Source organism: Gopherus evgoodei, chromosome 8 (assembly GCF_007399415.2).
Source record: "Gopherus evgoodei ecotype Sinaloan lineage chromosome 8, rGopEvg1_v1.p, whole genome shotgun sequence".
Lineage (NCBI taxonomy): Eukaryota > Metazoa > Chordata > Testudines > Testudinidae > Gopherus > Gopherus evgoodei.
This window is the reverse complement of record NC_044329.1, coordinates 20,138,692-20,282,870: the sequence shown is the minus strand read 5'-3', so window position 1 is coordinate 20,282,870 and position 144,179 is coordinate 20,138,692. Positions and strand designations below refer to the sequence as shown.

General features: G+C 41.0%; 2 protein-coding genes and 1 long non-coding RNA gene across 6 annotated transcripts; 2 read left to right on the top strand and 1 right to left on the bottom strand.

The window, feature by feature from the left end:
- The first annotated feature begins 48,987 nt into the window (after nucleotides 1–48,987).
- Nucleotides 48,988–111,688, top strand: CPEB4 (cytoplasmic polyadenylation element binding protein 4). Of its 2 annotated transcripts, XM_030573513.1 has the most exons (9): nucleotides 48,988–51,815; nucleotides 63,770–63,851; nucleotides 93,108–93,131; nucleotides 95,209–95,382; nucleotides 101,876–101,965; nucleotides 102,737–102,855; nucleotides 103,536–103,650; nucleotides 103,952–104,133; nucleotides 107,266–111,688. In XM_030573513.1, the coding sequence occupies exons 1-9, from the start codon at nucleotides 50,691–50,693 to the stop codon at nucleotides 107,491–107,493; spliced, it is 2,139 nt and encodes a 712-aa protein (XP_030429373.1). In that variant the 5' UTR covers nucleotides 48,988–50,690; the 3' UTR covers nucleotides 107,494–111,688. The 2 variants fall into 2 exon arrangements, with proteins under 2 accessions (XP_030429373.1, XP_030429375.1); XM_030573515.1 differs by lacking the exon at nucleotides 93,108–93,131 and having other exon boundaries at nucleotides 48,989–51,815.
- LOC115656598 lies at nucleotides 103,624–114,337 on the bottom strand. The gene is made up of 3 exons (XR_004001701.1): nucleotides 114,175–114,337; nucleotides 105,318–105,427; nucleotides 103,624–103,698 (listed from the first exon to the last, which is right to left on the bottom strand). It is a non-coding gene; the product is annotated as an uncharacterized LOC115656598 (long non-coding RNA).
- A 7,356-nt stretch (nucleotides 114,338–121,693) lies between these two features.
- C8H5orf47 (chromosome 8 C5orf47 homolog) lies at nucleotides 121,694–131,265 on the top strand. Of its 3 annotated transcripts, XM_030573517.1 has the most exons (6): nucleotides 121,694–122,412; nucleotides 122,488–122,527; nucleotides 123,983–124,071; nucleotides 126,061–126,163; nucleotides 128,248–128,297; nucleotides 129,979–131,265. In XM_030573517.1, the coding sequence occupies exons 1-6, from the start codon at nucleotides 122,089–122,091 to the stop codon at nucleotides 130,003–130,005; spliced, it is 633 nt and encodes a 210-aa protein (XP_030429377.1). In that variant the 5' UTR covers nucleotides 121,694–122,088; the 3' UTR covers nucleotides 130,006–131,265. The 3 variants fall into 3 exon arrangements, with proteins under 3 accessions (XP_030429377.1, XP_030429376.1, XP_030429378.1); XM_030573516.1 differs by having other exon boundaries at nucleotides 121,694–122,527; XM_030573518.1 differs by lacking the exons at nucleotides 121,694–122,412; nucleotides 122,488–122,527 and adding an exon at nucleotides 122,548–122,761.
- Nucleotides 131,266–144,179: the final 12,914 nt, after the last annotated feature.

Below are 144,179 nucleotides of genomic sequence, written 5' to 3'. Positions count from 1 at the left end.
CAATCAGGGATCGGGGCCCTGTTGTACTTGGCATTGTGCAAAGAAGTAACACAAAGATAATCCCTGTCCCAGAGAGTTTATTGTCCTAGTTCAAGGCAACTGCACCTGTATTCCCCTTCCGTGAGCCCTTGAGGGCACCACTCTAGTTCCTAGCTCCTCAGCTGTCACTTCTCTTGGACAGAGACTTGTGTGTCTCTCTCTCCTGACTGGGGTTTTTCCAGGCTGCACATTTCCGTGCTTACCCTGTGGTATTCCCAGCAAGTCAGACTGCCTAAACAGGCCAGTGTCTGCACTTTGCTTTCTCTTCAGAGGCTTGTGAACAGAATATTTGCCAGCAGTTATGAGTTACCCCATCACTCTTTATAAGCAAGTGCAAGTTATTCTTAAGGTGAAAACATAAAAATTATAAAAGAACCTACATGCATGCTAAAAGCTTACCCATCTGTCTGATGGGGCCTCAATAGGACAAAGTCCTTCCAACCCTTCCCAGGAAGGATTGAGACCCCCTCAGACAGAAGGCTCTGTCCTTTTGCTGGATCAGAAAGAAAGTCCTGAGTCAGTTTAAACTCAGGCTATTTATCCAATATTTATCTTTGGCTGTTGGTCCCTGAGGAATCCTAATTGGACTAGTATACATGAGCCTCTCCAGGTGGTGATACTTCTCTTGAGGTGTTACAACCTGAGTGAATTTGCCTAACTAGTCTCCAATGTTCTTAGTGCTTGGAGGGGCTATGGTCACCCTCCCCCAAGGAATTGCATAAAATCCCTGGCTCTCTATGATACATATGGTTTAGATACAACGAATGCTGCATCTTGGCAGGAGGTTAGACTAGATCACCCTTGCAGTCCCTTCTAACCCTCTGATTCTGTGATCCTATAAACTTAATACCATGTGATCTCCCAAAGACATTGCAGTAAATGGCCATATCTGTGTCACTCATAATATAGAATTGTGAAATATACAACTGGTGAATAAGCAGGCAAACGGGGGCATTGGAGACTAAGCTAATGGTAAAGACAGGTGCTGGGGCATACATTTTTAGTCACAGTGATCTCATTAATTGAAATTGATCATCAGTCTCACCTTACACAAATAAACTGGGGATTGTCTGAGTCCATCAGCAATAGATAATACAAACCTACAGGATAGAAGATGCAGCTCACCCTGTTTATTGTAAAAAAGCATTTGTGAATTATTCTGTGTATTATTTGTCAAGCTCCACACAATTCCCTTTTGGGATGGAGTCCTCTGTAATCAGAGCACTCTTCTCCAGCAGGCTGTTTCGTCTTAGGAACCATCCGGAAGTGAAAGATCGTTTCCCAGATCTCCTCCTTACCTTCCTAACAAACCAGTCCCCAAGTGCATGGTCTCAAAATTTCACATTAGGTGGACCCTCCAGGATGGACTTTGCTGAACTGTGGCAGTGTGTGGGTCACTATACTGCTTTCCACTGTAGTGTCCTTGGTGCTATAGCTCTTTGTTGTACTTTTACCATCATATATTTGGTTGATTGTTCAACATCTCTACTCAGTTAAGAGGAATTTCCCTTTAGGTATCCCCCTGCCTCAGTTTCTTCCAGTAAGTAGGTTCCCTGTGCCTCACAAATCTGCCAATGAGAACTCCCAAAATGGGAAACTTCAAGTACCTTTAATTTCATGATTTCACACAACTTACTCATGTATTTGGAAATGGATTCATGTGAAGAGCAACGAGCCTGCTCCTGGTGCCATTGAAATCAATGGCAAAACTCCCATTGATCTGATTAGGAGCAGATTTGGACTCCAGTAGCAGTTGTGTGTCTCTCTGGCTATTCAGTGGGGTAACCACCTTAAAAAGATTGTTCACATGCTCTGCTCTGGCCATGTTTACATTCAATGAGCATCCCTCCAGCCTACCCACTTATTCACTCATTAGGCTTTTTGCTTAGAACCATTCAGCCTTGCTATTTTGATTTTGTAATAGGCCAAACTCCAAGTACTAGCAGCATAAACAAGATTGCATGGCTAATGATTTGTGAGCTTAGCCTGAATGCAATTTACTGTAGAAATTCCAGTCTATGAGACTTTGTAACCTGCTAATAAAGCACTTTTGGCAGAGTCTGTACAAACAGAAAGAATTTCGCAGCCTCCCATTCTGGGTTTCTCTCACTGTCCAAACTTACAGTGATGCTGCTTTCCAATGTAGCTTAACTCTGTAACTCTGCTGTAACGGGGCCATGTTGTCTCTCTCTCTTTTATTTTAAAATTGGTTTATTGTTCAGTTAAATTTCATAAGGTAGCCAGACTCCACAGGTGCCTTATAAATAAAATGTGAACATCTCTATCAAGTATTTAATAACAATTATTAGTAGTAATATTGTGCCAATCTACGAAGGAACTGCAGAACCCATGAGCCAGATTTATGCCTGTGCTGATGCAGGGTGAGAGAAAAGACAGCTTGCCTCTCCCCTGTTCAACGGCTGTGGGGACTGATCTGGTCACCCATACAAACTAGAGCAGCCCTAAATTGCACCTCTGCCAAAGTAGCCTCTATGAAGCCACTGTAGAGTGCAGAATCAGTGGGTTGCAGGTCCACCTTGGCCACACAACACCCTCTTTTGGTTCACTTTGAAATGCCATATACAACCCGAGCTGCTGCTGCAGAGCTGGTGCATCTGGTTTTGTGCCTGGTGCAGTGGTCCTGTATGCTGGTGGGGGCATCCCCTATGTGGATTTATATCCCTCCCTCTCCCCTACTTACATCCAGTTTAGTTGGTGGAAACAGGCCATAGGACAATGATGAATTGGACCCAGTGTAGATCATTTGCAATGTTCATGCAGGGGATGGACCGCAGACCTACGAGTCAGGAGACCTGGGTTTTATTAGTGACTCTGCTACTCAATGTTTGACTTGGGCATGTCAGTGTGTCTGTGCCCTCATCTGTCAAATGGAGATATGATACTTTCACCTGCTTTTTGAAGAGCTCTGAGATCCTGATAATAATTTTAAGCTGCTAAAGATTTCCTCAGGGGCCAGTGCTGCTGTGGCACCGTAGAGTTTCTTCCCCCCACCCCCTATCTGCCTTACCTTCATTTCCAGCCCAGCGCACACAGGACTTAGGAGGATGAGTGGATGGGTAACCAAATGCACAAAAAGTGAGCCTCTCTGCTTCATTTATTTGTTTCACCCCAAATTGCTGAAATTCTGAAGCTCAAGATTGATTTATGGAGTTTTTTAGATTTGGAGGCCAGTTTAATGGTGTTCAAGACAGAAAGTTTCTCTGACATTCATATACACAGTCCACTCCCAGGTTTTAGTTGTGACGATGAGGAAATGTCTGGTTATCCATGTCTTTGTGTCAGACTCAGAAACCTCTTCCAAACAGGGCATTAGCTGACACAGGCAGACTGCTGGCTGGACAAACACTGTCCTGTGTGTCACGTTCTAGTAAATACCTGCATTTGATTCCAAAGGGCTCCATTGATTAAAACTGGCTCTCACCACAGGCCAAGAGAACAATCACCACAATAGGACAGTGAGCCATTAAACATTACTATACAAAAGATGATCATAATGGTCCCTTCTGACCTTAAAGTCTATGAGTCTATGAGTCCTTTAGTTTCGTTGTTCTTGTGGTTGTTCAGATCTGGAAAACTACCCATCAATCAGTCCAGAAGCTTTGCAGGAAAGATAAACTGAGCACTGGATCAAACACTGCCACTGAATTCATTAATACTTGCTATTGAAAAAGAATTAAAACCAATAGCGACTCTGTAGCACTTGATTTCTACTGCCCTCTGTAGCATTTATTTCTAGTCTGTTTCAAATGCACTGAAATGGGTATATGAGACAAGAGGCAGAGCCTAGGACTCTTCGATAGGACAGTTCCTACAGCACTCATATTTCTAGGGTCCAGACACAATGGATGGGCTTGCATGGAACCTAACCTGTCTGGATATTTGGTCCATTGGGTTTATTTATAATAGACCATTGCAAAAGTTTTTGGCACAAACAAAAATTCATAGCAGTTAAGACTGTCATGGTTTGTAAAATTCAGAACAGAAATAACCCAAGTATTGTTAGAGCTTTTATTTAGTTTGATTTGGGCTGTGTTGTTCTTTTCTAGTCATACTAAGACCTTAGAAACCTTTGCGGTGACATGTGAGAGGGTTTCCACTCTCAAAAGAGTAGAAGGCATTTACATGACAACTCTGACGTTCAGAATGACTGTATTACGAAACTTACCCAAGGAAACCAAAACTGATCTGGAGAGGGTAGGAAGACACTGACAGAAGAGCTGACACTGATTTTTTATCCCAAGCAGTCTTGGTCTTATGGCTGTTTCACCTCTCATATTTGAGTATCTTTTGTTGTGTAATGGCTGTGTGGTTAAATTTGGAGATGGGACAGAACTGGGCCCTGGATATTGACTTCTCCCAATTTGGGAACAAGGGGACATATTTAAGGTTGAAATCCTGGGATCTGAGTCTGCCCTTATGTTTTCAGTTCTGGGCCAGATCCCAAAGCAGAAGCGGCCTATTTCCTGGATTTGGTTCAGACGTGGCTGAGATCTCGCAAGAACAGAAATTTCTGTGAGAGTTTGGCACAAGATATCAGAAATCTCACAAGGCCAGCTATAGACATGAGATTTCCATCATCTTGTGAGACTACTTCAAGAACAGCTTTTGAGATTTTGACACCATCAAATCTGAACCTGAATCACAGCCCAGATTTGGTTTCAGATTGAACTCCAAACTCCACTCTAAAATTAATCTGGACCTGAACCCCACCTTTCCAGCCAACATCTACTTAAAATATACGGGAAGAAATAGAAGAGACAGAGAGAAACAGAAAGACATAACATTTTAACTTCCAATGAAGAGAATTGTGTTCATGTGGTCTTATATGCGTTCTTCTGCTTGCAAAGATGAATTCAAAGTCCATCGTGTGGAATTTAAACCACTGTTTTTGAGCTAACTGTAGGCACACGGCGTTACTATGGAAAATTCCTGATTAAAGTCTGCAAAGAATTTCCTATGCAGAGGCTGTTTATTAATAGGTACCTCAGCCTCGCATCTGACATTGACAGTTCTGCCCTTTAAACACATCATTTTGCAAGCAGCATGATAAAACGCTTCACTTTTTTTGCCGACGGAGGGATTGTCCCTTCCCTTCCCCCATGCCTCTCTCAGCTCTAACCCCTACAGTTTGCTTTGCTAAGCACAGGAACAAAAACTGCAACCATGAAATTATTTTAACTAGACCATAAAAAAAATTGCACAAGTGATGCTTGGAATAAAAAATCCTCGCTCTAAACTAACTAAACAGCACTATGTGTCCTTGTGTAGTTCCTGGTGTTTTTCTGGTTCACTCAGTTTCAATAGATACATAAGGATTGGAGCCAGGGCTCCTGAATGACTAGCTCAGAACAAAAGCAAGTCTCCTGAGTATTCTTGAGCAGCCAGCAAATTGAGGGAAAGTTATTTTGGGTTAATCAATGTACTTCAGTTGCAATCACATTTAGCCTCTAACAGAGAAGGCTGCAAACAAGGAATTACTGTTCCGGGCTCAACGATGGATAGGACTGGGAAGTGTCACTGGCCAGACTATGCTCTCCTCAGTGCTTTTTTAAAATGTGTCCCGAATTCAGTTCTGTAATTTTGAGTATCCTCTTCATTTGCATTTTTCTCCTGTTTATTTATTTATTTATTTATTTGTACTGGGAGTCTGGGAAACTATTGGCAGTTGGTTGAAAGTCCCAATAGGGGAGAATTCTAGCCATGTTCTAGCTGGGACTGCCATATGGAGCCAGGGTAATTATGATCAGTATTCAGTTTTCTGATAGTAAAGCTTTGGCGAAGGCAACGTCATGAGCAGAACCTCCTGAGGGACAGGCATAATGGTAGTTTGAGTACTTTGGGCCAGATTTTCAGAAGAACTGGTCAGCACGTTGACTGATCAGCTCTTTTGAAAATCTGTCTCCAGATGAGAACACTGAGTACTGGAAGATCCGGCCCTGAGCTCCTTTGCAAACCTGGCCCATGTACTAAGTTTAAAGGAGCCCTACTGCCTGCTGTTTCTGCCCCCATCACAAATGTCTATGCAAATACTATATAGTCCCGGAAGCCTCAGCCTGTTATATTGGTTCCTAAACTGTTGCTTCTACTGTAGTGACTTATCTACTTCAACTCCTCCTTGCCATCCGAATATGTGCTATTCTACCACAAAACATGCCAGATAATGTAAACCCAAGCCTACTGGCTGTGCTACAAGCACAGGCCCAGCAGATATGTCTCCATCCCCATGCAAATCTGCATCTCCACCCTTTTAGACTCCTAACCATCTTTCTCTTTAGTGAAGATCCAGCCTCTTTAAACTTCTAGTCAACTTCTTGGTCTTGATGGGCGACAAACAGCCTGTTTCCACTCCCTCTTTCAAAGCCCAGTCCTGCATGATCCTGAGAACTCTCAATTCCTGCTGAACTCAGGGAGCTGCTTGGGCTCTATGGAGCACCATGAATGGTTTCTTTACCTGAGCTGCTGCAATTTAAAATGGGATGTGTATGTTTTAAGTGCTTTGCTGGATCAAAGACAAAGAGCTCAGCACCTTGCAGGTTCGATCCCAAGGAGAATAAGGCCCCTGACCTCTGGTCTTGTGACTTACAATCTGCTGAAGGTGAGTGAAAACACATGCACCCCCTCCCCCCATAGTTAAAATGTTGCTATCATTATTTTGTTGTCTCTAGTACTCTAAAGATGGATAGGAACTTCTGTAGGCGAGGCCTTCTGTTTCAGAGATTTATAATCCATCTGTTCTGGGATTGTATGTGCGCTTTCCCTAGTTTAGTTCCTTCTGTTAATTGTGTGTCGAGTAGCTGTTCAAAAATGTCTTTATCTGGATTTGCTTATGCAGTACTTGTAGAATTCTTGGGTGGATGCCATCACTCAGAATCCCATTACTTTCTCAAGCATGGCTTTCTCTGCTTATTGCATTCTGCAAGGGTTGCTTCAGGTCTTCTAATTCTGCGCTTAGAAGAGAATTCATTTTGTTATCTGTTCTCCCCCTTCCCTCCTCTTGTCTCAGCTTCTCCTTAAGTAGTTTCCTTTCAGTTTCTTTGGTAACAATCCATTCAGATTTACCATTTTTTAGAGAAGAACCTGAACTAAAATTCCAGATCTTGAGCTTGCGCTACAGTTTGCTTTGGCTCTGACATTCAAGTCTTCAAGTGTTGCTTTCTTGAGCCTGCATCAAAATGAGAAACAGAGATGAGTCGTGGACCTGATAAGTTTAATAGCCTTGCTCACCTAATTACAAGTGGTTTTTGAAGACCAGTCCATATATATTTGAAACATGGAATGGCTTTGTGCATGAATGGAATGGTTTCCATGTTGCTGAACGTTTGTCTGATTTGTGGTGTCATGTTGCATGTGAAAGATTTTCTGGACTCAGAGAAACTCAGGCCTTCGACATCCAAATTTCCACAATATCTATCTTTAGAAGCACCTATAAGGAAGCAGGGAAGAATGCAGGCAAATCTGTTAGGTCCAAAGATTCAAGTTGGCTTTTCCCTCTGATGTTATTGGTGTTACTCTGCCAGTCTGTCTGAAAGACTTGACCCATTAAAGTAATGTCAAGCCCTAAACATTCAAAGCATTTCATAGGGTTGTTAGCTATGTGATCCCTTATAACCAATGGGAATACTGTATGCAATGATTTGAAAGTCTAGAGGATTAAAGTCCAACTTCAACTGAGATGAGACATAATATGCACTTCTGAGAACTGTTTCTCTCCTTCCCCTCCCCTTCTATGAAAGTATAATGCATGGTGGTTAGAGCAAGGAACTGGAAGTGCCAGAACTCCTATCTCTGTTCCTGGCTCTGCCACTGACTCACTGTGTAACCTTGGTGTTAGTTTCTTTACCTCTCTATGCCAAAATTTCCCCATCAGTAAAATGGGGATAATAATACTTACCACAGAGGGATTTGGTGAGGCTAAATAACCAGTGTTATAATAATAACATTTAATTTATTAATAATATAAAAATGCAATACAGCAGAGGTTCCCAAACTAGGGGGCACAAAGGAACATTATGGGGGGGGGGGCCTGGCTGAGGCTCGGGCCAGCCCCCACAGGTGGCAGGGAGGGAGTGCCACCCAGCTGTGCTCCTGGTCCCAGTGGTGGCTGCCAGCCCCATGCCTGGGGACCCACTGTTGCTCTGCACCTGTGGCTGTGCTCCTGGCCCCTTGCCCGAGGCTCTGGCCCCCGGCCCTACATCCAGGGCTCCATTCCCGTCCCTGGCTGCCAGCCCTGCACCTAGGGCTCCACTCTCAGCCCTGCCCCCACCTAGCCGTGGTCCCCTTACCTCTGTCTGCATCCCCTTCTCCGGCCCTGTGTCGGGGAGGGGGATGCAGACAGAAGTAAAGGGGGGCATGACTCTCAAAAGTTTGGGGACCACTGCAATACAGAGTTAGCTGCAGATGATGTCCTAGGTGTGACCTTGGATTTTCTAGCTTTTAGCAATGTAGGTCATGAATCTCTCTCCCCTTCATGGTATCTTAACAAAGTTGTTTATGATTCTTAGTACAATGGGCATTTTATTTTATTCTGATAAGTAGCTTTAATGAGATTAAGCTGCTTCAGATTAAGCCAATCAGATTTCTCAACTGAAATTGACACTTTCATTCTTATTGTGTCTTCATTATCAGATTAAATCTTGATGAAGGGGAATCATTTCCTGAGGCAGTTTTATAACAGGCACAAAACAACACTCTGTGTACTGTTCTCTGCCACTCTCATGTGGGAGGCATTGCATATTATAGCATGACACAGATGTTTACTGCAGTCATCTGCAAACTTGCTAGCCAGTGGTCAACAACAGCTCCCCATGACTGAGAGCTGTTGCCATCAAATATATTTTTAGACTTGTGTGTATTCTGAACACCTCACAAACATTCATGAATCTAGCCTCACTGTTTCATCCACAGTTTTCTCACTTTTTGTCAGAAGAAAGGCTCAGGGGTGACTATGTAGAGAAACTGAACTCTCCCCACAGACCACAAGGTGATCTCTTCAGGTCAGAGTTAAAGTATGTTCTCTACTGCCAACCCTGAAGCCTTTCAAAGTAATGAATGAGACCTCCCAAAATCATGAGGTTGGCCTAAAAGTCATGAGATTTAAAAAAGAAAAAAAACTGGGGTTCTTTTTATTTGCCTTCTGATTTTAAAGCTTTAGGGTGCACGTAGGCCATGTTTTCAAGGTATTCCTGGTAATCATGAGTAAAGCTATGATTGTGTCATGAAAGTCATGGAAATTATGGAATCCATGACTTCCATTGACCTCTGTGACCTTTTCTGCCCCGGGGCTGTAGCTCACAGTCAGTCCTGCCCCAGAAGCTCCCAGCCCCCTCCCTGACGGGGGGACCCCACCCACAGCTGCCCAGTCGCGGCAGGTGGCGGGGAGCTGGCAGACCTTTCAGCTGCCCAGCTGCGGGGAGGGGCTGGAGGACCCTGCAGCTGCCCAGCCGCGGTGGGCAGCCGATGGACCCCGCAGCTACCCAGCTGCAGTGGGCGGCAGGGGTTCTCCACAGCTGCCCAGCTACAGCCTGCAGCTGGGGGACCCTTCAGCTTCCAGGTGCCCCAGGGGCGAGGGGATCCCAAAGCAACCCAGCTCCGCGGACAGTGGGACCCCAGAGCTCCCATGCACTGCAGCAGTGGGGGACCTGGGAGCCCCAGCAGCAGTGGGTCCTGAACCCGCCTACCCCTTTTGTCAGGGATCTGTTTAGTTAAAGCCAGGGGCAGGTCATGAGCGTCTGTGAAGTTTTGTTTATTGCCTGTAACCTGACCATGACTTTTACTAAAAAATACCTGTGACAGAAACTTAGCTTTAATCATGAAGGCTAGAAACTCCCCGCCTCCCTTTTTTTTAAAAGAAAGCTGAGACTCAGTTGGTTAGAAGCATCCAGGAGCTGGGGCTTCAAGAGGAGCACCAAATATCCCAAGTGCCATGGTGAAACCACAAATTGTTGATGCTGCAGGTTGGTGGGGCATGTAGAGAAACATGCACTTCTGCCGGGGCTGTCTCCTCTGAGAGTTCCTACTAGATTTTCAAAGGCACAAATGGGAATGAGGTGCCCAAACTGTGCTGCTACCTCCCTTCTGCACCTTTGAAAATCTCTCTGTAAAGCAGCTCATATTACTAACTCCAGCTGGTTATAATCCCATTTCAGATAGCCCTGCTCAGCATTGGTGCTCATGACAGCCAAAGTTCAAAGCCAACATTGTAGGTTGGCAGTTGGCCAGAAGCATAATTTTCTCCCACCTCTGCTGAGGAAAGGGAAAAGCAGCTCGGTATTTAATGTCCCCATGCCCCTCCTTTCACATCACTTCGTGCCTTGACTCTCCCATATATTTGAGAGAGGGGTACCAGAGCCCCAAACTGCTCATTTGGGGCCTATTCCTTGGACAGCACAAGGAGAACCATATTTCACTCCTCAGTCAAACATCTATGGGTTTTATCAGGGTTCAGTGTGACACAACACTCACCACTTAGTTCAGGGTTGGGGCCTAAAACAACATTCAGTGGCCTAGATACTGATATAACCATCCTCAGCACATCATAGGCTTGCTGCAGAGAGTTAAAAACACCCTCTACCCAGCCCCCTTTTAAGGGCTATAATGCAGAGGAAACAAATAGGTGGGCCATGGACTTTCTTTGAATTACATATTCTGAGAACAAAAGGTGCAGGAGGCATTCCTGCTCTGTGCCATATCTGAGGCCGGCAGAATATGCTGAGCTTCTTATTGGGACTGTGCAGGAGGAGGAGAAGGTGACAGCTCTATCACTAATGGACTGGTTTACCCAGATTTTTATTGTTTTGGATACACTCAGGGATGCTGCAGTGACTCAGACTAAATTGCTGCTTTGTCTGAGAGACATGTTTTCTCTGGGTAGTAAGTCGATCTTAGCTCTGATTAGATTTCACTGCAGTAATAATAACCAATGAGTGTTGGCAGCAGTGGGGGTGGTGGGAGGGTTAGTTCAACATAAAACATGGAGAAGAACTTGCACTACAAAGGGATAGTAGGAGAAAATGAATTAATCACGACTCCAGCTGATCATACAGAGTTGCATTGTTCTTCCTTCAGTCAGACAATTCCTTCAGTCTTAGGCAGACTGGCCCCCAGTAGCACTGGGGATCAGAGGAAAGTACAAGTGATTTATATAGCCACATTTGCCCCACCTCCCTACTCCAGCTGTGCCAGGCAAGGCTCTAATACAGCTGGGGGTCTGAGCCATAATGTGAAACTCACCCAAGTGTGGAGGACTGGTGTAAGGCCCCCTGCATTAGTTAAACCCTGCATAGGGGCTGTCTGAGATGTCCACCTAGCGAACGCACGTCAGTGCAAAAGACCTCATTGAGGCTGGACCAGCATCAGGCCAGGATCTTTGGATCTGTGCTTAAGCAGATCCAGGAGCCCTAATATCTTGTACAACCAGCATGACATAAATGTGACTGCTCTTTAAGCCCACAGGGAATAGTGGGTATAGCAAAGGCTGTCAGCATCCCACAGCATGGCCCTGGGCTGAGAAATTGGTGAGGTGGATTTCGCCCTCCGCTCTACAAGATATAAAAGCCCAAGTTAATTTCACCCTCAGTTCTATATTCATTTTACATGTTATGATTTACTAAAGTACGAGAGAAAACTCTGTCTCAGGCAAGCGTGATGTAAGAGTACAGCTGGGCAAATCATACAAGTGACATTTTCTGCTGCTATAAATTCAAACCAAAATCCCTATTGGATCCAGCCATCTTCAGAGCCCTTCTGTGATCACTCCCACATGATTGCATTGTGCTAGCACAGACGCTGGCAGAAAGTGAACATTAAGGTCACACAATTAAGTACTTTGAGGAAAAGTCATCTTTAGTATGCTTTCCACAGGCATTCGCATTAGAAAACTGTTCCCAATAATTTTACTCAGCTAATCACAGAACAGAAGCAACAGCACATGAGTGATGTGGGCAGTCACAACTTGAATACTGAATATCAGAAAGCAAGCCACAGTGTAAAGGAAATGCAGTTTGTCACTGTTTTGAATAATAAATATATCTGATTAAAATATCATCTGTCCACAGAGGTTCTTCAAACAGAGCTTGATCCTTGTTCACCCAGTGTGCCTGTGGGGCTGCCTACCTCACAAGTCACATTCTCTCTGGGACTCTGAAAACTAGAGGTCTAGCTCCAGCCCAGTGTCAAGATCAAGTCTGTTTCAGCCCCATGCTTCAGGGCACAATTTACTGTTCAAACACACCACCTCAGAAGTAACACCAAAACAAAGCAATTTCTCTGACCAGCAAGGCCTGCAGGTTCTTCTTTTGCCTCTCTCTGTCCCTGGAAAGAGCATTCTTCCTTTAGGTGCCCTGCTGACTCATGTGACTGGCAGGGACCCTTTAACCCTTACCTGTCACACACCCTGTCACAGGCTGCTTGTCCCTTTCCTGTGCACATAGGGAATGGGTGGGCAAGCACAGGGAACGGGTGGAGTCTTGACTTCATATCCCCAATGCACTGACTAGCTCATTTGAGCAGGCACAGAGGTGGAGGTAAACTGATAGTCTGACCCTGTCTCTGAGTCACAGTTCAACCCTTCTGCTCCAGCGCCAGCACAACTACATGCTGCCTCCTACTCAGGGCACACTGTATTCTTACAGCCTGGCCCCAAAAGAAGTGAAATTTGTTTAATAAATGATTTGTTACAAATGATTTGCTCAGCTCTACCAAGGAGCCTGATGTGACATAGTAACTCCTCGCCCCAGCAAATTTCTAGGAAAAGAACTCAATGTCACCTCTCCTTGTTCCCATAAACCATCTGGTGACTGTGCATAACTACCTCCTTTCTAAGCCTTAAACAAACATTTGGTCAAGGAGGCCAGGGCCTCTTTGCTTTGCTTACAGCGAATGCCCATGAGAGGAGCCAAGTGCCAGCTCTCCAACTCTCTGTCAATATAATACTTTCCACATCAGCCCCACCAGCTCCTGACAGGTCAGCACATAGCATGAATCACACAATGTGCAATGGCAGTTGGTGCTATCATTTAATGTTTTAAACAATGTTTAGTCTCTCAAGCTGTCTGTGGCTTTTTGCATCTTAGGGCTGGTCTACACTGGGGGAGGGGGATTGATCTAAGATACGCAACTTCAGCGAAGTGAATAGCGTAGCAGAAGTCGAAGTATCTTAGATTGATTTACTTCTCGTCCTCACGGCGCGGGATCAACGTCTGCGGCTGCCCCTATCGACTCTGCTACCGCCGTTCGCGCTGGTGGCGTTCCAGAGTCGACGGGAGCACTTTCGGGGATCGATATATCGCGTCTAGATGAGATGCGATATCTCGATCCCCGAGAAATTGATCGCTCCCCGCCGATACAGGGATATAGATACAGGGATCAGTTTTCTGGCTCATTTCTTGGCTTGTTGCTTCAGCCACACCACCGCTCTCTTTACAACCCTCCACTGGCTCTCTGTTTGCCATAGAATCAAACATAAACTACTTGTCTTCACTTTTAAGGCCCTTCATGGCCTATCCCTCCCTACTTGTCGTCTTTTATATGCTATTAAGATGCTGAATCCCATCTTTGCTTTGCCATAGATGCCAGTCTTCATCACCAGTTTGTTAAATTTTCAAACACCTTGATGCTCTCGCTTATGCCGCCCCTTATGCAGGAGGAACCCCCTGCAGACATTTGCAGAACCACCTCATTATCCTCCTTCAAAGCCTTCCTTAAAATTCTCCTCTGCCAAAAAGCCTGCAAAATACTCAACAATGGTTAGGCAGCTGGTGTGCTCTCAGGATAACCAGTATTGTCTCACCGTGCTCCTCTTGTCTGTTTGCATCTCCGTTATCTCATATCTCACACTTAGATTGTAAGATCTTTGAGGCACCATCTTTAAAGTCCCTAGCACAACAGGGCCCTCCTGCACTGTTGAGGCCCTTAGGCAACTACCACAATATAAATATTAAGTAAGGGTCTGATCAGACTCCCACTGAAATCCATAGAAGTCCAACCAAGTGTTTCTTTCTCTTTCAGGTCACACCATATAAGATCTCAAAAGCCAGTTTGTTACTATTTCCATCTTGCTTTTACCCATGTGAGCTCTGTCATGGTTTCACAGATAGAGGTTATTGTTGGCCATATGGAAGCTAGAATGCCAAGCTCTTATGTGGTTTTGGTTTCTACTAATTTCTATACATTGTGATTTCTAGTAGTGTGTTTGGTTTCTTGTAGTTCTTTAGATTGTAACCTAGCCATTTCAGACTTTCTCAGGACTAGTCATTTAAGATACCAAACCTTGAAATTGTTACTGGTCCATCTGCTGAGAAGGAAGTTTCTTCTTTTGGCACTTGTCTAAGACTGAATCTAGTAAGTTCCAGACAATTATCTCTCCCTCCCCCCCCAACAAATAAATAAATAAAGATAAAACCAAAAACTAAACTAGTGTTAAGCTATCAGAGACCACTCCTCCATGTCAGAGAGCTATCCTTGTTAGTCTGGAAGCAAATCAGTGCTTTCCCTAAAGGGAGAACATTGTTGTGACTTCATGTAATTGTTTTTGAGCCACTGCTCTTTAATTTAGCTGACCTGCAGCCATGGGAACTCCACCATGCCTTCACTCTAAGCATATGTTTTAACTGTCAGCTCAGGAGGTCTAGGAGGTAGAGGGGTGTTTGTACATTCCCTCTCCTTGTGTTTGTTACCCACATAACTTGAGTGTTTCTCCTTGGCAGCTACTAACCTGGCACCCTTTCTTTGTAAGTTATTTTAGTGTGAGAGCTCAGAGCAATGTGTTTTTGTATTTATCAGACTGCAGCGTAACAGATCTGGGAATTAATCAACCTTTCATTTCATTCACTGCCTGAGGAAACCTGCAAACTTTAAACAGTTTTTCTGATCTTATGTTTCAAATTCTAGAGAGCATTTTCACACATTTCTGAGGGCTTTGGTTTAGTTGGTGGGTAGTTTCATGTTGTAGCGTTACCAGCTATTGCTATCATGGCAAAGTGTCAATCGCATTTTCCATTGTGAATGCCTCCATTTTTTCCAGGGGTTCATTTGTGAGACAGTCAGGAAGCAATATCTTCTATCCTAAAAAAAAATCTCTTTAAGGCTGATATTTTCAGTACTGCATAGAAAATCGAGATGTACAATTCCCATTGAAATTAATGGGAGTAATGCATCTAAATCCTTTAGGCAGCTTTGAAAAATCTCACTTTTTTGTAATAAAGAAATAATAATTTTTTGGGTGGCTTCAGAAGCCCAATTTTAAGTCTAGAATTTTGTTGACTCTTGACCCTTGGTGTAGTTTGGTGCCATCAAAAAACTGAGTAGAGATAGGCCTAAGTAGCAAAATTTGGTTCCAGTTCTGGGTTTCAGACCCTTCCCTCCTTCAAAATTCAGGAGTGGTCACATCTGGAGTTTTGGTTTAGCCCATTACACAGATGGGGGCTAATAAAAAAATTGGCTTCAGATTTAGGTTTGGATTATGATTTTGAAGTTTGATGGTAGTAGACTTGGGGTCTTGGTTTGAGCCCATCTCGAAAATAAACTAAGTCGAGGAGCTGTCAAACTGAAAAGCAAATTCTGTGGGGATGGGAGGGAAAGGTGAGGATTTTCCTCCCAATCATCATACTTCTAACTGTGCAAGGCTCTTCTCAGGACCTGTCAGTGGCTCTTTAACTAGGTACAGGAAGACCTTCCTTCCCCGTCCAGCCAGGAGATGAGTGGACTAGGTAGAGCAGGGCAATTTTTTCAATAAATATTTTACTGGTCAAAAAATACAGTTTGGGGACATCCAAAACTGTTCACAATACGGGTCAAATTTGTCAATTCTTTTCAGACGAATAAAAATGGGGACTGGGGAATTTTGAAAAAGTCAAAAGGGGTCGTTTTGACTTTTTATTTGTTTCCAAATTTAGCTAGATTGATCTTTAAAAAAAAATGTTAAAAACATCCAGAAATGAAACACAATGTTTCATGTTGTTCAATCCTAAACTAAACTTTTTGGGATTTTTTTTTTGGTTAGCCTCTGAATTGAAAAAAGTCAGTTATTTGCCCTGCTCTAGCACTAGACCTCTGCCAGCCTATGGAGTAAGAGTGCAGAAGAGGGTTCTGTTGGGCAAGCAGGCAAGGCATGGATGCTCAAAAGACAGGGGATGCTGCAGGTAAGGACAGAGGTACACAAGCACACAGTGTGAATCAGGCCAAGGACAGGAATAGCAGAGGGTGCTATTATGCATGACAGAGATGTTCTGGCAGAACTGCATGGAGCCTTAGAACTGGAAAAGCAGGTTGAGTTGGGTGGGAGTTCCAGGACTGGAATGGTAGAAGGTACTGCCGCTCAGGATTGAGGTACATCAGCTAAAGTGTGTTGGGAAGGAGTTCACAGAGCCTGCCTGTGCAGTATCTGATTATTTGCACAAGTACAATCCATTCCTCACCACTCTGAGCTCTAAATTTCATTGCTTAATCATCGCATCCCAACCCCTTGTGTGCCACCCACCTTTTGTGTCTTGTCTTTTACATTGTAAGCTCTGTTATTATTTAACATCTATATTGTATTAGTACCTAAATGCCACAGTTTGTGTTTGATGCAGTGGAAAGGAGCCAATGAAGGGACTTAAAGAGGCAGTGATATAGTCAGAACAACAAGACAAGGAGATGATCTTAGTATGGATATGAAAGGGGTGAGATTGCAGGCACGAAAGCCAGAGAGGAGAAGATAGCTTAGTCAAGGCATGAGATGATCAGAGCTTGCATAAGAGATTTAGCAATGTGGGCAGAGAGTTAAAATTGAAGCTTGGAGATGTTGTGCAAGAATAAATGGTAAGAATTAGACTCAGCCTGGATATGTGGGTCAAAGGAAAGGGCTGAGTCAAAGATGAAGCCAAGATTATGAGCTTGAGCAATGGGGAGGGTAGTAGTGTACTCTGAAAGAGAAAAGCGGAAAAGCAGAGGGTTTGGGACGAAAAGTCAGGAACTTGGTTTTGGCCATGCTGAATTTCAGTGGAAAGTTGGCCAGGAACTGCCATTTGTTATACGTGTGTATGGTTCCTAGCACATTGGGGCCCCCACCTGTTTGAAGCTAGGTGCTACTGGGGTGTTGTTAATAAGAGTAAGGAGCACAGTGTGAACCCTCCCAAACTTGGGGGCAGGGGAGTATTTAAAATGAAACCCAGAACTGCACCACCCCTCCTTATCATTACACAAAACCTCCCCAGTGCTTTTTTTCCCCCCATACTCAAGACATCTGTTCCCCATTTCACCAGAAAAAAGCATACCCAAGGGAAGTATCACAGTGCAGGCTCCCTCGAGTTACGTTTACACTGCAAGTACAAGGCGTATACGAGCCTTGGGTTAGCTCCCCTGCATAAAACAGCAGTGAAGACACACTGACTCCGCTTTTAATTCAGGTTAGGCTTGAACCCAAGCTGCTAACCCACGCTAAAAGCAGAGTCTCCACTGCTATTTTAACCCAAGTTAGCTCACACAGGTTAGCCAACCTGAGTTAAGAACACATCTCTTTTTGCAGTGTAGAAACACCTACACAAATGGGGTGGCTAGGTGGGAAGGTGAGCAGCTATTTAACATCCTCAGATCTTACTCTTTTCTGGGGCTAATGTATGAAAAAGGTTACTCAATCCATCGGAGTTTTGCAATATTTTCAGCCAAACCAACAAAAACAACAATAGAAAGCAAATTGGTGCCATCCCATTGCAAAATAGGAGCCCTGGCAACTGAACAGTGCGTAACCATGTTGGAAATCATTAAAGAACAAGGTTGCATGTGAGTGGTTTTAAATGATAAAGCAGTGAGGTCAGCCTCAACCTAAAAGAGATCCAGGCACACATTGTACTGGGAAGAGAGAAATCTGAACCAGCTACCTGAGCATTCCGTACCTCATCATCGCCCAAAGATGACTAGTGAGACTGGGGACAGTTTGAAGAGACTGAGGGCATGGGAGCAGCAAAGAGGAAAAGCAGCCCAGTAAAATCAAAATAAATTAGGAGATTGCTTAGCCTCTTCGTTTGCACAGCTGTGCCAGGCCCATCAAAGACAAAACTTTGCTCAGAGGAGAGGGAGTGTTCTTGGTTAAACAGCTAGTTGATTTTTCACCCCTGAAATTTCCACAAAAAAAGACAGAACTTTTTTTTCAACATGATTTGTTTATTTGGCAAGCTTTTGACTAGCTCCTGATCTGTCACATCTCAAGACTTCAGTTCAAATTCTTCCACTGGATATACCAAGTGAAAATTAGTTAGTAGTGTCAGTACAGTTGTCCATCTGTGCACATCACAAACTCACCATATTCACATGGCTCAGTTGATAGTCTCCACTCAAGGTCTGAAACAGCAGGCTCTCCAGGGATACGTTACAGGTCAGGGCTGACATGCATTGATAGAATGCTCTTGAGTGTGCAGGCACAGGATAGGAATAGCAATGAAAGTGCCAGTCTAGAGAAATGGCCCTTCTTTCTTATGTACTTATACACCTGAGCACTTCAATCTTTAATGCAGTCATCCTCCCAACACCTTGTGAGGTAGGGCAGTGCTATTATCCCCATTTTACAGATCAGGAACCGAGGCACAAAGAACTTAAGTGACTTGCCCAAGGTCACAAAGGGAGTTTGTAGCAGAGGAAGGAATTGAACCTGAATCTCCCAAGTCCAACATAGCAACCTAGCCGCTAAACCATGCATGTTGCGGGCCAGGTTGAAAACAATAAATTAAAACTATAATGCAGTTCTTATATAGCACTTTTCATTCATAGATTTCAAAGTACTTTACAAAGGAGGTCAGTGTCATTTTACAGATGAGGAAGCTGAGATGACATGACTTGCCCAAAGCCATCCAGCAGGCCAGTGGCAGAGCTGGGAATAGAACTCAGGTCTCCTGGTTCACTGTATCTACTAGGCAACACTTTTTTGTTTTGTTTTATCAGTGTGATATATAGGAAGAGATGAGCGCACGGCTGTTGAAGCAATGGGTGCTTTGGGTCAAGGCAGAAGATCATCTTGTCCAGGTATTTAGAGAGCACCCATTGACTGAGCTGCGAGTGTGGGAAAGCATACATAACACTAGGTCCTGTTAGCTTTAGCCTATGCAAAAAGCCCCTTGCTTTTAGGAACATTAAATTAACTACAAGGTAAATAAATGAAAATGAAGAGTTCTCTCTTGCTATTGTGTTGCAGGCATCATTTGTTAGATGCTGCTGTACTGTGGAGTCCTTATCTCTCCCTCCAGATAAACTAAATCAGGATTCCCGAGGCTGACTCTCCTAGAGTGTTCTCATTCGCCAGAGATTTAGCTGCCCTTTTCTTGTATGTTTTGCTAGAGAGTGATTTTTTTAAATTTTACTTTTACCCCCAGCACATTCATCACTCATGGCTTACACACTCAGGACATAAAGGACTGAGGAGGGATGCTCCAAGGTTTTTTGTGGATGAACTTTACTTTCCATAGGCAGTGACAGGATCTCTGTTAAACACAGATTCTTCAGCCATGCTAAAAAAGTGGTGTCTTGTGTAGGGTAGAACCTGGAAGAGCTCATAGACAGATTGGTCACTCCCACCTCTTCCCATGCCATTACAGTAATTAGACTTAGCTCCCCCATCACTCTTGCTTTCAGTAGTCTTTTAATGGGGCTTAATGAGCATTCAGCTGTTGAAACATGAATCAAATGTACAAATTACACTTGAAGTCTCTGGGGAAAATCAGTTGACTGTTATTTCGAGTCCCAATGACTTTTCTCACTCTGCAGGGGTATTTGGTCCAGAGACATGGAAAAGGCAGGTCCCTGGTGGATAAATGAGGCTTGGATTTTCAGTTCAGCTGCAGGAAGATTTGGTGAGACACCATTGCTTTTTTAGCTTAAAGACATTATCTGCTCATCCTGCTGATTTATTCTGTGAAGGGGGCTGAAATCTACTTTTAATTAAAGCCTATGGGCCAGAGCATAAATGTAGGACATACATTATCTTCTATGCACAGTGGATCTCACTGATGCTAATGGGACATTTCCACAAAAGGAGGGGTCAAATATGGCCTTTCTGTGATAACTCAGCTTTTAGATATTATCGTTATTTAAGTACCTGACTGTCACATTCAGTGTCACTCAGTAGGAAAATACACGCCACTTTTAGGACCACCACTATTTCTGCCCTTTATTTCTCTTCCTTTCCCACCATTCTTTCAATGCTTCTCTTCTACTTCCCTGTCTTTGTGTCCTGCTGCCTTGCTACCCTCTGCATTTCTCTCTCTGCAATCTCTCCAGCCCTGCCATGTGGGCTTCCCTCTCATCTCTTCTCATCTCATATCTGCTGAAATGATCCACATTGAAATAATGTATACCAAGGTAAAAACTATAGTGCCTTCTCTCCACCTAGGATTTTACATTGTTCGCTTCCTCAGTATAAAAGCACCCTTTTTTTGCAGTGAAGAAAAAGCCTTAGTTCTATTCCTCCCTCCAACAGGGTTCTTCTTGAGTAAATCAGTTAATTGATCAGTGCCTCAGTTTGCCTATCTGTAAAATGGGGATAGTGCCCAAGTTCTACTGTTTTATTAGAAGAATAGAGAGAAAATATATGAGACCAAACAAATGCAAATAAATGTTGAATGACAATAAATGATCTAAATTGTTGAACAGATATTTTTAAGTTTATATTAATAATATATATCTACTTTCTTTGATTGGTGACCAAAGACTATACAAAACAAAGTGACACTCAGCAATATGACATGTGGTATATGTCCAGACTGCTAAAGAAAAAGAATGTGTATATATCATGTACGTGTGTATGTGTATATATACACACACACACACACACACACACACACACACACACACACACACACACACACAGAGATGTCTAAATATGAATACTCATATATAAATACATACACTGTGGGTTTGGGTAATCTATTCAAATGTTAGAGATGTTAAATAGCAGTAAAAATCCTGTATTCATTTTTGAATTTTCCAAAAACATATTCAGTTGTTCCATCCACCAGAAAACATCTGTCTCAGGAACTGGAAATTGGGGATTAACAAAATCCAATTCCTTTCGAGGGTGATTTTGATCCAGCTGCACCCAGTTATGAAAGTTAAAACAAAAAAATCACAACAAAGCAGCCATCACTTTAGGATGACTTTAGAAAGCAGCTCTGAAACCTCCTAGCAACAACTGTCTAATTATCTCTGCAGGTTGGTGTTCCTGTTCTAAGCTGCAATAAAGCACCCTGTCACCAGCCCTAACTGTTACTGCTGTAATTCACAAGTGGATATCTGCTGCGCAGCAGGGGCTGACGGTCAATGTACATTTTGCATAGAAAGTAGAGTTTGTTTTCAAGATCTACAGAACCTTGAACCTATTTCAGCACCCAGATTATGATGGTAGTCAGTATTGTATGTAAACCTGTGGACATTTCATGAGTCAAGATCACTACTGGAATTAACTGGGCTTTGGTCATTTAGGAAGGAACAGCCTGGTGGATCTCTCCCGGCTCTATATGCCTTGTATTCCAGTCATGTTACAGGTTTTAATTTCCTGAAGAATCATTTATGTTCTGGAGAAGACAGGGAACGATGGTTGAATCATAGAATATTAGGGTTGGAAGGGACCTCAAGAGATCATCTAGTCCAACCCCCTGCTCAAAGCAGAACCAATCCCCAAATTGCCCCCTCAAAGATTGAACTCACAACCTTAGGTTTAGCAGGCCAATGCTCAAACCACCATCCCTCCCCCCCAAAGTCATTGAGTCCAGTCTCCTGCCTTTACAGCAGGACCAAGTACAGTTCCTGACAGACTTGCCCCAGATTCCTAAATGGCCCCCTCAAGGATTGAGCTCACAACCCTGGGTTTAGCAGGCCAGTGCTCAAACCACTGAGCTGGTTGGGTGGTTAAGGTGCCAGCCTGGACTTAGGAGACCTGTCTTCATTTCATCGCTCTGCCACAGACTTCTTGTGTGACCGTGGGACAAGTCACTTGGTCCCTCTGTGCCTCAGTTCTCTGTCTGTAAAATGGGCACAACAGTACTTCCTTATCTTACAAGGGATTAAAGATTGTGAGGTATGCAGATACTACATAGAAAGAAGGCCATCAAATATCATGGATAGAGAGGAGGGCATTTTGTTCATCAGGCCTTTTATTAATAAATTGTGAGTTCTCTAAATTAAGGGTTGAACTGGGCTGGCTCATGACAGCTTGGAATGTTGCTACTCTTCCTTTGTGTTTGCAGGGAGACTGAGACAGCATATCTGAGAGAGGAGTGAATTGCTTCAATCCATGCCAATTAATGTTAACTCTGAATAGTAATGAAGACATTTTCAATATTGTCAGCATGGTCAGGCTTCCCTATAAATTGTCGCATCCTACAACTAAATTGTTAAACATCAAAGGCTACAGACAGTTTTCTGTATAGGTGATGAATTAACAATATTCTGACACTGGATAATGGGGAAAAATGGTTTGAGTACAAAAGTTAACAGAGTCTGCTGTCTGTAATTTAACCTGGAAACACAATATAGCATACAAAGGAAATTGTATGGTTTAATGGATATGAATCTTTCATCTCCATTAACGATGAGCCCGAGCTGCAAATTTCACATCCAGATCTAGAACTTCTATAGAGTTTGGGGTTATCCAGATCCAGGAGTTTGATTGCACCAATTATACAGTGAGGGGCTATGTCAGAGAGTTTTTTTTGTTGTTTTGTTTGTTTTGTTTTTTTGTGTGGGGGGGAGCAGATTCTTCTTGCAGATACGGTGGTGTAAATCAGAAGTAATTCACTAGAACCAGCTGAGATACACCAGTGTAAAACTGGCATAAATTAGAAGAGAATTGGGCCTGGAGCTGAAAGCCATGGTGAGCATTTCATGACTTCTTGGAGGTCTCAGTCTAGTTCTTAGCAAGTCTACACTAAATTCACTTTCTCAGTGATTTAAATTATTATTATGTTTGGTTATTATTAATTTGTCTTCCAGTGGTAAGCTGGGCCCCAACCAGAATTGGGGCCCTATTATGCTAGGCAATGTACAAACACAGAGTAAGACTTAGTCCCTGCCCTGAAGAGCTCACAGGCTGAATATGGCAGGAGTGGGTGAGAAGGGAAGGCAGAAGGGGATTAGTTAAAAGAAAAAGAAAAGAAAGGGAGGAGGTCGGGGGGAAAGCAGTGCTGGATTAAAGAATTTTGGGGCCTGTTGCTATGGAATTTGGGGGGCCTTCACCTTCCTTAAACTAAACAGAGAAGGTGGGGGGCAGATATTCTGACTAGGCACCAAACCTGAGCGCTGCTGTGACCCCTTACACCAGGTCACAGTGCCACCCACTCAAATTTGGCCTGGTCGTTCCCCCATTAGGATGGAGGGGCTACTGGGACAAACCTGAATGAGTGGAGCTGCAACCTGGTGCTTTTCCTCCACCCCATAACCATGTTTATGTGTATTATTGATTTGGGTTGTGCGTTTTGTTTTGTTTTCTGGTGGTTGGGGCCCTATGCAAGTGAATTTAGGGCACATTGGTTAATTGGAGTCTGGAGGAAAACATGGAGAGGTGTGTAGAAGGAGGCTGATGCTTTAAAGTGCAACAACGTGTGGGTGGGAAGCTCTGTATCAGCTACAGCACTAGCACAGTCCTCAGGTATATGAGCCTACAGAATAAAGAAATGGCACAACAATGCTTCATTGGAGAACAGCCTTTCCTGGAACATTAGACTAAAGAGAGAATGCTCAGGCTATGGTCTCTCTGGATTGTGTTCCTGGAAAAGCTGTTCAATTATTGATAAAGGTCCTACTGACATCACCAAAAGACAATGAGGCTCTTGCTTCCCTCTAGTAACTCCTTACTCAGCAGATATCACTTTTACACTCAGCAGAATCAGCAATGCAGAGACATCAGCTGAAATACAATATTCAGACTGCAGAGAAAGGACATTGTACAGCCTTTTTTTTTTAAACTGTAAAGAAAGAGATGTGCAGACATCACACAGAGTGAACATTATTTTGCAAAATGCTGTTACTCTGACCCTTCTTGGAGCTTTTCTGTAATGCTGTTAACAGCAAATTGCTGTTTTATTTTATCATTTATGGTTGGTCTTGGATTCCATCCACCTCCTTGCCCAGTAAGATAAAGGAAGACCAATGCAAATACACTTGGCCTAATTCAATTTAACAGGCACCATTCTAGCTAGTAAAGTTTGTCCCTGTTTTACTCAGGATACAGTTCTGACATCTCTTGCAGGGAGGGGCACTAGCCCTATGTGATCCTATTACCAGCCCTAGTTGACCAAAGTTAGCACCTTGAATTCAAACCTCTTTGAAGGTATGGGGGACAGTAGGATCTCCAAACATGTCCCTCTAGATTCAGTTCCAGGCTAGATCTAGACTGGAATTTCAAAAGAACTTTATGAGATTCTGGCACCATTGAACCTGAGCCCTGAGGCTAATTTGTCCCCAAACCTCAACTGTGAATGGCAGCCTAAAGTAAATCCACATACACAGTGCCTTCTTAATCCACTTGTAGTATTCATTCACAGCTCTGAGCCTGCTGGTGGCTGCCATACCACTAACAAATGTGATCACTGGCACCACTGTGGAGCCTAATGACTGAGGGCTTGTCTACACAGTGGGGTAATGTGCTCTACGGGAGTATGATTTCTAAAGTACACTAATGTGTTGCACATTAATTGATCCATGTAGACCCTGCTGGTGCACTTCAACATAGTACTGTTAAAAACAATACTATGTTAAAGCATGCCATGGAACTTTTAGTGCACACCACCAGGGTCTGTATGGACTAATTAATTTGCAGCACAATCATATGCTTTAGAAATCACGCCCCCCCCATACAGTGCATTACTCCCCTGTGTACACAAGCCATGAGTCTCATTACAGAAGCAAGACATATGCTCCCATGCAGGCAGTGCTGATTGTCATGTAGGGCTTTTGTGTCAACTTTAAATCACTAGGCCTGAAGCCTTCCATAAGTTTCACATGTTGTTGCATTGTCAAGACAGCACAACAGTGTGCTCCAGCAGGGAGGGTCATCTTGGTCATGGAGTTTCACACCATGACTTCCCTTCTGCTTGAGAGAGCTGCAAAGTCAGAGGCTGCCAAATCAGCTGCTCTCCCACTTCCATTCAGGTTTAACAGCCAGAAGAATGTCTGCGTTTAAGCAACCTGTTTGCTGTTCGAAGAGTAAACAGCAAGGTTCTCCTGTTAGCGATTGCTCCTGTATTAAAAGTAGATGTAAACATAGCATTGCCAATAATACTAGTCACAGGCTTCAGACCTTTTTCAGCAGAAAGGTGGATGCCATTGAGAGAAATGATTTTAAATAAAAAATATGGGTTGGATCCTCAGCTGATGTAAATTGGCAGGATCTGAGGATCTGGCCCAATATTTGTCAACACATATGATAACCTGTGAATATTAATATGTTCTGTTTTCCTAGCACTTTGCATCCCAAGGCATTTCACAAATTATATTCATTCAACCCCACTGAAATCTAGCCATCTTTGGGATGGATGACAGAAGTCAGGCAGATGACTCTTTGGAAGAGAGTGGGGAAGGAAATTTTGGCCACAGACTCTTGAGCATTCTTGGTTTTTCTCTCAGTGGTGTGGGATCTTTAATCTATGTGCAAAGAAGTCAGCACTTTGATTTCAGTTCTTATCTGAAAATATGCAAACAATAAAACAGCAGAGTACTTTATGTTGGAAAGATAAAGGGCTGAATCATGCCTTCCAGGATTTTGAACCTGTGTACCAGTGAGCCTAGTTATTTGAAATCTGCTATGTAGACCACTGAGAGTTCCTTCCAAGAATATTCAGTAGTGATGGTTGAAGCATAAAAATATGCAGATGAACATTCAGATATTTTGATAAATGTTAGCCAAATTTATCTGAATCTTACTTTGAGAAACCTAGCAAAAACAAGCTTTTCTATGGCATCTCCAGCCATAGAATCCAAGTTGGATCAGAACTTCAGTCAGAATAGTGCAGAAAATTAGAATGCTCCCTGACGTTCCAAACTGAGAAGTTCCATAAAAACTTCAGGAAAAAGTTAGCCAATATTTTTAACCTCAAAGAGAGACAGATGCATTTTTTTTCACTCAGTACAGCAGGGATCGGCAACCTTTGGCACGTGGCTCGCCAGGGTAAGCAGGGCAGGGCCGGGCTGGTTGGTTTACCTGCTGCATCTGCAGGTTCGGCTGATTGTGGCTCCCACTGGCCGCAGTTCACCGCTCCAGGCCAATGGAGGCAGCAGGAAGTGATGGCCAGCACATCCCTTGGCCCGTGCCTCTTCTCACAGCCCCCATTGGCCTGGAGCTGCGATTGGCCAAACCTGTGGACACAGCAGGTAAACAAACTGGTCCGCCCCGCCAGGATGCTTACCCTGGCGAGCCACGTGCCAAAGGTTGCCAATCCTTGCAATGCAGGTAAAATTAGGGTCAGTTTCTTTTATTCTAACAGATTTATCTGTCCCTAATGCTACCCAGGTTTTTCTCTCTATATGAACTTTCAGGTCATACCTACTGATATTTTTTTTAAGTGCCCATTGCCATGGCAATCTCTTCAATCTCTGTACAATTCCAACAAATCAATATCCATCCTTGCATTATACCAACCAACCAACAATAACTTAGTGACGGGCCATCTTCTAATATACATTTGACCAAAAAATGTGACTTATATCATGCCCTGAGGGTGACAAACTGAATTCCATAGCCAAATGCTTTCCCCTGAAACACTAGTCCCTCAAGGATGCATAAGAGAGACCTATTGAGCGCTCAGCAGAATGGAGATAACTTGATCTGAAGCAGTGGAGATCTGATATGGGACAAGCAAACTGATTTTGTTAAAGTTTTTTCCCCTGCTTACAAAACTAAAGCAACTGCCAGGAACATATGGATGAACCGCTGCACAGCTCTGAGCTTTGAGAACAAGGAATTTAGATGCTGTGACGTTGTTTTCCTCTGTGCCATTCTTAGCTGACAAGTAGTAGCAGTTACCAGAAACCATCCTGCACTTTGTACTAAAATATAAACTGTGCTGAATACTTGTCATAGTCCTTTGAGCTTGCTCCTGACTACTGCAGAGTTTAATACTGAGAATGGCAGCACTAACCTGTCTGATGTAATCCATTCCATTACAGATAGTTACAGCATGCCGTATTACAGTATAAAGGCCGAGGCTTAGACTATAAAGATGAGACAAGCCAACAAAACCAATGTGATCAAAATGAAGGCTGATGCTGCGGGGTTCATTCCCCTCACTATACAGTCACATAACTCCTTTTGATGCCAGTGGGAGTATGTATAAAGCAAAATTCAGATGTAGTGTAAGCAGAAAGTCAGTGAAGTTACTTTTGTTTGCAACATGACTGAATTTGGACATAAGTCTCTAACTTATGCTAGAGGTGCAGAATTACAAATGTTCAGCAGCCAAAGTCAGCTCTAGGATTAACATAAGCGAGAAGGAGGGAGTCTGCAAAAATGCTGACTAGGGCATCCCTTTCCCTTGCCTCACTGTTAGAAGGGTGGGCTCTACTCTCTGCCCTATTGGGAGGTGAGAATATAAGAAAGTCTCTTGTTCCCTACTTCCTATCCTGTACTGTCCTTCCACCGAGGCCGGCAAGCAGTCTAGATGAAGATTGTGGTCTGTGAGTGACTCCAAGTCTGAAACTCATGTGCAACTGAGTAAATGTTAAGACACTTTTTTTCTCCTGGAGAGATCCTCACCCCCATTTCCCTCTCTCTGAGTCTTGACCAGAGAGTGATGTTTGAGAGCCATACTGAGCAGTTTTTTAATATTTAATGGTATGACTTGACTAGGTGAATTCCTAAATGTTTCCAGAGCCCAGTTATTTTCTCCAATCCACCCTCTATTGTGGTCTCTATCGTGTATTCTGCACTAATCCTGCTAGAATTTTCACTTATCTCAGTAGGTGCTCTGCCTGCAGAATGTGCCATAGAGACCTGCCTTTTAAATTAGAGGTTTCCATTGAAGATCACAGAGGATAAATTTGCCTCAGAACTTGCAGGTTCTTGTGACTTGGAGTAAAAGCCACCCACCAACCCACCCAAACCAACCAACCAACCCCAGATAATGAGATCTAAATGCAGTGCTGTGTATTGGACAGAAACAGACCTAAGACAAGAAGTTTATTTCCCTAAAGTCTTTGAGAAGTTGGAGCTGAGGTTCTCATAGACTCATAGACTCATAGACTCTAGGACTGGAAGGGACCTCGAGAGGTCATCGAGTCCAGTCCCCTGCCATCATGGCAGGACCAAATACTGTCTAGACCATCCCTGATAGACATTTATCTAACCTACTCTTAAATATCTCCAGCGATGGAGATTCCACAACTTCCCTAGGCAACCTATTCCAGTGTTTAACTACCCTGACAGTTAGGAACTTTTTCCTAATGTCCAACCTAAATCTCCCTTGCTGCAGTTTAAGTCCATTGCTTCTTGTTCTACCATTGGAGGCCAAGGTGAACAAGTTTTCTCCCTCCTCCTGATGACACCCTTTTAGATACCTGAAAACTGCTATCAGGTACCCTCTCAGTCTTCTCTTTTCCAAACTAAACAAACCCAATTCCTTCAGCCTTCCTTCATAGGTCATGTTCTCAAGACCTTTAATCATTCTTGTTGCTCTTCTCTGGACCCTCTCCAATTTCTCCACATCTTTCTTGAAATGCGGTGCCCAGAACTGGACACAATACTCCAGTTGAGGCCTAACCAGCGCAGAGTAAAGCGGAAGAATGACTTCTCTTGTCTTGTTTACAACACACCTGTTAATGCATCCCAGAATCATGTTTGCTTTTTTTTGCAACAGTATCACACTGTTCACTCATATTAAGCTTGTGGTCCACTATGACCCCTAGATCTCTTTCTGCCATACTCCTTCCTAGACAGTCTCTTCCCATTCTGTATGTGTGAAACTGATTGTTCCTTCCTAGGTGGAGCACTTTGCATTTATCTTTATTGAACTTCATCCTGTTTACCTCAGACCATTTCTCCAATTTGTCCAGATCATTTTGAATTTTGACCCTGTCCTCCAAAGCAGTTGCAATCCCTCCCAGTTTGGTATCGTCCGCAAACTTAATAAGCGTACTTTCTATGCCAACATCTAAATCGTTGATGAAGATATTGAACAGAACCGGTCCCAAAACAGACCCCTGCGGAACCCCACTTGTTATACCTTTCCAGCAGGATTGGGAGCCATTAACAACTACTCTCTGAGTACGGTTATCCAGCCAGTTATGCACCCACCTTATAGTAGCCCCATCTAAATTGTACTTTCCTAGCTTATCTATAAGAATATCATGCGAAACTGTATCAAATGCCTTACTAAAGTCTAGGTATATCACATCCACCGCTTCTCCCTTATCCACAAGGCTCGTTATCCTATCAAAGAACGCTATCAGATTAGTTTGACACGATTTGTTCTTTACAAATCCATGCTGGCTATTCCCTATCACCTTACCACCTTCCAAGTGTTTGCAGATGATTTCTTTGATTACCTGCTCCATTATCTTGTTAAACTAACTGGTCTGTAGTTTCCTGGGTTGTTTTTATTTCCCTTTTTATAGATGGACACTATATTTGCCCCCTTCCAGTCTTCTGGAATCTCCCCCGTCTCCCATGATTTCCCAAAGATAATAGCTAGAGGCTCAGATACCTCCTCTATTAACTCCTTGAGTATTCTAGGATGCATTTCATCAGGCCCTGGTGACTTGCAGGCATCTAACTTTTCTAAGTGATTTTTTACTTGCTCTTTCCTTATTTTCTCTTCTAAACCTACCCTCTTCCCGTAAGCATTCATTATACTAGACATTCCTTCAGACTTCTCAGTGAAGACCGAAACAAAGAAGTCATTAAGCATCTCTGCCATTTCCAAGTCTCCCGTTACTGTTACCCCCTCCTCATTGAGCAGTGGGCCTACCCTGTCCTTGGTCTTCCTCTTGCTTCTAATGTATTGATAAAAAGTCTTCTTGTTTCCCTTTATTCCCATAGCTAGTTTGAGTTCATTTTGTGCCTTTGCTTTTCTAATCTTGCCTCTGCATTCCTGTGTTATTTGCCTATATCCATCCTTCGTGATCTGACCTAGTTTCCATTTTTTATATGACGCCTTTTTATTTTGTAGGTCATGCAAGATCTCAAGGGTAAGCCAAGGTGGTCTTTTGCCACATTTTCTATCTTTCCTAACCATCGGAATAACTTGCTTTTGGGCCCTTAATAGCATCCCTTTGAAAAACTGCCAACTTTCCTCAGTTGTTTTTCCCCTCAGTCTTGATTCCCATGGGACCTTGCCTATCAGCTCTCTGAGCTTACCAAAATCCGCCTTCCTGAAATCCATTGTCTCTATTCTGCTGTACTCCTTTCTACCCTTCCTTAGAATTGCAAATTCTATGATTTCATGATCACTTTCACCCAAGCTTCCTTCTACTTTTAAATTCTCAACAAGTTCCTCCCTATTGGTTAAAATCAAGTCTAGCACAGCTTCCCCCCTAGTAGCTTTTTCAACTTTCTGAAATAAAAAGTTGTCTGCAATGCAGTCCAGGAACTTATTGGATAGTCTGTGCCCCGCGGTGTTATTTTCCCAACATATATCTGGATAGTTGAAGTCCCCCATCACCACCAAATCTTGGGCTTTTGGTTCTCATTTGGATCTCTTTCTAATTTTGCATTTAGTTTATACTGGAAGTTTAAAATGGAGAAAACATGCATGGAATTATACATCTATTATTTACCTAATAAAGCAGGATCCAAGCTGGCTTCTAGCTTTTTGCATTGGCTTCCGTAGTGCCATTGTCACAAATAATGTTGCTTTTCCAGTATATCAGGTAAGCTGATTTCAACTGCAGTTTCCCCTCTCCTGACCTCCGTATTGCTGGCATTTGAAAATTGAAAATTGCTGGCATTTATTTCATGTACCTATTGATTACCTGACATGTTATTCTAATCTCTAGGAAATACAAACATACCGCCTATATCATACAGATGCCTTCAAATCCATTTAATTTGCTTGAGTGAATAAAGCATATTTTGCCAGGTTTTGTAAGTGTATCAGAAATGGACCTGATTCTAATATCACACAGGCTTTACACTTGTGCAGTTCCAGTGACCTTAGTGATATTACTCCTGAGCACATAAACAGGACCAGAATATCTATATACATTTTTAATTTTTTCAGGACTAGATGCCTTAAAAGTACTCAACTATCATGATCCCATTACCAGTCTACTGTAGGTGCCTAGATAGAAGACTGGTAATGGTTTAGGGAGCTTTTAACCATTAGGTCATTGGGCCAACTCCTTCATAGGTAAATAGTGACTGAAAGTCATTTCTTTCTGCTGCCTGTTCAGTGGTTTATGAAGTTGGTGGTCTCAGTCACTTCTCTGTATAGCATTTACTGACCTACAAAAGGCCTTCAACACAGTTAGCAGGAATGGCATATACAAGATCCTGTTGGAAACTGACTGTCCCTATATAAGGAGTTCCTTGAGGGAATAAAGGCAACTATCCAGTATGAAAATGAAACATCGTCTGAGTTTAGCATTGATACTAGCAGGCTGTGTCATAGCACCTATCGGTTTTGGCATTTTCTTCTCTATTCTTCTTAAGTACACTTTTGGAAACAATCAATCTGGCATACTAATTGAATCGAGGATGGATGGCAGCTTATTCAAACATCAGGTGATTTCAGAGCAAAAGGCACATCACCCAGTTCATTATTTGGGATCTGCTCTTTGCTGATGACACTGCATTCATCTCTAACTCACCTGATGAATTGCAGATCACGATGAATAAATTCTCTGATGCATGTATCAAGTTCGGCCTGATAATCAGTATCAAGAAAACAGTTCTCAAGTCACGAGGCACCAAAGTCCCACCTAAAGTCTACATTAATAATGAAGCTCTGGACAACATGGATCACTTTTGCTATGCTGGCTCAACTCTGAACAGCTCACATAGCCTGGATAGAGAACTTGATGTGAGAATCGGCAAAGCCTCTGTCACCTTTGGCAAATTTACCTCACATGTTTGGAACAGCAAGCTGCTAACCCTGAACATAAATGTGTCCATTTATCAGGCTTGTGTCCTGCATAGCCTCCTTTTCAGCTGTGAAAGCTGGGTCACATACTCCAAGCAGGAGCAGCTTCCAACTTCGCTGTCTCAGAAAAATCTTTGAAGTCATTTGGGACCGGTGGATCACTAATAACAAGATCCTTGAGAGAACCAACCAGCAGTCTGTGCAGACTGTGCTGGATGCTTGCAGGCTTTGGTGGCTAGGACACGTGGAGTGCATGTCTCAAGATCGTCTGCCAAAGGCTGTGCTCTGTGGCCAACTGAAGAACTGCTCGTGACACAGAGGAAGGCCAAAGCTCCCATACAGCTACAAGGTCAATCACGGTCTCAAGAAATTCAGCATTCCCACTGACAACTGGGAGAACCCTGCCCTCAACTGCTCACAATGGAGAAGCCACGTCAAGGCTGGTGCAGTCATTGTGGAGACCCATCAGAGAGCCCAGGCTGAGGCCCACAGGTGAGCTAGGAAGTAGAGTGTGCTCCAACTTCCATCTGGCGAGTGGACCTGTAGCCACTGTGGGAAGGTCTGCCGCTCATGCATTGGACTCTTCTCCCACACTCACTATCAAGCACCCATTGTCTGACTGACTTCATTGTGTTTCCTTTCATCTGTCAAGGTGTTGGATGGCCGTAGTAGTGGTCTCAATCAGTTCCTCACGGAGCGGTCTGTATCACAAATGCTACCAGCACAATGGCCCCCTTGTTGGCAGCGTGAAAGGAGAGAGAATGGAGTATGTAGCCTACACTATTCTTAGTTGTTGTCAGTCCAGCTCAGAGAAATAATAATAGTAAGAGTTGCAGGGGTACCTGCCCACATTCTGTCTGTCATGTGGGTAGGTAGAAGATTCCATTCTTTAGGGTTTTCAATCCAGTACTTTTCACCCACACAAAATTCAATTTGAAAAACTAAAACACCCTCTCAGAATGTACATCGCTCCGCTCCTTTGAAGCTTCTATTGTTTGCTAGTTAAAAATTCATTTGTAAAACTGTTTATAAAAGTACATTATTTACCTAGTCCAGAATCATCATGGTCTAATGTGTAAATGCTAAGGCTCATGTTCCATCAGAGCCAGGTCTAACGCCCACATTGTGAAAACCTGCTGGAAGTTACAATCACTTCCAAAATAGAGTTGCATCTATGCTAGGATAATTGAGACCCATAATTTTCCACTAGTATAGCTCCACAGCTGGGAACAATAGCAGAGACAGTAGCACAGACAAAATTCAGTCATTTTTTACCACTGTATTGTCTAATTCTGTGCTTGCAAAAAAATGCCTGCTTGCTGTCAACACTGTATCCTACCACCATTGAAACTATACCAGTGGGTATTTGAGTCCTGGTTTTTATAAAAAGAACAGGAGTACTTGTGGCACCTTAGAGACTAATAAATTTATTTGAGCATAAGCTTTCGTGGGCTACAGCCCACTTCATTGGATGCATGCAGTGGAAAATACAGTAGGAAGATATATATATATACACACAGAGAACATGAAACAATGGGTGTTACCATACATACTCTAACGAGAGTGATCAGTTAAGGTGAGCTATTACCAGCAGGAGAGAAAAACACTTTTTGTAGTGGTAATCAAAATGGTCCATTTGCAGCAGTTGACAAGAAGTTGTGAGGAATGGGGTGGGGGGGGCAGGGGAATAAACATGGGGAAATAGTTTTACTTTGTGTAATGACCCATCCACTCCTAGTCTTTATTTAAGCCTAATTTAATGGTGTCCATTTTGCAAATTAATTCCAATTCAGCAGTCTCTCACTGGAGTCTGTTTCTGAAGTTTTTTTGTTGTAATATTGCAACTTTTAGGTCTGTAATCGAGTGACTAGCGAGATTGAAGTGTTCTCCGACTGTTTTTTGAATGTTATAATTCTTGCCATCTGATTTGTGTCCCATTTATTCTTTTACGTAGAGACTGTCCGGTTTGGCCAATGTACATGGCAGAGGGACATTGCTGGCACATGATGGCATATATCACATTGGTAGATGTGCAGGTGAACGAGCCTCTGATAATGTGGCTGATGTGATTAGGTCCTATGATGGTGTCCGCTGAATAGATGTGTGGACAGAGTTGGCAACGGGATTTGTTGCAAGGATAGGTTCCTGGGTTAGTATTTTTGTTGTGTGGTCTGTGGTTGCTGGTGAGAATTTGCTTCGGGTTGGGGGGCTGTCTGTAAGCAAGGACCTCTCCAGCACATCATCAGGGATCTACAACCTATCCTTAAGGATGATCCATCACTCTCACAGATCTTGGGAGTTTTTTTCTCTCCTGTTGGTAATAGCTCACCTTAACTGATCACTGTCGTTAGAGTATGTATGGTAACACCCATTGTTTCATGTTTTCTGTGTATATATATATATTTTCCTACTGTATTTTCCACTGCATGCATCTGATGAAGTGGGCTGTAGCCCACGAAAGCTTATGATCAAATAAATTTGTTAGTCTCTAAGGTGCCACAAGTACTCCTGTTCTTTTTGTGGATACGGACTAACACAGCTGCTACTCTGAAACCTGGTTTTTATAGTGTGAGCAAACTCTAGGTGAGCTAAGCATGGCAGACTCAGCCTCATGAATGTCTTAGGCTCCAATTCAGGAAAGCATCTTTATTCAGGACAGCACTTAAGGATGTGCTTAACTTTAGACACATGCTTATATCCTATTGACTTCACTCACTCTTCAACCATGTGCTTAAATCCTTTCCTGAACTGGAGCCTTAAAGAATAATGTTGATACAAGGCTTGTTTTTTGTTTTGTTTTAAGAAAGAATAAATCATTTGAAAAGGTTGCTTATGGGTATCATTATTAAAAAGAGAAGAACAAACCTTTTGTAATTCCCACTCCACAGCTAGAATGAAAAGATGTTTAAATGCAAGTTACATAATAAGCAGCTAAAAAGAGAAATATTCTCCGTCAATATAAGCAATGAATGGGCAATCATCACTCTTCTTTATGGCTGGCTGGCTAAAAAGATTGATTCAAAAAATTGTAGTTACAGTTTATGAGCCAGATCCTGATCTTGTTACACCATTGTAAATGAAGTTACTCCAGATTTACATTGCTGGAAATGAGATTAGAATCTGGCCCTGTGTAGATATTCATCTTATCTAGTTCTAAAAATAATATTACATTTCAACTGAAAGCGCAAAGAAAGAAAATAAATCCACTGACACCATAATTTGTCTCACTAGATCATTTTTATGCTTGTGTTCCATTTAAAAGAATAATCTGTAAATTACTTATTATCAAGAAAAGTTATTTATTTGCACTAATCAAGCCTTAAACTTAGAGGCATAATATGGAACTAATTATTTTTAACTAACTAATCAACATGCTTCATTCATAAGTTGGGATTTATCAATATAGCACATGAAAGGAGAGAACATATTATTATTTCAATTTAGATAATATGCAAAAAACAGTGTGTTTGTAATGACCTGCTTTCACTGAATATAATCAAGCTGCAAAGCTCTATTACAGGCTGGAAATAGCAGCAGCTTACTTTAATGAGATTTCTGGCTCTGGGCCCCAGCTGCTCTATGCAAGGCTCTCCCCTTGCTCTATGACCTACCAATATGTGCTGTCACCAATAATGAGACAGGACCTATTTCCTAACATGGGGAAAAATTGGAGAGTATGTGTTCAATCAACTATTCTGGCAGATACACACCCCCTTTTCCCAAGCATGGAAGAAAGAGGGGAACATTTAATATGTAACATCTTTATCGGACCCCACTGCTCCAACTTGCATTAAGGTAACGTTAACCCATAAGCCAGAGAATTCATTGTTAATGCCGAAACTCTATTCTTAACTCATCCCTATTGCACATAGGTATTTCTGTTCATTAGGTACACACAGTATATGCCCCTCCCCTATGAAAGTCCCCTGACAGAGGCCTCAAGTCTGCAAGGCATGGGGAAGAAAGAATGATTATCGTCGTAGCCTTAACTCGGAATTTTCTGGATTTGGTGGAATTATGTTAGAACAAGGACTGGGAACATGCCAGGAGCCAAAGTGCTGCATCTAATTTGCATAAAATGAGCAGATTGCCACTGCTTTTGTTTTTAATATGGAGATGAAGTCTGGAGACTACAGGTTCCAGCAAGCAATGCTGCATCTCTATCTGAGCAGCCTAGTCACTGAGCTCAAGCTAAAGCACTGCATCCTGGGACCTGAAATCTCTGAAGGCTGTACCTCTGAAAAGGAACACTGGGCTATCCTCAGGTTCCACTGTAAACTCTGTGAACTGCGTTTTGGTCATGCTTAATACTGTCTTCACTGTTCTTTTTACGAGAGTTTCTTTATCATGTTCAAAGAAAAAATCCCTCTCCTGAAAGTGTTTGATAGTTTCAGATTTTTATTTTTTAAACATATATGTACCTCAAGGCCATAGCACCTCATTTGGAATCCTTCAGGCCTTTCACTTGCATCCGTTGTTTAGGGACAAGAAGCCATCCTGTCAGTATTTCAAGAATCTAAAACCCAGAAATTATTCTGTTGCCCTGCATACAATCCTCCTAGGAAAAAGCTGATGAACATTTTAGTCAGAGCACGGGAAGGTGTGTGAATAACTGCACTTTGAAATTAAATGACTTGCTGCTTTTTAATTTGTCTTTTCACCCTTCCAAAATACCCAAAGGCACTAGCCCATATTATAAACGCATGGGCTTTGAAATCTTACTTTGAAAATGAAGATGTTACTGAAGCTATGTCTACACTGCAATTGAAGATGTTATTGCATCTTAGGTAGACATATCTATGCCAGCTTTGATGTATCTAGCACAGCTAAAAGTAGCAGTGAAGATGTGACGGTGAGGACTTCAATGCAGGCTTGAAATGTAAGTATGGACCCAGGATTCTGAAGTCCATGCCACTGAGTCTTCACTGCTATTTTTAATCATGCTAGATAGATTAAAGTTAGCATAAGGTATGCCTACCTGAGCTGCAGTCACACCTCTGATTGCAGTTCAATTGTGGCGTAGATACAGCCTGCATTACATTGATGATAATACTTGGCACTTATACACTGTTGCTCTTTACAGGCATTGACTAATGACCCTCTCTTTTATAGACAGGGAAACAGAAATATTGAGGACCTAATTCTCCACTAGCATAAATGGGCTCAACTTCCATTGATTACACTGAACTGATTTTGGTTAAGAACACACACATTACTCTTGTCCACACTGAGCTTTTTGCTAAAATCTCCCCCTGTTGCTCCCCCAATGTAATAATGCTGTGTCAGAACTAGGATTTCTAGGATTAGGACTCAGGAATTCCTTCCTTTGGGGACCCTGCCCAATCCATAATGGTTAGATACCACAGTAATATGGCAAGTGCTGTATAAAACCTATGACTGGTAGAGCACAAGATGCTGCATTTTTGGAAATTAAATGGAAAAACAGATTTTATTTCAAATTTTCTTTTAAAATATGTATTTTTGTTAGAATTTTTCTATGCCCAGTGTTATCCCAGAGAAAGTGGTTATGGCTGAGTGAAAATAAAAGTTTTCAACAGTTAGGCTGTCAGTCTTTGAAGTATAGTTGCATAAAGAATACCACCAGGGCTGGTGCTACAATTTAGGCGACCTAGGCAATGGCCTAGGGCGCCAGAATTTTTGGGGGGTGCTATTTTGCTGGGGGGGGGGGCGGCACACGGGTCCGGTGGACCTACTGCAGTCATGCCGGCGGACGGTCCGCTGCTGGAAAGGCTCTAGTGGAGCTGCCACCGTCATTTCGGCGGATGGTGCGCTGGTCTAAAGGCTCCGGCGGACCTACCGCAGTCATGCCTGCGGCAGGTCCACCGGAGCCTTTAGACCAGCGGACCGCCCGTCGGCATCACTGCGGCAGCTCCACCGGAGCCTTTCCAGCAGCGGACCAACCGCCGGCATGACTGCAGTAGGTCCACCGGACCCGCGGGGGGCAGCGAAATGGCCGTCCGCCTAGGGCGTCAGAAACCCTGGCGCCGCTCCTGAACACCACTGTCCTAATACTACCTATTTCCTCTTTTAAATATTTATAAATGTATTATATTTTACATGAGCTGTGGAACCTGGAGGCATTTTTGCAGTGTCAGGTCATTCTGAAGCACATTACATACAAAGAATCTACTCCATTACATTACAGGGCTGGAAAATGCAGTTGTATGTGATATTGTTCATTAATATTGCATAATTACTGTATGTGAAATAGTTCTTTGGGCAGTGATGACATTTTTTCATAAGGACTTAAAGCTCCAAGGCAATATTCTCCATTAAGGGGCTGTTTAACATATGAGGGTCTATCAATATACAGTACCTTAATGCAATTGCAGAAAAATAGTGAAGGCTGCTTAGCCAAATGAAGCTATTAACATGTATAATGTATTTTCCACAAGATTTACATCGTTTACTGAGTTTATAAAAATCACACTTCATATCTCTGCTCTGTCACTGTAATACCTAATGAATATCTAGTGAGTAGCGGTTGCAGCTACATCAGTTTCAGACAAATACTAATTTCCTGTGTGGAGATGAATTGTTGGTTTTTCTCTGAAGCCTATAAAATACTTGTGCGCTCTTCGAAAATTGCTGTAAAATCAGAATTTTCTCTAGATCTTGGATAATAATAGCTATTCCTAGCATGCCTGAAGATTTTAGCTCAGTCATTCTGGAGCGATGGTTGAGGACAAACATTTTCTTTTAAATCTGTCAGTTGCCTTTAGCACTGTTGAGCATGAGCAGTGCCCTATGTACTGTGTGGCACATTAAACCTAAGCTGTTTAGCGGAGACCCCAGAATTATGCCCCCACAAATCCTCTTACCTTCAATTATTCCTTCCACCCTCTGCAGTCCAGTCCAATATGTACTGTATTCCTGACACTGTAAGTATAATTTTAATTTTGACACTTCATTCAATTAATATAATGTCACCCCTAATATTTAAATGTTTAATGGGTTGCAGGCTTCTCTATGGTAAGGCATAACTGCCCCATAGAAGTTGCCAGAGGGCCAAGCTGGTTTGGGAACATGGGTGGGGATTTTGACACCCAAGAAGCAAGAACATACGTGAGCTGTTTTTGGTACCTAGGATATAATTGAGGGTGGTCGCAAACTTACACATTGCATCTTACACAATCTTGATTGTGGGGAAGGGAAATTTTACAATATACTAGAGCAAACCTCCACTCTTGTGGTCATGGGATCTTTAATGTCCAGGAGGAGCAGAGAAGAACTTAGTCAATTTTTTTAAAGTTATTATGGTACCTAAAGATACAGATAGGTGCCTAGGTGCTTTTGAAAGTCCCAGTAAGCGCCTTTCTGCAGTTTTAGGTGCCTAAATACCTTTAAAAATCTGACTTTGTTTTTAAGGTTCCACCCAAAAGAGACCCATGTAATAAGTGTCAGGGAACTCTACAGGAGGAGGATGACGGACTGACTTGACCCTGCAAGTATTTGGGTTTGTGGTTTGAGTGAGTCTAGATATTACAAAGGTCCTGCTTAGACTTCTAAGCAAATATTCAGTTAGATCAATAAGAATATGTATATATTTAAGGTCACTGTTTCAATATGTCCATCACTGCAGAAACTAGTAATAATATCTTTAACTCTCAGTGGCGGCTGCTGCTGTTCTGATATTCCCAGCACGAACTACAGGCTGGTGATGTAGCATATGATTTGGAGAATGCAAGATCCTATTTTAACATTTAGGAAAGCAGGAGACTTTCAGAGTTGTTTGAAATTCTATAGCTGTTAAATGTGATTGATTTAAAAGTATTTATATAACGTCAAAATTAATCAGTTAAAAAAACTCCACAAAACTTATGTGGCAAATCAAAATTCCTCCTGTTTGTTCATGCATTCCAATAAAGTTCAGCTGCATTTCCTGAGCTTTTCTTACTTTACGTCATCAAACCATCAGTGCGGCAGCTTCCTTTCTGGTTGCTCATATTTATAGACACTACTAATTTTCTTTAGTGATTTATTCTTCTTTGCAATTACATGTCATGACTGCAATCTCTTCTATATCATTGTGCAGTTTTCCTTAAAGAGATTGTATAAAATGACGCAAATCCTGCAGGGCAGCCGATGCCATCAAAATATCACCCGTTGAGAAGCCTCCATCAGGTAGCTAGTGCCAGGAAACGGTGTTTTTCATGCAAGTGATGAACATTAGAGTCTGGAAGTTCTACTTGTATCACTAGTTGATCAGCACTTACGCTAATGCATTGCACGGGTGTGCCTGAATTTAAATGAAGGCCATCCTCGCAGTCCTTTTCCAACTGTTTATTCAACAATACATTGTTGGAGCCAGGTTCATTGCTTCTTGACAGAAGTGCTTGTTAACTCTGAATCTATGATGATGATGATGATGATGATAATAATAATAATAGAGTGACAGGAAAGCGTAGAGAAAAATAGTGTTTAAAATTCAGACATGCTTGCATAGGTTGCAAAACAGTAAAAAAAAGGGGAAATTGTAACCCAGTAATTAGATGTTTGAAAACAATGATGCTTTTCATTGTATGTAAACAAATATATCTTCAGAAACAGGGTGTATACAATTGCAGAGAAAAGGGCTTACTTAATAAAATGCATGAACAATACTGGATTTGTTGAAAATATCATGTCGCAATTGGGTGACAGAATGGGTTCAAAATGGCCTTCGAGTAGGTGGTGGTGGATACCCCACTACTGAGTGAAACTCTTTGAGAAGTGTTTCTATGTGGTGATTTCCATCTTTCCCTCTAGAATATACTTAACATCTTAATTTCTTTTTCCCTTTTTTGTTACTTAACTCTGGAAAACGTTTGTATTTATTTATTTTGATTTATAGACATGCTGAAAAAGGACGCCCTATCACTAGATGCCGTTGATATAACTCAAAGTATCAGTGTAGTACTTTAAGATCACTCATCACAATCCTCCATCCCATTATTTCCCCATCTCTCCAATGACAATCCTGTCCCCCATACATTTTCTAATATCTGGTGGGAGGGAGGGAAAATGAGTCTATGGTAAGCACTGAAGTTCATCAACTTTGGACTATTTCAGACCATGGTGGAGCAAATTCCAAAGTTGTGAACCCGTCACAGAGAATACCCTGCTAGCAGTCCCTATTATTTATAGCTCATCTGATCTCAGCTGTAGCAGTGAGGCACGGGTATAGAAGTGATCTTTCAGGAACAGGTAGGTAGTTTTGTGATGGATATCCAGCTGCCCTGTAATAATTTATGAATATTGTATACTAACCTGGTTATTGGGATATTTATTTTATTAATATATTGGTTTAGTTTAATTGTGGGCTATAAGGAAAAACAAGCAGGAAGGGGAGAAGAATAGCTCAGGATAAATCACCCCTCAGCAAACATTTGAGGATTGATATGGGCTCTGTCGCGTCTGGCTCGACCTCCTGTTAAGCCTACTGAACTGATTTTGTCCAGAAGCCAAAGAACTGACAAGAACAAGGGACTCTAGCTGGACTAAAAGAGGCTCTCTCTATCTTGAGTGAGGAGGTAGTTGTTAAGGAGCTGGTCAAGGCAACCAGACTGATGCACGAATTCACAGGGTGTCTGAGGAATCTAGGCCTAGGATCATCACAGGATGATAGTGCGTTTGGTAAGACAGATGTGCATGTAGATTGTTGTTTTAAAATCCTTTTTCTGCAGAAGGAAAAAACCACAGGTGCCAAACCCAGTTGGACCAGCTGAGTAAGCACAGTCAGTACACCAGGTTCTGTAGCCCAGGACCTAGGCTAAGTGTGGGAGAATCACAAGATTGCACTCTAGAGGAGAAAACGGTATGAGGCCTATGACCTGAGAGGGTGCCCTCATAGAGACTACGAAGGGGAGAAGCCTAGCTAGCCCTGTAACCAGCACAGATCTGTTTATTTTTCATTTAGAAAATGCAACCAATACAGTCTTTATGTTGCTTGTGTAATATTTAACATAAGATGACTTTTAAAAGACATAAATGGGAACACAATATTCCCTTCCCCCTCCTCAGGATAAACTACACACCAAATTCCACCCAAGGAAGGCAAAAGCGATTAGCCCTGCATCTGTACAGTCCATACTGTGTTGCAGGGACAGATTTTCAAACGTGAGGTATGCAAATACGTGTCTATTATGTGAAAGCGGACCAGGTAACTGCACTCAAATTAAGCATGGAATTTCACTTTGCATACCTAATACCTTGAAAATCAGGCTCACTGTATGGAGGTTGCTATTACAAGGTACAAGAATAGTAACTAAACTTTTAATAAACATATAGGTATATAACAAAGTATGCTTAATTACTATTATACATATATATTGCCTTTCATCCCTAAGCTTCCTAAAGTGCTTTAGAAACCAAGGACCTGATCCTGTAGTGCTTACTCAGTAAAAACTCTTCACTAAAATCAGTTAGATCCTAGGTTCTACTTATCTACTTCATGCCAGTGCTGGTATTGAGGCTTAATAATGCTGTGGCCAAGACATAGTAGTTCAAGAAGAACTTACAATAATGCTCATGAGGGCAGACTAAATTAAAATTGTCCTTTCCTTCCACCACTCCAACTTTGACAGTTGAATTCCAGCACTGGTATATAGTGGTATGAACATGGCTCAGTATTTTTTCTATCCCTGTATAAACACCCCTATTTTTATCTCTCATGTTATAATGTCCTCATCTCATCATCCTGAAAGATCAGATTTATTGGATATCACAATTTAAACCTCCACTCCCTTCCTCTACAAATTTAGTTAAGAATCACAATCCCTTTAAATTACCCAATGCATGCACAGTGACTTCCGTTTACATTGATACAAGAACATCTGATCTGAGTTCTGTATTTTGTTTATGGGTTTATAGATTTATGGGGCAAGGGAGGAGGGGGAAACACTTGCAGATAAAAGATTCCAGCTGACCTTTGAAGTCATCCCGAATAGGCATCACTCAGCTGCCCAAATGACTTTGCTATATGTTCTCAGTGATGTCTGTGGGTAGAGTTAGTGCCAAAAGGACAACACCATGGTGGACTGAAGAGGAGAGGTCTGAGCATGTGATGCAATATGTGCCACAATGGGTTGCCATCTTTAATGAGAGCAAAATATGGCTTCTTGGGTCTCATTTTATACTGAAACTCTTTCCCTATTTTCATTCTAGTTTATTTGTAACTTACTTACTTTCAGTGGGAGTAGCTGTGGTGAATATTTTAAATCCTTCATCCTAAATTTAATGTTTTTGTTGGCTTTTTGATTATGAGAGGCCTGTGCAATTCCTAGTACCTGCAATCAAATGTATTATACCTTAATTTGTTTATATTCGTGTTTATATCTTTCACTAGCAACTTTTGCCTCAGGGAGAAAATTCTAGTGCCAAAACACCACAAATTCTTGGATAAAATTTTCAAAAATACATAAATGACTCCGAAGCCTAAGTCCCAGGCTCATAAGTGGCTAAGTCACTTTTGAAAATGGGACTTAGGCTTCTAAGCCAATTTAGCCAACTTTGAAAATTTGACACCTTGTCTTCGTGTGCTATTTCTGCCATATATAGAAACTAAAATGTTGAGATCAGATCTGATAGTACTTTGTCTAAATATATAACTCCTTGAAGCATTAAAGGCAGTGAGAAAAACACAAATATAAACACCAATATCTGCAGGTGGGTTTGTTTCCTGTGGAACCTGCATGTTCAGTCCTGTAAATTATTTCCTTTACCTTTTTAAAACACATGTATTCTTCTGTAATTCTTCTGTACAACCTTGCCACACCTTCAAGTAGTGATATTGTAATGTTTGGGATGATTAGATACTGCAGATATGGCGCAGATAGATTCTAGAATATACTTCAGTATTTATTTTATGGGCTGTCTATGAGCTAAGATCCCCGTCCATGGAGTGCAGACCCTCGGGGCCCTCAGCAAACACGTTTGCAAGACCTACAACAAACGGATTGCTTTCTGGTGTAGCCACTGCAACCTATCCTTTGAGACTCAAAAGAAATGCAAGTTCTATCAACCACATGCCAGAGACCCCTTACGACCGCGAAGGTGAATCCCACTAACACTTTGCAGGTTCCAACCCTAACCCTCACCGATGGTCCGGCTACAGAACCCCAGCCAGCATCCCCAGAGTCACAGCAGGTAAGAGGGGACCAACCGCCAACTGAGGGAAGCACAACCCCCGCCTCAAGGACTGACAATGCCACCGAAAGCACCAGCCCCGTCTCCAGAATCCCCATACTGGACCCTCCTGTGAGGGGGATCACCGCCACCTCACAAGTCAGCAACCTCACCAGATGCCTCAGCGACCTCATAGAAACCATCCGGCACAACACAGATACGAGATGGGGCAGTGCTCCCCCACAGGTAACCTCATGCTGCCCTGCCGTAGGAGCAACTAGCACCACCCCCCAGGCTCCACAGCAAGATCTAGCCAACAGAGGAGCCTCCTGCAGCCTCCAGATCCCTTGGCCGGACCCTGCCCCCCGCAAGACCCAACACCTCCTCCAAGATTACCTAACGCGCCTCCGACCGCCAAAAACCCCATTCCCCACTGAGGACCCCCCAGCCAGATATCATCCACAGAAGAACCAGAACCATCCCCAGTGCTTCCGAACACGACCGTGTCCCCCCAAAACCCAGCACCGGTGCTGCCAGAACCCCACACCCTCCCAGAAGATCCAGCGCTGCCTCAGAGACACTGAGAGCTGCCCTCCCCACCGCATCAGGACCTCCGCCTCAAGACCCACCTGAACACTGCCTCCCAGTCCAAGGGACAACAAGGCCACAGACTATCCCCACAGCACCTGAACTTGGAGAGACAACGCAGCAGGAGGAGCAACGGCCACGAGCGAAGGTTGCCACACCGTGGCAATCCGCCTGGATGGAGGAGCTCACAAAGGCTGAGGACTTTGAGAACTTCGACGCCCTGATGGACAGACTGACTGCAGAACTGTCTGCAGAAAGTACAGCCAGAAGGAGAGAACCCTGGAGGCCGCACGGGCCACGCATAGATTCCCCACACTGAGCTGTGACAACACCACCAGAGAAGGCAGGAGAGGGGACGTCGGCTGCATCCTGTATTCAGAAACTATACAGGACAAACTGGATTAAAGCCATGAGGGAGATCCTTGATGGGACCTCCTCCTACTGTGCAATCCAGCACGAGAGGCTCTACTCCTACTTCAAATCGTGTTTGATCATGAGGCCCAGACCAACTTGCGATGCCCAGAGTGCCTTCTCCTGCTACCCCGGATCGACCTCACGGAGGATCCAGAGCGAGATTTTTCCTTGCAGGAGGTGCAGGCGAGGTTGATGAGGACCAAAAACACCGCCCCTGGAAAAGATGGCCTTCGTTACCACCTGCTGAAGAAGCGAGACCCCGGCTGTGTGGTGCTCGCTGCCATCTTCAACAAATGCAAGCAGTTTCATCACGTTCCCCGCTCCTGGAAAAAGTCCATGACAGTGTTCATCCACAAGAAAGGCGAACGAGATGACCCTGGCAACTGGAGGCCCATCTCCCTTGCTTCACCATCTACAAGCTGTATGCCAGCTGCCTCGTGGCAAGGATCACAGACTGGTAAGTGTGCGGCGGCGCCGTCAGCTCAGTGCAGAAGGGTTTCATGTCCTGCAAGGGATGCTGCGAGCACAACTTCCTCCTTCAGACGTCCATCCAGGAGGTCCATGAGACAGTGCACCATAGCATGGCTCGACCTGACCAACGCCTTTGGGTCCATACCCCACCATCACATCTTTGCCACCCTGGGAGAGTTCGGGATGCCCGAAACCTTCATCCAGATCCTCTGGGACCTCTACAAGGACTGCATCATCATCATCCACGCCACGGATGGAGAGACGGATGCCATCCCCATCTGCCGCGGCATGAAACAAGGATGCCCCCTCAGCCCCATCATCTTCAACCTGGCCGTGGAACCGCTCATCCGAGCCATCTCCAGCAGCCTGACCGGCTTTGACCTGCACAGCAAGAAAATCAGCATCCTGGCCTATGTGGATGATCTGACCCTCGTCGCCGATAGCGTGGAAAGCCTCCAGCAAAAGCTTGATGTCACCAGCCAAGCTGCCGAGTGGATGGGCCTCCGCTTCAACCCCAAAAAGTGCACCTCCCTCCACATTGATGGTGGTGCCAGGGTGCTGGTCTGGCTGTCACTGTTCCTGATCCAGGGCGAGCCATGGCCTCCCTCAAAGAGGGAGAGGTATACCAACACCTTGGCACACCCACAGGAGTCTGCGTCCGACAGACCCCTGAAGACACCATCACGGAGATCGTGCAAGATGCGGCCCAAATTGACTCTTCCCTGCTTGCCCGCTTGCAAAAGATCGACACCCTCAATACCTTCCTCATCTCCCGCATCTCCTTTGTCCTCAGAGGATCGGCTGTAGCCAAGGTGCCCCTGAAGAAGGCCGACAGCATCACCAGGCAGCTAGTGAGGAAATAGCCCTACTGCCCCCAGAGGGCGTGGACGGACATCATCTACATTTCCCATAGGCAGGGTAGTGTCAACGTACCTTGGATGAATGACCTGTGTGACGTGGCGGTGATGACCCACACCTTCCGCCTCCTGATGTGCCCGGACCCAACAGTGAGGAGCATCACACAGGAAGCCATACGAGACGTGGTCAGGAAACGCATTGCTAGGGCCCCCTCTGAGCAGGACATCGCCACTTACCTCAGCAGCTCCCTGGAGGCTGAGTTCAAGAGAGAGTGGGGAGACCCGTCCTCTCTCTGGTTCCGCGCCCGCAATGCCTTGAGACACCTAGAAGAGAGGATCGGCTGCTGCTGGAAGTGGTGCGAGGAGCGCCGAGAGTTGGGAATACTGGTGCCAAGCATAAAGACCTCGGATCACACCGTCATCACCCCGACCACCAGAGCTATGCTGGAAAGGACCCTGAAAGAACCATCCGCTGCCACTATGCCGAGAACCTCAATCGGAAGCTGGACCAGGGCAAGGTGTTCGAGGTGTCCAGCAAGTGGGACGCCAGCAACCACTTCCTCCCCGGGGGCAGCTCCACCAGGTTCGCCGACTGGCGATTCGTCCATAGGGCCCGACTCAACTGTGTTCCCCTCAACGGAGCCATCCGCCATGGCAACCGGGACAAGCGCTGCAGGAAGTGCGGCTACACAAACGAGACCCTGCCCCGTGTCCTGTGTGGATGCAAACAGCACTCCAGAGCCTGGTGGCACCGCTACAAAGCCATCCCGCCATCCCTGGGGAAGATCACCCTCAACTCGGCCATCTCCTGGAGAGACAGCAGACTGCAACCCGACATCGTTGTGACGGACACAGAAAAGAAGAAGGTCCTCATGGTAGACGTCATGGTGCCCTTTGAAAACAGGTCACCGGCCTTCCACGGGGCCTGAGCCCGGAAGGCGTCGAAATACATCCTGCTGGAAGAGACCCTGGGAGCCCAGAGCTACGATGTCCAGATACACGCCCTGATTGTGGGAACCCTGGGCTTGTGGGCCCCTCAAAACGAGCCGGTTATGAGAGCGTGCAGAGTCAGTTGACGCTGCACCCGGCTCATGAGATAGCTTATGGTGTCCGACACCATCAGGTGGTCCAGAGACATTTATACGGAACACATCACAGGACACTGTCAATACCACACTGAGTAATTGAGACTGCTGACCAGGGAAATAACTCACTTCCTTCCCTGACGAACCAAGGGACGCACCTCACCCATGTACTCATTCGTTATACTGATGCTGACTTGGACTCCTTATACATTCCATGGGTGGTGTACCCCAGCCCACTTATCCACTGACACTTTAAATACTCTTGCACCTCAATCTGGGTCTATGCTGGTTATGTGATATGTATGTATCTCTTCACCCTTGCAACGGATACCTGTAATCCCTCATAACTCAAGCCTGACCCCAGATGTACAGTACCTTCCCTCTTAACTTGTGTCTAATTTTAAACATTAACTTTAAAAAAAAATTATTTTATGGGTTCTTTGCGCCTTGTTCTTTCTCCTGTTTTGTTCCATTCTTATTCACTTCTGATCATATCTGTGCCCTGCAATCCACCCTTGGGATGACGTGGCATTGATTACAGGGGGGTGGAGTTGCAATGGGCCGCAGTTCACAGGGTGATGAAGTCCTATAGCAAAGTAGGTTTTGTAACATACATCAGTCCATGGGGTGATAGGACAGTGCAGGGAGGGAGGGATTGCTATACTGCTCAGCCCTTCTGGTTCCAGGGTTTGCAAAAGGCTTCTGCTCTCGGGGCAATGGGGGGAGGGAGATGGGGCTTGAAATGGGCCTGAGCTTTCAGGGTGTGGGTGTTACAATGAGGTGGGGTTTGCAGTGAGCGGAAACCCTCAGGGCATTGCTGGGAGGTGGAGTTTGGCGTGGCCAGAGCCCTTGGGGCATATAGTGAGACGGGGTTGGCAGCGGGTGTTATGTGCTCCCCAGGTTTTCCCCGTGCAGTTCTGTATCTTACTGGTTTAAGGCCTTTTGCCACTTCGCCTCCCCCACTTAACAATGGAGTGTTGCCCGGGGACGTGCCCCCTGCTCCTTCTCATCCATTCAGGACAACAGGAAAGCAGCAGTTACAGAGCGCTGCCATATTCAAAGATGGCTGCTCAAGGGGTACCTGCTTTCTTCAGTCCAAGATGGCCGTCCTGCTGGCAGCTAGCAGATGCGTGCCCCAATCCAAGATGGCCACCAAGCAGGGAAGCATGCCCACCACAAAGATGACGGTCGGCGTGGCACCTCCGTGCCCCTACCAAAAATGGCCGCCTCCCCTCCTTGAATCTCATGACGTCGCCAGAAAGAGGCTTGTAAAGCAGGCGGAGGCCGCGCCCCCGCCTGAGGAGACGCGAGGGAGGCGGGGCAGGAGGTGTGTCCTTCCCCAAACCGGAAGTGCCGCGCTGCCTCCCTCCAGCTGGTTGTCATTTCGCTCAGCGGCTCTGTCCTGAGGAGACGGGACTCGGCGGCGGCCGGGAGGGGAGGGAGGTACCGGCTGCGGCAGCGAGCAGGAGGCGGCCGGGGACAAGAGATTCCGTAATACCCAGACTCGCCGATTACTGAAACGCCTCCCGACTCCTCGGAGCCGGTCTCTCGCCCCCTCCCCTCGCGATAACCGAGTGTTTTACATGAGGGGTAAGGGAAATCGCCTGCAGCCGCGAGGACGCGAAGCAAGGAAAGGACGCTTCGGAGCCGCCGCCGCAGGACCCCACCCCCCTGGTGACTCCAGCGGTCTCCCTCCCCTGCAGTACTAATCGATCGTGACCCTGTCCCGTAATCTGCGGGCGATTTGGGAGAGCCGGTTAAACACCTTCCATGGGGGAGAGAGGAGCCTGGCCCCTCGCCGCCTGCACCATCCCCTCCCCGCTGGAGGTGGCTGCTCTCCTGAGGTAAAATCCCTCCTGCCTTCCCAGACGCCAGGACTTCTGAGGGAGGGGTGAAGGGGGTACGCCATAGAGAACGGGCCTGGCGAGCTCAGCCTTCCTGCACCAGCCTCTCGTCCCCTGCCGCCTGCCGAGTCCCTGAGGTAAAATCCACCTTCCCTTGCAGACAAGGGCTCCCGCAGCTGAAGGAAGCCTACCTAGCTCAGTAAAAGGAGGCGAGCCCAGTACCAGAAACCACCTTTCCAGAAGCAGTAGCAGCAAGACACCTCCCTCACCCTCCTCCTGCAGAAGTCATTGCCTGCTCTCCCCCCTCCCCCGAATGCTGAATGCAGATTTCTAAGGTGAAACTCTTTTTCGGACTGCCAGGACTCATCTGAAGGACACACAAATATCGATCATAAATAGAAGGTGAGCCTGGCGAGCTCAGAAACCCAACCCAACAGGAGCAACATCAAGAATCCACCCTTCTCCTGCACAGCTCACTCCCCTCTCATCTCCAGAATACTGACTTTCTGAGATAAAAATCTTATCCCTTTAATAAGCCAAGACTCCTCTAAAGGACACGTACAAAAGAGTATATATTATTATTATACACAATCAAGGCTTACTGAGCAGCAGCAGGGGGAAAAAACGCCTCCTGCACAGTTCACTCCCCCACTGAATGCTAAAATCCTGAGGTAAAATCTTCCCATATCAACAGCAAGGACTCTTTTGAACAGGAAACAAATATATATTAGATTATATAGAATTTATTAAATTATTCCAGACTTTTTTTTCCCAGCCAGGAGGTGGAGGGACCAGACGTCATTGTTTCTCTCTTCCTCTTAACTCATTTATGGCCGAGTCAAGGCTGCTGAGGAGGAAAAAACAGGATAGTTAAAATCTCTTTATATCTGTCTGTAGAAGATTTCTCTCTTATTGATGTGCATTTCCTTTAGGAAAAGGAAACCTCTTATTTTGCTAACCAAAGATTTATTTTTCATTTCCTTCTAACCAGAGAAAGGAAACACACACAAATTGACACATGTTAAATATTTAAAGAGATTTATCTTTGAAAGAACCAGAACTTATATCCAAATCAGAAATATTTAAGGAGTGTGTGGAGGAAGAAACTGTATCTAGATTAAAACAAGCTATTTGCTAGTTCCTCTTTGGTGGAGGAGAGAAACACTAAACGTTGTTGTTTTTTTACAGGAGAAAATCAAATCCTAAATATAATAAATGGGGGATTACGGGTTTGGAGTGTTAGTGCAAAACAACACTGGGAATAAATCAGCTTTTCCAGTGAGATTTCATCCACATCTGCAGCCTCCACACCATCATCAAAATGCAGCCCCCAGCCCTGCTGCTTTTATAAATAATAACACAGCTGCCAATGGCAGTAGTGCTGGGTCAGCTTGGCTCTTTCCTGCTCCAGCTGCCCATAACATTCAGGAAGAGATTCTGGGGTCAGAAAAATCTAAAACTCAGCAACAGGAAAAGCAGGAGTCTCTAGAAAAACAGCAGCTTTCCCCTAGTCAAAGTCAGGAAGCAGGCATGCTGCCTGAACCTGAGAAAGCTAAATCTGAGGAAAATCAGGGAGACAATTCTTCGGAGAATGGCAACGGGAAAGAGAAAATAAGAATAGAATCACCAGTGTTAACAGGATTTGATTATCAAGAGGCTTCAGGGCTAGGTACTTCAACTCAGCCGTTAACATCCACTGCATCTTCTCTGACTGGTTTTAGTAACTGGTCAGCAGCTATAGCTCCTTCTTCTTCTACAATAATCAATGAAGATGCCAGTTTTTTCCACCAGGGAGGGGTCCCTGCTGCCTCAGCTAATAATGGTGCTCTGCTATTTCAGAATTTTCCACATCATGTCAGCCCTGGTTTTGGTGGTAGCTTTTCCCCTCAGATTGGACCCCTCTCTCAACACCACCCTCATCACCCCCATTTTCAGCATCATCACAATCAGCATCAGCAACAGAGAAGATCGCCTGCAAGCCCTCATCCACCTCCATTTACACATAGAAATGCTGCTTTTAATCAACTGCCTCATTTGGCTAATAATCTTAACAAACCACCTTCTCCATGGAGCAGCTACCAAAGCCCATCACCTACACCATCTTCTTCATGGAGCCCCGGTGGCGGTGGATATGGTGGGTGGGGAGGGTCCCAAGGGCGAGACCACCGCAGGGGACTGAATGGAGGGATAACACCCCTGAACTCCATCTCACCCCTGAAGAAGAATTTTGCAAGTAATCATATCCAGTTGCAGAAGTATGCTAGGCCCAGCTCAGCCTTTGCTCCGAAATCTTGGATGGAAGATAGTTTGAACAGAGCCGACAACATATTTCCTTTTCAGGTGAGAGTCTACTCTGCTAATATACATGGAAAAATGATTTAATTATTTTTTATAGAAATTTTTTTTTTGCAATGTAGTTCAATTATCAGACATGCATGGTTGAAAATGAATTTAAATTGAAATAAAGTGAACGTGTCTAACTTGTAATTCACCCTATGACATTTCAGTCTTCATGATCTCTGAGCTGTGAATCATGTATTTTTTTTTAATAGTGCTTGTCAGATAGATAAATATCTATTTATAGCCCAGCGGGGCATCTATTAAAGTTCAGTTCCATCCTGGTAATTAACATTACACGCAGTAAGCAATAACAATTGGTGAACAAATGTTTCTGCTTTTTTTTTTTTAAATGTAACATAAAGGAGTGAAGAAGGGAAATATTTTTTGACTTTAACACTTAAAGATTTTAACATTTGGAAATGATATTGCACTATATGTTGAGAACAAGCATTCAGTAATCCTTAAATCTGTTGTCTGCCTTGTGTTGCAAAATAGTTCGTGGATTTCCATTGTGACATGACTTAAATATTTTTTTAGACTTTTTTCCCCTGTACAATTGAAATTACTAATGTTTTTATTTTTTTTCGGTGAACTGCATACCCTTTTTTCCACCAGCAATGGTAAAAAATATTGGTTATACAAGATTAAATCTTTACTAAAAATAGATCTGGACTAGTCAGATGTTGGCCTGCACTGTGTTACACCTTTTACTGTCAGGAGGCAGGTTCTCTGACTCTTCAAATTCATGAGAAACATATCTAGTTTGTGGAGGTTAAAATTAGCTGTCTGATATTGATCCAGATGTACAATCAATATTTGGATGGTAATAGTTGTCTCTCTATCTGATCACTAATTCAGACCTAGCTTGGTAGCTTTCATATGTTTAAAAAAGACCTCATAAGGTGGATCCAAAACACAAGGTTCTTTAATGTCTAGTGGCTTGTTTTTCAGGATCTTCCGACAAGGGCAAAAGTAAAGATTGCAAAATGATTGCAGTAAGAAGCAGGATGACCTACTTTTAAGTAATTTGGGGATGAAAAATCAGTAGATTAGAAGAACCTCAGAACATTTGTCATGGTAACTACAACCCCGAAGAGATCTAAATATATTTTATAATGACCTTGTAGAATCAGAGGGAGGATCAATTCATTTCCCCTTGGTTAATTATTCATGTTTGTTTGGTTTTCAGGGCCTATGCAGCCTTCTGAAAACAGCAGCAGCTGCTAGCAATACCTTTCATTAAGGATTTCTTTTTACTGCAGAATCACTAGCAGTTTAAACATCAGGTAGAGTCCGTAACCTCGGACTGCATAGCAATAATAGATCTTAATTTTAAGAGTTGGAAATAATATAAAGAACTGATGTCCAATATACCAAATTCATACACTCAGACCATTAGCAAAGGGACACAGCTGGAGCTGGTCTTTTTTCAGCCTCACTGCAGCAAGACTTGGCTTGCTGTTTAATTCGTTCTGTACCCTGACACGTAGCTGATGTACAGAGTGACAGAATGAGATCAAGTGTGTACCTGGTGCCGCATTTAAGGCCCAAATGTATATGTACTGATAGAAATGTGCTCCTTTGGTATTGAGGAAATTAACAAAGCTAAGCGATTCCTGAGTGTGGCTTTTGTATTATGTTCTAAATCTCAAAATATGTCTGATATTTTATCATGGCTAAATATGAATTCTACATAGCATACTGGTGTTTATGTAAACAGTAAGATGAAGGTATATACGTCAAGACCATGTCTGACACTTCTTCATGCCAGGAAAAGGAAAGTGTTGGAGTGAAATGCTTTCCAGTCTCTTACTATCACTTGTGCTCTGTGATGAACAAGAAGAGGGCAGGGCAGCAAAACAGGACTCCAGCACTGCAGATCCAGAAAAGATGTTGATGATTTTCCAGACTATTTTGAGTAATTGCTTTTTATAACGTTTGTGGTGTGAAATCCTTAATACCTTTATGATCATTTTAAAAGATGACTTCAGTTCTGAGAACACTGGGGAAAAAAATATGTAAAATTTGGCCATAGGTTTTTGTTATGCTGGAGGTAGGGTTCAGATTATATTCTTGCGTCAAATCAGTCATGAGGATTTTTGTTTATGATGGAATACGTTTATGTAGTTGCACATATGTGAAGTGTCCTTGAGGAGGCAATCATGTTTTGTCTGAGACTTTCATTACCAGAATCTTCTTAGAGCCGTATTTAGTATGGTACCAAAATCTACCCTTGCTGCTGAAACATAATAGGGGTATTTGATTAACTGTCTGTTCCTGGTTCTCCCTTTCATTTAACATTTATTTTCTTATTTAAATCTGTTCATGAGTGTTACCCTCATAGTATGAGAATTGCATTATTTAGAGTGCAAGAATATGGAAGAACAAACACGAATTTTTGAGAATGTGATTTTTAGAAAAGGTACCTTTACTCAAAAGCTTAGTGAAATACAAAAGTACATATTGGAGCATATCTTGTGACAGCGATCCTATAGCAGCCGTACCTAAATGCTCATTTTTTTATTGACGAGTGTTGCGTATGTCTGTGTAAAACAAATGTTGATTTTAATTGTTTTTGCCTCGTGACTCTTAGGGATTTTTGTCTTATGGCAAGTCACTAATTTTTGTAGATAAAAAATAGGGATGATTTCTTGTGTTGATTCGCTTGGTGTTTCTATAACAGCAGAGGTAGCTTATTCAGTATTGTGGCGGCCATGTACAAATTGGTTTGGTGTTTGTGATGCCTAGTAGTTCTATAGTACTGCTCATTTGAGGGTCTCAAAGTCTTGGAGCACAATTTGGGATTAGACAAATCCTCTTCTTACAGTTGGGGAATCCAAGGCACAGGAGATTGAGTGACTTGCCCAAGATCAGCTGGCAGAGCAGTAAACAAAATCTAGATATTTTTACTCCTCATCTTGTGCTTTTACTACTAAACAAAGTGTCCTCTCAATTAAAGCAGTTAAATCTGTTTTTAAAATTAACTCATTCCTTATTTTTTTAGCTTTTCAGAATTACAGACTTACAAAAGATGTGTTTCAAAAGAGCAAAGCCACAATTTGTCGTCACTCTTCGACCTCTCATTTGGAAAGTTGCTAGTTTTCAAAAGAATAAACTGTGCTCTTGAAAAGGGAAATGTTAGGTTCTTAGTTATAGTAACCTTCCATAGACATCTGACTAAATGAGTGAGGGGACCTACCTTGTAATATAAGGGATTTTCAGAAAACAATTGCTTTCCATTTTCCTCCCTGCGACACTGAAAGTTTAGCAGCTCAATGAGATGGTGAATTGTCAGTCAGTGAACTGCGCACTGCAGCATTGTCCTCAGGATTGTACAGACTTTCCTCTTGCTACATACTTGCACTTTTTAAAAGATGAGCACTCTGCTTGTTATGCAATATATAAATCTTGCTTTGATAGGCATTTCCAGGTTTCAGGCTCTCATCTTCAAACATGTGAGGATGTTTGTAGAATCAGTCCTTGAAGGCACTAACAAGTTGAGCAATAGTGCTCAGCTTTCTGCAGAAAGTACTCAGACACATTTCTGCATAACTTCTTTGACTAGGACATGAAAATAAAAATTCAAATTACCCATTTAATAGAACTTTACACTTGTGGGCAGTTCATTGAATTCACTTGCTCGAAATGTTTAATTTTCTCCTCAGAGAAAGGCCTCCAGACATTTAACCCCATCCCAATCCAAGGAGGTTCTGTGCCAAGGAGGCTTTCTCTTCCCCAAGGTAGATGTGGAATGTTTGTGAAAACACACACAACTACTGTAGTGTAAAATTAAAACTCCCTTCTGTAATCTGTGTGTACACAAAAATCCTGACTATATTGATGTGTGTTAAAACAATGCCATTCATAAAGCATTTTAGAACTAAAAATATTCTGTTACATGCATTTGCCAACCTTTCGTCATATAGGAATCTTGCTAATGGTCTCTAGTTTGCTCACTTCAGGATTTTGATTTGTATTTTCTTATTGTTCTGAAGGAGCCTCTTGAGAGACTGAGAGCAGGTTGCATAAAATGATGAAGCAACCTGTTTTGTAGAAAAGGTTTGCTTTTATTCTGTCTGTAGGTTTTATTCCATAAAGCTTTAAGTTGTCATTTAGATTAAAATACGTGTATTTGGGTTTTTTAAATACCTGCTCACCCATTTTCTATAACTATATCCACTACATAGTAACTAGTGTTTTTGTATGCCATCCCCCAACTGATTTAGCTATTGGTCTGTGGAATTAAAAGCACTCTAATGTGGTATGACATACACAATTTAAGTACTGTGGAAGTTAACACTGTTCTTGTTTTATAAACTTACTATTGACATTTGTACTTACGCTTCAGCCCTCCTGCATATTTCTGACCTCAGGGATTTTTTAAAAAGAGGGCCTTTGTTAGGAAGCTATTTGAATTATGTTTCCTAAGATTAAAAGAAGGAATCTTATTAAGCATTTTTCTTTGAAAATGAATGGTATACACAGCAGGGCAGCACGGAGCAGAGAACATTGGGTAGTGTACAGTAGTAGACGCATAAAGAGGTTTATGTGCAGCAAAAGTGGTCTCAGGCATGTTGTTTGAAATTTATAGACAGGACAGTGACTCTTCTTGATATTTAAAAACTCTTTCAGTTTGACAGAGCAATAAGAGCTTTTGTGGGAGTGAGCACTTTTGATTCACTTGGGTTTTCTAGCTTTCATCTTACTCTTCCTGGAGAAGCTATAAAAAATGATCAGAGCAGCATACAGAAACATCCGTTCAGGAAAAACCTGTTTATTCAGTGTCTTGTTAATTCAGTGGTTACTGGATTGGGAGTTGGAAGACACCACTTACTGGGAGGGCTGGGTGGGGTGTATATAGCAGCTGAGTTCAGCTTCATCATTTTACTTCAATATGAAATAAAAATGTGGAATTCATGTCCAGTGCCTAAGGCTACCAAGACACTTGGCTAAGTGTTAGGGACTCCTGGATAAAGAGTTACTAGAAACTATAAGGGCAAACATAAAAAAAAAAACAAAGCAGGCTTTGGTTTATATTAGTAAATACTTACTTTATAGCTATGACACCAGTTATTTAAATTATGGGAACTAGGACAAGTTTTCAGAAAACTTCAAACCTCCAAAGCACATAGAATGAATAGGAATTAGAGGCGACCTTTCTACAACTATAGTATACAGCAGTTCTGCAAAGGAAGATTCTCCAAAGAACTAAACAATATATATTGAATAGAATTCATAGTGAAGTATGATATATGCAACTATGCTTGCCCCATAAATACTGCTTAATCATCTTCAATAAATTGCTTAAATCAACAGTTTACTTTGCATCATTATAGATGCCTGACTCTTCAAAAAAAATTCACATTTTGTAATATTAGGCACAGCCTTTGCTACAAGCAAATTGTCACACCCAGGCAGGCTTTGATTTTATACTGTTTGGCTTTCATAGCATTGGCAAACTATGGTTGTGATTGCCTCATCTTGGGAAGCATTGAATAGAAACTCTGTTTCTGGAGTCTTAGTTGGTCAGGCGATACTGATGGCATGGGTACAGATTAAATGTAGTTAGACCTGTACGTCAGTGGTTGAATTCAGATCAACTGTCTGTGAAGCTTAGGAGAATTTAGATCTAAGGTTTTGGTGAACATTCTCTTCCATGGCATCAAGCTTTCATGTTCAACTTCCAGTGAATATAGTATCACAATATGTACTATACATAATTTATCCTAAGTGTTTTTATTCTGGATTGGGTCCCATTGGACTTCAAGAAGGGAAGAAGATGGATCTTATGGAATCTGAATTGTATGACTTAATGGTTTCCTACTTATAAGCATCTCCATTTTAAACTTTGTCCTTTCATAGTACCTGTCAACCATAGATTTCAAAGTACTTAAACTATTCTTTACAGATAGATGTGGGGAGAACACGGGGCACAGAGATTAAGTGACTTGCGCAAATTCACGAGTCAATAGCAGAGTTGAGACTAGAATCCGGGAGTTCATCTCTCAATCCTTAGCCACTTGTATGTATTTTGAAATTATTTCTAGGCAGCATGAAGGAAACAGACTAGCAGTTCCATTTCCTTTTTAGAGTGATTTGGCCAGACCTTTGCATAAAGTTATCTGGTATGGAATATCAGCTCTATATTATTTGGATGTGGCCTGCTAAATATTACCTTTATATAATTAGTCTTCTAAGCAGTGCTGTTTTTATATAAATTCCACTATTTCTTACAGCATGCAAATGTTGATAATATCTTAAAAGCAGCCTTTTGTATTGGGGCTATAATTTGATTCTCATTAGGATCTTGTTTCTCAAAGTCCTCTTTTACCAAAGGTAAATGTGCTTGTCCTTTGAGCCCTCTTACAAAGCAAAAGTTCAGATACCTGAATACAAACTCTTGAAATGCAAAGTTCTTCTTGTGATCAACTTAGGTAAGCAATGTCAGCCACCAGTAAAAATGTCTATAGCTACATAGACATTTTACTTTCCTTTGGGTGATGATTATCCCTATATCCCATTCTTTCTCATTCATATATTTATTACACACAGATCACTAGTAGGATTCCCCTGGGGCCACTGCCAATGTCACTCAGTGAATTGGGCCATTTAGAAAACACCATGCTGTGGGATAAATCACCCTCCCCACTGTATGCTTGAAAGAAGAACTACACTCATTTTTGCTGATTACAGCGTAGTGAAAATTCATGTGCTTCTCAAAGACCAACTTTTCCCCATATTTGGTTACAGAGTTAAAAATTGGAGCTTAATATTTATATGTTACAGCAGTAATGTTAAAGCAGTATTCAGTGTGTAGTTACATGTCTCCTTGGCAAGATGGCCACTAATGCTAGTCTCAGATGTTAATTTTTATCATTTTCAGATAAAGTACTTTTTGATTTGTTGACCACCATGTGAACGTCTAGAACACAACAGTGAGCAAAACTGGTGCTGTTTTCTTTTAAGTAATTCAGGAGCAAATATCTTACATTAATAGAGAAATTCTACTAAAAGTAAAAATGTGTTCGTGGTGCTTGTCTCTTCAGGCCATTGTACTATCCCGATGCTTAGCCTGGCAAATTGTTAATGGACCTCTCTGCACAGTGAACCAAACTTGCTGATTTAAACACTGCAAGCTCACTGAAATTGGTGTTTCAGGATAGTCGGCATAGATTTAGGTCTGTATTCAGGAATCTGGAAGCCCTATGATAGCTGTTCTTTTCAGAACAGGCACCATCTACAATTGATTGAATAAACAAAGTACTAGGATTCACCCAGTAGTTCCAAAAAGTAAGTAAATCAATAAAATATTTGCTCTATCCACATCAGGGATAGATCTGCTTTTCTCGTTTTATGCCTTGTTGCTGCTATCTGGGTTCAAGGTGCTTTGGGTATTTCTAGGCTAGTCTATCCTACCCAATGTAGATAAAACATAATACAGAGTGGACAAAATGCTTATAATTGTGCAAACTGGCAAATGACATGCTGCATTTTGAATGTCTTACAGGTGCTGAAAAAGAATTGTAAATTAAATAGCACTCAGGACACAGGGGTTGCTGTTGAGAGAGTGTCATAGTATAAATAGGGACATAGTCTGCTTAAATTCTGCAATTGGACAATAGCATCAGATGTCATGAAATAAAGTATTTGTACTGAGTTTGCCACCATAGTAACTGAGCAACTTAGAAAGATTATAATAACTAGAGGAGAGTATTGGTCTAGCTTCTACTTTTTCACTAATAAGTAGTGCTTTGTGGCAGGCAAATGATGCTAAGATGCATATTAACTTGGTTTGTGGTCTTTTAATGAATGCCCTCAATAAGAAGGGAACCTGAGGAGCAAATTTTTTCAAATGTCCCAGTAGCAAGACTTGTGTTTTCCCAGGATTGAGGCTGAGGCAACTCAGTCCCTTAAGCTGACTATGCCATTAGGCATTCCCTCAAGCCTGAGAAAAAACTTGCTTATCAGTTGTATATTGAGAATGCTCTAGATTGTTTAGAAATCTCATCATATCATATGACTGAATGTGGAGGATAAGGGCCTCTTGGTAATTCAGCATTTTGTATCGCCCAGACTCTTCTATTATCTAGGAACGACTGGAACCGTGAGAGGGTGGCGAGGATGAGGCAGTGAATGTTTTAGAATCATTTGCGCCCTTCCATTGTGAATGATCCATTAATGGTGGCTACCAATGGGAACACAGCCATGTAGCTTTATTTGGTAATCAAGATGAGCATGGTTTAGAACTGCGGGTGGGTAATCTTGAGAAGCTGAGCTTATAAGACATGGATATCCTCATTAAAAAATCATGTCTCATGAAGGGGGAGAATAAACGGGGCACGTCATTAAAAATGGAAGAGGTAGAAAGTGAACGGGCTCAGGGAAATTTCCATTAAAGAATCTAGTTGTCCTTTGAGGGAACTTCCAGTTTATTCCCTGTTTCTTCTCCTTTATATATGATTAAATACTGCCTCTGTTATGAATGCCAAACACTGTCCCCTCCACCCCCCTACACACTCACATTCCAATTGGTGAATGCAAATCCCTCTCTGTGACATTCAATAATATAACTTAATCTCAGCACAACATTAAAAATTTAGGGGAGAGAAGTTATTTTGGGGATGACCCTACAGTTTGTTGGCAGCATTGCATACAAAATACCATACAGAAGCTGCCTGGCAGTATTCTTCCCATTAAATGTTTGCCAAATAACTGAGATCATTGACAGCGTGGCCACTGAAGGGTCTGCAAGCTCCTGAAATTCCATGCTCCCTCTGTTGTGAGATAGGAGCAGTGGCAGATGCACACAAGCTGGAGTTTCCAACTGCTTCAATATTGGTGAGGCTGAGTTCTAGATCTATTGCTAAAGAGATTCAGAACACAAAATAAGGTACAGAACAGAAAGAAATACATAGGGAGAAATGTTGAGAGATTAGAAAGTGCTACAATATATTTAAAAACAAAAACAGCCTTCCCCCAAAACAAACAAACAAAGAAAACTCCCCACAGAAACAAAAAAGAGTCCTGGATGGAAGCAATACAGACACTTTGAAAGTTTAGAGATAATGTCTGCCTTTATTCATTTCTGACTTGCATGGATTATACCTATTCCCATTCAAGTCAATAAGGATAAGGAACACCTTTTTACCTCTAAACTATTTAAATTGATTTCATTGAAATGTAAGGCTTATCTACCCTTCCAGTGCTGCAGTGGCACAACTGCACTGCTGTATGCTTAGTGAAGAGGCTATCTATGCTGACAGGAAAGCTTTTCCTGTTGGCCTAGGTACTCCACGTCCCCGAGAGGGAGAAGAGCTGGGAGAAGCACACCTTATGACATGGCGCTGTCTACACCAGGAGCTAGGTCAGTGTAACTGTCACTCACAGGTGTGGATTTTCTACACTGTAGAGTGATGTAATTATACCAACATAAGTTTATAGTGCAGACCAGGGCTTGGAGTTGTTAGAATTATAACTAGACTTTGAAATCTATAGGAACCAGGGACAAAAATATCAAATCAAGAAACTAAAAGAACCAGTGAAGAAAGAAACAAGTAGGAGAAGAAACAATGTGAAGCTGGAGGAAAAAAGTGTAAGGAACCAAACGTTCCTAAACTAGTATTTTTTGGTAGATACATGTGCTGTCTTGTAATACAGTTTAGTGAGAAAAATAAACACTGTGAAAAGATAAGGCAGATACACAGAAAATTGAATTTTGGCCATATTAGTATGGTAAATGTTTCTGTCCTGTCAGTGACTGGAGTACAGCTAACTTCACCTTTTCGCCATACTTTCTCTAAGGGTCATCTGCATGCTACTGTAATGAGCTGCCTCTGGAGAGGAGTACTTGAACCATTCTGTGGCAGCAACACACAAGGTTGTGGGTTTTGGAGATGTTTTTTATTTTGAGGGGGAAGTGAAAAATAAATTCTTAGTTAAAATTACTATTTTGTTTTTGGTAGGAGTGTGACTTACTAAATAGGAATTAGGCCAGGACACCAGAGCCAACCACTTCTCTTAAAATACCACGGAGTATTTAATGACCACAAATGGCCATGATCAGTTTCTCATTTAAAGATTGACTCTCCTGCAATACAGTGCCCAGCCAAAATGGCAGCAGTATTTCAATATTGAGGCAAATGAAAGTATCAGTTATTGAATATATGGCACCATTTTATGCAGTTTGTTTAAACTTCTCATCCAAATACTGAGCAAATCTGTCTCTACTTTGCAAAATTATAGCTTCACATCTAGATGTAGAGAGAAACTAAACCCCCACATTGGTGGGTAATAATTGATATAGTTGTATACAAGTTTACTCCAATCTCCTATCTAGAGTTGCTTATAATTTTTCTTGTTTCTTTATGGGCAGAAATTTTCCGCACTTGGTCTTGGTTTTGGGTTAAAGGAGAATCTCTCTTGGAAAATGAACAAAATATAACACCTGGGATTAGAGGTGGTCTCCTTTTTGAACATAGAAATTAAATGCAATGTCTGTTAATGCAGTTTAGCAAAATTCTACTTGCCTGTTTCCTTGGGAGAGGGTGGTTGTGGGGAAACTTTTTTCAATGATGACTAAATTATTTCATCCTGGGGCAATATATGTTGTGCCTGGACTAGTGAACACTTGTAATTTTGCAGGACTCTATAATTGAAACATGAAAGTTAAATATAGACACTAAAATCAAGAAATTGAGAACCATAATGCTTGGCCAAAGTGTTTGGTGTTGGTTTGGTACTAAGTTAATGCAATACATTACTTTTAACTTGCCTAACCAGATAGGTGGCTTTGACAGACGTGTGAACTTTGATCTTCTCTTCAGTTGAGCATTGGCCGTTTTAGTCAAGAAAAGGTGACCTATGAAATATGCTAAAGGATGGTGCTAAGGAAAAATCCTTGGTAAATTTACTTCAAATGGATCAAGATGATGTGATGGTAATGTAGACAAGTCAACTTGTCTCTAAAGTTTGTCTAGTGCTTTGTTTTTAAGTGTTCATTTAAAATTGCAAAGTTCTGGGTGTAGAGAGTGAAATTTTACAGTACAAAATGTTAACTTTTTACCAAAAAACGAGGCTGTTTGGAGTAAATGGAAATTATTTGCAGTAAATAGACTTCTGTGAACTTCAATTTTAATTGTGCAGACTCTGAAATGACGGATAGCTGTATAACACTCGATTAACATCCATTGTATTCTAATGGCATAGTTTAAATTGGTAAGTGCTTTCTTTAACAAAGATGCTTTCCTGAACTGGGACCTTAAATTACAGTTAGTTTCATTGCTTCAAACAGGATTTATTTGAGGGTAGAGAAATAGTTTTTGGAGTAGTTCAGCCTCCAGACTTCAGCTGGCCTGAAAACATCAATGGAAACTAAATTGATGAAAAAGGAAAACAAACTTGTGTGTCATTTGTTTTTCAATTTTCTAGCCAACTCTAAAATATACCTAAACACTCCTATCTTACATTACTTTACTTTTCTTTCTTAAAACAAACATAAAGCAACCCAAATTTTCTTGGCCTCTTAACAATATCAGTTCTGACTGTATTTCTGTGGCTGGCAAATAAATGTTCAATGTCAGTACGATAAACTTATCTTTTTTTTTTTTTTAGAGAGAGATTGCTTTGCAGTGAGCTTTAATACAGGCTGTCTCATTTTAATTGTTTTTAAAACTACTTATTGCAGTGAGGCTTTTTTAGGAGTAAAATTGTACTTCCATTTGTTTTCAGATACTTTGTTCATGGTGTTGCTAATGCAAAACTGAAACTTCAGATATGAATTTACTGTTACTCAATAAAAGCCCAAGAGTCTTGTAGTTTTACTTTAAATATAATTTCATTGTATATGTTTAATTCTGATCTAATGATATAGGGTCGAGTTGAAGCTTCTGCATATTTGAGGTAGCCTTGGATAGCATTTTGCTGTCTAAATTGGCTTTGTTTGTGTTTACTTACAGGATCGCGCAAGAACTTTTGACATGCATTCTCTGGAGAACTCGCTGATTGACATAATGAGAGCTGAAAATGATTCACTGAAAGGTAAATTTAAAAGGCGACTGTTTCCTGCAGTAAATAATTAGGATGATGTGCTTGGGCAGGATACCAAACTTGTCTTTTGTTAAAACAACTAAGGTATCATTTGCATATTGCATGCTGGTCAACTCATCTAGGCCTCATTTTCCTTCTCTGTCAAGAGATGAAGGTATCAATACACATGAGCACCTGTGTGTGTCTAATGTCTTGATCAAGGACACTACGAAATGGAAGCACAGGGCATTCTTTTGTGTAATTGGCTTGAATTTTTAAACACGCAGCATGTAAAATTAAATTCCCAGTTTCTGGAATCTTATTTAGATAGATGAAACATACCGACTTACTTGATAGTGTTTTTCCATTTTCAGCCACATATGCTCTTCTATCTCTGCAAAAAATTGTCTTCGGTACTTATTTAACTAACCCAGTGTCTAATATGACTACTAAGCTATTTCATCACAACTCTTTGTCTCAAGTAGTCTTTCCATTGACTATGCCACACACTTGCGTAATTGTCCATTTCCCTTTTGAATTATAAGGTTCTCCTGATGCAATACTTTCTCCAGAGTAAAGATTGAACATTCTTGTGCTGTCTGTTAGGAATGAGAGATGCTTAAATATATAGGAGAAGTATACTTTGCAAGTGAAAGATTTAAAAACAAATGAGTTTTAAGCTTCCTGATGAAAGTGTTCTGAAAATATCAACTAAAGAAACAACTGTCTTCTGAAAATGCTTTTAATACACATAGGTTTTACATTAATATACCGCTTAATAGAAGTAGTACATGCTATAAAACCCTGAAGCTTAGTTCATTGCAGGTCAGTACTAAACACTAATCTTACTGAGATTTCAGTCTCAGGGTTAGTTGTCTGAGTACTTATTTATCCACTTCAAGGTTTTTTCTCATTCTTTGTTGTTGATCTGAGGCCACTGAAACAGATTTATGGTAGTCTTTAAAAATAAATTTCCCCTAACACCAAGGTTTGTGTTATTAATTAAAGTGACTTGCATTTTAGTAGTACTTCGCGTCTAGTACAATTCCGAAGTACTTAACAGATGTATACTAAAAGTTCATGCATCCAGCCCTTGGGTGAAATGCAGCTACATGACAATTTAGTGCAGGAAATAACTTTCCAACTGAAACTACAAGGGAGTTCTAAGTAGGCAAAACTCCTACTGATCTTAAAAATAAAAACAAAAAAACTTTCCCTGTGGGGAGAAGGGTACCAGTGCCATTGGCTCTTTAAGGTTGCCAATTTGGGCTGGATGTATTCCTGGAGGTTTCATTACATGATATAATCTTCAATTAAACATTAATCTTTAATTCCTGGAGACTCCAGGACAATCCTTGAGGTTTGCTACTGTTTAATAACAGCAAGTTGTAAGGCCTTCATTTTTTTGCTTTTGTTTTTTCCCCCACATGCCATCAGAGCACAGTACTCTGTGTATACCTTAGCATCATAATGAAGCCTTAGTTCAATACTGAGTCAAGAGTCCCACTTAAATTAAGCACCTGGAATTTGCTTGGAGGCCTTTCATCCAGCTATGTGGCGGGCCCAATCCAGCTTTTAGCTGATTAAATCTGACAAGCTCATGGTGATGTGGCTGCAGACCAAACTCAGCTTTTAAGGGAAATAGTTTTCTAACAAAGTAAGGTTGCTATACTGTTATGTTTGGTAATTAAGGGCAGTTTTATACAGGCCTGTGATGGGTTTAACTGCTCTGAAAAAGTCCTTTGGTTTTCAAATGGTTCTTTACTTTAAAGTGAAAAGTATTCAAAGAGTGGAATAAATGTCAGCCAAGAATAGTGTATATTTCTGATGCATACTAATTCTTGCTTGAGCTTGATTTGTTAATCCCCAGTGCACAATCATCTGTATTTGGTATAAAGCTCTGTATTGTTGCATAATCAGAACGCAGCAACATCAATCAGATGATATTCTGGAAAATTTTCTACTGTATTTTTGTTAGGTGCTTGACATATATTACTCTAAACTATAATATTCTTTTTGGATGTTTTAAGGTTAATAGCCCTAAACATATACTTGCCTTACCAATGCTTCCATTTTAAAGTAGTACTTCCTGGGCTACGTTTTTAAGTTACTTACATAAAACTTGTGGTACGTAAATCCCTGTTCTCTGCTATTATAGCTTAGCAGGCTTGTGCAGTGGTTTATTTGCTGTAGTATTTTAAGGAATGTGCCTTTTTAAAAAAAGAATTAGCTTGAATAATGTTTAAAAGAATCAGCAGAAGGTAAGAATCTTAAAATATGCTGACTTGTGGTTATTATTTTATAGTCTTGTCCTTTTTTTAATACCTTCAGTTATGTAAGTTGATCCATAAAAATAGTTATGCAGTTTTTTTATGGGTTACTTTTCATGGGCAGTGTTTTTAAACTAATTTGGATTGGCCTTCCATGTGAAGTGATGGAAGTTCCATTGCTTGAGACTTTAAAAATAGACCGGACAGAACACTAGAAAACATACTGTAGGAAAAAATCTGGGATTGGCAGGGAGATGGACCAGATGATCTAACAGGTCACGTTGCTAACTTCTGACTCTTTTTGATAAAATTTAACAATGACTTGCATGTGAGTATTCTAAATCAGGTTACTTCTTCCTTTCATAGCACGATGAACTCCAGAAATAAGGAAAAATATTAAAATACACCAAGTGAGCCTTTTAAAGTCTTCAGACCAATTCAGAACTGGGGGGAAATATATTTAGGGATTGGGAATCATATTGTTGGGACCATTGTCTCTTAAGGTTTTGACAGAAACTCCTGTATGTTTAAGTGATGGCCTGACTTAATATTGGGATGTACAGAATAGTGGTAGTTTTTTTGGTTTGGCAGTCTACAGCATAAATCAGAAAAACTAAACAAAAAATCTATATTCTCTGTTATGACTACTTAGTGATTGAACCTTGCATTTACTAATCTTGGGTTTCTTTATGAATAAGTGTAACAATTGTTCTTTGCATGTGATATTAAGCATACAAACAAGGCAATGCTTTGGTTTTTTGGTGGATCCTTGAGAAGCATTTTGAAAATAGCATTGATTCACTGTTAGATTCAGTGTTAAAATCCTGATGAGATTTTGTAAAACGTGATAAAGAATATTTTTATTTGTGGCTGTTTCATTTTTTCTTCCCTTGAATCCTATCCCCACTTCCTTTCCTGAACAGCTGCCATTTCAGTGTTATTTTTATCCACAAGAGTGAGCGTGCTGACTTCTGCATAGCCAATGACAATCTGCAGAAGCCTTTCCCTAGAGACTAATTGCATCTTCTTTATATTGTACTCGGCCTTCAGCTGAGCCAGAGATCCAGAGACTGATTTTTGAATCTGGGTCTTCCAGATTGCAGTTTGAGCATTGGTGTAACACTAGATGGCTGACTAAAGATTTCCTTCTTTCTTCTAGAATGAAATGTCTTTAAATGCTGTGTAGTGGCAGACTTGCTGCTTTAGTGACTATCATGTACCTTTGTTTTTTCCAGGCTATGGGACTGGTGCTTATTGCCTGAAAGTGGTGCAAAGTGAAAGGGATTAGAGAAGCAGGCTGGCACACATGCTTCCAGCACTGCAGAGCACTGTTGTGAAAGAGTCTGTGTAGAAACAGCCAAAGGAAAAGATGTGAATCCGCTCTAAAGCTGCATGAGAGATACATGGGAAAAATTAGGCTAAGGATGGCTAGGGTGAGAAATAGCTAGGCTTTGGATAGAGTAGACTAAAACTAAAAAGAATTGGATGCATGAGGGCGGACGGGGAGGTAGATTGCCTGAAAATCGGAGAGGGGCAAGGCAACCTGATGAAAATGGAAGTCAAAGACCTGATGTTTCTCAAAATGGATTACTTTGAGTTAACTGCTACATGTAGTAATATTTCTAGAACAATCAGCCTCTTCAGGTCCTGAAAAACTACTAGATTTTAAAAAATGGATGATGATGCATAATGATCCTATGAAAAAGATATTTGTGTCAAAGGGTTGGGATGACTTGCACGCAGATTTTTCTGAATGCTTGAAGGAAGAAATTAACTGGCATTTTTCTTATGCAGTGTTTGGAATGTGGTTTGTTTTTGTGACATCCTATCTGGCTCCTCAAAAAAAAAAAAAAAATATATATATATATATATATATACACACACACACACACATAGAGAGAGAGAGAGAGAGAGAGAGAGAGAATTATTGACACAGAGTCATGTGTTAATGATCGCACAATGGTCCCCAATCCTGGTTGAAGCCTATAGATGCCACAGTAATAACAATAACTAATAATAATATATAAGGCTATAGTTCTGGGCAGATAAGTGAGTGACCATGCATAATCAGTGTAAAACCTAAGGTTTGATTTTTGTCAGCATCCTAAAGGGATCTACAAAAATAGAAGTATACATACTTTATACTGAGCGGGGATATTAAACTTAGTAGCCAAAACCAACTCCTCCTTTCCTCCCTTGTTTTGCTTTGGGCGTGCTACACAGTACCCTTCTGGGATCCTGAGAGTACTCAGACCCATGCGTTAAGACCTGCACTTAATTTAGCTTTATAATCAGTGAAGCCTTTTGTATCCTATATTAGTTTGGGTGAAAGAGGAGCTGCAATTTTGTCTGTCATTTTTTTTTATAAAAAAGCTGAACTGATGATCCAGTCTGTGCACCCTCTTCTCTGAGCAATTTATAGAAAAAAGATCATTAGTCATTTGAAACTGAAATACATAGAACTTAATTTGTGAAATGCTGAAAAACTAACTACCTCTTCCCCTCGTTGTGTTGTACGCTGTCCCAGTTTGTCCTAACCATGATTAGGAAGTACTTGTGAGTTATGCATTAAGTGACTGCAGCTTGTAGTCACTGGTGGCCATCCTGCAAGTTCACTTTGTCATAATGAAAATGAAGAATCCATGGAATCTCTGAGTTAATTGGTAATATAATTTAGAATACAAGCAGATGAATTATTCAGTTTTAAAATAGAAAATAGGTGAATGTAATACCTATAAGTTAGGGTCTAATAGATGAGTTAAGAAACCGGTTAGACCTGACACTGCATTGGTTTCCCCTCACCATGGCTCTGCCAATCCTGACCTGGGAACAAAGGATTCCAGTCCTATATTTGTCCATTGCAAATGGGTTAGGATGCTACTGCCAGACTCTTCATTTGTGACAGTCAAGGATTTGTACTCTTGCCAAATGTTGTTAATGTACTAACTCATCATTTGACCTAGTCCTTGAATTATTTACAAGCCTTTATTTTAAGCCCCTTTAGCTATTTCTAGTTTACAACATGGTTGTTTCTACAACTTGTGTGGGTGTGTATATATTATATGAACACATATATAAAATGCCGTGTTTCCTGTACCTCTATGTTGGTTCTCCCCAACCTCTCCTGTATATCTTATTGGTTCTTTCCCAGAGCCTTTAGAATTTAGCTATTTTAAGATTAATCTCTTAAGAAATATCTTTGTTTGGTTTTTAACAAAATGAAATAAACAGAGAGACACTAACAGAAATCAAGGCCACGTTGGAGATTTGGTTTTAAACTAATAAAGAAAAAGTAATGACCAATCATCAGGTCTTGGCTTTCATGATTCTTATGCCTATTTGGCCAATTTTTGACCACTCTTCCGTTTAAAAAAACAAACCCCAAATCACCTTAGATTGTGATCATTTCACTTTTTTAAATGGGGAAGAACTCAAAATTCATGGCAAGCAGGAAGAACAGAGCAGACAGGTGGAAGAAATAATGTTGGTTCTGTGGTAAAAGACTAAAAAGGACAGCGCAAGCAGGAGCGGTGCCAGGGTTTTTGGCACCCTAGGCGGGGGTCCTTCCGCGCTCCCGTTGTTGGCGGCAATTCTGCGGCGGGGGGGGAGGGGTCCTTCCGTGCTCCCGGTCTTCAGGGCACTTTGGTGGTGGGTCCCGGAGCGAGTGAAGGACCCACCGCAGAATTGCCACCGACGACCCAGAGCACAGAAGGACCCCCTGCCGCTGAATTGCCACCGAGGTCGGCAAAATGCCACCCTCCCAAATCCTGGCGCCCTCGCCTAAATGGAAGCGCTGGCCCTGAGCGCATGTACTTTTGCTTTTTGACACTGGTTTAATGTATTGATTGTTCCTGGTCCTCCTTTGAGCCTGGTAATCATGTTGGTACGACCCATATATAAACTGCCCTGAGACTTAGAAATCAGGAAGAAATTTGTTTTGAGCTCCTAAACAGATCTGAGATGAACTTCTTAGGGCATTTTTGCAGGGTGGGGAAAAAGAAGGATGACCAAACCCCACTCCAAATTCTGCAATTTGGCTTAATCTCGAATTATTGTAGGAAAAAAATAGGAAGACTGATGATGGCCCGTGAACTTTTGTCTTGATGTAGCTAGCTGTCATGGAATTTGGTCTCAGTCTGAACTCAGGGTAGATTTGCATCGAAGAGATACTGAGCATGATGTAGAAAAAATAGAAATGGCATTGATATTAATAGTTTTAGCAAGAAAAAATTGGATATGCATCAGATCAGCTCTGGAAAAATGTGCATGAGGTGGGTGAAGCTCACGGTGTACACTTAAAAAAGAAAATAACCAAAACAAAAACACTCCCACTTTGTGAGCTTATAGTGTGTAAAGTCATTACCCTAAAATTTCTGTGAAGAAATAAACTGAAAGGTTCTTTAGAGCTTGCTTGCTTGTCTTTCTGGAAAGTGCTCAGTCTCCTGAGTTGGCTGGATGATACCAAATACTATGAACTGCAGGTGAGAACACATTTTAATTCCGGAAAGAATTGGAGTAGCTTGTATAAGTGTTACAGAATCCTGAAATACAGTTTATTTGAAAGCAAAGGGTTTTGTGTGTGTGGTGGTGGGAGTGGGAGGGGGCAAAGAGTTGGTGGGAAGTGTAGGAAGGAAGAAAATATTTTCCGACTCCCCTGCAGTTAGGGCTGTTGTGGTATGTCCCAAATACTTGTTTCTTTCTGTGCCTGGTCTGTTTTGAGTTGCTGCTATTTTCTTAAGTGCCTGTAATACAAGGAGCAGTCCTAATTTGCGTATGAAGATTGTACAGCACAAGGTAACTTCTCTCTTGGGATGCAGGAAGAGGGTGTACTTGTGGGGTTGTGGTGTCTCATGCAGTCACTGCAATGCTTAATAATGAAACTGCAAATGTAACATTAGCCAGCTCTCTCTGACTTGCTTTCAAACTGCTGCCAACTCAGAAGATTCCTGTTGGAGCATGGGTGGGGGCCCACAGGTTGGCTTGTATGTGCAATGAATAGCTCACTGTAATGCACATCCCTTTTTGAAGTCCATCTTTAAAGGTAGTCATTTGTTTTGTACTTCCTGGTGGCATGCTGGATTGTGGATTGCTATCATGTCAGTTTATGTAATGTAAACCTTAAGTAAAAATAGAGGAGCTTTTAAAAATGTCTGGAGTCTTGAAGTCACGTGTGAGCCCCATGTTTGTTTTTTTCATAATATAAGTCTCGCGCAAACACACATGCAAAACTGGCATCTCCGATTAAACTATAAAACATACAGGAGATTAGAGAGAGGAGATGAGTGAGGTAATAGCTCTTGTTGGACCAACTTCTGTTAGTGAAAGAGGCAAGTTTTCAAGTTTAGACAGAGTGCTTCTTCAGGTCAGGAGAATAGTTTAAAGGGTCATCTTCCCCATATTCTAATTTGGGACTGGAAAAAAAACCAAACATTTTAAGGTTAAAATTTATCTCTAATGTATGTAGTGATTTGATTCCCTTTGTTTAGTACCAGCATAAAATGAGACCTCAGTCTTCAGAGAAAACAGGGCCAAATTCTGCTTTGATTTATAATGATGTAACTATGAAGTCAGTAGAGTTAATTTATACCAATGTAGACTCAGAGTTGTTATTAATATGGGGAGGGATAGATAGCTCAGTGATTTGAGCACTGACCTGCTAAACCCAGAGTTGTGAGTTTAATCCTTGAGGGGGCCACTTAGGGATCTGGGGCAAAAATCAATACTTGGTCCTGCTAGTGAAGGCAGGAGGCTGGACTCAATGACCTTTCAGGGTCCCTTCCAGTTCTAGGAGAAGGGTATATCTCCAATTATTATTTATTTTATTCCCCCCTATGTTGGCATTTTGCCTCTGACATTCAGATTTTTGTTTGGCTTGTGCCAAATGTGTGTCCTTCGTTTTCTTACCTTAATTTCTTCTTGGAATGTTGATTGGCAGCATTTGCTGTGCTGTTTTTAACCGAAATAAGTAATTTAAACTTTTTTTTGACTACAACTATGTTTTTAGAGCAATGGTCCTTGATAAATGCAAGTTTCAAACCAACCAGAGATTTATTCTCATGGCAGAATGTCTCAGTGAAAGTGTTTGAGCGTTTAACTTGCTGCCTCAGGATAGACCAGATTAATGACATCATGCTTTTGAGTGAGAATAACACCTGCATTTATGCCATCTGACCTAAAAATTAGGAATTAACAAATCTCATACTTCAGAGCAAAAACTGATCACTATTTGGGACCTGGAAATTCCTGACACCACCATGGGGCATTAGTGCACATCTGCCCACTGGCTTTTTGGCCTTGATCCTGCTTTCACTGATATCAGTGTAAAGACTCTTGACTTAACTGGTGGCAGATCAGGTCTTATGTGTTTGTTTCACTTTCTCCTGAAGCATCTAGTATAGTTACTGTTTTACTTAAGATCCGGGGTGAAAATTGAATGCACCTCATTGATTTGTTCATTTATGGCATGTGTACATAATATGTAAATTCCGTTTATAATAAGAAGCATCCATTGTGATTAGTGGGAGCAGTTTTGAAAATCTTGGTTGAGATCTTCTCCTGGCCACTTTTAGTCAGGTCTTTTAACTTGCTGAACCATGATTTTCAAACACTTTCCTTCTGTTTTAAAGGCAAACCACGCTTTCTCCTTTAAGACTCTGCTTAACTTCCTCTCCTATATTTTGCCTAGTCTTCTCCTGCTTCACCCATGTTTCTCTTGTGACTTCTTCCTTGATGGCTATTTCTCATTCTGGGTCATCTTTCAAGACACTCTAAGTTTGGAGCAGCACTCCCAAGTAATATTTGCCAGCCTCTCCTCTCTGCTTTCAAAAAAAACTATCAGACCACCTGTTTTATAAAGATTTCAAACTTTCTTCACTCATTTTTGTTGGTTTTTTCCACTTATTTCTATGCTCATTCTGCAATTCTCATCTCTTGCCTTCAGACAGTAAGCTCCTCGAGAGGGGCTAACATGTTTGACATTTTTTACTTACTCCACAGCATTATATACATCTGCAGTGCCATATATAAATTGGGTAGAAATAAAAAAAAATAGAATTAAGACTAAAACAGTTCCATCAGGTACATAGACCTGAAAATGAAGAGGGAATTGCAGAAAAAAATGAAAAAAGGGAAAAATATTGAGATGAGAAGATAGTTAGGACTGAGACAAAAATGCATGCGTTGCTACAATATTAGCAACGGATGTAAGAGAACAAGAGTCTGAAATATGCAGGTGGTGGGCCTGCACTTTTCTCTATGCTCTGGTCAACTGAGAGAAAAGGGGTTGGCAATGTACGGCACGTGAGCCGAATTTTGTTGGCGCGTAGGACGGGCTGAGTCACTCAGTGCGCAGGGCGAGTTGAGCCACTTGGCGCACCGCCACTCTAGGGTTCCCACTGTTGGGCCCCTTGCCAGCTGGGGTCCTGCCACCGGTCCCACTCAGCACCTGCTACTGGGCTGGGGGAAAGAACCCTAGGCTGGCAGCGGGCTGTGACCCCAGCTGGCAGGAACCAGCGGCCAAGACCCCAGAGCTGCAGCAGGCTGAGCCCGCCACCGCTCTGGGGTTCCCACTGCTGGCCCCTTGCCCCTCGCCAGCTGGGACCCCTCCCAGACAGGGTACAGGCTTCTGGCCCTGCTCAGCCCTGCCAGCCGCCAGTTCCACTCACCTCAGCTGCTGATCTGGGGTTCTAGCCGGTTAACAACTGATCACTCAGAAGTCTGTGTGCAGCTTAAAGTATCCAAATACATGCCACCAGACACTGGAAAACTCATCAAGGAAAAGCAAGGACAATGATCACACTAAACTAATAAGATCTGCATTTTAATTTTAAATAAAGCTGCTGAAAGTTTTTGAAAACCTTGGATATCAGAGGGCTGGCCGTGTTAGTCTGGATCTGTAAAAGCAGCAAAGAATCCTGTGGCACCAAATGCATCTGATGAAGTGGGTGTTCACCCAAGAAAGCTCATGCTCCAAAACGTCTGTTCGTCTATAAGGTGCCACAGGATTCTTTGCTGCTTTTTGAAAACCTTGTTTACTTTACATATAACAGTAGTTTGGTTATATAGTGTAGACTTAGAGAGACCTTCTAAAAAACGTTGAAATGTGTTACCGGCACATGAAGCCTTAAATTAGAGTGTATACATGAAGACTCGGCACACCACTGCTGAAAGGTTGGCGACCTCTGGTCTAGGAACACAAAGCTGAAATGGCTGCCTTGTTTCAAACTTGGGTAATGGAACATGTTGCAGGAGTGGAATTGCTGTCGTAGGTGATACTGTAGATCTCGAGTCTAAACTACAATGCTTTAGGAAAAATGAAATCCAACCCTGCAACATTACAGGGGATTAACTAAATGACCCTCTAGAGACTCACAGGAGTCTTACTTGGAGTGCTGTGTGTAATTATTAGGGCCCTACCAAATTCAAGGCCATGAAAAACGCTTCACGGAAATCTAGTCTTTTGTGTGCTTTACCCTATACTATGCAGATTTCATGGGGAAGACCAGTGCATCTCAAACTAGTGGTCCTGACCCAAAAGGGGATTGCAAGGTTATTTCAAGAGAGTCACTATATTGCCACTTTTAGTTCTGCATTGTCTTCAGAGCTGGGTGGCTGGAGAGTAGCAGCTGCTGACCAAGGGCCCAGCTCTGAAGGCAGCGGCACAGAAGTAAGGATGGTGATACCATAATATGCCATGCCTTCCTTTTGCGCTGCTGCTGCTGGAGTCTCTGCATTCAGAGCTGGGCTCCTGGCCAGCAGCTGCCACCTTCCGGCCGCCCAGCTCTGAAGGTATTGCCACCGCCTGCAACAGTGCAGGTAGCAGTACAGTAACCATGCAACACCTCCCCACACAAACAACTCTTTTTTGTGTAAGGACCCCTACAATTACAACACTGAAATTTCAGATTTTAATATTTGAAATAATTAAATGTATGATTTTTTTTAAATCCCATGACCATGAAATTGACCAAAATGGGCTGTGAATTTGGTAGGGCCCTAGTAATGATAAAATAGCAAGCTTTTCCACAGTGCTTTCTCCTGACCCTATATGATAACACCTAACACCTAGATAGGTCTTCACCCATTTGTACTTAAACTGTCATATAAGGTTGGCCAAGTAGTGCAGTGTATTGTCACCCAGGAACAAAGGTCTTTCTGCTTTGGAGGGTTGGGCATTGTAATGTGGAGTTGATTCTTGGCCTCTAGGGTGGAAGCAAGGATGCATAGGGGAGCAACCTTTAGCTCCCCAAATGGTTGATTATAGTATAGGAGGCTTTGTATAGTATTAGGGTGACTAGATGTCCTGATTTTATAGGGACAGTCCCGATATTTGGGTCTTTCATACATAGGCTCCTATTACCCTCCACCTCCTGTCCTGATTTTTCACATTTGTTGTCTGGTCACCCTATGTAGTATGCACAGGGGCTTCTGGCCACCTAATTCTCCGCACAATTTTTTCCCCCCAACTTTGTGGCGATCATGTAATTAAAGACTGCATCATAATGCATTTGCACGAGGGGGCCAAATTAAGGTTGCACAGGCAACTATAAATGTGCTCTTTCTTACTTTAGAATTCTTGACTTTGCAACCTAAATAATGTCTAATACATTTCCTAGAATTTTAAAAAGGAAGCAGGCAACAGTAGTCTGGAAACAGAAGTTGTGTTTTGAGACCGCATGCTTGTGATGTTTGTCAGGGGATAACTGGCTAAAATCTATTGCTTATTGAGACACATTTCCTGCAAGTTTTCTTCTCTGCCTAAGTGAAAGAATAAACAAACTTATGCATTAGTGCAAGTACACTTATCAGGTCACTTTTCGTTGTGTTTGACTTGTGATTTGAGAACTGATACTTGTTTTAGAAATTGAACAGTTTTAGTGATATTGGGGTCAGTTTAATTATACAAATGCTTACAAACCAATACCATTCATTCATTTAATTTAAAAAGAAAATCATGTAGACCTTAATATGAACCTGGGCCAGTATTCCACTTCTTAAAAGCCAGCAGCATGTATACAGTTAAACCAATGGTTAAATCTTCTAGCATATCTTTATCGCTACACCTTCTTATCTCTAAAAATATAGTGTAAACTAATTCTGATAGCACTCTTAGACCATATAAATATAACTTCAGTATTGGATGATCTGTGTTTATATGCAAAGGAGATTCAGCAGACTGAAATATTACATATGGTTCATTTATTTATGATCTCTTGTAATTTTAAGATTCTAGAAAATTCAAATCTAGAATTTGAGTATGTGTAGTTCCAAACTTAATTTTTTAGCAACTGAGGACATTAGCTATAAAGCTAAGATAATTTTTAATTAGGTGAATATGAACATGCAATTTAAATTTTAAATGACATATTAAGGAATAGGTGTCATCCTAGTGTGGTTTGTTTAATTGTTTGTGGAATACAAGCTAATTAGCTGTATTGCTGTGTTTTATTAAATCTGCCACTGACGGTTGACTTCCAGATGTGTGGAGCACCAACATCTTTAGTTGAAGTCAGAGTTGCAGATGCTCAGCACCTTTGTAAAGTAGGCCATAGAAATGGACAAATTCTTTGGCCTGTACCCTTGAAATGCCACTGACAATAATGAGACCATGTAGGTATTTGTAAGAGTGATTTGGTCCTTGGAACATGTGGAATTCTTGTGATCAAATAAGTTAAGATATTTAAGTTGGGTATAAAACCTTGTCCCAGTAACATCTAAGAGTAGTAATGTTTCATGGAACTTTCCAAGCTGTGGTAAGTATTACAGGACAAAGGTTTGGGCAGATAAAGCCCTGTACTGGGTTAAAACTGCAAAGACACTCAACAGGATATCATGCTTGTCCTCAGTAGATTAAATGATTGGCAAAATTTTGGTGGTATCCAAGCCTCTCTTCCATGCAGGCAACCATTCAAAACCTTGACAGGGCAAGTGGGGAGTCTCTCTTTTTTTTTTAAAAGAATAAATAAATAAAATTCAAGTTTTGTGATGCAATTTAGATGTGATGAAGAATATGTGGTACAGCCAGTTTCTACATGAATTAGTGCTTGTAAAATAACAGCCCTCTTGTCGTTGCACGTTATTGTGAAAATGAGAAATGGGGAAGCATTGGCTGCAAACAGCTGGGGTATATTTGCTGCTGCTTTTGCTGGGACTACCATTTACTTGTTGCTTTGAGAGTGAAATAAGAGGAAGCTAAAAAAACACAAAAACCTCATGTAAAATTCTGAACTGCCCTGTGAGCATTCCTTCCACAGACAAAAGCATATTTGAGCCTACTAGTATTAACCATAAAAAATCCATGCTAGTTTAAATCCTGCAGCATGCTAGTACATGTCAACATAAATCCAGCTCTTGCTGTGAATCATGTGCATGATTTGCACTTTCAGTTATTCATGAAATCATAGGAAGGGTACTGCCTGCCCATCTATTTAAATTGTTTAGCTGTTAGTATGGGAGTAGACCAGCATCTGCTTGAGGAGAAATGCTTACATAAAGATTCCAGGAATAGTGAATGCGATTTAGGAGTATGAATGGGAGGTTTGGGAAGAAGCTTTACAGCTTTTCCAAATGCCTTTTCTTTTCTCATCCACGAATAGATTAGCAAGATAAATTACAGATTAGAATAATCCCTTGGGGAAAAAAAGTATTCCACCAAGAGAACCTGTAGTGTATGACATCCTACTTACTCCTTCCCTTTGGCCATAAAGACCATCAGTTTCATATAACACTGCTTTTGCCAGCTGATTGTAGATTGGTGTGGGCAAACGACGGCCCATGGGCCACATCCAGTTTGCCAGCCGATTTAATCCAGCCCTCAAGCTCTCGCTGGGGAGCAGGGTCTGGGGCTTGCCCATCTCCAGCCAGGAAGCAGTTGTCTGTAGGCAGCGCCCCCGCAGCTCCCATTGGCTGGGAACTGCGGCTAGTGGGAGCTGCAGGGGCGGCGCCTGCAGATGGGGCAGCGCGCAGAGCCACCTGGCTGTGCCAGAGCCGCAGGGGGGATGTGCCGTTGCTTCCGGGAGCTGCTTGAGGTAAGCGCTGCTCAGAGCCTGCACTTCTAATCCCCTCCTGTGCCCCAACCCTCTGCCCCAACCCTGATCTCCCCCCGCCTTCCAAACCCCTGAGCACCCTTCTGCACCCAAACCCCCTCATCCTCACCCCAGAACCTGCACCTCTTGCTGAAGCCCTAAATCCCCTCCCCCCCCACTCCCCAGCCCAGAGCTTCCTCCCGTACCCTGAACTTCTCTTTTCTGGCCCCACCCTAGAGTCTGCACCCCCCAGCTAGAGCCCTCACTCCCTCCTGAATCTCAACCCCAATTTTATGAGCATTCATGGCCCACCATACAGTTTCCATACCCAGATGCAACCCTCGGGCCAAAAAGTTTGCCCACTCCTGCTGTCGATGAAATTCTCAATTATAAAACCATTTTTAAATAAGTGCATATATCCGTTCTAAAAAGTATAATAATCTTGCTCTTCTCTCCCCGTGTCATAAACCCAACCCCTTGAATCTCTGTATTTTAAAAAAAGTGGATATAGCAATAACACTTCACCTTCACATCATCTAACCCATTCAAATCTGAGATTTTGTAGCATTCCACCAATATCTATGTGTTAATTGATTTTTATCACTTGGAACCACCAAGGAAGTGTAAAGATAAGATCTACTTGAAATTATGTTCCCCTTCAGTCAATTGAAATAACTGGTATAATGTCACGAATTGTGAAATGATAGTGGTACACTTTGGATAATGTGATACATTATATGTTTAGGATGTACAGCAGATTTAAAAACTGGAGACAAAACTTCAGAAGAGTATTGAAGCGCACACCTCAGTTTGACACCAAAGAACAGTGTAAAGTGCATTATAGCCTAGTCCCATGGTAGTCAATGTGACCAAGATTTGGCTCATAATCTCTGGTAGCTGTGTGGTGGCTGCAGTGCATGCAGATCATCTTCTGGGGTTCAGTCCATAAAATCACATTTTAATATCAAGAAGCAGGATGCCATAATGCTAGTAATGTGGTGTTGTGGGGGGTAGAGGGGGAATAAATGGTAGATTCATTTATATAAATAAGACATTTATTTCTCTCTGCTTAGATCCCAATGATATACTGAAATATAACATTACAAAATCTGCTCAGTATTGAGAAACGTTGAATAGGCAGATTAAAGGCTTAGCAAATGAGAGCCACTTATTTCAACTTCAGTTTTCCAGAGCATTCCCAATTAATGTTAAATATGTTAAACTATAAGGTTTTCCCCAAAATTTATATCCAAAGATTTTCATTAGAAAATATTAAAATGCTATTGTTCTGATCTGTGCCAAACAAACAATGAGGATCTCTCTCCCAACTCCACAGAGCCAATGTAAATCAGACAAACAATTCAGCATCTACTGGTAGAAAACAGAGAGAGACAGTGCTGATGTTTTCAGAAGGATCAACCTTGACAGGCTTTGCGGAAGAAGTTTATATTCAGCAGGGATTTGGAAGACAGAGGTTGCTTAATGTTGAAATATAAAATAGACTATAGTGTGATGATAACATTGAATTTAAAACCAAATAAGGCCCCCGCGCTAGTACTATTTAAAAAAAAAATACCAGAAACTTTATTACAATATGATCTTATCCGCTTAACACACTGGTTTTATAATACCTGTTCAAGTTTGATCTCCAGCATGTTTGCCCCAAGAAAGATCTAGGAAGGGATCTGATTAAAGCTTGTGGCACAGTCTTTCTTACGTCTGGAGGTAGAGTGTTCAGAATCTCATGCCCGTTTATTCCATTCAAACCACCAACATATGACCTGGCATTTCCTCTTCAATGTATATGAATAGGTAGTAAAAACAATGAGGAATCCTTGTGGCACCTTGGAGACTAACAAATGTATTTGGGCATAAGCTTTCGTGGGATATAACCCATTTCATCAGATGCATGGAGTGGAAAATACAGTAAGCAGGTATAAAATATACAGCACATGAAAAGATGGGAGTTGCCTTACCAAGTGGAGGATCACTGCTAACGAGGCCAATTCAATTAGGGTGGATGTAGTCCATTCCCAACAGTTGGCAAGTTGAAGACACGGTGTGTTACTGTGTAGACTCATCTAATTAGTTGCATTCAACTTTCCAAAGGAAAAATATCCAGAAATATCTTAATCTCAAGACTTTCTCAATCAAGGTATTGTCTGTTTCCACAGTGACTATAATGTTGTATTGTGCTCTTTCATAATAAAACCTGAGAAAAATTTCAAAACACCTTTCTCTCCTAGGATTCTGCAGGATCAACAGCAGTATATGTGAAGGTACTCTGCTGTTTATTCTGGAGCCAAACAAGCCCTACTTTTGTATTTATGGTACCTTTTTGGAGTTGCACATAGTGCTTCATATTATCTGAGTTTCCTGTAGGTATACATGGGTTTTCTTGTATTCTTAGAATTTGATTCCAATATTTATTTTACAAAACAATATGCACATCTTTCTCCAATGTCCTAAGTTTGAAGACTTGTGTGAGAAATCCATGTCATGTAAAGTCTCCTACATGTTCCCTTTCAGTATGTAATGTGGCATCACTATTCAAACTAAGTCTTCCAGCCTTCCAAGTTGAGAACAAAAACCTAGGAATGCATGAAAATGACTTTTTCATTTTGCCATATGACAACTTATGAAATTTTCTATCCTAAATCTGGTTAAAATTTTCTTGGAAATAAGCATTCTATTGTAATGCCCATTTTATCAAATAGATGCCCAGTATGTACACACATGAATATCTGACCTGGAATATGAATATCTGCTGCAAATATCGAGAATAACTTCAAATATAGTTATAATGGAATATACAAATACTCAATAACTTCATTGGTCACACCGCATAATCCTGTCATTACAAGCAAAATTTTATAAACCTAGCATGTGAAGAAGTATGTTGATACTAGGTTGGCCACAGTATTTTGCAGCTTGCTTTTAGCCTTGAGCTGAGGTAGGCTGGTATAGCAGCATACCTATTTCCCTGGGTGTGTGTTTGCTTGCATAAGCAGAATCCCCTTCTCTCACTATTTCAGAAAGATTGGATTCATTATCCAGATCTTTTTCCTCTGGAGTCCTGGTAGTAAACTCAAGTTTAAGTATTTTAACTTCCAATATTAATATTTTTAAGTACAATCTTATCTGACTCATGCTTGCTGTTTCCCATGCCAGCTTTAAGGAAGTCTTCAGGGCTACCTGTTAACATAAAATATATTGTTTTCAGTGATGCTGCAGTACACAGAATATGCATTTAGAGAGCAAAAACAAGGATTTGTAGTCGATCAGATGTATTCATCACATCTTTAGGCATTAAAACGCTATTTTCTGTACAGATAGCAAAATATCACTGAGGGATACGTACTTGTCTTTCACAGTAACTTCTGTGCTAATTATTCATTTTTGATTGTGTAATTAAAAGGGAACTTCTGATTTTAAGCTGTATTTGGTTGTCTGTTTTTAAAAGCATGTATATACAGACCAAGACAGGAATTTTCAGCTGATGTACACAGCGTTGTATAAAAGGGAAGTGGTTGCCTCTTATTTGATGAGAATTTGAATGTAGAGACTGAATTAAATAATTCTTCTAATCAGTGGAAATCTTACTTCCACTGACTAGTACTTTACTTCACAAGTTGCCCCTTGACTTCTGTGGAACTCCTTATGGTATAAGGTACTATTTAACATGAGTAGGAATATCATCGCAATCTGGATCATTAAAGATAATAGAACTACTCATGGAGTAAGTTGCTATGCAACATGAATGAGTGGTAGAATCTGGCTGTCAGATTGTAATCTTCCTCGGAAAACAACAGATAAGTTAAATAGAAATAAGAATCTAGTAATTTTAGCACACTTCAACTTTTCTGGGTAATCAGTCAGGGCCCAAGTCCAACAACAAGAAGATCCTTGTTCAAATGGAAAACAAACTGTCCAGATAATGCAGTGAATCTTCATATGTTTAAAAAAAAAAAGTACTATTCAGAGAAGTAACTGAAAGTGAATTGTAATAAATGTACAGTATACTTTTTCTAGAGGCAGCCTTCCTATCCCCTGCTTTGACTCTGTTTTAAAGCATGTTCACACCTCTAATATTGTTTAAATGACGGCTGATTTTGGGGTGGGTCCTTGTTCTCTTTGAGTGATCTTCTGTCCCCACCCAGGCTTTCACCTGCAAGTGGTGCAACCTAAGCCTTATATAATCAAGGACCGATTCAAACACTTCAGTGTAAAATCAAGTTCTTATTTGTTGAGAAACTAGTAGCAAAATCACTGCATTAGAGAGAACTTACAAACAATGAGTCATTTGGGCAGCCCAGCTTGGTCACTCTTAAATATTGGATTTTAGGGCCTGCACTAACAGTATAGTACTAAACATTCAGTTCACTGTAGTGCTCAGTATAGTATAATACTAAGCATATGTAGGTTGGCCTTTAAATACAAGCTTTCCAGCTTTTGAGATTTCAGCAGTGGTAGTATAAGTAGTATAGGAAGTAATAAGGGGTTTTTTGGATGCTTGTTTTTGGGGTCATGTGGCAAGGAAGTAGTGTTACTTTTCCCTACTCTTATCTACAAATAAACTCCCATGTGAGTTGCCAAAATTAGTCATGATTCATTGTAGATTGTACAGATGTTCAAATTATATGTGCTCTCTGAGCTACACTGGGGTCTTTGAGCTTTGCTCCTCCTTGGTGGGGCTTCAGAGGAGAGAATGATTAAAGTATTGGAAACATGCTTTATAGTGATAGACTCAAGGAGTTCAACCTGTTTAACTGGACAAAAAGAGGGTTAAGGGATAATCTGATCCGTTTGTAAATCCCCACTGGAGGAAAATATTTGTGTTCTTCAATCTAATAGCAAGATCCTACCTCTGGAAGTTGAAGATGGACCAATTCAGATTGGAAATAGGGTATAAATCTATAACAATGAGGGTAATTTAACCATTGGAACAATTTACCAAGGCTTGTGGTAGATTCTCCATCACCAGCATTTTAAAATCAAGACTGGATGTTTGTGTAAAACATATACTCTAGTTCAAACCAATTATTTTGGGGGCAGTTCTACGGTTTGTGTCAAGCAGGAGGTCAGACTAGGTCAGTGGTTCCTTCAGGCCATAGAATTTTTGAATATGCCTGTGGATTCTGCTATAGGTTCCTTGGACTTGACTCTTTGATTTAAGGAGAAGGAATGGTGGTATATCCCAAATGTTACCCACTGGTGGCACCAAAATGGCATGTCACTCAGTAAACTACAGATCTGCAATCCTCTCTCTCCTTTCTTACGTGAGGAATAAAATGATTAACAATGTTGACACTTAACTCAGATGTCCAATGGTAGTAATTTAATTCCTTAGTGAGGCGGATGAGGCAGTTCACACTTCTCTGAGCTGTTGTTCCAGGCTCTTTGCAGATTCATGCAGGCATATCTGTATCTGATTACATAAAAACTATAAACAGAGAACTGCTTCATAATAACCGCTAGAGACTAATTTTTTAAAATTAAAACTAAGATTCAGGAGAACAAGGCTTCAGAGTGGTGTCTCTAGGCTGATATGTTTCTGAACCCTGGGTGTTTAGTCTTTGCATGATACACTTCATATCTTCTTGTCTTCTGTTTTTAATTATATATTTACTCATTAAAAAAATAAATCATGGGGGTCACCATTTGCAAAATCCTTACATTTTGACAGGGTGAATTTGATTTAAATTGATTGATTTAAATCCTGACTAGTGATTTAAATCGATTTGATTTAAATCAAATTCACCCTGTCAAAATGTAAGGATTTTGCAAATGGTGACCCCCATGATTTAATCATGGATTTCTACATAAAAGTGCGTTCTTGTTGGTTTTTATAACCAGTGGTTCTCACTGGCTGCAGTTTGCCGCTCCAGGCCAATGGATGCTGCGGGAAGGGCGGCCAGCATGTCCTTCAGCCTGCACCGCTTCCCACAGTCCCCATTGGCCTGGAGCGGCAAACTGCGGCCAATGAGAGCTGCAATCAGCCGAACCTGCGGATGTGGGAGGTAAACAAACCCGGCTTGGCCTGCCAGGAGTTTTCCCTGAACAAGCGGCGGACCAGCTTCGAGAACCACTGGTTATAACCTTAATACATATCCTTCACAACTCAGATAGATGTAGGTTTCATTTTTAAAAAATACACACTACACTTTTGAAGTGATTTATTAGTTTTACAGCTATGTCAGAAAATGAATGACTGGTTATTTAATTTACCAAAGGTAATTAAAGCAGATCTTTATAAAGTCATTGGGAGGTGAACTATCTCCAGTTCAACAAGTTAATCATTAATATTTGGAGGATTTTCTTGCCATGCTGTACTGGGAGGAGAACATCAACAGAGAGATATTTAAATTGTGTTATTTAACTAAAGCAACGGTGTTATGTATTCTGGATTTTTTTCAACAGCAAACATATAATATTTTAATAAAACAAGCTATGAATTTTTGAATTTAGTTAAACATTCAAGTTTTTAAAATCAGGTTTGTTTTTGTTAAAATTGTTTTTAACTAAAATAGTTAAATGAAATTAAAAAAAAAATCAACTGTCAGCCAGGTCAACATGAGAAACTTAAAATATTGGCTTTTGCAACTAACTCAGTCGTCTTCACCTTCATTTTCGTGTTTGTTCATAATCTGGAAAAGAAAAACAAGCTTTCCTGCTTTTTCAGGTCCCAAATGATTTCCCAATTTGGAATGAATTAGTCCAAAGGAAGAAAATATTCTTTCTATACTGGCAGAAGAAGTTACTGCTGTTAAAAGTGAGATTATCACTTCAACAGTCTCTGAATCCAAGTGTTTAAGTGACTTCCACCAGTCCACTGGTGTAACTTTGTTTAAAACGTCATCAGCAAACATATTTCTTAAATGGTTCACCCTTAGCTCTAAAGTTTATTATAGTTGGCATTATGAAGGGATGATTGCTATGTCTCTGTCAAAGCCAACGCCTCTTCTTCAGCAGTTAAGGTTTGACCCTGGTATCGAGTATTGAGAATATTTGCAAGAAAGTAAACTGGAGATAGTTCTTGTCCCATTCGTTTTTTTTAATGTTTGTAATTTAACTCTGCATATTTCTCTTTAAGAGGTCACTCAGTTCCTTCCAAATTTCAACAGCGTTAGCAATAAAACAGCTATTTCCCTGCACTTTGTTCAAGGCTACAGAAATAGGCTTCAGGGTACTCAGCATGTGTTCAACATTTCTCTTAAGCCCAATGTTACGAACAGTGGCTGTGACAGTGCCATCTATTTTTTTTTCACTCTTTTGTTCACAAACTGTCATCAGATTAGGCCAGTCCTTGATATAGTGCTCAAAATAGTCCACTGCTGAGTTCCATCCCACATCTCGTGGGAGAGTTAGCTTGGTTCCTCCCACTTTTTTCAGAGTAGCTGCTGCAAAGTGGTGGTTCTGGAACTATTTTGCAGTTTCAGCAACATTGGCCTTTATTTCTGGAACACTGAAGTCCTTGGCTAGGAAGTGTATCAAATGAGCACTGCAACGATATGTTGTTAGCTTAGGACTCTTCTAAATTTCTTCTCATCTTGAATACATTTGCAGCATTGTCTGTGACCAAGCTGCATACTAGACATTAGAGTTTTTTATTCAGTTTGTTATAGCTTTTACTGCTGCTTCTTGTAAGTATTCTGCTGTGTGCATTTCCTGATATCAGTTGTTTCTGTAAGGAAGACATTACCTTCTTCTGTTGTCCCACAAGCACATACAACAGGATCATTGTGGACATTGCTCGACCCATTAAGACTCAGGTTAACAATTTTACATTCTAGTCCTTTTGCACACTGCTCAATTTCTCTTTCCTACTCTTTATCCAGCAATTTTCCTGCGACATCTGCTCTGTTGGGTGGACTGTATCCTGGTCTTAATGACTGAATCATGTTAATAAAGTGTGGGTTCCCAATCATATGGCAAGGAGTTTGTTGCATAAAGAAACCGGGCAATTTTTTCATCAGTGACCTCTTTTTGTAATCTGCTAGTTCTTATCACAAACTTATCTATGGTTGTTTCTGGATGATGTAGGGTTTTTTGGTTTTGTTTTGGGCTGCAGGTGATATACTGTGGCTATGTTACCAACATGATGTGACTGAAACGCTATCATTGGCAGATAACTCTGAAACTATAGAAAATGATGGTGATCTTAAAGGTGGTTAGTCTTCAGAATCCTGTATGTTGAGGATGGATGCTCCTAAACAAAATAAGTCAATGCAGTTATTTAATTATTACCATACTGCTCATTTAGTATTACTCATTGCATTCAATGACACTCAGTACTACTTCCTTTTACAATTTCACCTTTAAAGATCTGCCTATTTCAGCTATTTATTATTTTATCACAACTGCATCTAAAATGATAGTACCATAGAGTAACTATTTTTTATATATATATAAAATATATAAAAATATATATATTTATTATTTTTTTTGCTCAAACATGAGAATTCAAGAATAGTCCAGAAGGAAGACAGGCAGTCCTTAAGAAACAAGTATGAAATAATGTTTACCAGCCTGAAGATCCTGCATGTTCAGACATGTTCCTTTCATCTTCAGGGCAGCTTCCTCCTGAGAAGGAACACTTCTCACGATGTTGTTTCATTTAGGCAACCAGGCCTTACATTTCTTTGTTGCACTGTTTGCATTTTGCTCACGTGCCTGTCTCGCCCACAGGTAGAGGAACTTCATTAAAATATTCTCAAACTGGGTCTCTTTTACAGCCTGCTGCCGTTATAGGTTTTCCCTTCTAGTGAGAGAATAGTATGGTAGATCTCAAATCAATGAAGGCTATGCTTAGAAAGACTTCAAGACTTCTGGAATATGCTACCACCTGTCCCTCTCCTCTCACTTTTATTTCCAGACTTCTTCTCCTTGTCCAGACCTATTCCACCTACAGCAATCTTCTATTCATTGCGCTTTTAGAGAGAAGTATGGGATTGACTCTGTATACACAAATTTGCAGAGGGACAATAGGGTTGAGATCTGTTGTTTCGCACCTCTGTGTATTATTTATTTTAAAACATTTTTGCTGTTATCTCTGGAGAGACAAATCCACAGTTTGAGAACTGCAAAACTAAGCATCTCTGATGGTATCTTCTAGACTGAGCATTGAGTCCCATTGGGTAGATAGAAAGCTTAATCTAAATCTATACAGAAGCCCTTGGAACCCCATAAAATTGGGTCCCTAATCCATGAACTATTGGAACTCATTTAGAAAACTTTTTTCTTAAACATTACATGAATATATATAAATTCCGTATTCCATGATCAGCTTTTTTTTTTTAATTGATTTTTATCCACCCTGTATTTTGGGAGTTAGTTTTCTGTAACTATCCCTGTTTCCCTGGCTCTGCATCAGCAGGTTCAGATTTGGTTCAGAGCTTCTCCAAAATTCGAGACTGTTAGGGCCAGAATAAAGTGTCAGACCAATCTCTAATATAGGTTGAGAGTGAATACCAACTCTCCCCTGGTAATATACACTTATGACCTATTATTTTGCTTAGCAATAGAAATGATTCTTATTAAACAGATGCTGTTGGGTCACATTTGCCACTATAGTCAGATTGTGTAAAAACTCAATTATAAATCTAAGCTCAATGGGAATGTTTATCCTTTTTATTTTTTAAAATAAGCATTTATTTGCAGCCTTAGCATTATCCTAGTGCAGGGGTCAGCAGCCTTTTGGAAGTGGTGTTCAGTCTTCTTTTATTCACTCTAATTTAAGGTTTCGCATGCCAGTAATACATTTTAACATTTTTAGAAGTTCTCTTTCTATAAGTCTATAATATATAACTAAACTATTGTTGTATGTAAAGTAAACAAGGTTTTTTAAATGTTTAAGAAGCTTCATTTAAAATTAAATTAAAATAAAGAGCCCCCTGGACCAGTGGCCAGGACCCCAGGCAGTGTGAGTGCCACAGAAAATCAGCTTGTGTGCCGCCTTTGGCACGTGTGCCATAGGTTGCCTACTCCTGTCCTAGTGCTTGAAGACCTCAAATTAACTAGAAACTTACTAATGAAGCTGGTTTATTTCAGTGTCAGAATTAAAAAATGAAAAAAGAGAGCATATTATGGATATAATAAGTATATTATAGTAGAAAGTGGCAAGTGCCTTATGTTGGTTAGTGTGCTAGGCAAAGAATAGAATCGCTGTCCTAAGGACCTTCAAAACTGAAGGCATACGTGAGTACGGTACTCTACAATATAGAAAAGTGTCATTTAGGTCTTGGCTAGAAAAAAAGTTGGTTTTTTTTGTTTTTTACATGCCAGCTGACACTTATTAAAATCCTAATGTAGATAAGGCAATTGTGATTTTTTTTTTAAACACGTTGGTCGATGTAAATCTTAGGCTGACCCCTCCAGGGTTCATTTTGACTAGCTAACATAGTTTCCCTGTCTAAATTAGGATTTTAATTAGAGTTAGAGAACATGTATGAAAATATATATTTTGTTTTCCTAGTGTAGATGTAGTGTTAGGCAGACAGGGTGGTGTGTGATCAGTGAGTTTGGTGTGCTAAATGGAGCCTGTGTGTCAGTCCAACTCCCCTCTTTGTGCTATCTTACATGTTGCCTCTTCCACATGGAACAGCCTCCCAATGCTAGGCTGCCGGCCTTCTCATTCAAGTCCTCATTCAGCCCACACATAAAGCCAAATTCATTAGGGCCCCAGTCCTGCAAGTTATTCCATATGAGTGGATATCTTTTAGGAGCCCCACATAAATCATGAGGGGCTCTGCATGGGCTCAGGGTTTCTCCCGCACAGTGTTTGTTGCAGGTTTGGGGTTTAAGGAACTTTAAATCTAAGGTGACCCTTTTATCTAGATTCTTCAGTGTATTTTCTGTTGTCGGGCTGTCTTCTAGATTGTGAGATCTCTGAGGCAACGACTATCTGTGTGTCATACAGGGCTGAGCCCATTGGTGGCACATAATGTAATACCACATACTCCTCTTTTTGGAGCTTCTAAAAGAAGATGGAAGGAGCTTGACATATGTTGGAGACTATACTAGGCATGACAGTTGGCATGGAGATGACAGTAGACAAAAGGAACCATTGAAAATCTCACTTGGGCTTGAGGGAGTGAAGGTGGGAGATAGCTGAGGAGACAAGGATCTAAATGGACTCACTGAGGAGTGCCTTGAAGATGAGGAAGTGCAAAAATCATACTGTACTCAAATTGAAGGGAGGTGATTGGGGACATTGAGGGGGCAGAAGAACGGAAATGACTGGTTTTAGACTAAGTTGCTTATGCCTTACTTTCTTGGGAAAAATTTTTCCTGGGCTAATAACAGTAAAAAAAAAAAAAAATTAAAATGTTACATTTACTATGTCAGTGGTCCCCAAACTGTAGTGTGTACTCTCCTTAGGTGGCGTGGAGGAACATTCGGGGGGGGCATGGAGAGGCCCTACGCCAGCCCCCACATGGGGCAGAGGGGGAGCACCACCTGACTCTGCTCCTGGACATGGCCCCAGCCTGCTTGCAGCTCCCAACCATGGCTCCACTCCCGCTCCCAGCTCCATCCCCAGCAGGGGCCGAATCTCATGGTCTCGGGAGGGAGTGCCACCTAGTGCTGCTCCGTCCCCAGTCTAGGCCCCATCTCACAGTCCCAGCTGCAGCCCTGGCCCTGCTTCTGGCCTGGGCCAGCCCCCACAGGAGGCAGGGAGGGAATGCAACACAGCTCCATTCCAGCCTCAGCCGAGACCCCATCTCGCAGTCCAGGCCGCGGCCCGGCTAAGGCAGACAGATTATATTACAAGGAACCGTGACACACAAAGTTTGGGTACCACTGGTCTAGGTGATACAGATGTTATGGCCCTCTTGTTCAGAACAGTGGGTGACCTTACATGCAATATAACAGTATATTGCAATTTTCTGGTGAAATGAAATGAGTTTAAGATGAAATTTCAGCCTTCACTCAACTTTCTTGGGTATGAGCCAAGCCCTTGATGTTGTTTTTAACTTAAATTTTAGAGGAATTCAAGAAAAACTAGGGTAATCAGTGAAGAGGATGCTGTACAAAGTAACACTGAAGTGACATTTTTTTTTTAGTGCTAACTATTTAGACAGGTCGTCTTTTATCCAAGAACTAGGAGACAGACATTGCACCACTGGTAACTGCTTCCTTAAAGAAGGCTTTCTTTGAGCTGAATCTTAGCTAGTACAGTTTCAAAGCACAGATTTCTTTAAAGCAAATAATAAAAGTCATGTACCGAATAATGCTTTAGTAAGTTTTAGTCAGGCATTTCTTCAGTCTTCCCCAAAACGTCCCCAAAAGTGCACAAAATACTGGGACATAATGGGCTCTGAGCCCAGCAGGCAGACATGTTTTGTGTCTGCATTTCATTGGGATATCTTTACAAAATAAAATAAAATCTCTGGCCCCTAAGGAATATTTTGAAATGTCAAAAATAGACTGGATTAGATTAAATAAATTTGGAAAACTACAATGGAAAACTGTTTTAATTAAAAACAAAACATAAACAGAATCCAGGCATAATGCTGGGTGATTTTTGAATGTATCTTGTATTTCCTTTTTTGGGGAGGGAAGACTGGTGTGTTGGTGGGGAGGGGAGAGAGGCTTGCTGCCTGAAAAATAGGGTTGGGTCTCAGAATCTACTCAACAGTATTTTGTACTGGAAATGCCAACAGCTAGTTGCTGAACTGCATTTTTATACTGGTAATGCTGAGAAAACGTGGCCTGTAATGATACAGGTGGCAAAGCAGCAAGGAATCTGCTGACTTACATCTCTGTGTCACATAGGCCTGTCTCAGGAATTACAGCTATGTTGAATAGCTAGTTTTCAGGAGTCAGTTCACGAGAAGTGAGTTTGTGTATGTTTTGATTTTGTTAGCAATTTACAGACCACAGGATTTTATGATTTTATAGACAGGGTACACTTTGAAACCACCTTAGGTTCTTAAATTTACAAAAGCTTCTGAGCTCTCTGTCCAGTATGCAAAGCAACTGGCAAGGTCATTGCATGGAAAAAAGCTTGTCATAGCTTTTCACTCATTTGGGAGCTATAGGAGCACATTAGATTTCTTACTTCAAAAAAGCAGTATTAATTACTATACAGAAATTGTACTTGTAAAGACCCGAAAAAGTAAACTACTATTTTTAGCAGGAAATATGTGCCAAGCACTTGTGGCTATATTCTCAACTGAGGACCAGTGCTTAGCTATATTTTCTCATTGGAATTGTGTGTGTCGAATATCCCCATCAGAAAAGGATCAGTGAAGTAAATGTAAAATAAACACTTAAGTAAACGAAATCAATATGGTTTCTTGCACATGAGTTAAATACCCATGACTTGTAGGGGGTTTAAAACATTTAGATGCTGTAGCAAACTACGGCGGGCCAGCGGGACCATCCTGCCAGGCCCCCAAGCTCCTGGCCCAGGAGGCTAGCCCCCAGCCCCTCCCCTGCTGTCCTGACTTTCCTCTCCTCCCTCTTCTCCCCCCCCCCCCAGCTAGCTTGCTTGTTCTGCCAACAGCACAATGCTCTGAGTGCAGAGCCTAGCGTGACCTGGTCTTGGTGCTGCGTGGCAGCGCAGTAAGGGGGCGGGGGACAGGGGGAGTTGGATAGAAGGCAGGGGAGTTTGGGGTGGTGGTCTGGGGGTGGAGTGTATGGATAGGGGTTGGGGTGGTCAGGGGGAAATGAGATTGAATGGGGGCAGGGGTCCCAGGGGAGGAGGGGAGTCAGGAAGGAGGGAGGGTTGAATGGGGGCCGTCAGGAATGAGGGATGGGGTTGGATGGGGCAGTGGGGGTCTGGACGCGGTCAGGGGAGAGGGAGCGGAGGGTGTGTGTGGATGGGGCAGAGGACCTAGAGGGGCCATCAGGGAACTGGGGGTTGGATGACGCAGGAGTCCGGGGAGGGGGGAGATAGGAGGTGGGAACCGGCCCTCCATATAATTTACGAAACCCGATGCGGCCCTTAGGCCAAAAAGTTTGCCCACCCCAGCTGTAGCTACTTGTGGGTCTGCAAGATTAATTCTGAATGAGGAAAGAAAATAAAACTGGTGATATATTCAAAACCTGTTATAGTACTCTCCAGGAAATTCAGACTTTGGAACCGAGTTCTTTTCCTATCTGTTGAGGATTTGGACTACATTATTATTTTTTAAGTGTAATTTTGAGTGGGGAATGAGTGAGTTAGTTTGGCAGTAGAACGTTCTCCACTTTCATCCCAAAAAGGTGCACACAAAAATGGAGGGAGCACAGTAGTTGTAGCTACCATGTATATACATCAGTTTTAATAAGGGAGTGCATAAGATTCTTGAACTGTGGTCCATAGATTTCTGGAGGTGTGCGGAGGGCAGTGGCCCACGAAGCTGTTACACTTCACCACTGTGACTGTCTGTCAGTCTTGCAGCAATTAAGTTTCCTGTTAGAAGTAAGTTAATCAAGGACTCTCTTAGGGTTTGTGCTGGCTTTTTGGCAACCTTAACTTAAAAACAAAACAAAACATTCAGGCACCTTTTTGTATCCGGTATGTCTTTTATCAAGAGTTTTCCTGTAAATTCTTGTGATCAAATTTAGGAGGCACTAAAATTGGAGAGGTAGGAAACACACAGAATGGCAAAATCAGTGTCAAGTAACTTTAGGGCCTAGTACATTACTAATCAAGTCATACATCCAGGGAGAGCAGTGAAGAGCACACACACTAAATAAGGATGTAACCCAGATGCTAAAAGAACTGTATTAAAAAGCAAGTCTCTTTACTATGCTTCTCTCCTTTGCAGATGTAATGTTAATTTGTGTAACCCAACAGAGTGGTGCAGGGAAGGTGTGGGATTGGGGTGGGAGGGCGGGGGGAGATAATCTTGTGGACACCATTTTAATTGGTCTTCAGTATGGAAAGGCTTGAGAACCACTAAGCTGCTATAAAGGAGGTGATATTAGATCTTTTGGTCCTTATAACAATGTTTGAAAGGCTGTTTTCTTTCTCATTTAACATGCAGCAAGGACATATGGGAGAAGGCGAGGTAACAATATTCCTCTTTAATTTTCTAATGTTGACAATGTCTCATGGCGCACATAGCACTAAGCTGTTATTAGCAGCAACCTAAAAAGATAAGATTTGAAACCATCACTTTAACCCAAGCTTGCTTACTAGTTTGTCTGCATGATGTGGTAAACTTTTTAACGGAATGAAATATCTCCCCAGAATAGTACTACCTAGGTTGAGATGAGCATAATCCTGTAGCTAAGTGTCATCTACATGAATTACTACTTGAGAGAGCTAAAATGCTGCTGTTTTCCTCTTGTGTTTTGTTTATGAATGACAACTCTGTAGAAGTGATTCCTATTATTACTTGTATTTGAGTGCTGACAGTTGTGTTGGTCCCTGAATGTAGGCCCTGTCCCATTGGATTTATAGTCAAAGGCTTGGATCCTGTAAACACGCATACTAAATAAGTTTATGCATATTGGTGTGTGGTTGTGTTCATCATGACTACCTAGATATTCAAAGTTACTCACATGCATAATTGTCTACAGGATTTGGGTCTTAATAGATAAGACAAATGAAAAGGGATAATGCACCAGATAATGAAAAAAACCACTGTAAAGCCTTGAAAGCTATAATGGTAGAAACTTAATCCTAAAAGTGGGTGTGATTCCATTTTGTCAGTTTTCAAAGGGTTACTTGAGTAAAAGACATTTTTAAAAAAATAGATTGAATACTGAAACTAAGACTGGGTCAGTATTGAGTTCTTTAATTTTCTGAATATATTAATTTTGTAGATTAAGGAAGAAAATTGAAGTGTGATCACTATTAGACTTTGAGTTTGCATGGAATGTCTGAATTTCAGAGGTGGTCAAATCTGCAGTCTCTAATAATTTGATTTAATTTAAAATCAAGTAAATGTATGTAACCTATTTGACAGTACAAATGAAGGATAACAAAAGAAGAGAAATTAATGGCACTGATAACCATTTTTATAGATTATAGTGAATTCTGAAATATCATCCCCATATAGCAAACTATAGGCAAATGAAAAATTATTCTAGAAGCCTTAACATACCTTACATCTATTTGCTTGCTTTTTTCAATGTGTGTGTTAGTAGAGGACTGGCCAAGATATGTTGTGACTCCAGTTATTGTATTTTGTAATAAGGAGTAATATCATTGCAGGGATCAGTTTATGTGCATTCAAATGTATTGTGTTAGACAACTGCATTTGTAAGTTAAAGATCTTTAGTAAAGGAATATGCACAAAAAGTGTTACAGCAAAAGGACATGTGACTGTCTCAATAGAGGAAGAATGCTTGCAACATGTTAGAAAACGAGTTAATGAATGAATCTTCTTGTACAATATCTCAGTAAAGTTGATCTGCTCCAAGAATGACACGTTACTTAAATGAGTCTTCAGTCATCATTCACAGGAAATTACAGTGGGTCTTACTGCTTTTATCAAAGTGTTCTTGTTATCTCCAAGTGTGTGGTTTGTATTTTGATATTGAGTGACCTAAAAGATTAATGTATTTAGCTGGTGTGGGAATCCTTTTTTCATCTGTATTGTGAAATTACCTTGTGCATGTAAGAAGTTGTTGCTTGAGAAATGGTATGCGTCCTAGATCTTTAGTTATGTATATACAATCAGGACAGTCTCTACAAAGTAATTATTATGGTTATATAATGTTCCTTTCTGTGGCAAGTCTTTTAAAAATATTACTTACGTAAAAAACAGGCAGCAGAATTAGGCAATAGCAATTGCAAAACTTCTCAAATGAGCTAAGATGAGTTCTAGCTGTGGAAAGATTGTGGATTTTCAGGACCTTTTAAAATGCTGTTTGTTTTGTTTAATAAAATATACTGCCTCTTTCTGTAGCTGTGTAATTAACAAGGCATTTGGATTGTTGTAGAACTAGAAATGGTAAGGTTAAATGAAATAGGCAGAATATCAAAATGATCATGTTTCTAGTCTTCCCATTATTGATTAAAGGGGAAGAGTACAAGAAGATGTACTGCTAATGTTGAACATTATTTCTTTAATAATATTTAAATGATATGTTCTTTGTCCTATTAGTATGGGTTTTCTCCCTTCTTTTTTTTTTTAGGTCAGTCTTCACTGTTTCCAATGGAAGACGGGTTCTTGGATGATGGACGTGGGGATCAAACTCTTCATAGTGGCTTAGGATCACCACACTGCTTCTCTCATCAAAATGGAGAAAGAGTGGAACGGTATTCCCGCAAGGTGTTCGTAGGTGGACTGCCACCAGATATCGATGAAGGTATTTTCAGAAACAAGCTCAGTCAGAACAATCCATGTTGACTTAATGATAAACTATAGAATGGACCCTGTTGTTAACAAGCTAAAGAATGATAATAGATTTTTTTTTTTACACAAATTGTTGGCCAGATCCTGAGCAGCACTGAACACCTGCTGTTTCCATTAGCCCTCTCTACAAGTGCTTTGTTACTGAAAGATGAAAAATATGAGCTCTTTAAAAAGGAATAGTGCTTCGGTTATGAATTTGAGAATGAGGACTTAATGTGCTCTAACGTTTGTGTGATAAATCTGTACTTTCGCCAGCCCCTCCTTTTAACTGTATATAGCCCAGACCTAGACCATAAAAAGGGGCAGATCTGTTCTAGGGAGCTGGCCATGCGAAGACCTTCATGTTTATGAGATTATCCTAGAAATGTTCTTTGGTCAGCAGCAGTGGTCTTGACAGATGGATGCAATGCCTCAAATGCTTAAGGCTGTTGTATCTAATCTAGATCAAAAACATTTAACATTGAGAAAATACAAATCTTATGACAGAAATAAATTGGTTTCTATGAGAGATGTAGATTAATAGTAGTTAACTCACATGATTAATCGCATTTGGAAAAAAAATCACTTAATTGCAGTTTTAATCGGACTGTTAAACAATATTAGAATACCAATTGAAATTTATGAAATGTTTTGGATGTTCTTCTACATTTTCAAATATATTGATTTTAATTACAGAATACAAAGTGTAGTGCTAACTTCATATTATTTTTTATTACAAATATTTGCATTGTAAAAATAACCAAAGAAATACTAATTTTCAATTCACTTCATACAAGTACTGTGAAAGTGCAATTTACAAAAGTAGATTTTTTATTACATAATTGAACTAAAAACAAAACTATCTAAAACTTTAGAATTTATAAGTCCACTCAGTCCAACTTCCTGTTCAGCCAATCGTTAAGACAAACAAGTTTGTTTACATTTATGGGAGATACTGCTGCCTGCTTCTTATTTACAATGTCAAAAGAAAGTGAGAACATGCATTCGAATGATACTTTTGTAGCTGGCATTGGAAGGTATTTATGTGCCAGATATGCTAAACTTTCGTATGCCCCTTCATGCTTTAGCCACCATTCCAGAAGACATGCTTCTATGCTGATGATGCTCGTTTAAAAAAATTGTCAATTAAATTTGTGACTGAATTCCTTGGGGGAGAATTGTATGTCTCCTGCTCTGTTTTACTCACCTTCTGCCATACATTTCATGTTTATAGTAGCCTCGGATGATGACCCAGCACATGTTGTTCTTTTTAAGAACATGTTCACTGCAAATCTGACAAAACGCAAAGAAGGTACCCATGTGAGATTTCTAAAGATAGCTACAGAACTGGAACCAAGGTTTAAGAATTTGAAGTGCCTTCCAAAATCTGAGAGGGACGAGGTGAGGAGCATGCTTTCAGAAGTCTTAAAAGAGCAACACTCTTACGAGCAACACTCCAATGCGGAAACTACAGAACCCAAACCACCAAAAAAAGAAAATAAACCTTCTGGTGGCTTCTGACTCAGATGATGAAAATGAATGTATCGATCCATGCTGCTTTGAAATGTTATCGAGCAGAACCTATCATCAGCATGAATGCATATCCTCTAGAATGGTGGTGGAAGCATGAAGGGACATGAATCTTTAGCACATCTAGCATGTAAATATCTTGTGACACTGGCTACAATAGTGCCATGTGAACACCTGTTCTCATTTTTCAAGTGACATTGTAAACAAGAAGTGGGCAGCATTATCTCCTGCAAATGTAAACAAACTTTTTTTGTCTGAGCAATTGGCTGAACAAGTAGTTGATGCTGAATGGGCTTGTAGGCTCTAAAGTTTCACATTGTTTTATTTTTGAATGCAGTTATTTTTTGTATATAATTCTACATTTGTAAGTTCAACTTTCATGGTAGAGATTGCACTACAGTACTTAAGCGAATTGAAAAATACTATTTTTTTTACAGTGCAAATATTTTTAATCAAAAATAAAGTGAGCACTGTACACTTTGTATTCTGTTGTAATTGAAATCCATATATTTGAAAATGTAGAAAACATCCAAAATATTTAAATAAATGGTATTCTATTATTGTTGAACAGCACGATTAAACAAGATTATTTTTTTAATCCCTTGACAGCCCTAGTTTCTATCATTCTTATTAGAAGCATGTTAACTTTTTCAATTGGGGGCAAGATCAGTAGGTTCATACCTGTTCTATCTCTGCCTTACCATGATCAGTGCATAAATAAATACCCACAGTATCATTCTCAAGTGTCTTTTTTAAAAAGCTGTTTTATGGGTATTGTTTTTTCACAGTTGTCTCTTTTTATAAAAGTTTATAAACCCCAAATTCTGATTCTTATGTATTTGTAGCTTTGGGAGCTAGATTTTTTTTAAAATGTGAAAACATGCAATATTGAATTGGTATTTGAATAAACCTCTACCCCGATATAACGCGGCCCGATATAACATGGGTTCGCATACAATGCGGTAAAGCAGCACTCCGGCGGATCAGCTCCCAGCCGCGGCACTCTGCTTCTCAACACCAGTGAGTGCAGGGAGGTTGGGGAAAGGAAGGTCCCTGTACTCACCTGTGGTGGGAAGCGGCTGGCCGCAGCTGGTGGAGTGGAGCGGGCTGGGCCGGGCTGCTCTGCTTCTACTGCTGCCGGTGAGTGCAGGACCTCTCTCTCTCTCTCTCTCACGTGCACACACACGCGCACACACCCCCTCCGGGGCAGGAAAGCGGAGCGGGCTGGGGCTGCAGCACTCTGCTTCCTGCTGGAGGTGAGTATGGGGGGCGTCCTTTCCCCAGCCTCCCTGCACTCACTGTCAGCGGGAAGTGCAGCGCCATGGCTGGGAGCTAGTGGAGTGGAGCAGACTGGGGCCAGGCTGCTCTGCTTCTGCCATCGTCGGTGAGTGCAGGACCTTTCCCTAACCCCCCCAGCGATGCGGCTGGGGCCGGGGCAAGGAAAGTGGAGTGGGCTGGGGCCACGGTGCTTCGCTTCCTGCCGCAGGTGAGCATGGGGAGCGTCCTTCTGCAACCTCCCTGCACACACTGGCAGTGGGAAGCAGAGTGCCAGCTGGCGGGCTGGGGTCAGGCTGCTCCGCTTCCCGCCGCAGCTGGTGAGTGCCTATCAGGTGTTGGGGTGTGTGAACAGGGGTCGGGGACAGGGAGCAGGAAGGTTGGGTAGGGGGTGGGGTTCTGGGGGTGATTAGAAATGGGGATCTCTGTAGGGGGCAGTCAGGGGACAAGGAGCGGGGGGGCCAAAGCAAGTTCGATATGATGCGGTCTCACCTGTAGCACGGTAAGATTTTTTGGCTCCGGAGGACTGCGTTATATCGGGGTAAAAGTATATTAAATCACTTGAATCATATGTTTCAAACTGAAAAACAGCTGGAAGATAAGGAACTAAGTTATCCTTCTCCTCATGAAACCCATTTCAAAATATTCTTCTAATGGGCTTCAGAAACTTAAGAGTAGGAGTAATATTACCAGTAGTTCTATTAGGTTTGTACAGTCATTTAGGTTTTGGCTCTTCATTCAGCTCCATATGTAAAGTGTTTTCTATTCTGTGGCAGCTTTTGACAGTGGTTATGTCCAGTGGTAGCCTGTCACCCCAGTGGATGGTAAGAACTGAGTCACAGGAATCCGTGCAAAGACACTTAATTTTTGTGAGAAGCCAAGAATGTTTGGTGAATTCAACATGAATATTGGGGGTTGAGGGACACTGCAGTGTTTGTGTAAAGAAACACTCATGGTATGTAGCAGCAGTAAGGCCATGGCTGCACTACCACTTATGTCTGCAAAACTTGTGTTGCTCAGGGGTGTGAAAAAAACACCCCCCTGAGCAACATAAATTATGTCAGCATAACTGGTAGTGTGCACAGTGCTGTGTCAGTGGGAGAAGCTGTCCTGCCGATATAGCTACCACTGCTGGTTGGGAGCGGTTAAATTATGTCTATCGTAGAGCTCTCTCCCATCATCATAGAGAGGCTACACGAGGTCTTACAGTGGCACAGCTGCATTGGTACAGCTGTGCTGCTGGAAGCTTGCTAATGTTGTCATAGCCTTAGGGCTGGTCTCTACTGGGTTGGGGGTGGGAGGATTGATCTAAGATAAGCAACTTCAGCTACGCTATTCGTGTAGCTGATGTCAAAGTATCTTAGTTCGACTTAACCTGGCCGTCCTTATGGCAGCAAGTTGACTGCCGCGGCTCCCCTGTCGACGCTGCTTACTCCTCCTGCCGAGGTGGAGTAGAGGCATCGATTAACCGATCGATTACTGCCTGCCAATCCAGCGGGTAGTATAGACATACTCTTAGTGTTGCAGTGCCCCCTCTGACAAAGAAATCGTGCCTCTCATGGTGTCTAAGCAAGAGAGGGGCTGTAGTTAGAGCACGGTGGCAGCTGCAGTCAAGAAAGTTAGTGTTCTGTGGATTTTTCTTAACCAGAACATTATTTTAATCTAGACTTCTTGTATTTCAGTCAAAAAGGTGGTAATATGTTGCACCGTAAATCACTGTGATGTGACAGTCTGATGTCCCTGTCAAACATAAGCTACTTTCACCATGGTTACCACTGAATATGCTTTAGCAATTAAAAGGTCAAGTTTAATATGACATTTGCAATAGAACATTCTTGGGGAATGTGTTCTTTATTCCCAGGTATTGGCTTTTTTTAAAAAATTTTTATTATCTTATGAAACCAGGTGGGCATGTGAACAGTTCATTTTGTGTAGGACTAGGCTTACCACAGTTGTGTTGCCTTTGTTCAACCTATGTGAAATAAGTTCAGTTCCTTGAAGAAATGTTCTGTGTTGTCTTCCTCTTCCGCCACCCATCCCCCCAAAATGAACTAGAATAAGGACCACAGTCCATATAGATACAATTTAAATCCACCTCACCACTGAAAAATTTTAAAGTCCTTCTGGTCCCAGTTCAGGAGAACATTTAAGCATATACTTTAAAATTGGGCACATGTTTAAGTGCTGTCCAGAATGGAGACCAATTTTAAGTATGCCTACAAAGTTACAAAGTGGTGAGCTCACTGTGTCTGTCTACATCAGCATGTAACCCTGACACATTTCCATTGCAATATACATTCCTGATGACCCTCGGGCACAAACAAAGAAAACTGTCAATACCAAAGTTAGTCAACTTTTGTTCCACTAAAAATATCACAAAAAAACCCTCTCGTGTTGGCCAGATTGAAAAACACAAAATTGGTGACACTTTTCCAGGTTTTTAACAATTTAAGATGGATGGGAAAACCCCCTACATGTTATAAATACATAATACGTAATATCATAAAAATAGCTGATGGAAATCAGTCCTGCAGTCACAAGAACTCTTTTTCTCTCCCAGGTTAGGAGAGGCTGGGACTCCTGCAAAGCACTGCTCTGCCCTCTGTGTCTCTGCTTCTCTGTACAAATTGTCAGTGACCAGCCCCAAGTGAAGGAAGATTGTTGTAATGTCTTTGAGGGAAGAGATCAATAAAAGAATAGAAAATGGGGGGGAATCCAGGAAGTTGCCTTGTAATTTCTATGGAAAAAATTGTTTAGTGTGATGAAGGGATGAATGACAAAACATTTTTCTAGGTATTTTTAATGTATTGTAGCACCTAGGTGCTAACATAGTCTACTTAAAACTTGCAGATGCCTCGTCAGTAATAGGAAATTTTACCCCTCCTTGAACTTTATACACAGGTGTTTCTTGTTCAGAAGCTTCTTATTACTAGCAACCATTCTACTTAAGGGAGAAAAATTACCCAAGCTCAAAAAGAACAAATGCCATAATTAGTGGAATATTTTTACAGGATTAGCAAATATAAATTATTTTAGCAGAATATTGAAATGGAAGGAGGATTTGAAATGGGTGCTGCAGTTGCTTCCTTTACACTACTGTGTGTTCTCTGCAGTCTTTCCTATAGCTATTACATAACTGCATTCTGCAAGCATTACTGTTAGTCAGTCTGAGGTCAAACTCAGATAATGCAGACAGATGTGGCACAAGCATGTGATGTGAACACGCTTGACTGGGCCTGGGTATTCCCTGTCCTTTTCTCCAAACCGTTTGTGATTGCAAGGCAGATTGGCAGAATTTACTGCTAAGCAGTCAGTCAAGGATTCGGACTTTGAACTCTTTGTGGGAGAATGCCTGAAGCTAGGATATGGTAGCTATTTAGATTGATTTCATTCCTGTGACTTACGGGGCTGCAGGCCTTTATTTGTAACCATTAATAAAGAGACAAAACCTTGATCTTTGAACTGTTTTCCTCACTATTTAATGTATGTTCTGATGTGCCATGAAGAGTCCCCTTCCCTCAGTAAACATTATCAGCGATCTGATATTTGTTTATAGGTTAGGAAAAATATTACCTGAAATCCAGATTCTCCAGGGTTTTATGTTCAGTAGGTTTTAACTTCTGTTTATGCTCCTTTTTATCTCTCTGTTCCTCATCCCTCAGATGAGATCACGGCTAGCTTTCGTCGCTTTGGTCCTTTGATTGTGGATTGGCCGCACAAGGCGGAAAGCAAATCCTATTTTCCTCCTAAAGGTAACGATCATGATGTTAACATTATTTTAAGAACCATTGCAGAACCAGTGACTGTATTTTTAAGTGTGAGGATTTGAAGTGTAATTTTAATTGTGTAAAAGATCTTCATGTTCACTGCGCCCTCAGCCCCCCTTACCATGCTGAAAATATCCCCTAAAATCATGATGTAACTCAAATCCTGCAGGATGTTGCAAGTAGGTGGACTGCCGAGCAGTGCATGAGAATACACATTTAAAATAATTACTCTTACTTTGCTTCCTGTCTGACTCCCCTTTCTTTCTCTGTGCCTCTCTCCTCTCATTTCTCTGTTCTTTACTCTGCCTAGCCTCTTATTTACTACATCATATGCAAAATGTTAAAGATCAGCGCTGTGTAAGAGGAATGCAGAGCTAAGCAGCCCATGGAAGAACTTGTACCTCACGTTCACAACTAACCTGTGCTGGCAGGATGGAGCCAAGGCTTAATCAGTTTCCACTTCTTTGCTTGCTTCCTCCCTACCAGTGTAAAAGAGATAGGGAGGAGAGAGTACTGAGCACACAGCTCTTGTTTTCCCTCCTGCTTTTGGAGGCATGCTGGGAGGCTGCACAGGGGAGCATTTGTGTGTGTTTGGTGGTGTCTTACTGTTAATCTCTCTCACGTTGCTCTGTAATCATGTCGGATCGGCGCATAGTCTGGACCTTAATAATGACACTGAATATTATAAACTATAGAAAACTAAATCTCTGAGAATTTCATCAGGAATCTTGCAAGTCATCTTGTTCTTTTACCTAGGATATGCGTTCTTGCTGTTCCAAGATGAAAGCTCTGTACAGGCTCTGATTGATGCATGTATTGAAGAGGATGGAAAACTCTACCTTTGTGTCTCCAGCCCCACTATCAAAGACAAACCGGTAGGTAACATTTTCATGTACTTTAGAGTTGGTATAAAATAAGGCTATAAATTGTGCACTGCAGATGTCGTGCATATTTTCTGACTTCAGTGAAACAGATTAGTGTCCAAAGTGGATGGTATGGTTATGCATTATGTACTGGTACTGCAGTGACTACGGGCCTGATCCAAAGCCTAGTGACTCCCAGTCATTTCAGAGGGCTCTGGGTCAAGACCCTCTGTTGGCAGCCATTGTTGCTGAGTAAATAAACTATGCATAGCCTTGCATGCTGGACCTGGGTTATTGTGATAGTGATTAGCCTAATGTCTACAGTACAGCTTATTCTATCAGAATAACACACATCATGGATACATGTGTATTTATCAAGTTTATATAACATGATTGGATTGTGGTAATGCATCATGTTAACAGGAAAAATTTGTATATCTCTTACCAGTTAAATAACAAGGTGAAATCTGATCTGCTTAGGTCACCATTAATAGAGCATATTGGCATTAACTCCTAATTGGTAGTTGCTGTTTACAGTTTGAAAGTGAATTCAAAGTATAGTCATTGATACCATTTTAAAGTTTTTATTATCGGAGAGGCCACATTGTAACTGACAGTTAATATTGCTAAAATTCTTACCTCAGCTCTTAATCTGAATTAAGAACAGTAAAAAAAAGTTTTTCTGGCCATAGGTTCAGATCAGACCTTGGAATCTCAGTGATAGTGATTTCGTGATGGATGGTTCGCAGCCTCTTGATCCACGAAAAACTATTTTTGTTGGAGGTGTTCCTCGGCCATTACGAGCAGGTATAGTACATGTGTTGCAGCCTTTGGCATGTTGTACAGTCAGCCTTACTGTTTTGGGAGAACACAGAGTTATTTCAGCAGGACATCTCAGCGCGTGTGCACGTGCACACGTATGTAGAGAGAGAGAGAGAGCATATAAACATATATATTAGTGTTTGAAAAATGTAAGTATTGCTGATGCTGTGCAACTGTAGGTAGACACAGGAGTACAAATAAACATGCATATTCAGTGCTTAAAATGGCAGAAAGGGGATTTAGAAAATAAAATCTACTTAACTGAGTGTTTGTTTTTCTGCTTTAGTGGAGCTTGCGATGATAATGGATCGGCTGTATGGAGGGGTATGTTATGCTGGAATAGACACAGATCCTGAGCTGAAATACCCCAAAGGAGCTGGGCGGGTTGCGTTTTCTAATCAACAAAGTTACATAGCTGCTATCAGTGCCCGCTTTGTTCAGCTGCAGCATGGAGAGATAGATAAACGGGTAAGGGCTAAAGCACATTTTGTTTGTTCAGTGTCTTGTCTAGAAATGTCTTGTTTCCATGTAAATATCAGTGTTTCATTGTGAAGACTATAAATGTTACATACAAATGTACTGCATGCTTAGATTTAGATTGTGCCATGTAAGCACAGCCCATGGTACACTGGGAGGTAACCTAGAGGTAAAAAGCCTCCTTGAACTCCCTGGCAGATAGGGGGGTCATGCCGGTGCCATACCCCTTCAGAGGGGTATAGAATACTCCCACTGCGAGGCTGTCTGACTCTAAAGGCTAGGGCAGAGGGATGGACTGAAGCATTCTTCAAAGAGGGAGCAGTTCTTGCTCTTTCCCCACCTCCACTGTGCACCAGCATAAAGGATAGGCAGAATCTGTTGCTGGGTGGGTGCGTGCACGTGTGTGTGTGTGTGTGTGTGTGTGTGTGTGTGTGTGTATATGTATGTATATAGATACAGATAGTCAGAGGCAAGAAGGGATCACCAGATGATCTAGTCTGACCTCCTGTATAACTTTGGCCACTAACACCAACCATCGCCTGCACACTAAACTCAGAAACTGAAATTAGACCAAAGTGTTAAAACTCACAGGAGACTAGACTGGTTATATACTACAGGCAGAGAATAGGAGGGTCTAAAATGCGCCAATGCCAGAGAATTCCCTGCCATTGCAGGGGTAAGTGGCATAGACACAGTCCTGGCAACCGACACGTCAGGGGAAGGTCACTTTGAATCTGATTTGGGGCAAATTCCTTCCTGACCCCAAATGTGAGTTAGAACCAGCCAGCCAAGCACCTGAGAGAGAGACTGATCCGTGCCACCTCAGAGCACTGGCCTACCTCATCCAGTGCCCCATCTCCAATGGTGACCATCTCTGGTGCTTCAGAGGAAGGAGAACTAAAAAAAAATCACCCCACCCAACAACAGCAGAAATACATTGAGGGAAGGAAAAATCCCTCCCTGACCCCAGTAGGTGACTGCTGAGGCAAGAAATTTTGGGAATGTTCTCATAAGAGCATCATAGGAGTGCACAGTACAGCATACTGTCAATATTCTGGTATAGCCTCATAAAAACCCTTCCCACCTGCCTTAGCAGTTTTCTGTATTTTGTTATGTCAAGTTAACTTTTTAAAGGAGACAATTAAAGGAGCACAGTTGTCCTCACTCTAACATACCTGAAATTAGTGTGCCAGTTGTATCAACACGGTGTGCACCTCTGCCTGTTGTCTCTGCTTCACATGTAAGAAACCCAGTTTGGTCGTCTGAAAGGTTTCAGTGTTCTGGACTATAAATGAAACAGACTTTCAGGTCATTACCGCCACTCTTGGCTCCATTTCGTGCTACATCTCAAGTTTTTCTTTCTGCAGTTGGTTATTCTCTCATTTTCTCTTTGAAAAACTTTCCCTAAAACTCCAGCAGTCTCTCATTATCATTGGATGACAGAACTGCTCTTATAATTTTCCTTCCACTCTGGGCTCAAAGTCTGTGCAGACAGGTGGTGGTCTTTCAGTGATTTGAGAATGGCACTGGGAATCAGGAACTCCTTTGTTCTAATCTTAGTTCTGATATGGATTCCTTCTGTGGTTTTGAACAAATCACTTAAGGCCCAGTTGTGCAACCTCTGCTTGCATAAGTGAGAATGTGGGTGAGTAGTCCCACTGAAGCCCGTGGGACTGTTCATCTGAGTAAGTCCTTGATATTATGAGTAAAGATTTTACAATCAGGTCCATCCCCCCTGCCTCAGTTTCCCCATTTGTGATTAAAAAGAAATGGGATGATAATAGATGCTGGGAGCATTCATTAGAAGAACACTTTGAATGTACAAATGGTTAATAAATGCTGAATGGTATTGTTACTAAATAAAACTAAGCACTGCTAGACTTTAGAGATGAGCATCAAAACATTCGTATTCTTCCAGATATACAGTACTAGGTAACACTGATTGCATATTTGACCTTCTCTTGGAACCTGGAAAGGTTCTCCCCATTACTCCTTCACTTAAGAAAAAGGAGGCTACAGAGTGTCAATAGGATTTTCTTCCCCAGCTTTCTGTGTCTAACAATGAGGGTGGCAAGAATATAGTTGGCATCAGTTCACATCGTCCCTTCACATCTTCAAAAGGGAGCTTGTTGGCTCTATGCTCACTTGTACTACTTTCTCAAAATGAAACTGGCAGTTCTGCTGGCTAGTGAGAGAGAGAGATTAAATTCTCGGTGGTGACTGGCTTCCTTTGGATGCAGGTGAGAGGAGGAACCACAATAGAGCTGGATGCAGTTCCCTGAATCTGGGGCCTATTCTATCTTGGACCTGTCCCCAGTGTACTTTAGAGAAGCCTCTCTAGGCTACTACAAAATATGCCAGCTGGTGGATCCCCAGTGGGTCATCTTTAGCTGGGAATTGCAAGAGTGTAGCATGCTCTGACCATGGTCCTTTCCCTACCCCTCCTTGTTCCATATATAGGGATTGGCATGGGAACTACGTATACAGTAGTCAGAACTCTTCTATAGCAAGAGAATCCTTAGCTAGGAAGATCTGTGTGCTTTCTGCATTTTTTTCCTGTGCCAAAGTGGCACATAGGGGCTAGATTACTGCTCAGAATCTTGTCCTTGATGTCAGTTGTGTTATCTATCCTGTTCTAGTCTCACTAATAGTAAACAAGTAGATCAGTTACATCTCCTACTGCTGACTGGACTAAGTTGAAGTACCAAAGGAAAACACAAAACTCAATGTAGCATTTGTTGTTAAAGGTGTGAATGAAACTCGCAAATAAGTGGAAATATGGACTTTGGACTTGTCAAATGTTTGAGTGCTTAAGTTGCGATTTTAATGTTGTGTAAATAATTTACATTCCTGGCTGAAAGGGAATTTTGCGAACAATAATGCTTGTAACTATATTTAAAATAAATCCCCAGCATCCTCCTTTGATTTTAATATGAATCTGTTCACACAAGTGGTCGAACAAAACAAGTTGATTCACCTGCTTGTGCAACTGCTTGTGCAACATTGATTTTCAGCAGCTAGTTCCTTTCTTAAACTGACTCTCAACCAAAAACAGCATACATGGAGAGTATCACCTGCACAGTTGCTAAGTATATTGTAAACTTTCTTGTTTTTTGAATGCAGGTGGAAGTTAAGCCATATGTCTTGGATGATCAGCTGTGTGATGAATGTCAGGGGGCCCGTTGTGGTGGAAAATTTGCTCCATTTTTCTGTGCTAATGTTACCTGTCTGCAGTATTACTGTGAATATTGCTGGGCTGCTATCCATTCACGCGCTGGCAGGGAATTCCACAAGCCCCTGGTGAAGGAGGGAGGAGATCGCCCAAGACATATTTCATTCCGCTGGAACTAAAAGATTACTGCAGTGCTCATATGCAGGCCTCAAAATAAGTGCACTCTTCTGTTATCCTGATCCCCTCCCCACCATCCCCCTTATTCAAGATAGCATGTCCTTTTGTAGTAGTCTGTAATTTAACAATAGTATAATGAAAGAATGACCTATCATATGGGTATTTTGTAGAATCTTGTCATTGAAAACTGTATTGGGAACTCCTTTTCGTATTGATAACATGTTGCGTGTAAGTTACATCCTCTTGTCTTTGGTATCAAGAGGACATTTACTTCATGCAGTGTTTTCATAGAGGAGTGAAAAAAAGTTAAAAGAGAAATGAAATAGAGTATTTTGTTTTTTTAATTAAATTATTGTTAATAAAAAACATAAGAATACTTTTATTAAAATAACCATGCAACAATAACACTATCAGTCTGTTTGGACGCTCCCCTCCTTTGCCCCGCCAAGGGAAGCCTGTTTTTTGCCTTTTCTTACAGTTAAATTTTACAGCAATGGAAGAAACTAGCAACTGCCTAGGAAAGAGCATGTTTAAAGCAACAAAAATGCATGAGCAGGGTTGAAGCAGCATTATAACAATTATTTTTACTTATGTTAAGGGCATTGAGGCTGAATTTTTAGCACAGGATATATCTCACCATGTCTCCGACTTCCAACCACATCCAAAGTACTAATCAAATAGGCAGATCATAGTATATTTTATCAAAACAATTACCTTTTAAAGGTTCCCAAATATAAAAGTTGGGTAAAATTACTACTGAGTGGAGTGTTGGGGGGAGGGTGCACTTATTACTTTTCATTAAGAAGAGAGAGAACTCAATTGTCTGGTTACTGCCCTAGAAATCCTACCAAAGCTAGAATAACAACAACTGGTAAACTGGCATTTCCTGTCCTGAAGGACAAATGTATAGATTTTATTTTTGATGGTTATATATAACTCTATATCCTAATATACTAACATTCATCAGGGGCCAGCCTTTGCTCTCCATTTTGACATGAAAAATAAGATACCTCAAGGATATCATGATTTTATCTAAGTTCTGGTATTCCACTATATCACAGACTAAAAATTGGCTGCTAATTGGTTTTACTCTTGGATGTAAAGTCAGTTTTAATGTCCTCTAACGTAGCTAGCTATAAGGTAGAAAGCATAAATAGGACAAAGCTAAGTAGTCTCTAAGTCTGTTTTGCACTGTTTGCTGAACTAATAAGTGGGTAAATCTGTGCAAAGAGGCATATGCCTATTTTACTCTTCCTATAGAGAGAATCCTAACTAAGAATCCTTTTCTTCAGAACTTAGCATGGGAAAATAAAGAATTACAGGTGTCTGAAGTGCCAACTTTGCTAAGTTAATGCATGCTTTATTATAAATAAATTCCAGCTGGAGAAGCATTAACACAATACATGGTAACTGAATGCTTAGGGGTCAGGTTGGGGGGTTGTTTGAAATAGTCTCTTGATGCCCTGGAAGGGGCATAGACTTCCAGACCTGATTTTTAACTAATGCCCTGGTCAACTTTTAAAATGATTGTGTAGCAGTGTGCAAAACAAACCAATCCAACGGCAATCTTCTAAATTGTCTGACTGGCATGGTACCATCCTAGATTCTCTCAAACCAAAGATTTGCCTCAGCGCTGCAGAAAACATCTACTCTGTGAGCCCCTTAACCCGCAAAATTATCTTTATGAGAAGCAGTTTTTATTTTCAATACAGGCTTTAATGAACTATACCTTAAGTTCCAAAGGTCAAAATGGAGACATTTGCTGTCTACTAGTCAAGTAAAGAAAGGGAGCTGCTTTTAATGAAATCCCTGAAAATATTGACAACAGTAATGCAAATAGAGAGTGCTCTTGTGTAGATTGTCAGGGACTTTTTTTTCTCTGAAGTCCATAATTATAGTTGGAATGTTCCTTTTAATTTTTTTAAATGCTTGTTAGATGGCTTGGGGTGTGCTATTGTGCCGTTCCTACCCAATAAACAGGTGAGATGGGTTACCATTACAAGAAATAACACTGTTTGAGAACTAGCTTTGAATAATAATTTTCCCTTTGTACATGACCTGCTGAATTTCGGTACAGTGTTTTTGTAGCTAACTTATTTTGTCATGCACATAATGTATATTTGTTATGCACTACTTTTGTATATCTTGTTTTTCCAACAGTGAGCATTTTTAGGCACACTTTTCACTGACGGGATATCTCTTTATGCAATACCTCAATTTTTCATATTGCAAAGAGTAGCTTTTTGTACTTTTATTACTGAGAGATCTTCATATACTTCATTTTTTAATATAAATAATTTTAATAAATTTTATTTTCTTATATTCTGCTTTTTATACATTTCAGTGCTCTGCATACATTTTGAATTATGGATGTTGTGCACTGGCAATGCTATTTTAGAATCTGCAGAGAAAAGAAAGCATGTTGCTTAAACATCTTAGCCCAGCACCATGTATTTGGTGTACATATAATTTAAGAAATAGTATATGTAAAGTTGAGAACTAAAGAAGAAAAAAAGCATGAAAGTGACAAATGACAGTCTTTAGACCCTCAAAAATTAAATGCATAAATGTAGTGTAGAAATTTAAAAGTAAAGTAACATCAAAATTGTCTACTGCTTCTTACTAAGTTTTTAAAAATTATACACAAATGCAGATGTTTTTGGTGAATGTTTAGCCATTTTTAATATTAATAAATTGATGTTAGGTGTTTGATGCAGAAAGGTGTCTGCTCTTTTAAATTATATTTAAAGAAATAAAAGCAAGCCTGCTATGTGGCAGGCATGTAATGTTAGTATGCATGACTAATGTAAGAAATTGTTATTCTACTAATATTCACTTGTGATTGTGTGACAAGCGTGTTTACAGATTATTTGGTTACACTTCAATTTACAGGGCATAAACAATTACATATATTACTCTGTACTTAAGACAGTGATTACATGTCCTTCCGATTACATGGGATTTGGAGTTGGAGTTACCATGTCACTCCAAACATAATTAACATGCAATTAGTTTTACAAATCTTAGGGTATCACTTCAGTTTGCAAAAGGGTTAAGCCTGTAGTTCTATCATGCTAGCATGGCACTGGCCATGTATTTACAATGTAGTTACAGAGTAATTACATGGTTATTTTTGCAGTGTAAAATAAAGTGTTTCTGATTACTTTATATGTAAAGGACCCCCACTGCCCCGTGCTTTTTGGTATAGTATATACTTCTCCATACACAGACCTCTGCAGAATGCAAATTTGAAACTTGCAGTGAATGAATCTAGCGTTTTGTAAGGATGCTGTTGGAAAGACTTGATAATTCACCCCTTTTGTTTTTGAAGAGTTAAAACCTTCTGTTTAAAAGGTGATTTAAAACTTGAATGTGATGAATTGTGGCAAGTTAACTTCAAGTTATGTGCAATACTTATTTCAGACTTCTGGAAGATCTTTGCAGTGTAATTCTTTGTTTTTAATTGCAGACATTTAAAAATGTCATTTTCTACTGTTCTAGTAAATTCTCTTTCTTGCTGGTGTTTCTAAAGAAAAGAATCAGAAATCAATCTTTCTACTAATGTAAATTTGAGATTATTTTTAAAAAAAGGAATAAAAGAGGTTTGGTCATTTGCTTTATTTTATTATCTTATTTTAAAGCTACTGTGATTGATAGCATTGTAAGAATTGGGACAATATTGTATTCAACTGTTTTATTTTTTATATTTTTAAATTTTAAAGTATAATTAGTTTTTATAATTTTCATCAGATTTTTTGTTATATTTTTTGGACGTGAAACTTTTAGCAAGTGGGTGTCTAGTTTTTACTAATCCCTAATATGTTTTTCCCCCAATGTATTGCTCATATTATCAGAAGGAAAAGTTATTTAAGTATGTCAGTTAATTGTACTACTTGGCTGAATTTCCATATAGTTTTTACTGTGTATGGGGAGGTTGTAGTATTTATTATAGCATTTTAAATAAGGGTAATTCATTTTTTATTAAAGTAATTTTCACATTTAAGTTCATATTTTTGTATGTTCTATTCTAAGTTATATAACACAAGTTACTTTTTTTTTAAAGAGTTCATTTGTTGAAGTGCTAGTGGAAAATTAATGTTATTAAATAGTTTGCAAATGACTATTTATACCAGTATGCATATAATTTTTAAATATTTGTAATGTGAGATGTTGAATGAATAAAACTTTTAATTCAAATTTCTTAACTTTTTTTTATTTTAAAATACTAAAAGCAGCAGCTATTTGTGGAAACACTGTTTTATTGTTTGTCTGGTTGAAGTTGGGTAGGGCCTGGAATGTGATTTTGATGGAGTGCACAGACATGTCTGTGTATATAATGTGCTACATCCGTAGGGCCAAATCCTGCAGTCCATACTCAAGTCAAAACTTCTGTGGACTTAAAGCTTGATGCTATAGGGTGGTAAAAACTGCTGGTGCCCTCAATGAAATCAGCATGAGTAGAGGCTGCTCAACACTACAAAATCAAGCCCATAATTTGGGAGCATTGCCTGAAGAGGACTGCAGGTGTGAGCCATTTTGAATCAGGTTATCCTCTAACTGTGCTGTGAGAACAGTCTTGAGAGCTGAATAGTGGTTTATATTTTGTGAATCTGATGGTTGGTGGAAGTGTGAGATCACTGGCTGGAATTTCATGTGACTTTGCAGTGACCCTCAAGCAGACTCAGCACCTCAGTGTCTATTTTTATTTGTGCAGTCTTCAGCATGTAAACCAGGCCAAAGAGTAGTAGCCAAATGTTCAATGTCCTGCTTCCACTTGCTGCCCTTCTGCTAGTAATGAACAGGGACAGGGACAAAGACAAGCCCAGGATAAAGCAGAAATAATGGAATGTTTGCTGAAAATTAAACCTAAGTGGGCAGGCAACACATCTAATGAGGAGAACAGCCCTGAGCCATTGGCAATGCAGAGCCTCAGAAGCGACTGTGCGGACCATGTCAAAAAGGCTTGGCCAAATCTGGGCTAGAGCCAATCGTGGAATGGACAGACAAAGGCCCTTGTAGATTCACCTCAACCCCTAACACGCTTTGAAGCTCCTTGAGGGGAAAAAGACTAAAGCTTTTTATAAAAAGCTTTAGACACTGTGGCAATCGATCCACTGGGGTCAATTTAGCAGGTCTAGTGAAGACCCGCTAAATTGAGCACAGATCGCTCTCCCATTGACTCCAGTACTCCACCAGAATGAGAAGAGTAAGAGGAGTCAACAGGAGAGCATCTCCCATGGACATAGTTTAGTGTGGACCCCGTGGTAAGGAGATCTAAGCTATGTCGACTTGTTATGCTACTAAGGTAACTCAAATTGCATAGCTTAGATCGACTTTCCCCCAATAGTGTAGACCTGCCCTAAAATTTAGACATGTAGGGCTGTAGCTTCTATTATCTCTGTCTCACAAGGAACATTCTGAAGGAGCCTCACAAGGGATTTTAATTGGCACCATTTCAGCACCCTGGATCCCCCAAATAGCTTAAGCATTCTTACTGTGCTAAGAATATCCAAACTTTGGAGAATCTGAATTGTCCAGTAAGGAAGTTGCTTTCCACCTGGTGGAACCATGCATTGGAATATGTGTGCATGCCTCCCAAGAAAATACAGAAACTCTCCAAAATAAGAGACTATTTTGCCAGCAAAAGAATCAAATCCATGCCTTTTGTGATAGCTCTGTTCCCCACAATCCTACTCACTGCATGTAAATAAGCTGCTCATCTGAGCAATTAATTTCCTATACCATGATTTCGGTATATAGGTTTCAATTTAAGAGGCTCTGTCCTGCCAAGTGCTGAGCATCTCGTATGAGGTACTGGGCAACTTTTAATTTCCATTGGCAGCTGAGGCTGCTCAACACCTTGCAGGATTGAGGTCCACTCACGTTGGCTTGAGATGATGTGTACATAGGGAAAAGTTAATGCTTTTAAGCAATGTACTGTTTAAGCAAAGTTTTCATTAATAGACTTAATACTGAGAGACCCTCAACGAACTGGTTTGTCACCCATCCCCGCAAAACAGATACTTTAAAGACAACAGTCAGCCGTCTAATTGGGTCATAAGCACAAATTTACAGAAAAATTTGAATGTCTCCTTAGTAATGAATTCCTCATTACAGCATTTCATGCCAGTCAAAGAGTCCCAGACAGCATCAACCATGCTCTGGCATGTGACTTGGCTCTTTACATAAGTATTAATTATAGCTCCTTTTCCTTTGTTACTGTTTTGTTATGGACTAGAGATGGTTTGACTAACCAAAAGAAAAAATTAGCACAACAGCCTAACACCCACTTTCAAGAGAAAATAATCTTTTAGAAAGTGTGTGTGTTGGGGGGGTAACGGGGGGATGCTTTATCTACAAGTAATTTAAAAAAAAATTGTATAATGAACTTAAAGGAAGCTTAGTCCCTGAATGTGAACTTCTGTTATCTTCTGATGCTGTATCAGTAGTCTTCCTTCCCAAACAGCGTCTGTTTCATAGGAATTCATATGGCAAAGCCAGATGCAAAAAGTTGACTGAAATGGAAACACTGAACTAAACTGACTCGGGGGGGGGGGGGGAATATTTTAGTTGTGATGTTAAACTTTGTCTTTAGCTCCTTCCATCTGAGCATCTTCAATTACTTTATAAACTTGCTGAACTAAACCTCATAGCACTCAGATGTGGTACATACGCACTATTACCTGTATTATAAGGAAGCCGGCACAATGAGTTGAAGTGATTGCTCAAAGATCATACACGTTGCAAAAGGAAAGTTGTCGCTTTTGCTATCTGTTGCAGAAGTTGACTTGCTCAGAAGCAGCTTTCTAGGGAAGCAGATATATCAAGGTCCTTTTGAAACTGATTATCTCCTGAAACAATTAAAATGAAATATCATGGGCAGACATTAGAAGGTGGTGATGCACTTGATGATGGGTAGAACTCCAACACCACCTCAGCACATAAATCTTTGGAAAGTATTTTCCTTCACACAGACTGTTCATTGAACACAACAGTAAATCACGTTTTTCTCTGGGATACCACATTCACTGACAACTGATATTTTTCCACATCAGTTGAGAGAGATTCATTTTGGAGGGGAAGACAAACCTATAGTGTAGATTTTCATCAAATGGTATACTTTTAAAAAAAGACTTTTTGCTGCCAGACTGATTGCTCAGAAGAAACTGTTTAGCAAATGTCTGTCATGAATCTTCAGCTGCTATTTATTCAGTGCTATGAAAGCCTGCTCAGACCACAGTCCAAAAAGCACACTGCTTCCCTACTGGAAATCAAAGATAAATAGCATCAGAAAGGACAGATGAGGGAAAAACACTGACATCTCTTCCAAGGTGTAAAATAAGCTGATTGATTATATAAGCATTCTCCAGGGTGAGACTATACATGCAGCTGTCTTCAGTTGTAGAAATTTAATTTGGAAAAAAGACTGAATTGATTATTTAAACAGATTACATCCTAAATCCCCATTTAGAGGTGGTTCTGAAGAGAATCTAACTGAAACTAACCACTCTTTAATGCTGTCAAATATCACTTGCTTTCAAGGCAAATTGTAGCTTATGTACTTACTTTTGCTTGGAATGGGAAGTCCTCTGAATTCTAAGTATTTTATTTATTTATTTTTTAAATCCATCACTGAGAAGATTGAGAAACCCCAGTACCCACCGGCTATGGAATTGATGACAATTTTGTGCTTGCCTGCTGGCTTTATGGTAGTATTCTACTAAGATGCAGGGCTAAATTTATGATACTGGTTCAAATATGTTAACATAAGACGGTAAACTTCCAGTGGGTCACTTTAGCTGTCTCTGCAAAACATGAAAATGTTTGTTTTTCCTGACAAAACACGGGTTGATTTTTCTTTTTTAAAGTAATTTTAGTGGTTGTGAAAGATACTGGCTTGATAATTTGTGAGACTGAAGTCCTCTGGCCACAGAGCAGATCCAGAATAACACAGCTAGTGGGTGTATAATCAACATGTCTAAGGGCTGCCTTGCCTTTGTGATATATACCCCATTATGCAGGTGAAATAATTAAAGCTCTGGTTTAAAAGCACCCTTATTCAGGGCCCTACTTCATTTTAAGCATGTGCTTAAGTGCTGTCCTGTAGATGAATAGGTGCATATGCTTTTAAGTGCTTTCTTGGATTGGGGCCTAAAAATGTCCTTTTATTGGATTTATATTTGAAACTCAAATTTTAGTTTTGCAGTGCTCACTGTATATCTGGCACTTCTAGGAATGTTCATAGCATAAGCAGCATAGAATTGCCCCCAGCTTTGCTTCAGCAGGACCAGCTGTTCACAGGCAGATGCTGCTCTGTACACATTGGCAGAATCAACTCAGTTCTCCAATCAATAGCAAGAAAATTTGCTCAAAGGTCAGTTTTTCAAGGCGGTGTCTTTTTGACTAGATGTTGACGGCAGAACAAAGCGGCGATTGCTGTAATTTTCTTTGCAGAGCTAGCTCCCGAGACAGATGCTCCACTCTGTTCTCTTTTGGCATCATCCTTATGTCATCTGAGAAATATGTGACTGTAAGAATTTGTAACAGTACTGGGAAGGCTTTTCATGGTTAAACCAGGTGTATGTGGGGCTGAGGAACAAGTATACTCACTGACATTTATTACTGTTCTCAGATGAAATCATCTCACGTATCCAGTCAGATGTATTGATGGCACAGGTTTCTATACAACATTAGCCAGCAGCCAAGTTTGGGGCTGTGATCATGTCAGATCTCACAAGCTAAGAAAACTCAAGACTTTTGGTACTTGAACAGAAGGCCCTGGAATACCCAGTATACTGCCAAATGTAGAGCTGGTGATTTAGTGATTCACATTCTGAATCTATAGCCAAGCACTGCTCCCAGGATAGTGTTAAGAATAGCAGTGCAGTGTTGTGCCTCTTGTAAAAATTAATTTGACCACTTGTGAGGTCACTGAAGATCTCATCACATTTTTTCCAAGACAAACAGTAATAAATCTTAGCACTCCAGCCCCCACAGATGTAAATGGAGGGAAAGCATCATTATCCTCACTTTGGAAATTTGAAAACTAAAGCAGAGAGAGGTTAAATACCAGTAATTTATCCAAGGTGTCACAAAGTCTATGATAAAATTGGGAACAGAACTGTAGTCCTGACTCTGTCTTCTGCTTTAACTAATGGACCACAGCTAGTTCCCTAAAATGTTAACTGTGGTGCTCTAGATCAGTATCTCTCAATGACTGGGCCATGGACCCTGAGAGCTCCCTGACAATTTAGGAAGGCAGCAAGCTGGTTCCTAGTATCAAAAAAGTTGAGAAACACTGCCTTAGATATATTCAGTTTTGGTGATCATTTTGTCTGTCTAAATTCCCCTGCTGTTTCACTTGACTTTGGTATTCTTCCCTTATTATATTACTGATAGGCAGGCTTGGCAGAATTTGATATTTTTTAAAAATAATATCTATGTTCATTTTTAAGCATTTTACCAATTTTTATTGATTTAAATTTCCACAGTTATGAAAAATTTATGGCAGTCTGGACAGTTGTTTAATTACAGTAGATGTTGCGATTCAAAAACTTCAAGCTTTATAACCATTAAAACACAAACTCAAAATCATGACAAAATATACCAAGTAAATAGCCTTAAATCAAACCAAGTTTTCAAGCAGTATTTTTCTTTGCCTATCTGTATGTTTAGATTAGCGATGGAAATATTTTTTGTCAGTTTGTGTGTGTTTGGTGAAATCAACATTGACCAATAATCTAATCCCTCTAAGCCTACCCATAAACTTCTAAACCAGAGGTGTTAAACTTCTTGTGAGGTGAGGGCTGAATTCTAGTTTTGGTTATAGTCCATGGGCCCATATATTTAATAGGAGATTTGCAGAAAGATCCAGGGGAGGTTCAGGCTTTTACATACTAAATAAACATTTTTTATTATTTGTTCAGTACCTTTGTCATGTTCAGCATCACTTAGTGGGAAAATATACCCTTACCTCCCTTTGGCCAACTGCTAGTTCTGCCCTTTCTCTTCTTTCTCTGTTGTTTCCTCTCTTTCTTTTCTGTTGTTGTCTTTCATTTATACCCATTGCTTTTCCTTTCCCACAGCAACTCCTAATTCCTGCCCCTTTGGATTCACAGTCGCCCTTTCCCCTGTTTCATGAATAGAACTGAAAGAGGCAAGGCTGAGCATCAGTGTCTTTATTAGGCTGAAGGCCTTGTCTACACACCCATTTTGTAGCAGTGCAACTATTTTGGTTAAGGGAGCGATATTTCTTTTTTTAACCAATATAGTTATACCAGTAGCCCCCCTAGTGTGGATGCAGTTATACCGGTACAAAGGTGCCTCATACTGCAACAGATCATTCCCCTACCCATATGGGAATGCTATACCAGTATAAAACGTAACTCCACCTACACTAGGAGTTTGTACTGCTTTAGCTGGTACAGTTAAAATAGTACAACTTTTGCATGTAGAAAAGATATTCATGCTGTAACAAGATAAACCAGAAAAGGAGGGAGGGGTGTGCACGTGCATGCATGGGTGTGTTCTCACCTCTCAAAACTACTGTTTTAGACTGGCAACACTGCACTGGTTTACACTTGGTTCCAATATGGAAGGCTTCCTTCACAACCATGTGTGCTAGAAATTTACTTCAAAAAAATTAAAGCTGAGATTCTCCAGAATCTGTGTATAACATTATAATTATTATTTGTATTACTGAAGTGCCTAGGAGCCCTGGTAATGGACTAGGACCCCATCATGCTAGGGTCCATGTAAACATGCAGTCCCTGCTCCCAACGATTTTACAATCTAAATCTAAGACAAGAGATAGCAGATGGATATAGAGAATAGGGGAGTACAGGGGAACAAATGAGACAATATTGCCTAGGGAGTGAAATCTCCCATCATTGGAGATTAAGAGCAAGTTAGACCAACACCCATCAGGGATGGTTTAGATCGGAGTTCTCAAACGTCATTGGACTGGGACTCTTTTCAGACAATAAAAATTACTACACAACCCCAGGAGCAAAGCCTGAGCCCCTGGTGGGGGGGACCAAAGCTGAAGCCCATGGGCTTCAGCCACTGGCAGGGTCCCTGAGTCCTGATGTCCAGGGCTGAAGCCCTAAAGCTTTGGTCCCAAGCCGGAGCAAGTCCAAGCCAGTCCTGGTGACCTTATTAAAATGGGGTCCCAACCCACTGTTTGAGAGCCGCTGGTCTAGATAATACTTAGTCTTGCCATGAGGGAAGGGGACTGTACTAAATGGCCTCTCAAGGTTCCTTCCAGTCCTATGATTCTATTCAGATATAAATTTCCTGTGTTGTATGGGTTGATAAAACACTTTCTTACATTTGTTCCTATTGAAATAATTATTAGACCAACACCACAGACCAAGCTCAAAACTAGTGTGGCTATTGCTATTCCCTCTATGGACTATATGTAAGTGGCAGCAAACCTAAGCCTCAGACCCTAAACAAAGCTGCATCATGGGTGCTTATAAACAGCGTTCTGCTCTGCTGCTGCTTCAGCTAAGTTGATGATGCAGCCTCCAACTAAAAGAGGATGAAAGAGCTCACCAGAACAACTGTCTCCCAGCTGGATGCAGCCATCATGCTACATGGAGTCTAGCATGGCTGCAGTTTGCATGCATGTGTTAAACAACTCTCCACACTGCTATGACTCCTGCAGAAGAAAGATCCTGTAATCTTAGCTTTGGGCTTTCCCCACAAACACTGTCAAATGGTAAATAATTAGATGGAAATTACTTCACTGAAATTTTCTGGCTGAGAAATAGTGATCACAAAACATGGGAGTTTGCACTGCTCCCATATACATTAGCAAAAAGGTTAGTGAAAACCTATGCTGTCCTGGAAACTTAGGATGGAAAAACAATGGTTAATAACTAACAAAGCCCCTTGTGAAGAAGGAAGAAATATGAATAGCTAAAAACAGATTAGTTTTCCCACTTCCAGAGAGATTGGGAAGCATACTCCCATTTTGCAGCTGCAAAACTGTAAAGACTTTATATGGCATCAGTTTTGCCTAGAAAAAACACAAAATGCAAAATGGGGTGCTGGATAGAGATTTCTATCAAAATCAAGTTTGCTTCCTGCAACATGTTGGTGGGAAGGATGGATAGAACTTGTCACATGAAGGATATGCATTGGAATCAGCGAAGATGAAAGAACAGCATAAAGCACAGATGCTGACCATACCATCCATTTGGCAAGCCTCTTATAACTGTCATCCACAGAGCTACTGAAGGGACCATAGGAGGGATGTTGAGTGCCACCTGGCAAACTGAACTCATAGGCACAAATATGCATCATCAAGTTTTCATGTTAAGTGTAAAACAGTTTTACAATCAAAATGGGTGCTACTAATGTTTATCAGTTGGGAGAAATGCCTGCTTACGTGGCTTTGGACCCTTGTATATCAGAATCCCTCCTTATACTCTCTCACCAGACAGTCCTAGATTTGCACTCTGAGATCAGAGCATTCTTAATGGAGCAGCCCTCAAATTTGGAATTGACAAACGCAAGTTTGTTAACTCATCAGGAACTTTACTAGCCCTACCTGTCTGTCTGATGTGATGGGGAGGTTGTTTTTTTAAATTTATTGATAGTAGTTCAGCTGATAATTGTACTGCAAGCACATGATCTCATTTTTATTGTATGTGTATCTGGAGGCCATAATAACTGCAATTATCATGTGAAAATAAATATTTTGGGCAAAATAGGCTGTTTCCACAGGTTGTTTCCTCTTTTTCATGCACATGTACACACATGCACAAAATGCCCTTTATCTACAATGTATAAAATAGCAGAAAATCCTGGATACCTTGGGGAAGGATTTATTGTCTTTAATTATTTCATCCTCTGGTTCCCACAGCAACGCTGATTTAATTTAAATAGTGTCTTTTACAGAGGTAAGGCTGCCATCTTGTGGAATATTTCTGACTTACACTTTCCTTTCAACTGTACTGTTTATTTTGACAGTCCAGGTGCTATTAAAATGGCCTTTAAAACTTAGGAATCATAGGTCTCATCCAAAATCCACTGAAGTCAATATAATGACCTTTAACTTCACTGGGCCATGGATCAGGCTGCAAGAAAAACCAATACATTTTCAGCATATTTTACATTATAAGTCTCATGTCACATTAAAAATACTATGGAAGAGTTTACCCAATATTATTCAGTTTAACTTGTAATTTTTTTGTTCTTGTGACCAATTAAATGCCTCAACTCTCTAAGAAATAATATTCATTGCTATTTTCAAAATGCTTACATGACTAAGCAAAAGTGCTTTTATGTGCTGTTGAAAATCCCATCTGTTCTGGAAAAGTCTGATAAGTGGCAAAACGTGTCCACAACTGCATATTAGAACATTTTCAAATGTAAGCGATTCAGAATTGAATGGTAATCTTCTCAATACTTCATCATGCAACCTTTTGACCACACTTTAAAGTGGGAATACCACACTTTAAAACAAATTTGGGCAGAAACACACACACAGGTTAAATCTGTATTTCCACTTGTAGCTTGGGCAAATGAAAACTGCACTAATTAACAATCACAGCAGGCTAGAGTCAAGTTTATTGGATTATACTGGTGAATTTTAACATTCTATAAATGCATCCACAGCAAAAAAATGTCAGTTGATACCATTATAAATCAAAATATGTACATAAAATAAAACAGAATGGCTCCACGTGGTGGTAAGAACGAGACTGGAAGTGGTGATAAACTTTGAACAAAGCCTTAAATAATGTGGATCAGATTCAACCTTGCAGAATCTGATTCTATCGGTGAGCAATATTTTGACAAGCGAGTAAATTATGACTAGCTTTTCCATCAACAGCAGCATCATGGCAAAGGTGGGTGTGTGGATTTTGTTGCTGTTCTGTCAAGTTTTCATGGCAGTTTTGCAATACCGCTTGCACTGAATTCTTCCCTTAGTCACCGTGATTCAACTGCGACCTGTTATTACATGCTAACACACTTGTTACCCACATACAGTTAAGAAAATGGTTTATTGTCTTGCGAATCTGCAAGCCATAGCACAAGAACTTAGAATTGAGTCCTGTATGCAACTGATAAGCTCATTGTCCAGTCCCCCCCAGTAGCAAAATACAGACTCCAGTTCACCATGTCCTACTGCAGGCCAGAGAGCTGAGACCTGGCTCAGCGCAGGAAGCAGCTTAGACCCCAGGGAAGTGCACAGTATAGCTACCCTGCCTCTCCCCACCCATCTGAATGGGCTTTCTCAAGGCCATCCCTCAATTTGTAACCGACTCCCCAGAATTCCAGCTTCCCCTCTGAAGGGGACACTACCACTCCCAATGGTCTCCCCCCCCCCATTCCCAATGGGTTCTTCTAAACGAGTCACTCCCAAACCCAGCGGCCTACACCCCCCCCCCATCCCAATGGTCTCTCACTTCCAATCCTAGTGGGCTCGCCCAAACAGCTCTCCCGCCCAAACCCAGTGGGCTCTTCCAAGCAGGTTACTCTCCCCCAATGGTCTGTCGCACGCTCTTCTCGGTTGGTTTGGCCTAGAGCTGTCCCCGAGCCGCGCGTTAGAAGAGCAAGCGCCCCCGCCTCAGAACCCCTCGAGGATGAAGCCCCGTTCTGGCCGGGAGCGCATGCAAATAGTTTACGTGAACAGCTTCGGCACCCACCGCTGCGGCTCCGTGATCCAATATGGCGGCGGCCACAGGCGCCGTGAGGAGAAGGCCGCCACTTCCGGTGTCGTTGACAGAGATATGTCTTCTACTTCCGCTTTGAGCCGGAGACGGGGGGTGCTGAGGGGCGAGGCGGGTGCGGTTCCCAGGGAAGGTGGCGGAAGCCCCTGGTTCCCAATCCCGCCTGGCACCGGTCCGGGAAGAGCTGCGTCGTGTGCTGCCGCCCAGGGACCAAGCCAGGGTGCCCAGGCAGGGGGAGCCCCCAGTCTCCGGGAGAGCGGGCCGGGGCTGCGGGGCACACAGAGCAGAGCCGGCGGCTGCGCGCAGGCACCTGGCAGCCCTGCCCTCGCACCCCGCGCCAGCCAGCGATACGGTACGCGCCACCCTGGAGACGGGACGGGCTGAGCGCAGGTGCCCAGGCGGCGCTGCCCCGCGTGCCCGTGGGTTGTCCCCTCGAGCTACGTGGCGATGGGGGGTCAGCGCCTCTGGCTCTTTGGCTGGGTCGGGAGGCGCCAGTGTCCCCTACCCCGTTGTGTGGCTGGTAACTGCCCGGGTCTTCCACACGCACCCAGGGTCCCTCACCCTGCGCCAGGAGCAACAAAACTTGGTGCTAGGGGGATGGGAGTAGGGTGAGCAGATGTCCCGATTTTGGGGTCTTTTTCTTATATAGGCTCTTATTACCCCCCACCCCCGTCCCTACTTTTCACACTTGCAGTCTGGTCACCTTAGTACCCTGGGAGGGAGAATAATGTTCCTGGCAGGTGAATGGAAAGTGACAACCCCCAAACACGCTTTTGTGCCAGACCCCGTGCACTGATGAATGGCGAAGCTCCTGCCCCGTCACAGGGGTGAAGGCAGCTTTGTCCTCGCGCTGTTTAGCCTCACCCAGCAGAACAGGGACCAGGGTCACTGAAATCCATCCCTAGGAGTTAGTGAGATCTGTCTTCAGCTCCTGGATCCTCTCTGACCCTGCCTGGTAGACCCCAGATGGAATAGTGCGGTTGGAATACTCAAGCTCACCTCCATGCATGTCTCAGTGTTATTTTTCTTTGTGTCTGTGCCCAAATGAGATGGGGATAGGTGTCCCTTTATTCACTTTAAAAAAAAAATTCCTGATGTGTTGCTAAAAAGATCAGTTTTGCTGCACAAAATAAATTGGAATGGCAATTGAGAACTTGTCTCAGCTCTCAAGATGAGAGCATGGACCTTGTGGAAGAACTGGGAGGATGTTTCTTAATTGTACAGAACTGTTAACCCTAGGAAGTTGTTAACCTTTAAGGATGATAGATCCAGATTATCCATTACTTTGTATTTCAGAAATAAAGACAACAGTTCTACTAGTTTATTATCTAGTCTATTATTTGATATCACTTATCACCAGTAAGAGCAGTTAATAGCATTTGTGAGAAAGCTCAAAATAAGTTGAGTACAAAGGTGAAATCTTCATTGAATATATTCGTACTGGTCTGCCAAAATAGTTTTAGTACTAGGAGCAAGTAAGATATCAGACTTCAGTATCACAGTACTGATTACCATCTTCACTTCAGCTCAAACAGGATTTTAGTGGATACTATCAAGAAAAATGAGAACCAATGGTATGTCACCTGAATGCCTTTCTACACTTTCAATTGTTATAGAGTATTAATCTCTGTTAAGCAGCTTGAGATATCAGATGCTAGTAATTGTAATGGAAGAAAAAACAAGGTGATAATCAGAACTATGTGATACGAAAGTCTGCCAGTGCCTGAAATGAATACTGTTTAACATGGAAGGATGGAGAATCCTCACTAGTTTGATACATTCAGGCTCTTTTAATTTTTTCTTTTAGGTGGGCTTCAAATGAATCAGGCTGATAACTTTGGATTCCCTTTCACTTCTAAAGTTGTTAATAAAGTAATAAAACGGAAAAAGGAAAAGGTATAAAATATGGGACTAAAATGAATGAAAGCATTAGCATTTTAAAAGATAAACTCCTGCTTGCACAATATATGTGTGTAAGAAATGCAAAAGGATGAAACAATACTCTAATATTATAGGAAGTTTCACTTGTAGGAATGAAAAATAGCATTATCTTCACCTCTTTAGAGTTTAAATCTGAGAATTCTGGCCCCAGTCCAGGAAAGCACTTCAGCATGTGCTTAACTTGAACACCAGTAGTTCCTTTGATTTAAATTACCCTGACCCAGCCAGGGGTGGCAGGTTTGTAGAAATGTTGGTGGTGCCCAGAGCCTGCCCCCCCCACCCCCAAGCTCCACCCCCCACCTGCCAAGGCTCTGGGAGGGAGTTTGGGAATGGGAGGGGTGTGTGTGAGAAAGGGGTGGAGGTTCAGGCTCTGGGAGGAAATTTTGGGGAGGGAGGTTTGGGACCGGAGGGCGGAGTGGGAGTTGCAATGCTTATCTGAGGCTTCTAGGCAGGGTGGGCCAGGGGGCTTCTGTGTGCTGCTGTCCCCAGGCACTGCCCCTGCAGCTTCCTATTGGCTACAGGGGCACTTGGGGTGGGACACACCCACCCTGCCCAGGGGCTGCCAGCCACGTGGAGCGAGCAGGTAGGGGGCTGCCAGCCACGTGGAGCGAGCAGGTAGGAAGCCCCTCAGCTCCTCTGTGCTGCTGGTGGCGAGTGGGGACCCTGGGAGATTTTAAATGGCCCAGGCGATGGGGGGGCACCCTAGGGCAGAAAGTGGGGCTGAGGCCTGGTGCCCAGTCACCACAGACCCATAGAACTCGCTGCCCATGGACCCAGCAAAGCTTTGCTGCGTCAGGGTCAGAATGCACCACACCTTGCTGGATTAAGCCCATAAGGGCCAAATTCTGTCCCTAATATATTTTAGATAATGGGGTTGCTTAGGGAAGAGATAAGTGAGAGCAACATTTGGCTATTAATATATTAGTAGAAGTGCAAAATTACATTCTGTTTCACAGATGTATTTCTGGTAGTGTTGACTAGTTCAGCCAATGCTTGATGTTAAAGAGACATTTTTAAAATGGTAACTCATGAGATTTACCATATGTGAGGTACAAATAACCAGCTATAATATAATACAGTAATGTCACAGATACATGATTTAAAACAAGGAGAAAACTGACTTCAAAGGTGCAGTTAACACTTGCTACACTGTCTCTTCTAGTTCATTAAATAGTCTCCAAGAAGAACAAGTTATATATTTTACATTTTAGCAGTGAAGCTTGATGAAGAAGGAATTATTAGATTTAAACCAGTTTCACAGTGCCTGGTCCAAATATCACCATAACTTTAGCATATTATAGCAATTTAGATCCTGTAATCTCCTATTTTTGATGTGTTAGCAAATCTGAATTTGTTAGAACTTAGTTTTGGTATTTGTTATGATGCCAGTTTGAAAAGTGCCAGTTACAGAGGGAATTTTGTACATTTTTCAACTGAAAAGGTCAGTAGATAACAAAAGTAATTAATATTGATATATCAGAACAGATCAGGTCATTGTCGTGCTGGAATCTGAGTGCTAGGTCTAAATTGTACTTCAGGCAAGGGACTGGAAGGGAATGTGCTTGACCCCTACTGGGGAAAAGGATCATCTTGCATCTCTCTCATATATTCCCCTTATGGCTGACCCTGAAGAGACTTTAATGGCCCCAGAGGGAGTCACATCCAGTTCTCCTCTGGAAACACAGGATCACAGGTGCTGGATAATGAGAGATCCAGGGAAGAAAGGGCAAATGGATTATTCCTCTGTATTTTTCAAACACTGATTTTACACTTGTTAAATGTATTTATGTTCATACATCTAGTCAATTACTAGAGTTGCAAACAAAGCAGATTGACTGCCCTTGAATGTTCAGCACTGGAAAATTCAAAATCCTATTTGAGAGGAGATTTTAAAAACAAACTTTTTGACACTGTTCATTGAGAATGTTCTTCCTTTATTTTTAGTCTGAAGTCTTTCGTGGAGTGTTGAAAGTAATTTCAAAAATGCTTGAAGAAAATGAAAAATTTAGAGGCAGACTGTTGACTTGCCGTCAGTTTAATACTGAAGGTAGGTAATGATCCAATAAAGTATTGCATTAGAGACAACAAATAGGTTCTTAATACATATGCATTGACTTAAGAGCTCCAGATTTGGGGTCCATTAAATTGTTACTTTTGGGTGATATGCTTTCACAACTCACAAATTATGGATTTTATTGCATACTTGGTCATTGTTACCTGTGTTTGAACTTCCCTCTGGTTCCATTGAGAGTCTTGTAGTAAGTGTGTGTAATTGGAAGGGAGTGGTGGCAGTAGCTCTTTACCACACTGTACAATAGGAAAAACATGAATGTAAAAGTGAGTGGAGTCTGCACATTTTTCTGACCATGTAAAATATGTAATGAAACTATCGTTCACAGATGCCTGTACTAGTTAATGGAAATACTTGAAGATGAATAATTTTTTTTCACCTGCAGTGTAAAATTGGAAATAGTTTGACTTCATGTAACTCATAAGTAAATTAGCTCCCACATATGTGAATTGTAACCTAATTTAACATAACTAACAACCTTCATCCTCAAGTTGTGGCCTGACCACAGATATTTCATTAGTGGAAAATGAGTCCGGAATTAAAGCTGACACACTGAGTAGATGCAACTTCAATTAGAGTTCTTGTAGCTGCTACTACAATTTAAGGCAACACAGTATATGCTTAACAAACAAAATTGGAATTTCCAGCTTGTCAATTTGATTAGTTTTAGGAAAGAGAATTTACCAATCCATTAAATATTATCAGTTAAATTAAAAGTGGCATATTCTCTCAGTGTGCTTAGCTCACATTAGTATTAATAGAAGTTTTTCTCATGCTCTGAGGACAGGGTATATACTAAAATAGTTATAAGCCATTGTTAGTGGCTTCTGTTAGTAAACCTTTGTATATTTTATCTATATGAATTTTACACATATATGGTCCCAATATATGTTTGTTGCTTATTTGTTTGCCTTAATATAATGTACACAGTAAATATACAACTGTAGGATTGTATTTGACTTATGCTCACTCTCTCTCCTCTTTGCAAACACATGTAAGTGGGCATTGAATATGGGAGTTGGACAGAGGTCAGGCATAGAATCCTCTTTTCTGGCCTTTGCATTCCCTTTTTGTGGGAGGGGTTTTGGCTGGAAGATATTTATTGTTGTTCCATTGGCCATGTCTGTGATATCTCCATCTTCTGTAGACTTTCCCTCAAGGCCAATGTAAAGCTGTGGACCCCATACATAGCTTTTCCACAGTTTATCCCTCCTTTTCTCACCAGAATCATTGTGGATGTTCATTTGCACAGCCTTTATTTGGGCTGAAGGATTTGGCACTTATACAAGAAAAATAACTTCCCTAGTTTAATTTTTTTAAAAGATGTCTTACATAACCAGAGAGAAGGAGAAACTGAGCATGCAGTAGAGCTTTGGGACACAGTCATATGTTAGAGAAAGATCTTGTTGGATTTAGAACCTTTTAAAATTAGGGCTGCTAATTTAGTCTTCCATTTGTTAAGGGGATGGTGCTATGAGCTTTCCCAAGAGGCTTGTGTTTATTTCAGGAATGAAGGGACATGGTCTGTTTACTTCTCACCTATGTTTTCAGTTGCCGGTCTCTTTTATCATCCGGGGTTAGATAACATCATTTATCTTTAGGTATAATTTGCATCTACCAAAACAAACTTTATGCTATCCTCAGTCCTAACTGCAACTTGTTTTTCTTAAGCTTTAATTGTGATTCTCATTAAGCCATATTTCGCTGAAATTCCTTAACCCTAATACCTCCTTTTAAACTAGCAGATTTTGCACAATATTGCCTCAGAGTAATAAGTCTCCTATTGATCTAAATTTTTCATTAAACAAATAGCAAATATACATTGAAATAACTCTGACTCAACTAGCTTCACTTTTGCTTTACAATTTTTTAAACTAGATTAATACAACTAACAAATTAATCTTGCATTTTATTATCTCTGTGGTTAGTTTTGTTGAAAGATGAAAGTATTTTGCAGTTTTAATGCTACATATTTCTTCAGTGGAAAACTAGCAATCAGAATCAGATACAGTACAAATGAAAATGATATCACTGTGCCTACACATTGTATTCTTCCATAGGCAGTAATATGAACCAAAGCTCACAGAATGAGGCTTCCTGCATGGACGGAGTAAGTAGTCAGTTAAAATGCCAAACAAGTTCAAAAAATAAATAAGTTTTTAGTAAAATCAAAAATATATGCATAAAGATATTGTTAAAAGATACAAAAGCATGACATTTTTATAAAATACTGTAGTCTATTAAATATAAAGCTCAAATATAAATATTTTAAGGGTCTGAACCATGCTTGGGAAGAGGAGTACGAGTATCAGCCACCATCAGCAGCAGTGCTTTATACCTCTGAAAGACTGGGAAGCAGCTCTTGCTATACCTTTTACTGCCTGGTTCATTTCTGCCAGTGTGTGTCGGTAGCAATGGCTGTGACCCATTCTACTCAAACCCTCTCTGAGACTTCTAGTTTGCCGGTGGTGCTTGCAGCCACCCAGCTCTCTGATGCTGTTTATACATGCCCCTGTGCAGGAGCATGGGAAAGGTTTCATTGAGTTCTTTCTTTCTCCTTTAGTGCACCGATAGAGTTAGCTGTAATGTGTAATAAATATGGGTCATTGTACTTTTTAAAGATCTGCTGAAGCACATATTTTAAATAGATAATTGAAGTGCAGAAGCCAGAATTGTAGCCATTTTGGAATTACTTTGTTTTACATATTTAGGCTCACTAAATTAATATGAGTCCTCTCTTCAAGGATCAGAGGGGTAGCCGTGTTAGTCTGGCTCTGTAAGAAGGAACAGAGAGTCCTGTGGCACGTTATAGACTAACAGACATATTGGAGCATAAGCTTTTGTGGGTGAATAGCCACTGCTTCAGACGCAAGTAGCCGTATGGGGTGGAAATCCATCTGACATGCATCTGACAAAGTGGGTATTCACCCACAAAAGCTTATGCTCCAATACATCTGTTAGTCTAAGGTGCCACAGGACTCTTTGTTGCTCTCTTCAAGGAATTACCTGGTATATAAATATAAAAGTTAAACATTATCAAATGCCACAGTATGTAGTATCAGTATTTTGAATAACATAAGTGCAGTGTCATATAAAGATGTATGTTTGTTTTAGTCATAATATTTGGGTCATCAGTTAAATAGATATGATTCTAAACACAGTGGACTAGACTGTTGGTCTGATCTAGCTCTGTGTAGTGCAGGGTCTGATTGGAAGGGGTGCACAATGACTTTACCATATCACTACACCCCTCTAATAATCTATTCTTAATCCTGGGAATTTTCAGAGGTCAGTTTGGCTGTGCTGCAACTTTGAGCAGCCTCAGAGTTGTTCTAATTTTCATCTGTCTATAATAGCTTCAAGGGACCATTCCAGTAGCCAATGATTACAGGAGCATAGCAGCACTCCGGCCATGCTATGTTTCTCCAAATACAACCCCTACTTTGGGGGCTGTGAAAGAGTGAAGTATAGGGATAGCTATACTGGTTTTATAGCACTGGAGGATTTTAATACCAGGGGAGACCTCAGCAGGCCACTTAAACCATATTTAAATATGTTTTGTGCTGCTGGAGCATTGCAAATGAGACATAATGGGGCTAGGGATCAGAACCAATATGTATGTGATAAGTCTCTTTATTGAACTGCAGCATTTTTAGAATTCTCAAGTGTAAATTAAAGGAGTCTGAATAAAGCCGTTAGCATTCGTCATATATTATATAACTAATCTAACTGTTGCGTGTATTTTTATATTAAAAGAAATTGCTTAAGTTTTGTCATCTTTTTTTCTTTAGGATGAGTCCATCTTTGGATGGGTGTAGCAAAGAAGTAAATGAAGATTCAGTTTCAAGTGTTGCATTGAATTAGTGTTCATTTTAGATCTGATCTAACATCCATCTGACATTAATGAAAAGACTGACAATGATTTCAGTGAGTGTTGGATCAGAGTATATAGTTTGTCTAGTATTTTAGCTAGGAGAGCTACATTTTAATATGGGTTCAGTTAAACTTTTCAGTTACAGAGTATTGTTTTGTTGAAATCCTTATTAAGCATAATATATCACTTAGTCATTGTTCATTTTTGCAGGCTTTTTAATGAACATTAGTGTGATGGTTTGCATTCAAAAGAATAGTAATATTTTATGTTAATTATATTATGAATATATATATATATTGCATAATCAACAGCTTGTCAGAATTGTTAACAAACGTGTTTAGTAAAATAAAATTTCATACATGATATCTGTCTAAAATGAATGAACCACTTGCATTCTATTGATTTAAATATTTTTATGATATTATATTAAAATAACATACAATCACCCTTCTTTTCATTCATCCATTAATACACGAACCTCAGCAATTATTTCAAATAAGAATCCAGGTGAATCCTCTCAGCCTCATCATTCATCATCAACCACATAAATGTATTGTTTATCTGGGTGTCCTTAATTGTAACATGAGGTGATTTTCCTGTGTTATAGAACCTTAAACTTGGAGTTTTGATTGACTAGTGAAGCCTTTTTAATTGGTGAATTGTGTAAATGGAACAAGGAGATTGCAAAAATAATTTTTCTGTATATGTATTTCCTCTCTATAGATAAAACATTTATCTGTTGTTCTTAGACCTTTCTTGTTCTTATGAAAGAACAGTTTTTCATTTCAAAATGTCTCAGCATTTGCAGATATAATGACTAGAATTTCAGCAGCACTGAGCTTAATAGCATGCTAGTGGTTGTATCATCAAGCAGCAAAGCACTTGGGAGGGTTTAAGCTCAGTTTTCCTAATGATAAACTGCAAGTAAATAACTAGACTGTATCTTTTTGATTGAGTACTCTGGCATTAAAGTTCTCATTATGAACAGTGATTTCTTGTAGAAAAATATTTTAATGTTACTCAAAATAGTTGACATTTCAGCTTGGGGAAAGAAAAATATTCAGATGAGCACATCATCATTTTTTCAGGAAGAGTAAAAGTTTGTAAGTCCTTTGATATTTGCTAATTACGCATTGGTGTTGTAGCTGTGTCGATCCCAGGATATTAGAGAGAGACAAGGTTGGTGAGGTAATACCTTTTATTGGACCAACTTCTGTTGGTGACTGAGGCAAGCTTTTGAGCTTACACGGAGCTTGAAAGCTTTCCTCTCTCACCAGCAGAAGTTGGTCCAATAAAATATATTACCTTACCCATCTTGTCTCTCTATTTGCTTAATAAACAGGTAGGGTCAGAATTTTTTTTTATTGTTTATGAGTTGGTCATTCTATTTCTGCAGTTCACAATGTAGAACTGATAAATGAAATTATTTTTAATTCACTTTATTAATGTAACTTCTGTTCACCATTCACTACACTTGCCTACACTGTAACTTCTGTTCCATATTGTAATTCAAACCCCATTTTAAAACACTCACTCCATTTTGTAAAAGCTTCCTCCAACCTTCATTTTTGCAAACCCTGCTGTAATCTTATTAGTTTAGTTTAGATGTGTGAATGAGGTATGTATGGATGCCGGAATCAACCTCCAGCCCCAGCCTGTCCTGATGAGATAAAGTTCAAATACCAACGGCTGAAGACCTAGACAACAGCCCTAAACAAAGTAAGAAGCATCCACCCTAAAAAGAAAAGGACACAGAACAACAGAAGGAAGATCAAAGCCAGGTTCAAGGCTGAAAGTCACGCCTGCGATTGATGGGTGATCAGTCTAAACCCAGAGGCAGCATGACACAGCAAGACCTATAGACTTTGAATCCAAACTAAAAGCCTATAAAAAAGAAGGGTGAGATGAAAGACTCTGGGTAACATTCTGTTGCCAACATGGAAGGACATCAGTGCCTGCCCAACAGAGATCCAGCTTGTCCTTGTGCCTGGCTTTCCTGGCCAGTTAGCCGCCACAAGCTACGAACCCAAGCTACAAAATCAAGCTATGAACTTAAGCTATCTTGAGGACTGGAACTATGCAGCAGCTGCAGAACATCTGATGGGTGTGTGTGTGTGTGTGTGTGTGTGTGTATGTGTGTGTGTGTGTGTGTGTGTGTGTGTGTGTGTGTGTGTGTGTGTGTGTGTAGGTATTAGGTATAATGTGTGTATGTAAGAAGATATTAGTTATTAGTCATAAATCAAATTATCATAATAAATGTGGCATCTTTGTCTTGTCCCCTTTAATAAGATCCTGCTGGTTTTTCTGGTCTAATATAATTGGTATAACATTTTGGTGGAGAATAGCGAAAGGGGGATTATTGGTATTTTTGCCTCACTTATTGTAAACCAATCTGTGTGCACACAACCGGCTCTACAGAACCAAAACCTGCTGGCCTCCGAAGAGGTAGTAGAAAACTTAAAATTGTTAACAAAACCTGCTGGCCTCCAGATAGGTAGCAGGAAAAGAAAGAAAAATCAGGGGCAGCAAGAGGGTCCCAGGGGCCAGCAGTGCTGCTTGCTGAACAAAATTAAAAATGTTTAAGAAAAGGCAAGGGAAAACAGTCTCAGAGGGAGGAATGGAGTCAAAAGTAGCTTCTACCTCACTTTTTATTAAAGAGATAATGCCGTCTAAACAAATCCTTCAGAGATATGGGCACAGTCCTTAGACTGAACAAGCCCTTGCAGATATCTGCACCATTTCAGACCTAGAGGATAGGTTGGCCCTGTCATAAACAGATAGCTAAGGGTTAATGTTCTTTTACCTGTAAAGGGGTAACACCAGTAACCTGAAACACCTGACCAGAGGACCAATCAGGAAACAAGACTCTTTCAAATCTGGGTGGAGGGAAGTTTGTGTGTGAGTTCTTTGTTCTTTGTCTTGTGTCTGACCCTCTCGGCTCTGAGAGTGATCTTTCTGTCTCCTGGCTTTCTAATCTTCTGTTTCCAAGTTGTAAGTACAAAGATAGGAAGACCACAGGTTTATATTGTTTTCTTTTATATTTACATGGGTGTAGTTGCTGGAATGTGTTAAATTGTATTCTTTTTGAATAAGGCTGTTTATTCATTTTTTTCTTTTAAGCAAATGACCTGTATTTGTCACAGAGAGACCATTTTTATGTCCTTTTCTTTCTTTTTTATATAAAGCTTTCTTTTTAAGACCTGTTGAAGTTTTTCTTTAGTGGGGACTCCAGGAAATTGAGTCTGCAGCTCACCAGGGAATTGGTGGAAGGAAGAAGTCAGGGCAAAAATCTCTTGGTGTTAGATTTACTAAGCCTGACTTTGCATACCCTGTGGGTGAGGGGGGGTGTCATAAACAGATAGCTAAGGGTTAATGTCTCTTTCACCTGAAACACCTGACCAGAGAACCAATCAGGAAACTGGATTTTTTCAACTTTGGGTGGAGGGAATTGTGTGTCTGAGTCTTTTGTCGGTCTGCCTGCTGTCTCTGAGCTTTGGAGAAGTAGCTCTGTTTTCTAATCTTCTGTTTCTAAGTGTAAGGACAAAGAGATCAGATAGTAAGTTATATGGTTTCTTTTCTTTGGTATTTGCATGAATATAAGTGCTGGAGTGCTTGCCTCCTAATGGGAGGGCTATTGCATGACAAAAGACCCTTAACAGTTTGGTAATGGCTTCTTGCTTATTATGCAAGCCACAGACTGCCAGATAGAGCAGAAAAAAAAAATTCTCTCTGGTTCCCTTTTAAAACCAAACTGTTTCTCTCTGCTAAAAAGCCCTTAGCAGAGAAAAGAAAAATATAATATTCCTACTGGCTTCTGGATTCTGTCTATCTCCCAACCGCTGCCACTCATGTTATAACCTTATTCCCAGATTTGGACCTTAGCGTCCAAAATAGGGGAGTTAGCATGAAAGCCTCCAAGCTTAGTTACCAGCTTGGACCTGGTACTTGCTGCCACCACCCAAAAAATTAGAGTGTTTTGGGGCACTCTGGTCCCCCTGAAAAACCTTCCCTGGGGACCCCAAGACCCAAATCCCTTGAGTCTCACAACAAAGGGAAATAATCCTGTTTCCCTTCCCCCCTCCAGGTGCTCCTGGAGAGATACACAGACACAAGCTCTGTGAACTACACAGAGTGATTCCCCCTCTCCGTTCCCCAGTCCTGGGAACAAAAAAGACTTTCCTATTCCCCCAGAGGGAATGCAAAATCAGGCTAGCCAATTCAACACACACAGACCTCCCCTGATTTCTTCCTCCCACCAATTCCCTGGTGAGTACAGACTCAATTTCCCTGAAGTAAAGAAAAACTCCAACAGGTCTTAAAAGAAAGCTTTATATAAAAAAGAAAGAAAAAATACAAATGTTCTCTCTGTATTAAGATGATACAACACAGGGTCAATTGCTTAAAAGAATATTGAATAAACAGCCTTATTCAAAAAGAATACAAATCAAAGCACTCCAGCACTTATATTCATGCAAATACCAAAGAAAAGAAACCATATAACTTACTATCTGATCTCTTTGTCCTTACACTTAGAAACAGAAGATTAGAAAACAGAGCTACTTCTCCAAAGCTCAGAGACAGCAGGCAGACCGACAAAAGACTCAGACACACAATTCCCTCCACCCAAAGTTGAAAAAATCCAGTTTCCTGATTGGTTCTCTGGTCAGGTGTTTCACGTGAAAGAGACATTAACCCTTAGCTATCTGTTTATGACAGGGGGGAAGTACTTGTGTTTTCCAGGACTGGAAACAGGGAGGGTGGAGTCCCTCTGTTTAGATTCATGGAGCTTGCTTCTGTATATCTCTCCAGGAACCCAGGGAGGGCACACCTGGAGGGGGGAAGGAAATGGTTTAGTCCCCTTTGTTGTGAGACTCAAGGAATCTGAGTCTGGGGGTCCCCCAGGGAAGGTTTTGGGGAGACCACAGTGCACCAGGCACTGTATAGATTCCTGGCTGGTGGCAGCTTTACCAGGTCCAAGCTGGTAACTAAGCTTGGAGGTTTTCATGCTAACACCCATATTTTGGACGCTAAGGTCCAGATCTGGGAAAAATGTTATGACAGGCCCAATATATCCTCATATGTAAAACCTCAAATGCAACAAAAAGAGATGCTGCAGGGATCTGGCTTCTGTGGGAGGCTTGTAATGACAGCTACCTCCACCTAACAGCCTGTAAAAAGAAAAAAAATCTCTAAAAGAGAAACTATTCCAACTTAAAAAAAAAAAAAAAAAAGGAACATTTGAGACCTCAGAAGGGGCAAATTTTTGGGACCTCCCTGGAGAGTGGAAAACGGAATATTTGGGTAGATTCCTCCTCCCAGGGCCAGAATGCCATTGCAACAGTAACAACAGTCCTGCTTCTGCCTCAGACCTCCAGGCCATGGTAAAGTGGCTGGAGATTTTAAAATAAAAAAATCTAAAGTCACAAAGAAATGAACCATCTAATTAGCATTTGTGCAGCCCCAAGTACCAAACACACTGTGGCAAAGACTGAGCATGGTCTGCCATGTGGGAGCACTGTGCTAATTTGTTTCTAAGCTTCTATTTTTCAGGCTCTGAACCAGAACATCAGGAGAGCTGGTACCAGCTGAAGAGTTATAAAATACCATGGTTATAGTGTCGCGACAAAGTCTGTGTTCAGTGTTCTGTGTTGCATGTTCTGTGTCTGTCTCTAGTGGTGTCCTGTGCTAGCATTGGGTCCAGAAAAAAAAATAAGAAATACTACACTAGACAGGACAAATGTCATTTCCTCTCTCTACTTCCCCCAAGTCCATCCAACTTAGCAATCACCACTTGTGTCCAAAAAAAAATAAAAACTTTGGTCCCCAGTGCATCAGGTTTATTTTTTGTTAGATTCTCTAATAGTCATTTTGTTGTTAATTTTGTTATTGATACATTTGTATTGTTAGTTACATTTGCTTATATTGTTAATTTCACACTTCCTTCTATGCACTCTGGTTCTACTTTCCCAAGCCCAAAAGGGTAGTTCTTGGGCCCTCATAACTTGTAAAATCTTGGCCCATAATTGTAGGGCCCCATCTTTCAGGTCCCCAGAAACTTCTTGAGAACAGCTGTTAAAAATAGGGGATTCTGCAACATTTTAGCAACAAAATGTTAGTTTAAGTCCAAATCAGCTTAACCTTGCATGACAACTGTGGTCCTCCTACAAAATCGTATTTGCTGTGTGTGCTTAAAAAGGTCCTGACCAGTAACTTTTATTGTTTGATGGCTATTGCTGCATCAAACTTGGTCCTCATGTTATTTGTCAATGTACCCAATAATTGTAATGGTTTTATTATATTCCCATTTATTATAACTATAATTGTTTTCATTTATGTATAGGTTATATCTGGTGTTTAGTCAATTGTAATAGGTTTAGTTACATTCACCTAGTTATAATTATTTGGTTTGTTTGCAACAGATCACCTTGCCCTACAATGTCAACAACTACTGTAATGGTCATAACTCAAGGGGCAAAGTGTTGTAGAAGCAGCCCACCTGGTCAGCAGTTCTAAATATAATTTTTCATCCCCTCATTGTGCTATTAGTAACCCTAACTGTTATGCTGGTTCTGCCTTAAAACAATTACATAAAGTGTGACCCATTCAGTACCCCTGGATTGAAGGGTCAAAAGGGGGACAATGTAGAACTGATAAATGAAATTGTTTTTAGTTGTTCACTTTATTAATATAACTTCTGTTCACCATTCACTACACTTGCCTACACTGTAACTTCTGTTCCATATTGTAATTCAAACCCCATTTTAAAACACTCACTCCATTTTGTAAAAGCTTCCTCCAACCTTCATTTTTGCAAACCCTGCTGTAATCTTATTAGTTTAGTTTAGATGTGTGAATGAGGTATGTATGGATGCCGGAATCAACCTCCAGCCCCAGCCTGTCCTGATGAGATAAAGTTCAAATACCAACGGCTGAAGACCTAGACAACAGCCCTAAACAAAGTAAGAAGCATCCACTCTAAAAAGAAAAGGACAACAAAACAACAGAAGGAAGATCAAAGCCAGGTTCAAGGCTGAAAGTCACGCCTGCGATTGATGGGTGATCAAACTAAACCCAGAGGCAGCGTGACACAGCAAGACCTATAGACTTTGAATCCAAACTAAAAGCCTATAAAAAAGAAGGGTGAGATGAGAGACTCTGGGTAACATTCTGTTGCCAACATGGAAGGACATCAGTGCCTGCCCAACAGAGATCCAGCTTGTCCTTGTGCCTGGCTTTCCTGGCCAGTTAGCCGCCACAAGCTACGAACTCAAGCTACAAAATCAAGCTATGAACTTAAGCTATCTTGAGGACTGGTAACTATGCAGCAGCTGCAGAACATCTGATGGATGTGTGTGTGTGTGTGTGTGTGTATAGGTATAAGGTATAATGTGTGTGTATAAGAATTAAGATATTAGTTATTAGTCATAAAACAAATTATCATAATAAATGTGGCATCTTTGTCTTGTCCCCTTTAATAAGATCCTGCTGGTTTTTACTGGTCTAATATAATTGGTATAACATGATAATATGAAAAGCTGTATGAAGCTGCTTTAATGTAAATAAATCCCAGATTGTGAGCTCTAGAGTTGAGGTTATTTCTGAGTAAACTACTACTAACAGTTAGCATTCTTAGTGGCCAAGACTGAATGGGCCCTGGAGATTAAACCACTCTTTTCACCTTTATGATTGGTCTTTCTTGGGGAGGAGAGAAATATATTAGCCTGGTAATGTGAAGGAAGAGTGCCCATACTATTCATGTTCTTTGGATTATGAATACAGGCATCACTCTCCACAGCTGTGCTAAATTGACTTTAAAAGGAAGAAATTACACTACATAACAATGGACCTGAGTCTTCACTATTTTGCACTTTGTGTAGTCATTTATACCTGCCTGAAGTGGATGTAAATAGCTGCTGTTGTTATCCCCATATTGCATTCATTGGGCACACATGTAAATGACTACACAGGGTGCATGGTTGGGGAGAATCAGGCCCAATGAGACAGATCGAGCCTTTTGCTGGCACAAGTGTCAATTCAGGGACCGGGGGAATGTAGTTTGAACCTGCCCTATTCAGGGCCTGTTGGGGTGAGCTAGTTTAGCACCCAGTATTATATCCCAGTTTTAGTGTGGCTTCTGTGGATCTTTACAGTGACACTAAACAGCCTCTCTCCCTTCTCTGGCATGCCTGTGCTCTGCCTCCACTCTGCTCCCAGATCACTCCAGAATGCCCATTATGCCCAGGGTGGTATGTGGGTGTAGAGCACCCTTGCACTGAGAGTATTCTCTGGGGCACTTTATGCTTGTTCTACAGCCTCTTTGTGTCAGCTTGGCTGGCACAAAGGGATTGCAAGGCAGTGCTGAGTATGGCCCAGTATGGGAGCAGTAATGAATCTAGCTTCTGACAGTAGTGGCCTGATTTCATATACACTGGTGTAAACAGGAGTAATTCTACTGAAATCAAAGAAGTTAAACTTCTGAAGAACAGATTTAAAGAAGAATCAGCTCCAGTATGTAGACCCAATGCAAAGTGAAATCCACACCATGAACATCAACTCAAAACACCTAAAGCACAGTGAACAATATTCCAGTTACAGTATTTTATGTTTCTTAATTTGAAGTGCTAAACGTAAACTAGATGAGAGAGTGTCTATTGTGTTGAGTAATAACATACCCATGTGAACCAGGCAAATGACATCTTCAACAAGAAAAAAGAGTTGCCACCCACAAGAAATAAGTTATTTAAAATAGATTCATTAAAAGGAACAAGGAATAAACAGTGAAACCTCAGGGCAGCAGATCAGAGTTCAGAAATCAAATGACCCTCCCCTGAGATCCCTTAACAGTTACCCCAGAAAAGAGAAGCAAATGCCATTTCATCTTGCTGTTTCTGGATAGGAATAGTATTTTTCAGTTTTCTTTTCAAACTACAAATCAGTTACTTAGACTTTTTAATAAGAAATCTAGATTGGCGTGTGCGCAGTGCAAGGTGATATATGAAATTGTGGGTAATTATCCATATTTGTGTATTGAGAAGCTTGATGCTTTGTAAAAGTTAGCAATTTGTCTTAAGGTGGTATAATTCAGGGGTTGGTCTGAGCAGGAACCCCTTTGCATTCAGTTTATACTAGTGCAAATGATTACAATAGTTACAGAGCAATGGATCAGTCTTTTGCATTCCTGAGTGAAGTTAGTGGTACATGTCTGTTCTGGCTACTAGGGTCAGTCAGCAGGATTCCTCTGCACCTCCATACATGATTCTACAGCCTGAAACCCAGTCAGGATATTAACACTTAGCCATATTGATGTTAGTTAAAAATGAACATTGTTAGCTGTTTGCTGATTATTTCAGCAGAAGCATTCAGCTGTTATGGGATTTTGAGCAGACTTTAGGACTGTGAGCAGAGCTTGCGATATTAGGCAGAGCTTGACTAGAATAGCAAGGTGATTTTCAGCTACCCTGGACATTAATATACAGTGAACCGTGCATTTAGAGAAACCTCCAGTAGGCAACTTCCCTGTTTTAATTTTTAAGTATATCCTCAAGGCTTCCAGTTCATTTTTTATGACCTCTAGTTTAGTAAGCGATTGAGTTTTGTTGCTCCTTTCAGAGGTGGCTTAAAGCTGATTTAGCAGTGTATGTAATTTTTTGTGTATGGGTAGATCCTGTAAGTACGAAAGAAAACAGGAACCAACTATTTATAGTTCTTATAAATATATTTGCAATGCCATAAACAAAGTTTGTATTTTGGCTAGTATTGTAATTGCGTTAAGTATTTATGTAGCTATGATGATAGGATACTGTTTGCACAGTAACCAGGACAGCATTGCCTTGATTTGTTGAGCAGAATAGGTTTTGCACCAAACTATAGTAGCAAATGAAACTGTTTTTAAATGGAAGCTTATATTCTGGGGAAAAGAGAAAAATCTCTGGAAGAGCATTAAACCCAGTAAGATTTTTTCATAAGTATTCACAAGCAGTCACTAATCAGTTGGTGACAGTGCCATGGAGATTCGATCTGAAGAAGACAATGCATGTATGACAGTTTTACTGCTGCCATTGTAGCCTGTAAAAATCAATACATATGTTTACATTTTCATTTGGCAGTGGCAAAAGATAAGGACACCTCTGAGGAAAAGGGAATTATTATGTCTTGATCCTGAGAGATGCAGAGTGCCTCCTTAGGCCTGAGAAATTCTTAGTGCTTTCACTTCCCATTGATTTCAGCGCTTCTTAGAACTGGGCCCTTTTGCTTCTTCCACAGTGTATGTGACATGTCAATGAGATGCTCTGTTGTATTGCGCTAAGTGTGTCTGAGTAAAATAAGTGGTTTTGCTCAATTGTGGACATTGCTGGGTTGATTATGAACATGGCTGATTTGTGCATGTTATTGGTGTTCATGATGAGAATGAATAAATTTTAACTATGAAAGTGTGGAAATTACCACACATTTGGCATTATTGTACAGACAAATAATGGAGAGAGATTACAAGAACAGAACTGTTGCTCAGAGGTTCATCAAAGCACTGAGAAATGCTGCTTCTCCTCCAGAATGTTGTCATCTATATTTTAAAGTTAATCATAGAATATCAGGGTTGGAAGGGACCTCAGGAGGTCATCTAGTCCAACCCCTTGCTCAAAGCAGGACTAATCCTCAACTTTTTCTTCTTTCTTTTTTTTTTTTGCCCCAAATCCCTAAATGCCCCCTCCCCCCCGGCTTGAACTCACAACCCTGGGTTTAGCAGGCCAATGCTGAAACCACTAAATGAACATTTAAAATGGCTTCTATTTCTGCTTTGTGTTTTTCCTTGGTGTCATTATGTGTGTGACAAGAAGACAGCACTGTTGCTGTAATTTTGCATGCTGGATGAAATGCTCCATAGTTGGGACCACCACTAGATAAGCCTTACTTTAAAACATGTACACCTCTACCCTGATATAACGCTGTCCTCAGCAGCCAAAAAATCTTACCGCGTTATAGGTGAAACCGTGTTATATCGAACTTGCTTTGAGCCACTAGAGTGCACACCCTCGCACCTCCGGAGCGCTGTTTCACCACGTTATAGCCAAATTCGTGTTATATCGTGGTAGAGTTGTATATTTACTTTTTACTTTACTTGTTACATTGCATTTAAACTAGCGGTGTCCCTTAAACTAATTACAAAGTAAATCTTCCTGACTATAAAACTGAGTAGGCTGTGGAACAAACTGCCAAGAAAAATGGTAGAAGCTCCATAACTTGGGATGGTTACACTAGACTGGACAAAACACGGGGAAATGTGCAATAGGGAACAATCTCTTAGCAAAGCTTTTTCCATCTATAACATTTGTGGTCGATGAGATCATTTTAGCAGAAACATTCAACTATTCTGGGATTATTATTTTGCTTACATGCTGAATTACCACTTATTTCAGATAGAGGGCGAATTTCATACCTGGCATAAATCCGTTGACTTCAGTGGAATCAGAACAGGGAAGGGATACATCTGCTTCCAGAAGTTCTGTATTTCTCACCTTGTTTCACCTAGCCTCTTGAATCCCTTTCAAAATTATTCTGTGTGGATGATTTAGAAGCAAAACTAATAATTCAGCAGAATGCTCTCATTTTTCCCTATGAACTGTCATGTTCTGGCTTGTCTGAAGTTGCTCTACTTTTTCAAGATACTATCCTTGGCATGCAGAATTGTGGTTCTTCACCTCCGAGTGCTACAGTTGTTTTTCCTTTTCCTCTCAGTAATTCCTGTTGCCTGTCCACACACCTCCAAACTCTTCCATTGGTCTCTTCTGCTCCCAGATTTCCAATATATATTTGATGGAAATAATGTTGCTACATAAAGTAGTGTGCACAACTGTGAAGAAAATGCATTTGTGCATGAAATACATTTAATGAAAAAGAAAATGTGCTTAAACATTAATATCATAGACCATGGGGGAAGATGGAGATTGAGAGTAGAATGATTTATAGCTTGGGACTCTTAAACTGTGTAGAAGTTTGCTTATTTTGTAGCTATCACAAACTTGTTGACAAGTTGCAGAAATTAAAAATGTAGTGAAATGCTACATCTGAGACCCGGTTACAAATTGTAGGCCTCTTTAGTGTTAATTGGTAATGAAAGCAGTAATTCTATTCTGATTTGTTTAGCTGGAAATAGAAAACAATAGACACTAGGTCTCTTATAAAAGGAATAAAAAGAGGCACATTTTCTATTGACAGAAGAAATGTCTTGTGTACCCATGGAATTTCCTGTTGATCATATTGCGGCTTTCTCTTGTTGCCAGTCATTGATCTGCTTTGTGTGGGTAGAAATGTTAGACATTGTATTCACTCTGTAGTAAAATCTGTAAGTTACTGTTTGCTTTGTTGTTTTCAGTTTGCTTTCCCTTATACTGCCTTAATCTTGCTGACAGCTTTAAAATGTCAATTTTCTATGAAGCACTCAGTTTTATAAGCTTATTATTGCTATTTCATATCTATTTGTGCAGATCAGAGTTGCAGATTTTCAAGGAAACATTCTCAAATGAAAATGAGGCTTTTACACTTTCTAAAGTAGCCACAGAGATTTCCTCTGTCTTTTCGGAGGAAATTCTGCAATTTCTCTTTATCAGGTTTCCACATTTTTCAGATGATGGCACTGTGCAATTTCAGTAGGTGTGTTCTCTGTGTATATTCACAACCATACCTGTTTATTTTTAGTGACAAAGATGTTTTTATACCTGCCAGTCCTGGAGAGCTAAGGCAGAATGAGGGGTTCTATTCTGTCTCATGTATCCTCAGCATAATTCTTTGTTTAGTTCCAGTCAGTTACCTATGGTATTGCAAGGTATAACTTCATGGAATTTAATAAACAAAACTATTAGTAAATGCACAAGAAGGAATGGAGTACAGTATGCTGCCCCTTATCTGTGTTGGCCCTGAAGGGGTAATGGGAGTAACAATCAGAAAAAAAATGTTAATACTAAAATAAGTTTGAATATATAAAGAGAGTCAATATGGTGAGTAAGCAGGTTTCATTTTTGTATCTGCATTCTTCATAGCACAAACACAGTCTCAATGGGTTTGCAGAGGTGGTGCTGAAGGCACAATTTGAAAGGCATGGATATGCACAATTGTCACTAATGACATCATTTGAAGGCAGTGGGGCTGCTCAGGTGTCACCGAGCACATAATTTGGCTTGCAAGATCTTTACTGGTGTTGATATACAGTGGTGCTGGAACATTTTATGTAGTGGGAGTGCTGAGAGCCATTGAACCAAACTGTAAACCCTGTAATCAGGGCCGGCTCCAGACACGAGCGAAGGAAGCAGGTGCCTGGGGCGGCCAATAGAAAGGGGCGGCACTCTGTCCGTCATTGGGGCGGCACATCCATTCTGCAGCAGGACTTTGGAGGTGAGTCCTTCAGCAATTTGGTCTTCGGAGGCACTTTGGCGGCAGCTCAACTCTGCTTCAGTCTTTGGCAGTAATTTGGCTGCAAGCCCCTCACTCCCTCTTGTCCTTTTCGGCGGCACTTCGGGGGCAGCTCAATCGGGTTTTTCTTTTTTCTTTTTCTTTTTTTTCCTGACACTTGAGGCGGCAAAAAAGCTGGAGCCAGCCCTTCCTGTATATGATGGAAACCACTTCAAGCCAGGGGTTCTGCCATACCCCTAGTTCCCTCACCTATGCTGATATATTTGAAAGCGAGGTTTGACTTTAAGATCACAGGGTGAATTTGCAAGCCTGGAAGTTAGAAAAACACCCATTTGCTTCATAGTACTCTTATCTGGAAATCACTGACACTAAACATGGAAAGCCATGATGCCAGTTTAAAGGAATTACTTCTCATAGTAAAAGTGCACAAAAGTTGGCACAAAGTGATTACGTTGTTTCATAACCATTCACCTGAGTACGTGGAGTGACAGTCTCTCTGGTAGAAGGAGCTGTATAATTCCAGTGTGTACTCAGCAGCAGATAATTACACTAAGCATCTTTAGTAATATAATGAGATACAAGGTATCTTCTTATATGTTCAGGTCTGGAGAAAAATTTAAGTGGGCTTTGGATCAGGCCCAGATATGCAAAATATTCAGGATTAACATGAATTCAAAATTAAGGAAAAGAAATGACCAATTTTTTTAAAAAAGT

What these genes read in the sequence shown, in the direction of transcription:
- CPEB4 (XM_030573513.1), top strand. Translation starts at nt 50,691, where the DNA reads ATGGGGGATTACGGGTTTGGAGTGTTAGTGCAAAACAACACTGGGAAT. An exon ending in TGAAAATGATTCACTGAAAG is followed by an intron (nt 63,852 to 93,107) that starts GTAAATTTAAAA and finishes TTTAACATGCAG; the next exon opens with CAAGGACATATGGGAGAAGG. An exon ending in ATCCTATTTTCCTCCTAAAG is followed by an intron (nt 101,966 to 102,736) that starts GTAACGATCATG and finishes TCTTTTACCTAG; the next exon opens with GATATGCGTTCTTGCTGTTC.
- C8H5orf47 (XM_030573516.1), top strand. Translation starts at nt 122,089, where the DNA reads ATGAAGCCCCGTTCTGGCCGGGAGCGCATGCAAATAGTTTACGTGAAC. An exon ending in TAAAACGGAAAAAGGAAAAG is followed by an intron (nt 124,072 to 126,060) that starts GTATAAAATATG and finishes CTTTATTTTTAG; the next exon opens with TCTGAAGTCTTTCGTGGAGT. An exon ending in AGGCTTCCTGCATGGACGGA is followed by an intron (nt 128,298 to 129,978) that starts GTAAGTAGTCAG and finishes TTTTTTCTTTAG; the next exon opens with GATGAGTCCATCTTTGGATG.